The 114785-nt window shown below is 38.7% G+C and overlaps 2 protein-coding genes across 4 annotated transcripts; both read right to left on the bottom strand.

Annotated features, from left to right (window-relative positions):
* Positions 1-760: 760 nt before the first annotated feature.
* ckmt1 (creatine kinase, mitochondrial 1) lies at positions 761-51920 on the bottom strand. Of its 3 annotated transcripts, none has more exons than XM_039773051.1 (10): positions 51899-51920; positions 30057-30262; positions 18594-18792; positions 18079-18174; positions 11143-11364; positions 10853-10938; positions 6381-6504; positions 5524-5658; positions 5164-5289; positions 761-986 (listed from the first exon to the last, which is right to left on the bottom strand). In XM_039773051.1, exons 2-10 carry the CDS (start codon positions 30206-30208, stop codon positions 873-875), a joined length of 1254 nt encoding a protein of 417 aa, XP_039628985.1. In that variant the 5' UTR covers positions 30209-30262; positions 51899-51920; the 3' UTR covers positions 761-872. The 3 variants fall into 3 exon arrangements, with proteins under 3 accessions (XP_039628985.1, XP_039628986.1, XP_039628984.1); XM_039773052.1 differs by lacking the exon at positions 51899-51920 and adding an exon at positions 31512-31535; XM_039773050.1 differs by lacking the exon at positions 51899-51920 and adding an exon at positions 31448-31477.
* A 3446-nt stretch (positions 51921-55366) lies between these two features.
* ticrr (TopBP1-interacting, checkpoint, and replication regulator) lies at positions 55367-113597 on the bottom strand. Its single transcript, XM_039773049.1, has 22 exons — positions 112214-113597; positions 111624-111912; positions 111205-111422; positions 110781-111018; positions 109392-109536; positions 109099-109223; positions 105557-105757; positions 105320-105471; positions 105103-105203; positions 94473-94566; positions 91848-91930; positions 91411-91638; positions 89539-89623; positions 88094-88166; positions 83764-83901; positions 80980-81070; positions 80635-80696; positions 76102-76251; positions 65862-65998; positions 63000-65334; positions 60014-60130; positions 55367-55840 (listed from the first exon to the last, which is right to left on the bottom strand). The coding sequence occupies exons 1-22, from the start codon at positions 112841-112843 to the stop codon at positions 55704-55706; spliced, it is 5829 nt and encodes a 1942-aa protein (XP_039628983.1). The 5' UTR covers positions 112844-113597; the 3' UTR covers positions 55367-55703.
* Positions 113598-114785: the final 1188 nt, after the last annotated feature.

Below are 114785 nucleotides of genomic sequence, written 5' to 3'. Positions count from 1 at the left end.
AAACTGCCCCGAATGGTGCATTGATTTCAGCAGCTTCAAGGCCATCTTTTTTAATGCAGCAGTCAAGTTGCTCCTTTTTTCAACGTCATAGGTGGGACAATTAGAGCCCAGGCTCAGGGGCAGGAGGGCCAAGTCCAAACAGGACCTGCCAATGGGACATCACCTGAGTTAGGGGCCGCTGTAACCTCCAGGAGTGATCCCTGAGCCCAGCAGACTGCATTGCTCAGCCCCTTATTTTGCATTTACAAAGAAGAATATGGCAGAAGGGTAAAATCATGTCTCGAATGTTTACAGAGCCCTGTTTAGGATGACGTGTAACAGCCTCCACAACTGAAACTGAAACGGGCTCTGGGAGAGCCTTTAGATTTTCATCCATCCATCCATCCATTATCCAACCCGCAATACCCTAATTACAGGGTCACGAGGGTCTGCTGGAGCCAATCCCAGCCAACACAGGGCGCAAGGCAGGAAACTAACCCTGGGCAGGGCGCCAGCCCACCGCATGATTTTGATACAAAATACACAAAACTCCTTGCATGTCCAGTGGTCCGTCCGGTCATGTGTTTTGAGATATCGCTCCTAAATTCTTTCCTTCACTGCAAACTAAGGGGGCACTATATAATACTAAAGCTTACCACTTGAAAGGCACACTAATATTAGTAAAACGTAAAAATGACAAGTACAATCACATTGGGGGGCTTCTCCTCTTGCTTCTTGTGTCCTCCGGGCTTTACCATACAAACAAGCAGAGTCGATTGGGTTACAGCAGATCGTACGTTTATTAAGCAGCTTGTCACTTCGCTTTGGGCGCACACACACTGCGTCTCATGTAAGCATGCCACCTAGCGTCACATGTTGTCATCTTTTACTTTTTATTTGAACTGGCTGATGGGCGAGGGGATTTTGATGTCCTGGCGACGTTCAAGTCTTTTTTCACAGTCAATCAAGTAGTTTACTCCATCGATCACGGTCTGCACAAGCTCCACCTGCAAACAGAAACCAAGAGAGGCTTAACAAAGGGAGCTGCACATTTAACTTCATCCAGCATGAAGTTACAGCTCAGTTCTCACAGTGACAACCCGACAGGTTCAGACCTTTAAGAAGCACACAATTGGCCTTTGTGTGCTCCCTAGTTTTAATTCAGCATATGGAATGGATACCATAGCTGACTTCGCTGACTGTGTTTGAACAAACCACATTATTCAGTGCAAATGTTCACCAGGCCGATTTCCACACACACTCCCCTCCATAGACTTTTTTTTTTTTGAGCACTTGGCAGGAAACAACCACAAATGGAATGCTAACCGTTCATTCAAAAAACACCAATTTTCCCAGATTTGAATGGTTTTCGAACATGGGAGCAGGTAGAAGTCCTCACTGGCTGGATGTCTAGCCCAGGTCGGTCCTTGGAGTTGGCCAGGCAGCACACTGCACACTGTGCCATCATGGGGCTGCTTTTCCTTATATCTATCTTTTTACCAATTGAATCCAGAAAGCAGGAACAAACTGACCTGAATTGCTAAATAAAAAAATGTGTTTAACTTTTTAAAACCCTCAATAAATCAACAGTATATTGACAATGGAGTAGAGGCGTGTTTAATAAGAGTTGAGGCATCGTATCTATGGAGGAAGGTCTCCATGGAGCACAACCAGATTTCTTTGATCTTACTGCGTCCTCTCTTCCTCTCAGAAAATACATAAACCCTCAGGTTCTGCATAAAAAACGTTGGGTCTTAGTACAGTAGATGGGCATGGAGTCTCGACAAAGTCTAAGTATTGCATTGTTGGAGTTTACACTATCTCACACTACTTCTACAATGTCTCTGGAGATAATCTCTGTGACTTCATGAACAAAGTGTATGTGACATTAGAATTGCTCACTGAGGTGGGCTTACATTGCCCCAATGCATGTCTGTTAAGCATCAATGCCACAGTGCCATTTTATTACTGTCTTTTGTTTAAGCCACTAACTATAGTGTGAACTAAAATATCAAGAATGCATATTCAAGATTGTGGTACACCTTTTACATGCATATGTTATACAGTATATATATACTGCTCAAAAGAATTAAAGGAACACTTTTTAATCAGAGTATAGCATAAAGTCAATGAAACTTATGGGATATTAATCTGGTCAGTTAAGTAGCAGAGGGGGTTGTTAATCAGTTTCAGCTGCTGTGGTGTTAATGAAATTAACAACAGATGCACTAGAGGGGCAACAATGAGATGACCCCCAAAACAGGAATGGTTTAACAGGTGGAGGCCACTGACATTTTTCCCTCCTCATCTTTTCTGACTGTTTCTTCACTAGTTTTGCATTTGGCTACAGTCAGTGTCACTACTGGTAGCATGAGGCGATACCTGGACCCTACAGAGGTTGCACAGGTAGTCCAACTTCTCCAGGATGGCACATCAATACGAGTCATTGCCAGAAGGTTTGCTGTGTCTCCCTGCACAGTCTCAAGGGCATGGAGGAGATTCTAGGAGACAAGCAGTTACTCTAGGAGAGCTAGACAGGACCATAGAAGGTCCTTAACCCATCAGCAGGACCAGTATCTGCTCCTTTGGGCAAGGAGGAACAGGATGAGCACTGCCAGAGCCCTACAAAATGACCTCCAGCAGGCCACTGGTGTGAATGTCTCTGACCGGTAAAAGCTGAAATGGTGTTTCAAAGCAACGGCAAGCGCGGGCGTTGTTTAGAACAAGTGTATCAGTATCTGATCAGGTAGATTGCGTTACATTCAAAAAATTTTTTTTTAAATGTTAGTCTATCATATATCCTCCATATGGCATTTGCCACTTGATTGACTTACAGAGCGGCCAGTCTGAGATCTCTTTTCTTCTAACACACTGGTCATCCCACATGCATCCATACAATCAGATTGTGATTCAGACTATGAATGCCATGAATGTAATTACCCCGATCTACATGCTGTCAAATAAACGAACCACACGCCGTGGCTTTGCCTCTGACGCCGAGAGAGGGTGCAGTGAGTGTGTACGCCTGATGAGCCCAGAATTAGGGCGAAATATGTGTTGCGTACTCTTTGAATTATTTGAAAGTAAAACTTTGCAACATTCTATGATCTGCTTCTTGCAACTGAAGAGGGCACCGTGGCGGATGTTTGTCGACTTGAGACCAACCACAAGCGTTACCTGGTAGGTAACCACCCATACAATCAGATTGTGATTCAGACTACGAATGCCATGAATGTAATTACCCTGATCTACATGCTGTCAAATAAACTAACCACATGCCGTGGCGCAACGTAAAGGGCGAAACACGTACTCTTTGCATTATTTGACAGTAAAACTATGCTATATATATATATATATATATATATATATATATATATATATATATATATATATATATATATATATCATTTTTAATGTAGGTAGATCATTTCAACCTGGTCATTTTAAAAGTAACTCGCAAGCCAAAAAAGTGTGGGCACCCCTGAACTAGATACATGTACTTATATGACAGCATAAACTGCTTGTAGATAAGGTTAGTATTTTATTGGTGTCAACATATTGCAGTAGCTTTATTAAAAATAAGTGTCGGTCGTTCTAAAACCGTTCACATATGAGATGCCCGTACACTGTGTCATCCCCAGGAGCCCGGGATTCCCGGGAATGGATAAACCCATCCGGGAATGGATTCTCTGAACGTGAGTGATGAGGGCCCTGACCCCCTCCCCATAGCCCTATGTGTCTCTTGGATTCACGCTAATAAATCGGTACCGCAAGCAAACTATGACACTTATTGTGATGAGAAGGAGGCAAAATCAACGGAATGTTCAAGCAAATTATAGAAAAAAAACCCAATCTAAATCCGTTAAGTAGTTCTCTCATGAAAAGCGGAGAGACATACAAACGGGTCTAAAAAACTATAAGAAATTTTGCGCTTGGACCATGAAATTTTTAAAACCGTTTCTTAGCGAGCACCTGTGGGTGCTAGATTCCAAATTTCAAGTCTCAAGTCCTCTTGGTTCGGGAGATTTCGTGATGAGTGAGTCAGTGGTATTTGGCTTTTATATATATAGATATATATATATATACTAGGGGGCTTTGCCCCGTGCTGGCTTTGCTTGCCAACCTCAGTGTGCGTTACACACCATTGTGAAGAGGGGGGCTGAACGCACCCCAAGGAGATGCAGTAGCTTCTCCGAAACCCCTCTTAAATGGTGCTACAATGGGAAACAAATACAGTTTTTTATTTTTTTACCTCCTCTTTGCTCGATCAGTTGCTTGCTGGCTTGCTGCTTCTGCCGTGTCGCGTGATCTGCATCTCATTCTCTATCAGTCTTAATTGTTCAAGTTGAGGAATAAAGTAATTTTGCAGCATTTCTAAATAGCTATCACCATTAGCAACACACCCTTCAAAAAAGAATGGCTCTATGACTCGATTTTTTCCCAAAGCACACCACACATTAACTTTGGGAGAATCTCTTTCATGTTCAACAGACTCATGTGGATTTTCAGTTCCCCAAATACGGCAAAAATAAAACTTTTAAAGACAAACAAAAGCTTAGCTACATCAAGCTTTCTGATCCTTTTTACAGATTCATGCTATCACCTATACTTACAAAGTTAGAACTATTTTAAATTGCACATGGACTTTAGGGACACCCTGTATAACGACAGAGAAGGCAACAGGCCAATAGTACCCAAGGCCCTGGCCTAGGTGGTCCTCTGTTTCTGGGCTCCAGGGCCAGTAATAAGATGGAGTTTATGTGAAAAAAAGACTTCAAGTGCTTGGCTACTTTGCTTTTATTTAGGAAAATGGGAATGTTAGCAAAGCAGGCCAAGTGCCAAGATTTGGGGTAAATGGCTGTCTGTCCAGACTGCTCCTTGATTTCACAGATGCCTGTGATGGAGACAATTTTGTTCATTTCACGTACAGTCATCTAAAGCAAGGCTTATATTAAAGTAAAGGTGTCCTGCACATTCAGCGGAGTGGGATCATGGCAGTGAGACTGGCTGAGCTGGGAAGAAACATCAGCCAAAGAAAGTAAACGTCATTGAGAGGCGTCTGAAATGAAAGCACAGGCCAGGCACACTTTGTCAAGACTGATAAACTTGTGTCGCTCACCCGCAGGATCCTCCTGACAGCTTCTTTCCTGTGTATAAATAAACTTGTATGACCCAGCATCTCACCTCAGACTTGCCAAGACGGTCCAAGTTTGAAATGTCAAAAGTACTTCCAACCGCAGCCGTGTCCACTCCGCCGGTTCCACGTTTCTGAAGGCGCAAGTTTTCCAGGATTTTTGAGAAACGTGGATCCTGTAGAACATGCAAAAGGCCTGTTAAGCACACGAATGCAAATGGCACCCTGCTCTTCAAATATATGTTAAATTCTACTTCAGATTTTCACATTATTGCTGAAAAAACCCATAAAAGAAAAAAAAAAAAAGATCAAAACTAACAGGCAAAATGTAATCTCTATTGACCAGCCCCAGCCCTGCCCCAGAGTCCAGAATCCTCTGCACCACAAGAAAACTGCGGCGAGTTGAATACCTTGCTCAGCAGAGGTAGATTAATGTGCACGCCTGCCCTCAGTCCTGTCCCCAGGTTGGATGGGCAGGTCAGGATGTAGCCAAGTCTCTCGTTCCACATGAACTCCCAGCCTTTCTCCTGGATTAGCCTCTCAACCTGCAGCAGAAGCAGCACATGAGCGTTAGCATAAAGGGCCCTGCCGCCAAACATGGACATCAACACTTGTCTTCTAAGGAAACAGCACAGAATGAAACCAAAAACAGGACAGCCAAGTCTGGACCATGTGAGTATAAGACAAACTCCAGGCAGGACGTGGCCTACAGCTAAGTCTGGAATTATTTAACACATCTGTGGTCAAGAATAACATCATGTGTCAAAGTATGTCTGCTGGAAAAAAAACTTCTCTCTAGGGACAGCAAAGTCCATCCTAAATTCTAATGGCGCTATGGCCCTTAGATAAAGAGGCAGCTGAAACCTTCATTCTGACTTTGTATGCATACATCAGAGCACTGTGAAGACATCAGCAGGAGCCTTTTCAATGGACTAGGCTTCCCATCCTTCTCTTGATAACAGAAGTGTGAATACAGTGACAACTAGCAATGGTGAATGGCCTCAAACTCCTGTGGCATCGCTGCATTAATGTTTAAAGAAAGTGATATTGTTTCTCTCTAGTCTACCTGTAATCCATGCCAACTCTTGGCCACACATGGGAGGGAATCACATTAAAACACTTCAAAGAATTTGACATAATAAATACACCAGTGGAGAAATGGATATAATAAATACACAATCGGCCAAGTAAGACTAGGACTACTGACAGTGATGACTGTCCTTCTTGCTCTCAGTATAACGGTGTCACCACAATGCCAGGGACTCACCTCTTTGAGTCCTCTGCAGAACCTTTCAAAGACCCTCTTCATGTTTCCTCCTTTCTCCATAGATATGACACGAGTGTGGTCTTCTTCATTTATCCAGATAAGAAAGGTCTTCTCATTGTTGTGCCTGTTTCATGTGTTACATATTTCGCAGTTACCATCAGGTTTTTTGAGACTTGGCGAGTCCTATAAATGGCATTCTGAACATGCAGTTAATTCATCATTTTAGCTATCAACATTCTGAATCTATCCTGCTCAAAAAAAATTAAAGGAACACTTTCTAATTTGAGTATAGCATCAAGTCAATGAAACTTATGGGATATTAATCTGGTCAGTTCAGTACCAGAGGGGGTTGTTAATCAGTTTCAGCTGCACTAGAGGGGCAACAATGAGATGACCCCCAAAACAGGAATGAATGGTTTAACAGGTGGAGGCCACTGACATTTTTCCCTCCTCATATGTTTTTTCACTAGTTTTACATTTGGCTCAATCACTTTGGTCAGTGTCACTACTGGTAGCATGGGGCGGTACCTGGACCCTGCAGAGGTTGCACAGGTAGTCCAACTTCTCCAGGATGGCACATCAATACATGTCATTGCCAGAACATTTTCTGCGTCTCCCAGCGCAGTCGCAAGGGCATGGAGGAGATTCCAGGAGACAGGCAGTTACCCTAGGAGAGCTGGACAGGGCCATAGAAGGTCCTTAACCCATCAGCAGGATCGGTGTCTGCTCCTTTGGGCAACGAGGAACAGGATGAGCACTGCCAGAGCCTACAAAATGACCTCCAGCAGGCCACTGGTGTGAATGTCTCTGAGCAAACAATCAGAAACAGACTTCATGAGGGCCCTGTGCTCACTGCCCAGCACCATGGTGCTCGATTGGCATTCGCCATAGAATACCAGAATTGGCAGGTCCACCACTGGCACTCTGTGCTTTTTCCAGATGAGAGCAGGTTCACCCTGAGCACGTGACAGAAGTGAAAGGGTCTGGAGAAGCCATGGAGAACATTATGCTGCCTGTAACATCATTCAGCATGACAAGTTTGGTGGTGGGTTAATGATTGTCTGGGGAGGCATATCCATGGAGGGTCACACAGACCGCTACAGGCTTGACAAAGGCACCTTAAGCTTAAAACTCATTTGTTTAAGACTGCTTTTTCTCTTTGCCTACAATTGCTCTGTCTGATTTTAAACTTTATACTTTAGTTTTGTTTATAATGTGTGTCTTATCTATTGTTCGGTGTCCTTGAGTGTTCAGAAAGGCGCCTACGAATAAATAAAATGTATTATTATTATTATTATTATTACCTTGACTGCCATTGGGTATCGGGATGAAATCCTTGGACCCATTGTCAGACCCTTTGCTGGTGCAGTGGGTCCTGGGTTCCTCCTGGTACATGACAATGACCGGCCTCATGTGGCGAGAGTATTCAGGCAGTTTGTGGAGGATGAAGGAATTGATACCATCGACTGGTCCCCACGCTCACTCGCCTGACTTAAATCCAACAGAACACCTCTGGGTGTGACATTATGTTTCAGTCCATCTGACGCCGCCAAGTTGCACCTCAGACTGTCCAGGAGCTTAATGATGCCCTGGTCCAGATCTGGGAGGAAAGCCTCCAGGACACCATCCGTTGTCTCATTAGGAGCGTGACCCGATGTAGTCAGGCATGCATACAAGCACGTGGGGGCCATGCAAACTACTGAGTACGATTTGGAGTTGCTGCAATAACATATTGGCTAAAATGGACTAGCCTGCCACATCATTTTTTCACTCTGATTTTCGGGGCGTCTTTGAATTCAGGGCTCTGTAGGTTGATCATTTTCATTTCCATCAAACGATGTGGCTTCCTTTCGTTCCCAACACATTACCCAGTCCATATCAGTAGAGATATCCAGCAGGATTTTTTTTTCCCTTTGATATTTGATGTTTTTTCAAAGTGTTCCTTTAATTTTTTTGAGTAGTTTGCTTTATTTCATACAGGGTGACAGGTACAGTACCGCCGCTCCCTATACGCAGAGTACGCAGTCTGCGTAGGGCACCAGCTCCCAGGGGGGCACCATCCCAGCTGCTCAAAAAAATCATTTTTATATATTATAATAATAAATTAATATTAATAATATACATATACAAATAAACAAAAATATAAACGTATATATTGCATTTTACGGTGAACGCAGAGTAGGCTAAGCACACGTGATGACGTGCGCGCCCTCATGTGTTTACGTTTATTTGAATAAAGTTCTATTTTGGCCCCTATAGTAGGAGTTTTTTTTATTATTTTATTTTTACTTCCGTAATATTTGGGGAGGGGGCACAAAAGTAAATTTCTGCTTAGGGCACCCATTTGGCCAGCAGCGGCCCTGGACAGAATATAATTATGGAAAAGTGAGAGCCAGTGCCATAACAGTGCATCATTTGATCTCAGAGCACACTCAGAGACGTTAAGTGAATACGTGCCAGCAGACACAGAAAGAACAAGCAGAATTCACAGAGACAGATCCTGGGCTTAGATTTAACACTAACCGCTGTGCCTCCATGCCTCCCCCCAGATGTAACATACTTTGTCTAACTTTTAAATTCAACAAATGAAAATTCTTAAAAGCCGCTTATCACAATTAGAAAGCAGCTTCATGTTGATGTATGTGCCAGGCCATATGCCGCATGGATGAAGACCACCCCAACTGAATTTTCAATGGTGCACACTGGTGGTCACTACATCATCATACAGATTTGGTTTTTAGATCTTTAAGTGGACAAACCAAAACATAATGCCTAAGAGACTGGCTTTGACGTAATTTGGAAGAAAGGTGGACATGAGGTTTGCAGGATAAGACAGAGTGTCTTTTTCTTGTCTCCATTTCTCTGTACTTGTGCACATAAATGACATAAGGAAACCCCTCTGGGTGCCACTCTAACCTGGCACAAAACAGTTAACAAAGGACTCATCTAGAAAAGCTTCCCCAAGAGGACTTCTATGCATGGTTGTATGGATCCTCTTCATCTTTGCTTTTGGGTGTTAAGATAAGCAACCACCATGTATCTCTTTCCATCGAAATATATCACAACAAGCCTTGCCACAGAACAGCCCTGGCATGGCCGCGGGGTCACTGTTGGGCACTTGGCCCTTCATTTTTATGACCTGATCTTTGTACATTTGATTAATAAAAATGTGTTCATTATGAGATCAGTTTTGTTGTCCATAGGAATGTCTGACCAAGGGTGACACATCAATGGCCTCCACATCTACAGCCCAGGGAGGCCCTACTGTGGTGTGTCTGCTTGAAGCTGATTATGGCAAATGGCCTGAGGTGGTGGGCTAGGGAGACACCCGTTTCAGATCAGCAGAGGTGGGAAAGAACAAATTACAAATACTTTGTTACTGTACTTAAGTAGAATTTTGAGGTATCTGTACTTTACTTGAGTATTTCGTTTTCAGATGACTTTGTACTTTTACGCCTTACATTTTAACACAGATATTTGTACTTTTTAACTCCTTACATTTTAAAAACAAGCCTGTTACTTTAGTTTTAATGCATTTGTGAGGAACTAAGTATTTTTCTATTTTTCATCCTTTCACGTTCTCAGCATAAAGACCGATTTGAACCTAAATGAATGGGCCAGTGGTGTATAGGAAAAGACAATCCCGATAGAGTATCAATCAGCACGAATCGCGCAAGATGGAAACGACGTAACAAGAAAGAAGAACGGACCGGGGACTCGACTGTGAAAACAAGGCGGTCATGTGTGTCTATCGAAAGTGATTCCCAGCAATATGCAAGTTGTCTCTGAAGCTCAACACTCCGTTACCTGCCTCGGCTTCCCGTGAGAGGCTTTTTAGCACTGCAGGACTGATTTTTACACCCAAAAGAGCTCGCCTTGGTTCAGAGAACTTTGAGAAGCAGCTTCTGCTGAAGTTGAATAAAAGATTCTGGTAGTTTTGTAAAAATAAAGGAATGGTGATGTTGAAAAGTGAGCACTGGAGCAACGCGAATGTTCATTATCAGTATACTGTTTTTGTTTTTTTGGTAATTTGAAGTTACTGTAAAGTGATTTGATATTTTTCAAGTTGCATTAGTCAACATTGAACAGAAACTGCTTGTACAATCGTTATTGAAGAAGCTACTTTTTACTTTATATATTTCAGAGCCTGTGCTTTTTTACTTTTACTTGAGTAACAAAGTTGAATGAGTACTTGTACTTTTACCACAGTCTTTTTCTACACAAGTATCTGTACTTTTACTTGAGTAAAGAACTTGTGTACTTTTGCCACCTCTGCAGATCAGACTGTCACCGGCTTAACAGAGAGGGCACAAAAACCTCAGAATCTTACCTTAGCCTCTCAAGGTAAAGTCACTCAGATTTGCTGTTTCTTTTCTTTCGCCAGTCTCTGTCTCGCTCTGTCACTCCATTTCAACCAATCTGCTTTTCACTTTCAACTTTTCGAATCCCTTGAACTTCCCTAAATTACTTACCAAATTCCACGGGCATCTGGCCAATCTCGCGCCATGCCTGCACAGGTCAGCAGAGGAGAGACAGGCTTGTCGAACAGGAAATGGTCCTGTGGGAAGGGATCAAGCAGTTACAATGCAGTCTCATCCTGGTACATGGTGAGAATCAGAGAGAACCCTATTGTACATCCAGCATGGTGTTAAGTTAGCTGTTAGGGAGGGCCTTAGAAAAAAAAAATTCAGAAACCAATTTCAAACCCACTGCCCCTCAGGCCCACAAATTAAAGACACACATACAATGCAGGTTTACTTACATCGATAAGTTGCTGCTGCTCACCATCCGTCATCTCACTCAAGCGATAATAGCGGCCCGTCAAGTCTCCTCTGAGTCCACCCAGTGCATCTGAGACCACTCGCTCTACCTCACGCCTCTCTGCTCGGGTGCAAGCAGGAGGAAGGCTCAGTCCCCGAATGCTGCGGCCTGTCCGTACTCGTGAAGACAGGACATAGCGTTCATCAAAAAATCCTGAGCGGATCTGAAAGAAATGAGATTGTTGGCACCCGGTCAGTCTGAGCTTTGGAGACCAGATCTATGGAAGACATTTTTTTCTTTCAGTGAGGTGCTTTATCCTGTCCACTCATTTTCACTCTCCCACAGCTGTCGATATAAAATGCTTCCTCACGCCAGCAGCAGACATGTTCTCAAACCCTGCTTCACTAACCCAGCACCAGAAATGTCATTCCCTTCTGTACGGTGCACTATGGTATCTGTGCAAATTGCCTGTGCACATTTATATCATGTGCCACAAAGAGACGTCGTCATCGTCTCTCCCTGGCACCCCCTCGCTAATCTGACTGACATGTAGAAGCTGGCAGTCTCACTCCTCTGTTGTTCAGAAAGTGTGAAAGAGAGCTGGAAAGTGTTAACTGTTACGTCATCAGGTCCATGTACTTTTTTGGTATTTGAAATTTCATTTTAGAAAATATCTTTAAAAAAAAAAAAAGAGACACTTATTTGATTTTCAATTTAAAAAGGAAAAATGGAAAACACAAAACAATTACTTTTTTCCTTTTGTTCTTTCACACATCAGAAAAGACAAATGCAAGAATCGAGAATGAGAAAATGCCCTTTATTTATTTTGTCTGAACCGGACATTTTTGTAGGTCAACAACGTTTTCCGCGAGAAATGCTAGAAAGTTTTGTGCTGAGCAAATCTCGGGCTGTCGACTCTCTGACACACATTTGGAGACAGAGGTGACAAAAGCTACAAATGGGTCTGTTTGGTTGTTTTTGGTCCGTGTACTTTTTGGTAATTGAAATTTCATTTTAGAAGCAAAAACGAAAAAATAAAAATGAAAGGAATTTTCAGATTTAGATTTTTGATTAAAGAATAAAATGAGGGAAAATAAGGTATTTTTTAATTCTTTGGTAACAAATAGCAGTCATAAATTTAAAATTACACATACTTTTCTGGATTTATTTGTGATTCAAATAATGAAAGTGTAATAGGTCAAAAACAACAAAACAGACGCATTTTCGTTGTCTGAAACCGGAGGCATTTCGTCTTCTGCGCGATTTTTGACGACACGTGCGAACAGTCCTCCTCACAACACATCGACCGACGGCCTTGAAGTTACACTGCATGGCATCAGCAGAGGATGGACCATTATGGCGTTATTTCAGTGCCACTATTCTGAGCACACGTAAAAAAATATTGAGCGCACGTAAAAAAAGATTGCAAGTGCAAGTGTTGCATTTTGAAGAAATTTATTTTGGCGTACAAAAGCTGAATTTGAGTGAACAAAATTCATTGCTGCGTGCAAAAAATGTATTTCAGTGTTTGCGCTTATCCATATACACACACACAATAGCACCCCCTCTCGCTCAGTTTTTTCATTTGCGCTTGCTCGCAATGTGTTGCTTGCGCTCACAACATTCTCTGCTGCAAGCGCTCAACTCTCTGTACACCGTTATAAGTGTGCCACAAAACCAACCAATCACAGACTTGGTTTCAAAAATTCTGATTGGCTCTTACGGTCTCCAATCAGCTCGCTAGCTGCTGCATTCCGGAAACAGTCCGAAATGTAGCTAAATCAACTAAACTCAATTAAACCCCAATTTGCGGATAATATCTTTAATTATTTTATTTTAAAATATATTATTTGTTAAGACTATCGTTGGTGTAGTATAATGTAGTTGCATTACAACATACATTCATACACACATACTGCATTCAGTATTCGACGACATAAAAGAGAGCTACTCAAATATAATTTGGAGAGTCAGTTGGCATGGTTGTATAATGCAACTACATTATACTACACCAACGATAGTCTTAACAAATAATATATTTTAAAATAAAATAATTAAAGATATTATCCGCAAATTGGGGTTTAATTGAGTTTAGTTGATTTAGCTACATTTCGACTGTTTCCGGAATGCAGCAGCTAGCGAGCTGATTGGAGACCGTAAGAGCCAATCAGAATTTTTGAAACCAAGTCTGTGATTGGTTGGTTTTGTGGCACACTTATAACGGTGTACAGAGAGTTGAGCGCTTGCAGCAGAGAATGTTGTGAGCGTTAGCAACACATTGCAGCAAGCGCAAATGAAAAACTGAGCGAGAGGGGTGCTATTGTGTGTGTATATGGATAAGCGCAAACACTGAAATACATTTTTTGCACGCAGCAATGAATTTTGTTCACTCAAATTCAGCTTTTGTACGCTCAAAATAAATTTCTCTTCAAAATGCAACACTTGCACTTGCAATCTTTTTTTACGTGCGCTCAGAATAGTGGCACTGAAATAACGCCATAGACCATCACGTTGTTTTTCGGAACAGTAAAAGAGTGACACTCCGGGACGAGGACATGACTGCAGAAAAACTGTCGTACTACAAGCTTTGCAGACTTTGCTTCATTGATGTAGCAGTTCTTTCATGAACGTTACTGTTGTTTTTTTATTGTGAACCAGCTAAAATTTGGTGATTTCATTAACGAACATTAAGTCTGGCCATTTTTGTAGTGCTATCGCTAGTAAATGTTTCGATAACAATGCGCACAAGTGTAACACGTTAGGAAAGCAACGTGATTTACAGAAAGTTTTCCTAACATGTGTTACATTTGTCAATGAGCATGCAATTCAAAATGTTAGCACTATAAAAATGGCCAGACCTAGTTTTAGTAAATGAAATCACGAAATGTTAGCTGTTTAACAGTAAGTAACAACAATAACGTTCATAAAACAACTGCAACATCAATGAAGCAAAGTTTGTAAAGCTTGTATTTCTTTACCGGAAAGATGCGACTCAGTTTTTCTGCAGTCATGTCCTCGTCCCGGAGTGTCACTCTTTTACTGTTCCGAAAAACAACGCGATGGTCCATCCTCTGCTGATGCCATGCAGTGTAACTTCAAGGCCGTCGGTCGATGTGTTGTGAGGAGGACTGTTCGCACGTGTCGTCAAAAATCGCGCAGAAGACGAAATGCCTCCGGTTTCAGACAACGAAAATGCGTCTGTTTTGTTGTTTTTGACCTATTACACTTTCATTATTTGAATCACAAATAAATCCAGAAAAGTATGTGTAATTTTAAATTTATGACTGCTATTTGTTACCATAGAAATTAAAAAATACCTTATTTTCCCTCATTTTATTCTCTAATCAAAAATCAAAATCTGAAAATTCCTTTCATTTTCATTTTTTCGTTTTTGCTTCTAAAATGAAATTTCAAATACCAAAAAGTACACGGACCGTTTTTGAGCTATTACACTTTCATTATTTGAATCACAAATAAATCCAGAAAAGTATGTGTAATGTTAAGTTTATGACTGCTATTTGTTACCATAGAATTAAAAAATATCTTATTTTCCCTCATTTTATTCTTTAATCAAAAATCAAAATCTGAAAATTCCTTTCATTTTTGTTTCTTCATTTTTGCTTCTAAAATGAAATTTCAAATACCAAAAAGTACACGGACCGACCCTGCGTCATATGTCTCTTTCGTTTCATGTTACATTTTGCATTTCTTTTTCATTTTTTTAAATGTTGAAAGATTCAGAATTCATTTCTATTCGTATTTAAAATTCTTATTTTGATTTCATTTTTAGTGTAGCTTATATTTTTCACAATTCTTTTTTATTTACAAAACGCCTTGCGATTTCCATTTAAGACAGCAGCACCTTGCATTGAGCATCCAGGGTTTGAATTAAAACAAACTTTGCAACGCTATTTAGAGAATTGACAGTAAGGCAGAAAGGATTCTTGACTGTGTGTTGACAATCGTCCTTTTTGACCCTCTGGCCCCACTTGTCCCGATTAAAGGTTTTGTTTTTAGTGCTTTCATTGTCCAATTCATCTTGCTTATTTGAAACCTCCTGGAGATTCTTTTCCATTAAATCACAAAACTAAGGCTATTCCCACAAATGATAATGTTATTAAAATCCTTAGAAGAGTCTCGTCATGTTAACTCCCGGTAAGCAAATTTGTAAAAACAGGATGGCTGGTATTGATGATGTCGCACATCACAAAGTGTATAATGCATCTGGCAGCATCACCTGTGTCCCCAACAATGACCGAGATTATCAAAGAAATTATACCCATCATCAATATATCTCTCTATTATATAAAAAAATCTTGGGTCGACCTTCTCGGAAAGACACTTTGATGTCCCGTGAGAATAACCAATTTAAAATAAGATCACAGACATCTAACCTCTCAGTTGTTGGAATGCTTTTGGCAGACACACTTCCTGTGCTCTCAGCTCTTAAAAATGCTATACCTTCCAGATGGCACGTCAACGACTAAGCGAAGAAGAAAGCGCAGCACGTCGAAAAGGGACCCAAAAGCGGTGGAGAGAAAAGAAGGCAAACAAAAATGCAAATAAGAACAATAATACTCTATGTGTAAATTCTGAAAAAAGGAATAATCAGCCCGGACCAAGTGGAATGGAAAACCTCGTTGGTCCAATCGGGGTCAGAAATAAAAGACTTCATAAAGATGTTCAAAAACGTTGGCACAATACACATGCAGAGCAAGTTAAAGAATATAATAAGTAGTAAAATTCAAAAGTATCAACAAAAAAAAAAAAGAAAGTAAAAATTGCATTAGCACAAACAAGCGGAAATTAGTACTCGATGAAATAACTGAACAGCAAAAAGAGATTGAATATATGGACATAGGTGATATGTCAGAAGTATGTAGATAGTGTAAGTTGGAGACTTGTAGATCGTCTAATTCTTGTTGCCATCAGGGAAAAGTAGTGTTGCCTCCCAATGCAGAGGCGTATCCGCAACAATTAAAAGATTCGTTGTTTGGTGAAAGTGAAATCCACAAACACTACAGGCAAAATATCAGAGTCTACAATCTTTTCACATTTGCATCATTCAGTGCTCAAGACGTAGATTTACACAATAATTCACCATACGCTATGAGAATCTGTGGTCACGCAACAATTGAAGCTACGACAAGTTTAATTTTGAAGAAATCACAATTCGGTCAGGTTTATATTTATGATCACGGAAAAGTGATGCAACATAGAATCGAAAGGTTATGTAACAACTCCCATGAAAATAACAATCTCTTTAATTTGTATATCCGGCTAACTAAACCCGGGGGTGGGCGAGCAAAGCGAGCAGGGGGCAGAGCTCCCTAGTGACTCATGAAAATTAAAACTTTAACAAGAGAAATATTGTAAACAAAAAGCAAGAAATGTAATAACAACCAAAAGAATTCATACTATGCCAGTTTCTGATAAGTTTTTACTTTAAAAATCCATTTTGATTCTCTTTTCTTTTCTTTTCTCTCTGCATTCCCCCTGGTAATAGTAACACAATGCCCCTGTGCCCTGCATTTTCTATAACTTTGGTCTGAGACTTAATGGCAGGCTACTCTGGGTCATCATGACAAGTTTATAGAGCAGCTATGGGAGCAACGGATTTTTCCGGTTTCTTTGTGGTGGCGGCCTGCGCCACCACCACCTACTCAAAGCATCATGATGCTCCAACATTGATGGACTGAAAGCCAGAAGTCTACATGACCATCATCATCAGGTCCTTCCATGAAAACCCTAAATACAAAGAGGACTGTTTGACTTATGTTAGGTAGATTGCCCAGAGGGGACTGGGCGGTCTCGTGGTCTGGAACCCATACATATATTTTATTTTTTTTCTCCAGCTCTTGGAGTTTTTTTTTTTTTTCTGTCCACCCTGGCCATCGGACCTTACTCTTATTCTATGTTAATTAATGTTGACTTATGTTTATCTTTTATTGTGTCTTCTATTTCTCTATTCATTTTGTAAAGCACTTTGAGCTACATTTTTTGTATGAATATGTGCTATAGAAATAAATGTTGATTGATTGATTAGCCCAAATGCACGAGCTGAAAGCAGTAATGCCCCACTCCTCTGGATTTATTTATTTATTTTTGATTTTATTAATTTTAAATAACATTCCATACAAATAAATCAAGTTTTACAAAAATAGGTTCGAAACAAATCACCCCTGAGAAAGAGAGCTAGGCCAACAGAGTAAAACTTTAAGCTAGTAAAAATAAGATAAATTAATAAATGAAATGGAGTAAAAGAGGGGAGAGAACCTGCCTCCTCAATTTAAATGCTTATTCTAAAATGTTATTTATTAGATCCTGCCAGGTTTTGAAAATGTTTTGTACAGATCCTGCAAATTAGATTTTTTTTCCAATTTCAAATAGTATATAACATCAGTTACCCACTGACTTAGAAGAGGAGAGTTAGGATTCTTCCAGTTGAGCAAGATAAGTCTACATGCCAATAGTGTAGTAAAGGCCATTACAGTCGGTTTGTCCTTTACCACTTGAAGCCCCTCTGTGAGCCCACCAAACACAACTGTTAGTGGGTTAGGAGGGATTGTGACACCAAGGCTGTCTAAAGATGTTTATCCAGAATGTTGTTAATTTGGTGCAGGCCCAAAACATGTGGCCCAGTGATTATAACATTAGCAGGCTGGATCTTGCCCTGAAAACATCCTCCCCAGTTCTGTTACTTTGTGTCTATCTGGGCCGTGGATCCCCCCCAGGAGTTTTTGATCTCCCCTTTTCTTTTTACACTATATAACTGGGACATTGGATGTGATCTCTGTGCTTCTTACTGGCCAATTTGCTATTTGGGTAATTCCCTAATTGACAGAAGTCTCATTACTAAGCCCATTTTGAAGATGGGATGATATTCTTAATTAATCGTGGGAAAAAAAAAAAATCTTAATTGTCTTTCTAAACTTACCTTACTGGAATCCAGGTCAGTGGGATGTTTCATGGTCCTTGGGTCATATCCATTGTGCCTTTCTTTAATGACGGGATCAAAGAGGTCAGCAAATATCTAAATTGGACAAAAACAAATGGTCAGTCAAAGCACCTGCTTATTGTGGCTTTCTTATCTTCTGCCAGCTTAAGCACCTCATGTACTGTTTATATGTACTAATCCAGCATTTATTAATTAGTATAATCTATGCTTGTATTTTACAGGAGAATTTGTTCACAGCACTCTAAAAAGTTGTATTATTGTATTGAACAGACTCAAAAAGTGAACAACGAAGGCGAGTGAGAACTTTGGAAGAATCCATACTTACTAGAATCTTCAGGATAATAAGACAGATGTTTCCATTTTTTCATAGCCTTAAAGCCACATGCAATGCTGCTTAATGAAAACTAATCGATAGAGCACATGGGTAATACTCTTTGTTTTTGCACGGTACACTCAGGTAAATTTACACAGTCTGTCACTCAATTCCAACTCACCTCATATGATTCTTCATCTCCTGCCACCATGCCCACCGTCTTGATGAAAGGGTGTCCTGGATTGTCCACCCCAGTCTGGATGCAATGATCTAAAGTGAAGCCATTGGGAGTGGCTTTATCAGAGAGTTTAGCGTAGATGGCAGGAGTCAGCTGACTGGCCATGCAGTTGTTATGCTTCCTCAGATCAGGATACTCCGCACTGTCACAGGAAAAACACAAACACAGCAAATTAGAAAGTCTGCATTAGCCGTAACACAGTACCGTATATACACGCGTTTAAGTTCTCCCGCAGATAAGTCAGGGCTTGATTTTACTGTATAATTTCCGGTATTTTATAATGGCGGTCGTATAAGTGGAATGCGGAAAACTCACGCTATTGGTCCAAGAGATTATGATATGCTAAGGTCCACCTGAGAGAGTAACCGCAGAGCACACGGCCTTTTTGTTCTGTGTATTGTGCCTACGTGACCACACGGTAATACCCAAACTATTCCAAAGCAACGTTTGCACTGATTTGCGTTTTTTGTATCTCACACTCTCATTCACCTTTATCGTAAGAGCATCCCTTATCAATAATGGAGTGTTCAATCAGAAGAAATATGAAAGTGGTTTTACATTAAAAGTTGTTGAAGTGGCAAAAGAAATTGGTAACTGCTCTGCTGCAACAAAATTCAATGTGTCTGAGAAACTGATGCAAGAATGGAGGAAGCAAGAAGATGTAAAAAATAAAAAACAATTTAGGTGGATTGGGTCTGATTTTATGATCGATTTTTTGACCCAACTTATATGTGAGTATATAATGTATGTGGAGACGTATTCTGATTGGGCTTTAATGCTGTAAGCAGCAATTGTTGAAACACTGTGAAAAAAATCACCATATTATCACTTTTACAAAAGCCATATTCTGCAGCCACACTTTGGTCACTTTAAAGGGCACATTGTAATTCACATTCCATCCGCAGAGTCTGGGAGAGCAGACATCAGGATGGAGATGTGCAAAGCCCTTGCGCATTACTGGTGAACTGTGTTCATTACAGCTCTGTTGATTATGTAATGTAAAGGCCCTGGCCTGTGTCACTGACCACAGAAACATAAAAACAAAAAATCAAAAACCCAACAGAGCAGATTTTAATGTTTGGAGCTCTTGTAGAATATGAAATTATCTTCATGCCAGGTGTTGCCAGCCTGGTTCCAGTGCATAGGAATCACGTTATTGCTCCTGCAGTGTTCTCAGTTTTATCCTTGAGTGTGTGTGCATGGGCAACCCAAACTCGTTAGCTTGTCAATGGGACTTGAAGACAAGAGCCCCTTATTCCTGAGATTAAAATGAGGACTGCCTTTTTTTGTCAAACATTTGCACTTTTCACCAGAGTTTTGCCCGGTCAAGTCTCTAATAGTGCAAACCAGAAAACTGGTACAAAACGTTCAGTACCTTGAACCCCCTTAAGGTAATAACAGCAATTTGAAAATAAAAGAAAGGAGGTCAATATCAGGACTGTATCCAGCATAAGACATTACACTGAACAGAAGGGGAGATGTGGAATTTTGATCTTCTCCTTCTGAAAAGGAGGACCTTGTATTGGAGTTAAATATGGAAAAACGTCCAAGGAAACCTTACATGTGCTCTTTCCTCTTCAGCAGTATGATACCCCTTTTTCAAAGAAGCACGGAGTCCTGGTGTGGAAAGAACAGCTACTGTATTTAGAAAAACATTTTTTATGGGCCTAACACTGAGCTGCAAACACCGAACACGTTGGCAAGAGTGGCTACCAGACAGCCCCAGTCCTGTGTTCGAGTCGTGCAGTGACAGTACTCTGTATTGTCTTTCCATGTCGTTGTGGTTTGTCATTTTGCATTCCATTTTAAACTAAAGTAGTTTTTGTTTCAATATAGGTAGCCCATAGTCAATTGATTGTCGTGAGTCACGTCAATGAGGTCACTGAATGCTCCAGTATAACTATATTCTTCAGTTGGATAAAGCTTATGTTTAGTGGAAGTTAGTTTTCCTTTTCAAGTATGCCTAATGCTAAGTACGTAATCTATTTTTGTTTTTCCCCAGTGCCTTGACTGTGCAATATATTTTTGATCTCCCTGTTTTAATCTTTTGTCTGCACTTACTCTGCTCCTGGGTCATGTTATAATCTCCTGGGGCCTCATGCATAGCCCTATGCATAAAATTTGCACTATAAAATGACGTAAGCACAAAAGTAGAAATGTTCGTACGCACAAAAAAATCCAGATGCATAAATCTATGCAAATGCCAACTTCCACGTCCGCTACATAAATCCTGGTCAGTGTGAAAAGTAACACACATGCACGCGCCTGCTGTCCCATCCCAACTCCTCCCAGAATTACGCCTCTTTGAATATGCAAATCAATATAAATAGCCCTTAAGCTCAGCCTTCTGTGAAAAGGCAATGGCAAAAGCAAGAGGAAAAAAAGAAGAATTTCAGCAAATACCAGGTAGAGGCAAAGAAAAACGTACTATTTGTTGGTTTAAACAGTGGTATAAACAACAAAAGGAAGTTGATTGAGTGACAGAGTGTCGGAGAAACTCGAAAGCTCAAGTTCACAAAGTTCACAAAGTTGCACAGTGCCCGAAATAAAAAAGAAGTTGTCAGATATCAAAGTCGCCGTGAAAAGGCGAGTCGTAGCCCACCGTCTGAGTGTCATAGGAAAGCTTATTAGAGTACAGAGAAAAAAAATAGGCACACAGTGGGAAAAAAGCATGAAATGTCAACTTTAACCTCGAAATTTTCACTTTAATCACATAGTGTATTTTGTCATTAAAGTAGAACATCATAAACTTCATCTTAAAATCGTTTCATTTACTAGTTTCTCAAATCCCATCGTAACTAAAGTAGCACATTAAATGCTTTGTTTTGTATTTGGTCTTCTATGTGCTCTATGTGTGTGAATCACTACATGCTTCTGGGCTTTCTCTTCCTCCAACAGGACCCAGAATCCATTACATTCGTAATATTACAGCTCCCTGATTAATTAAAATACTGAGATGTACACTTGATATCATTTTCATGATGATAGGAGTTAAAGCATGTTATTAATCATGGGAACACGGTGGCGCAGTGATTGTTCATGTCTCACACAAGATGCTTGCTGCGCCGTGTGCGACCTTCAATGAAATAATTTATTGCAGCAGTCCTGTCTCTTTCAAACGTACTAACACCCAATTCCTGTCCTTACTTTTCTTTCTCCAAATACCCAATCGCCACACAATCAGCTCTGTAATAGACGTTAAGCCATCTGTAAGCTTATAATGCAGATTCTTCAGAACTTTTAAGGAACATTGAAATATCTTTGTAGTATGTGTTTAATTATTCTATCCATCTATCCTTCCAGTGTCGCTCCAGCACTAGCAAGAATACAGACGAGGCAGGAACAATCCGTGAACGGGTGCCAGCTCCTTGCTAGTGCTGCGGCACCGTGTCCTTGCATGCTTAATTATTAACAATATAGATTATTTAAATGAAGTTAAAGTTTTATATGTATAATATAATAAACATATTTTGCTGCATTTCATCTTAAAAATGATATCTTCATCATATGTAAATACGTACAAAGAGGCTCAGGTTGTGTGATATTATAACTGTATCGCAAGTTTACAGTGAGGTGATTGTACTAATAAGTACAAACAGTTCTACAAGGAGCACTTCATGGACTGATAGAGTGCGTTTATAGTTCTTGGGATGAAACTGTTTCTGAACCACGAGGTCCGTACAGGAAAGGCAGTTCAATAGACAGTGCGCATGGCTGAGGCAGCGTGTGCTTGATGCTGTATACCGATAATTCTCTTTCCTATCAGCTGCTGAGCTGCGATTCCCCACTCAGATACAGGGATATAAATACTCTGAGTGGTGCAGTGAGAGTAATATGGAAAAAAATAATCTGCTGTGGCAACTCCTAAAGGGAGCAGCCAGAAGAAGAAGGTTAATTTTAATGTCAGAATAGTCTGCACACGTAACAGAAAATTCTGGTATGGATCCACCAGAATCCCCTGCAACTAAGAAGAAATCCAAGCAAAAACAATCCCGCTAAATCCTGTGCAATATTACATGACTCCAATCTCAACAGCCTTCACTTTTCTGACTGCTACAGTTGGGAAGATGACAGTGCAGCATCACAATTAGGACCAGCAGTTCAGAATGAGTTGTTTTTCCAAAGCATACATTTCATGATTTCTGACAATTGGACTGCTATCATTTATGGTGCAGACTGTTGAATGTCACTTTCCACACACTCTTTTGTGACATATTTATTTTGATGAAGGTTTCCAGTAGTGTGGTAGGGCAGTGCTTAAATGATTCTGAACGCTTAATGAACTTCAGAAGGACCATGAAGCATCTGTGCTGACCATGGAGCAGTGCACAACCCTGTATTTACCTGTGAACGTGTTACAGCACTCTACGTCTGCACTCAGTGAAGAGCGCTATACAGAAATAACTTGAACTGAATTTGTTCTGAATCTGACTGGCCGTGGTGGTTTGGCAGTCCTCTCCGCATGTGCTTTGCTCTTGTATTCCTCGGTATCTTTTGGAATGCAATATGGGCTGCTGCATGCCATTTGGTTCTTGTATTTGCAGAGGAGCTGCGTTTTGTTACAATTGCTGTTAGCACTGTCAGCGTGCAGTTTCTTCCCACATCACAGTGTCCTGTATGCATGATTCAGGATATTTACAAGTTTTCTGCCACAACTTTGAACTGAACAGCCTTGTTTTCTTGATGAACACACACATCACAATCGGAAATGGAATGTGAAGCCTCCATTCCGTTATTGGGACTGTGTACTGCACAACATGAGTTTATACGTGGCTGTAGCATAACCACTATGAGTTATTTTCATATGTAATCCTTACTTTCATTTTGTTATGCATGATTGTGCCTTTTGAAGTCATTTGTCTGCTTGCAGTGATACACGACTTCAATACCAGTTCTCACTCGGTACTACCAATATATTACCCACACTCCGCTAGATTGGTTCAGATCCTACCTCTCAGGCCGCACTCGGTTCATTCAGCTTAAAACTTTCACATCCCAACCCACCGCTGTTATTTCAGGTGTGCCCCAGGGCTCTGTCCTGGGACGTCTCCTTTTCATTATTTACCTCCTTCTCCTCGGTAATATCTTTCGTAAATATAACATTAATTTTCACTGGTACGCTGATGACACCCAGTTCTACCTCACTAGCAAACCTACTTTTTCCTTTCCACCCTCCTCAGTTATTGATTACATAGCAGAAATCAAATCCTGGTTTTCTTCAAACTTTCTTAAGTTAAACAGTGACAAAACTGAGGTTCTCCTCATTGGCACAAAATCAACATTATCCAAAACTGATCGTTTTTCATTTTTTATTGATAATTCCTCTGTCTCCCCTTCCCCACAGGTTAAGAGTCTGGGTGACATCCTTGACAGTACTTTATCCTTTCAGTCCCACATCAATAACATCTCCCGGTCTGCATATTTCCACATTAATCATATTCGCCCCTCCCTCACTCCCCACACCACTGCTATCCTTGTTCATAGCCTTGTCACTTCTCGTCTGGATTATTGCAATTCCCTTTTCTTTGGTCTTTCTCGCAAATCTCTTTATAAGTTTCAATTGGTCCAGAATTCAGCTGCCCGCATCATTACTAGAACCCCCTCTATTCACCATATCACTCCTGTTTTGCAGCAGCTTCATTGGCTTCCAGTTCAGTTCCTAATTCAATTCACTACTAACTTTTAAGGCTATCCACAGCCTTGCCCCTCCATATCTGTCTGACCTCCTCCATGTTGCCATTCCCTCCCGCACCCTCAGATCCTCTTCCTCCATCCACTTGACTTACCACCATGGGGAGCAGAGCATTCAGTTGCTCTGAACTCACTACCATCTGAGCTTAGAGCCATTGATTCATTCTCACTTTCCAAAGCCAAACTTAAAACTCATTTGTTTAGGACTGCTTTTTCTCTTTGACTTCAATTGCTCTGTCTGATTTTAAATTTTTTATTTTTAATTTTGTTAATAATGTGTGTTTCATCTATTGTTTGGTGTCCTTGAGTGTTTAGAAAGGCGCCTACGAATAAATAAAATGTATTATCATTAATATCCATCCATCCATTTTCTAACCCGCTGAATCCGAATACAGGGTCACGGGGGTCTGCTAGAGCCAATCCCAGCCAACACAGGGCACAAGGCAGGAAACAAACCTGAGGCAGGGCACCAGCCCACCGAAGGACACACACACACACACACACACACCAAGCACACACTAGGGCCAATTTAGAGTCGCCAATCCACCTAACCTGCATGTCTTTGGACTGTGGGAGGAAACCGGAGCGCCCAGAGGAAACCCACGCAGACACGGGGAGAACATGCAAACTCCACGCAGGTAGGACCCAGGAAGTGAACCCGGGTCTCCTAACTGCGAGGCAGCAGCGCTACCACTGCGCCACCGTGCCGCCCATCGCCACCGTGCCGCCCATATCATTATTATTAATACTGTAAATAAAGCTACTAGCATTACATTTTCAGATCTATGGTGTCGACTTCACTTCATTTGACATCCATATTTGCATACATTTTGTAATTTTCTTTACATTGTGAAGTTTTGATTATTGTTTTTACTCTCATTCTCATTAGTATTTCAGGAGCACCGCTCACCTACATTTACTTTATGGCTGCTGCAATATCTTCACAGCTGCTTGGGCCATTGGTACCCTGTAACCAGAAGTTGTCATGTCATGTTGTGGCTCAGGACTCGGCCCTAAGAACCTTCTGACATGACTTGCACTTCAGCTTCATTCACACACATCTCAGTGCTGGAAGAAACAGGACGATCTCGGACTGCCCTGTTTTGTTTGTTGTCACCTTTAACCTCACCAGGATACATGAAAATGAAGTTTGGTCAGTCGAGGTTAGCTGTGTTTGGACTTAACTGGATTTAGATGTTTAACTCACTACTTGAAATGTTTTACTTTTGTCCACAAGTTGGTTTGCTCTCTTAAAACTCCTGACTTGTTACTTTGACAAATCTGCTCCTCCAGAAAGCATCAAACTGTGGAGTTTATACGGGCAGCACAGTAAACACTATCACAGAATTTTAAAATGAAATTGAATTGAAATCCCACGAAGACCACTGAGTTAAATGTTACTCTAACAGACATTAGCGGCTGTTTCTGATTTTATTATTGTATGTTTCTGACCCAGTAATGCTCATTTAATGTTCTCAACCTCCCTTTTTAATGCTTTAGTATATTTTCACCTTAGTTTATGTGTGTTATCGTTGTACTTCGAACAGATGCCTATTGAGGACACTTGGCTCTCTTTCAGCCTTTCACGTTAAAGTGTAAAAGTATTCCTATGCTTCAAGCTTTGTTAGCTCTAATCTCTTCATTAATCCTATGCAAGCTTTCACAATCTCTGATATAAAATTGTTTTTATGGACAACCAAAAGAAAGCAGCTAAGATATTATAGACTAAATTCAAAATGACTACAAGGTGCATTTCTAACAAAAAGAAGATTGTGAAAAAAAATACGGGCCTAGAAATCTCAAGTGGGGGGCCATCTGATCCCTTGACCCTTCAGAACTGACGCACCGACCCATACCATCTGACAAAAGAAATAGCAGCTGCTATGGCAACTGCTGAATGCCAAAGTAGGGGACAATAAGAAACAAAAACTTTGAAAGGAAGCATGTGCCAAGAAAATATCCAGGATCGATACTGAATGAAACAAACAGAGAAAGAAAACCACCTTAATGAACTGAGTACAGGCAACCCTGGGTCACTGAACTTCAAACAAGAATAGATAGATAGATAGATAGATAGATAGATAGATAGATAGATAGATAGATTATACTATATGATAGATAGATAGATAGATAGATAGATAGATAGATAGATAGATAGATAGATAGATAGATAGATAGATAGATAGATAGATAGATAGAATTCTAAACGTATTCTGACTTTCTGTACACTTTTCTGTAGATTCAATTTTAAGTTGATAAATCTGAAATTTTTATCCCACATTATTTTTTATACTCAATAAGCCATAATGATAAAGTAAAAAAGTTTTGTTTCAGTTGCGTTTTCGTGGTCTCCCGTTTAAAGACTTATTTCTATTAGATCGGAACTGAAGTTTTAAATTCTTCATGGTGAGGTGTTTATGCTGCACTCTAGCATTCATTGTAAAAAATCATTTTAACCCGATCAGGGATGTAGGAGATGTAAATTTATTTCAAAAACTGGTGTGCACGTTTTAAATCTTTCCTACGTGAATTATTCATAAAAATCAAAATGTCGAAAACGTTCCCCACAGTATCTCCTATTTATTTGTATTTGGTTATGCTGTTGAACGCTCATGGTGAATCGTTGTGGGATCTCTATATAGGAAACCTTACAATTTAAATTCAGAGTTTCCCGCAGTCAGCGAGGAGCGCGCGAGGCCGAAGAGGAATGTCCGGTGACGTAATTGTGAGCAGGCGCCCCCTAGCGTCAATTTAAGGGAGCGTCCTACCAAGCCTGTGCGCAGTGCCGAAATGTATTTATTTATCATTTACTAACCGGCTTAGTCCTGAACAGGGTTGCGGGGGTTTGCTGTCTCAGCTAGCATTGGGCGAAACGCAAGGAACAAACCCCTTGATAGGGCGCCAGTCCATCGCAGAGTAAATATACACAAACACACACCAAGCACAAAGAAGAGCCAATTTAGAATCGCCAGTTCACCTAACCTGCATGTCATTGGACTGTGGGTGAAAAACTGAGCTCCTGGAGGAAATCCTCGTAGAGACGTGGAGAACATGCAAACTCTACGCGGGGAGGACATGGGACACAAATCCTGGTTGCCTTTCTTTCTTTCTATATAATCTGTGTCTTGGCTGTTTATATAGAGACTTGTATATTTATGATGTTAGTTGTATTTTAATTCTTTACATAAGTACTAAATATGTGGCTATTACAGATTTTGTGGCAGTATTCCTTGATTTATTAGGCCATGACAAGCCCCTCAAAATGAAGTCAAGCTTCCCAGCTGTCTCAACTCCCAAATTTATCTGCATGAATTTAATCCAAATCTGGGAACGGATTTTCTGTTTTACGCTAGATCAAGTCAAATGTAGGGCAAAACAGACCGAGCGAAACAAACGGCAAGCTATAAATCCTCTCTAAAGCACACCGAAGGTCTTCAAAATACAGTAAGTGCTATTTATTTTGCGGGGCCTGCGGGCAGTGTCCTTACTCCTGATCCTTTTTGATCATAGTGAGTGCTGCTTTCCTTAATTAAATGTCGTAGTTCTTATTTGACTGCCCTTCTGTGTAATTAGACACTTTATTTGCTCTATCAGGTAGCCCTGTAACAAAAAAACGACAACGTGTTTCGGTTTTTTTTTTAATTCAACCAGACACTGTTAGGATTAAGATGGTTCCAGTATGCTGCTTAGTAAGAAAACATGAACAATTCAAAGACATATGCTGAAATCTGCTCTTACAGCAGTACTGGGCACTGGAAAGAAACAAACCCGGACGGGAAGCCTGTCGACTTACTCGGTCGCCCGTTATGAGGTGACCGAGTCGACGCAGCACCGTACCTTTGATGAAACCCACTCGCGGCGGGTAGAGGACGCAAACTCCGGGAACCGAACATTAGGCAGCCGCACTGCTCACCGCGGTCCCACTGACAAAATGTCTACGGATGTTCGTCGGTGTTTCCCACAACGTACTCATCTTTTGATCCACTTTCAGGACTCATCTTTTGGGTATTTTGGCCTGTTGCTTTTATTTGTATTGCCTGGCACAAGACAGGAGGCAACTGGGCGACCGGCCGATCTAATAGAAACTAAACTCCGAGCAAGAGGTAACAAATAAACAAGCACACCTCCTCGTTTGGTGATTCAGATTTACCGTTATAAAGGATTCGCATAGCTGTGCCTTCGTAAAAAGAATGGACCGTCTCTGTTTAACCGCAAATGTAATCCTGGTTAAAATCACTGTATGGACATTTATTCTTACCTTCGTGTGCGCAGACGTTAACAATTTTGTTTATTTTACAGGATTTTGCATACAGGCAAAATATAAAATACAGATCGATACACAGACATGTGAAGAGAGAATAAGAAGAGGAGGCAGAGACCCGCTTGATGAAGTCCTTCAAAGATGTTTGCCACTCTGTTTTTAATGCAGTGGTATTGTGATTAAACGTGTGGAGAGCGCTCGGTGGAAGTGCGCTATATTAGAATTCCTTAAGTAGTGCTCGCCGGACTTGTGTCATACAATTGGAATTATTGTGTTCTTGTTACCGTCCAGTTTTTAAGAGTTGTTGGTTAACTGCTCCTTTTATTCTGGGATGAGTGACATTTGAGAAACATCTCAACAGGGTCATTATAATTTCCTAAAGAGATAATCTGGAAGACTTTCAAAACTGGGTTCTTTTTCGGCGGTATTTACATATTGGAAGCCCCCTTTCAGCCCTCTTGATTGTATTCCGCCCACTTTAAAACTATGCAAACTATCAGGATGGCGCACAGGTTAGTGTTTCCGCCTCACGACTGCAGGAGGCTGGGTTCGGTTACCGACAGGACGTGTCTTCCCTGTCCGGGTGGAGTCTGCATGTTCCCCTTGTGTATACAGACGGGGGTTCTAGTGGTGCCCTGGTTTTCCCCCAGCATACTAGCGGCTCGTGGGTGGGTGTGTGTGGCCTTCGATGGTCAGTTCTAAGTTGCGCCTAAAGATGCGGAGACTGGCATTGGCTCCCGTGACCCCGAAATTATATCATGAGAATCGATTAACAGCAACGGGAGCAATGAAACGGGTGTCTGTCAGGCTTAGAACTGCGCACCATTTGCTCCATATGGAATGATTCAGCCACCCCGAATTAAATGAAAAGAAGCAAATAACGGAAACGAATTAATTTCCCCCCATTTCAGCCTAGTGTTGGTATGTCGTGAACACGGTCGTGCTGGCCCTTACGATTTGTAACGCACGAGGACGGGGCAGATTTGAATTTATTTTAATTCGAATTATTTGCTACAACAATGATGCAATGTGTAAAACATTTAATTTGTTTAACAAAATAAATACGATTTCATGATAACACATATACCTACTTCTCGTTTCTCTTGCCTGAAACCAAGCAGGTGATCAGTGTTAAACATGAAAACAGTTTCATTTATAATTTGCAATCTTTTTTTACGGAGATGTTTATATAAATGCATGAAGGCCACTTTCTTCTGCCGATGTTTTGAAATCACAGACTGCGTGGACAGATCTAATAACGCAGCTCTAGAAATCAAGACAAACTGCACGATTCATTATTTAATCAATGTAATAGAGATGTCTAAAAAATCAAAGAAGCCCATTTAAAATTGGGGTCAAATCTCGGCATCGACGTGACATCGCCCGCTGCGCTGCGCTCCAATTCGGCGAGCTGATGAACTTGCAGTCAAGGAGAGGGGGAGATGGCGGATTACCTTGGCGGGTACTGTCTTCTTTTTAATTCCGTTCCTGCGTTGACATGGTCCCGGTTGATCAAATAGCTTGCTGTTAAAGATCCCACACCAACAAGAGACAGGAGTCCCACCGTCTTTTTGCTTGACAGAACCCGGGTGAAGGTGCTCGCCATTGTGTCCCACACTCCGACGCAGAGAGAAAGGCTGCTGGATAAACCCTGCACAATCTGAAAGAGAGGAAGAGTCGGGAGGGAGAGAGAGAGAGAGGGAGAGAGGGAGGATGGGGGGAGTCAACGGTTACTTTCGGAGACACTACGTGTGGTGAATTCTAAATAAAGCACACATTAGAATGCACTGAAACCCCCCAAATCCCAACCCCCCCGCAAGAGCATCATCATCATCATCCCCACAGCAGTCCTGCACAAACGTGCAGTTCAACATGGTCAAGCACATGTCCTGGCTCGGTTACTTTTACGGCATGATGCACTGATCATGTACTGAGCTCTTTGGTGTAGCTTCATGTTAAAACAGCCAAGTGCTATTTCTATGTTCTTTTTAATTAAAATAACTTTATATGTCCTGTTTCAGTCATACAAAATAAACAAAATAAATTATTGATCTATCAATATTTTTACTATAATTCCTCTTGAGAGTTGGAACCTCAGTAAGCAAGATCCTAAAAAATGTCTCACCGTATTTTATCAGGGAACATTTCTACTGTCGAAACTCCAGATTGTTTTTCTCGTTTTTATTATGTAAGGCATATTCAAACTGTAGTTAAAAATATAATCAACGTATATATAATTGTATGGAACGGAGAATATGACAAAAAACCTGAGAAACAACGTTGTGCCCTTTGCGCAGCACGCGGCGTGAACGCGTATAGACTTCAGCACCAAACGACGGACAGAGGCCGGGAGCGCGCGCACTGCCGACATGAGGTGCGCTGCCAGCTGCCGTGTCACTGCGGCGGGCGAAGAAAGAAACGACGAACGAAATCCATGATGTCATACGTAGTCCTCACCGCTACAGATATTTTTTCATTAATTGTAGTTTTCTGACAGGATCCAATCCTATACAAGTTGCTATTTCACGTCACATTCAGGGATACACACATACCGAATCAATTTAGTTTGATCTATTCAGATTAACCCCGCATGTCTGCCGGTACTCTACTACTTTGATTTAATTAAGACTATATCTTATATTTATGCATTTTCGCCATCAAGTGATACGCGCTAATTGCAGCGCTCTGTGCCCAAAACCCCAGCAAATTACTTTACATTCCACTTGTGTGTAATGGGGCGCCTGTGCTGGAAACACTCATTGCGCCTTTTAGCGACATTAGAAAGTGTGTAACAATAAATTATTCGTGTCATAAATCAGAAACCTATACATATGCGCTTGCTTGCCTGAGAAGTATCCATGAAAAGAAACCTCCCAATTAGACCCACAATAGCCCACAAGCTCCATCACCGTTTCCTGAAATATGCTGCGTCTTCAAGCGATCCTCTGCAACAGGCGCCTCTGCGACAACGAGGTGAGGAGGAGTTGGTGGGGGCTTTGGTTATTTCAAGAGAAAACACGCAAGCCAATTGATCAAGACGATCGATAAATGTTATTTTCTCAAGCACTGAAACCGTAAGGCATGGGCCTCAACATTCTAAAATGTTGGAATGCTTCCCTCTAACCTTCAATAAAAGCTGCCTGTCTGAAATTGAAAAACAAGATGCATGTTATCTATCTATCCTTATTTTATATAGTGCTTTTACATATCTATATTTTATTTAGTGCCTTTACATATCTATCTATATTTTATTTAGTGCCTTTACATATCTATCTATCTATATTTTATATAGTGCATTTACATATCTATCTATCGTCTAGTGTCTTTACATATCTACCTATCCTGCCTACTATACTAAAATTAACATCTATGTATCTGTCTATCCTATAGTGCCTTTACACATCTATCTATCTTCATATAGTTCCTTTACACATCTATCTATCTTTATATAGTGCCTTTACACATCTATCTCCCTATCTATCCTTGTATAGTGTCTTTACATATCTATCTCTCTATCAATTTATATTTTATATAGTGTCTTTACATATCTATCTATCCTGCCTACTATACTAAAATTAACATCTATGTATCTGTCTATCTTATAGTGCCTTTACACATCTATCTTCATATAGTTCCTTTACACATCTATCTCCCTATCTATCCTTGTATAGTGTCTTTACATATCTATCTCTCTATCAATTTATATTTTATATAGTGTCTTTACATATCTATCTATCTATCCTTATATAATGCCTCTATCTATCTATCTTTCTTGCCTACCATACTAAGTTAGACATAAGGGTGTTCATTTTAAACAGCCTGGATCAACTAAACCTGAAGAAGATGGACATTCTTGTGTGTGAAAGGAGTAATGGGGCTCCTCTGGTGCAATACCAATCACGAGGTGGGTATGACCAGACAGGCCTGAGTGGAGCAGAACTTAGCAATGGGACGCGGCTCTTGCGATGTGGAACACCACTTTACTGACAAGAAAGGAACCAGAGGTTGTCTGAGGAGCAAACAAAATACTAAGTGTTATTTGGCACATTTCAGCTTTTCATTTCTTTCTGTTTCATTCATTTGATAATGTGTGCCTATCGTGTGTGGTTATTTTATAATGAACCTTCATTTTTGTATACTTTGGCTACTTTAGTTTTCTTCCGGCTGTTACGAGGGCACTCCCTTTCATTGCGTAATGTAGACTTACAGTACTAGCAGTGGAGCTGCCTGTGGTACATGCAGGGTGGTCTTAACAGCATTAAAGCCCCCCCTGGGAAAGCAGTGCACTAGAGCCCCTACCTACACAACCACTCAGCTAGTCTCAACATACAGATATTAGCATGGGGTCCTTATGCTCATGGGGCCCCCCTGCAACTGCCCAGTGTGCCCAAGCATTAAGACGGCCCTGGGTACATGCCAAGGCAGTTTAGAAGACAAGGCCCAAGTGAGGTGCTTTACAGCTAAGGTTTGTGGAATTACACAGCAGGCTCACAAAACAGCTTTGAGCAGCAGAAACTGTTGATCATGTGAATGACTAGAAGAGCTACTTTAGCAATGTTTAGAGTTGTTGGGTGCCACTCTCAGCGGGTTATCATCTACAGAATCAATGCTTAAACACTGGGAGGCATCATCTCAACATGTGTTGTGTGTTCAGTTTCTGTTGGACGTCTATGCTGATTATGTGTCATACATGACAACACCATGGTTCCAAATGGTTGCAAATTTTGGTCATAAAAGTGTCTGATATTAGAACACCCAGGGCTAGGAGAACAGGTAACATTTTAAGTCATATTTTCAGTCAAAGGCTACAATTCTGGACCTTTGGTTGAAAAAGTTGGCTGATCAAAACTTCTTCAACAAGACAGATCTTAGAAACCCAGACATGCAAAAATGTGTAGTGGAAATGACGACGATAAGCCAACATTCTTGACCAGTTCAATTGTACCCTCTGTGAGAAGCGGGCAAGAGGTCTGAATGGACCCATTTCAGGATCTCCAAGGTAAAGGCGTTGATCAAAAAGGTGGTTTGTGTCTGTTATGTTGGGATTCTCATAACTTTCTTGTAGGTATGAACGAAAACTAAAGCTGTCAAAACGTCTCCAGTTTTAATTGAGTTCAAATGGAACAAGAAGGCAGCAGTGAACAAAGAAAAGGCCTGAATATTGCAGATTGGCAAACCAATGGAAATTCACTTTTGTGGCACCTCAAAGGTGTGGACAACCACCGATCAAATCAGGAACATGGAAGCTGTGGTCCCTGCAGCAGAGAAGCCATTTTGGACAGTTTTGTCGACTAATGAGAATAAGCGTAACAGGCAGTGAGTGTCAGGGCACACTGGAGACATACACCTCACATGCGGCTGGCACTTCTAGACAAGAAAATGTGAAGACTACTGCTCTGTCTGTTTCCACTGCAGGCCCTTCCAGAGAAGCAGATAAGGTGAGATTATTGAAAGTGCATTGACTGTCTTCTCAAAATTAATTTTGCATGGCACACTAAACTGAGCCAATATACATAATGGCACAAGTCGAAAAACAGTTGCAAACAGTTGGCCAGAAATGGAGCCCAGCACTTTCTGTCCACTGAATAACAGATGAGCTCCGGCCAGTGGAAAACAAAACTGCAGTCAGCCACATCCCTGAAGAAAATGAACTTTGGAGAGTCCATGGTCACTTATACCACAATATGAGACACAAGCAGAGAGTGTGGAGACCTCGGTCAGACCCCTGAGCGCCCAACAGTAAAGCCTGGGCTGGGCTGTCAAGCCACACTTAACACACACAGTATGAGGTAATGGTGCTGCAGTTTACTCACGTGTCGCTTCATACCAATGCAGTCTTCTAGTCATCCAGCCAAGTCATACTTAAAGAAGGTATTCGTTTTTCTGAACACATTTTCTCTTGTGTGCTTTCAAAAGGTATAATAGTAGTGACACAGTACAGGATTACAAGTAAGCAAACACTTGTGAGATGTAGGAGCTTCAGAAGTATGTTGCATTCTAGGCACATATTACAGACATTACAATGGCTATTCGTTTTTCTTCATGTTAGGTGGGTTACAGAAATGTATTTGGATAAAACGCAGTCCACTTGCTGCTGCCAGAGGAGTACTCCTAACTCCCACAATCCTTTGGCTGTTACTCATGTGCATTTATTTAAATCTCTTCCTGGTGAATTCTAGAAGCTTCTGCCATAGTAATGGTTATGATGAATGCATGACAGTCAGAGGCTTCAAACATCATGCTCATGTACGTGTATAATGAACACATACATTTTAATAAAAAAAATTGGGAGCAATTATTTTAAATAAACCACTTATATGCAAGCGTTCTACATGTTTAGTTTTTATTTTAAATGGTATGTTAGGATGCCACTCAAAGAATGGCCTGCTGTATCACTAGCTGTGGAGAATCTTTAAAGTGTATTAATTTGAAGGAGTGCTGATAATGTCAAGTAGGAGAGCATGTGCACTGTTATAAAGGAAACAGGAAACCTAAAGCCTCATGGGCCTTTGGCAGATCTATCATCTCCCCTAACTCAATGAAATGATCAAGTGTCCAAAAGCAAGACTGCGCACAAGCACGTTATATGAAACGACCGGCTGTCCGTATGCTGCAATGATTTGTGAAATGTGAGCTCAAGTCTCTGTCGTGGGTTCACATCTGGGGCCTCCCTGGGTGGAGAGCACTTTGAGTAGTGAGAAAAGCTCTATAAAAATGTAAGGAATCGTTGTTAGGGAACCCTACTCATTGAATCACACAGAGGACTGACTGTGGGGGTCTTAATTCAGCCTAGCTGAAGAAAATGACTTTTTGAATTGAAGACAGGACTGCTGACCAACAAATGATGTGGATAAGCGGGTCTTCAATTCAACACATCATTCCCATCAGGCTTTAGGTTTCCTATTTATGATGCACACTGTAAGTATATATTTAGCAAAAAAATCATGTGTTTTGAACATTTTCAGCATATGACTGGAAAACTGGATTATGGGATTATACTGTAAATATATATATATATATATATATATATATATATATATATATGTGTTCATGGCATTCATAGTTTGAATCACAATCTGATTGTATGGGTGGTTACCTACCAGGCAACGCTTCCCTCCATCCATCCATTATCCAACCCGTTATATCCTAACTACAGGGTCACGGGGGTCAACTGGAGCCAGTCCCAGGCAACACAGGGCACAAGGCAGGAAACAAATCTCAGGCAGGGTGCAAGCCCACCACAGGGTGCACACACACATACCCACACACCAAACACACACACGGGACAATTTAGGATCACCAATGCACCTCATCTGCTTGCCTTTGGACTGTGGGAGGAAACCCACACAGACACGGGGAGGACATGCAAACTCCACGCAGGGAGGACCCAGGAAGTGAAGCCAGGTCTCCTAACTGTGAGGTAGCAGTGCTACCCACTGCGCCACCATGCTGCCCATATATATATATATATATATATATATATATATATATATATATATATATATATATATATATATATATATATATATATATATATATCCATCCATCCATTTTCTAACCCGCTGAATCCGAATACAGGGTCACGGGGGTCTGCTGGAGCCAATCCCAGCCAACACAGGGCACAAGGCAGGAACCAATCCTGGGCAGGGTGCCAACCCACCGCAGGACACACACACAAACACACCCACACACCAAGTACACACTAGGGCCAATTTAGAATCGCCAATCCACCTAACCTGCATATCTTTGGATTGTGGGAGGAAACCGAGTGCCCGGAGGAAACCCACGCAGACACGGGAGAACATGCAAACTCCACGCAGGGAGGACCCGGGAAGCGAACCCTGGTCTCCTAACTGCAAGGCTATATATATATATATATATATATATATATATATATATATATATATATATATATATATATATATATATATATATATGTATATGTATATACAGTATATGTATATACAGTATATGTATATACAGTATATGTGTATATATATATTACACTAGGGGGCTTTGCCCCCTGCTTGCTTCGCTCACCAACCCCCTGCCTGCGCTATGTGCCAGCCACTTTGCATCTCTGCCACTCATGTATGTGGATTTCACTTTCACCAAACAACAAATCTTTTCATTCTTGCAGATACGCCTCTTCATTGGGAAGAAACACTACATTTCCCAGATGGCAACACGAATTAGATGATCTACAAGTCTCCGACTTAAAGTTTAAATCCAAACAATATATTCGATCTCTTTTTGCTGTTCCGTTATTTCACAGAGTAATAATTTCCATTTGTTTGCGCTAATAAGATCTTTACTATCATTGCTTGGAGATTTCCAAATTTTAGTACTTTCATTATCTCTAACCTGCTCTGCATGTGTATCGCACCAACGTTTTTGAATTCTATACGACATTCTACGTTATCTACTCTTTGTTTTTTATTTCCGGCCCCAAGCGTGGTTAAATCTCTTGGCACAAAGTCTCGCCTTGCAGGACATGAAAGTACAGTATCTCTCTGAAAAAGTCTCATTTTATCCCAGGATTTTTTTTTATAAATATATATATATATATATATATATATATATATATATATATATATATATATATATATATATATATATATATATATATATATATATACACAGAGTTAGTCAAAATGATATTAACACTAAAGGTACAGCTATATATATACTTATATACAATTTTTGTGGACAATTTATGCGTCACATATGATACATGAGTTGAATATGATGGCGAGCAGGTTGAGACATTCCTGTACGTCATCCTGCACATATGAAGTATGTTTAGTGAATAAATTGTTTCCACCATTCAAATGTTAAAATAATTTTGACACACCCTGTATATATATTAGCAATGGATATATATAGTTTTTTTCCCATGGACATTTTCACATTGTTTGCTGTTGTATTGGGGATTAAAAATGGTCAGAAATTAGAATATACAAAGGGGAAAAAAAGGATTTCACAACTGTACACAGTGCACTTGTTTAGTGTTCTTCTACTTTTTTTTGTATTTGTGATATCTAGCATTGTTATAATTGTATTATGTCTTTTAAGAACAAGTTTAAGTTTGTATTAGATAGTTAAAAGAACCCGCTTTGTAAAAAGTAAGTATATATTCAGGAGGCATGTTTGACTTTACTGATAAGAACAACGTGGCGTGATGTTTACCCAACCTCACCCCAGTATCTTTCAGAGATTCTGTGAAGTAGTGACTTAGGAGGTGACATTTGTGGTGAGAGTGAGGAGGTGCAGAGCTGCCACTTTCTACATGGCCTGAAAGCAGGCCAGGATGATTTTGAAGGAATGAGTATACATAGCTTCTCTGTTCAGAAATGAAAGGTTTAGGGAGTGTAGCTTATGGCAGGGTGACTGGGAGTATGCATTGGACAGGCTTGGCAAAGGTGATTTGTATGAACATTAAATGAGCCTGTAAGTCCATTCCCCACAGGGAGAAAACCTAGACAAGAGGGCAGATGTGAAGAGGAAGTTTGTGCACTCATTTGTCTGAAGTGTGGCTCTTTTTGATCAGTCTTACATCACTCTGCACCACGATACCTCATTGGTTTTTGAATTGTAATGGGAATGCTATAAGGTTGTCACTCTACTTTTCCTTTCCCTCTTGCTATCTTGCCATAAAGAGAAGATCAACTCTCTCTTTCTCTCTCATGTCATTTCTGCATGATGAAGACAATTCTGTCTCGCCAGCCATACTGAGACAGGCATACAGTCTGTTTCAATACACCACTCAAAGGCCATGTGGTAGCAAAGACCAAGCTGGACGGAGAACAAGCCGAGAGTTGACTATGGACGCAAGATGTACTGCTACTGAGGCTGTAATGATATTTTTGACACACTAATTTTATTTTGATTAAAATTTGGGTATATCATCTAGAACACATAATTAAATTTGTAGCCCCTTCTCCTGCCTGTTCTTTCACTCTCTCTAATTTCCTGAGATTATAGATAAAGAAGGGAAGGACATGAGGAAGTTGTAACATACAGTACCTGACTACAGAGTGGTACGTGTATGGGACTTGAGGCATCTGGGTAAAGTCAACATCATAAAGAGTATAAAAGGGGAAAACAGGGTCACCTAGGACTCTGTATGACAAGAAAGCTGTTGTACAGCATCAGCCACTGCTGACCGCTAATCTTATATATAAACGTCTACGTGCGTGTGTGTGTGTGTGTGTATGTGTCTGTCTGTCCCTCCCAGAAGTGTAAGGGTACACCATGAAGCTTAAAGAAATCGACTCTGTCACCAAAGTGAAACCGCCTATAAAAGAGAAACTCGCTTAGCTGCTAATAAACAAGCGAGGCGAGCACATCGGCAAAACAAAACCTCCGAGAAGAGAGAAACTCGCTTAGCTGCTGATAGACAATGGAGGCGAGCAAATCGGCAAAACAAAACTGCCAAAGAAAGAGAAACTCGCTTAGCTGCTAATGCACAGCCGATGAGATAGATGATTCAAGTAGATAGATAGATAGATATATAGATAGATACTTTATTAATCCCAAGGGGAAATTCACATAATCCAGCAGCAGTATACTGATACAAAGAAACAATATTAAATTAAATAGTAAAAGAAATTAAAAGAATTAAAATAAAATTAATGTTAGCATTTACTCCCCCGGGTGGAATTGAAGAGTCGCATAGTGTGAGGGAGGAGCGATCTCCTCAGTCTGTCAGTGGAGCAGGACAGTGACAAAAGTCTGTCACTGAAGCTACTCCTCTGCCTGGAGATGACACTGTTCAGTGGATGCAGTGGATTCTTCATGATTGACTGGAGTTTGCTTAATGCCCATCGCTCTGCCACAGATGTTAAACTGTCCAACTTTACTCCTACAATAGAGCAATATAAGTTTGTCCAGGTGTGAGGCGTCTTTCATCTTTATGCTGCCTCCCCAGCACACCACCGCGTAGAAGAGGGCACTCGCTACAACCGTCTGGTAGAACATCTGCAGCATCTTACTGCAGATGTTGAAGGATGCCAACCTTCTCAGAAAGTATATTCTGCTCTGAGCTTTCTTACATAGAGCATCAGTATTGGCAGTCCTGTCCAATTTGTCATCCAAAGTGCCAGAATCCACGGTTTCTAGGAGCCCGGGCTCTTTACAGCACAGGCTTACACAGCTAGTATGTCATACACGTCTCTCTCCATTCTACATGAAAACATTTGGTTAAAAGTGTTTCTCGGCCATCTCTACAAACTACACGGGGTAAGTACATATAAAGTGAACCTCATTTTCAGGTGGAGTATTCCTTTAAGCTGTAATTGTTTCTGACCTCTTTGTACTCACACACCTTTGACTTCATGTACCGTATACTTGATTTCCATGCCACGCGCCATCACGGCCACTGCTAATGTTGCTCTGCATTTTGCTCCCGCTCAGTGCCGTTAAGATTGCACCCTACAGATACCCGTGAACTGCATGTCATTTTCATTTTAGTGATGTGTGGTGTCTTTGATTATTAATGGGTTGGCGAAAATGACATTTTTTAGAAAGCGTTACATTTTGTAATAAACTGTATTGTGAATAGTCTGCTATATTAGCAATAAACTGAAATCTTCAACAACATCTCATCAACACATAAACATTTCAAATACAATAGAGGCATAGAAAATAAAACTACTACTAATAATAATAAAGATGATAATTAGATTCTTGACACTCTTGAACTCTGTACAAAGACAGAGTACTCTACATGGGGTCCTGTGTCTTTTAAAATTTACTCAGGTAGTTTCCCTTATTTACTGTAAAGCTTAAATTACTGCTTTTTATTTAGTGTTACATATATTTGTTGTTTGCTTAGAGCCATTTATATTTTTTAATTGCAGAAAAAAACAAAACAAACAAGTTGTTGTAGAACTTAGTTTCCCACATTTTCAAAACGAGCGATTAAAAAGTGTAAAACTATTGCACTCCTTGGTCCAGACCTGTAAGGTTCATGTTCCTCAGATACCCAGGACTAACCGGAGAAGCGGGCCATAAAAGCGGCTCCTTAAAGTGTGGAGGGGGTGAAGATGGAGAACTTTCAGACGCATCTCCCTACTTCTAAAATCCATCAGCTTTGGACCCTGACCTTGCGTGAGCTCTTGGGGTCCAGAGAAAGTGTAGCAGATGGGCGACCTCTGAGCCCAGGGGAGTGGCATGAGGTGGGCTTGGCAGCGTGGTATAGTGGTTAAGGCTTTGGACTTCAAACCCTGAGGTGGTGGGTGTGACTAATAACAAGGTACCTGACCTGCTGGTGTCCCAATTGGATAAACACAAGAAATGTAATCCAATTGTATCATCAATGTCGTAAGTTGCTTTGGTTAAATTGTCAGCCAAATAAGTAAATGTAAATATGTACATGTTGATACAAGGATAGATAGATAGATAGATAGATAGATAGATAGATAGATAGATAGATAGATAGATAGATAGATAGATAGATAGATAGATAGATAGATAGATAAATAAATAACGGGTGGTCCTCCTATTGGATGTTGGATCCTCCGTCTGGCAGGCATTGCCTAAAAAAGTGAAAATGTCCGGCTTTCATCAATCACTGACTTGACCATGTTATTGGCTAAAATCGCATGCTATCAACTCTATATTTTACATAAATCATCTATAGGGTGAGGGCGCAGTGGTAGCGCTGCTGCCTCGCAGTTAGGAGACCCGGGTTCGCTTCACGGGTCCTCCCTGCGTGGAGTTTGCATGTTCTCCCCGTGTCTGCGTGGGTTTCCTCCGGGCGCTCCGGTTTCCTCCCACAATCCAAAGACATGCAGGTTAGGTGGATTGGTGGTTCTAAATTGGCCCTAGTGTGTGCTTGGTGTGTGGGTGTGTTTGTGTGTGTCCTGCGGTGGGTTGGCACCCTGCCCAGGATTGGTTCCTGCCTTGTGCCCTGTGTTGGCTGGGATTGGCTCCAGCAGACCCCCGTGACCCTGTGTTCGGATTCAGCAGGTTAGAAAATGGATGGATCTATAGGGTGGTCCAGATCTAATTATGCAATTTTCATTACACTCTAACTTAAGTTTATTACATAGAGAATTTACAAAAAATTATTTTTGTTGCCGATAGATGGCAGTACCTGCCCTACATTCCAAAATGGTGGGGAGACGGTTGTCAGTCGAACAGCGGGTGTGATGTGTTCGCCTTTTCATAATTGCATAATTAGATTTGGACCATCCTGTATGCTTTATCGATCATAAAACACGACTACGCGCTACTCAGCCTATTTCCAGCAGTTGCAGTTATTCCCCACGTTGAAAGCATGAGCATAAATCATAAATAATGATCAATCATTTTTTTCGAGACAGTTTTTCTGGAGTGTATTTGTGGTTTTTGCATTCGCTAATGTCAGTATGTCAGGCGAAAATTACAGTTATTGAAAGGGAACAAAACGTCGGCGTTGGAGGTTTGTAGCATCTTACAGTCGACAAAGCAAACTCTGCTTAGCAGACAGAGTGGAAATTTGATTTCCCTGGAAGTGAGAGAATGTCTGAAAAAACTGCGTGAAGACGGCCAAGATGAAGAATGCAAGACCAAGGGTTCGTTGATTTTTTGGAAAACTGGATGACACCCTTCGAGGCACTTCAGTGCTTTCGTTGGATGTTTTTAAACAAAGTGGAAGACAGTACAGTACGTTTGATGATCTGTTGCCATGCGTACAGTACATGAGCGAAAAAGGTATTGTAGATGATGTTCAGTTGTTTGACCAGTGCTGCAACCTGAAATCATTCACAAGACAGAAAGACGACAAGTTTTCTAACAGTCTCCTTCATGAACAGTGATGTCCATACTTTCAAAGTTGTGCAAATGAGGCCAGTTACGCAGTGCTGCTTAAAATCTGCGAATTTTTCTTTTGTATTCCTGGGCACAATACCAGCGTTGAAGGAGCATTTTCCTTGATCAACGCACAGTGGACAAAAGTAAGAAATAGACTGTTGACTCTAAAAGAGGAATTCTTCTTATAAAGCACAATTTTAAGAACGTATTTTGTCTGGAGTTCCACGCCTGTGTTGCCAGAGTGATGAACTGCTGCGAAAAGTCGCCTAGTCTGAAAAATATGAAACTGCATAGTTATACTATAACTTTTAAATTTGCTGACTCGTTTGGGACCTGTCGAATTACCTTTTTTTAAAATTTTCATTAAACCACAGAGTTCACATTGTGTTTCGTGAATATAACGGGACGCATTCTCCTTTGTCCTCCTTTGGGTTCGCAGGTATCTGAGAACTCAGGACGCAGTCTTAACGGAGAATCAGTGCACGAGCCCATGACGAGCGGGCAAGCACAGAGCATGCGTGAAATCAAAAGCCGAAACGGTGCGCACAGGTGGGCAAGCGCAAAGCTTTGTGTACATGGGCTAAAATTCCACTGGACGGCGATAGCTTCAATTACAATTTTAGGTCAAGTTCAGAAGTCCTCCAGATTTGCTTGAGTCCGCAAAGGTGTAATTGAGTATGTCTGCCTCCGATCGGCTACTACTACGTGAGTCATTACGTGCAAGAGGCTTCTTGACCTGTTAACACGTGAAAATCGCATTGTTCGGTCATACACATCAATCAAATGGGAGCCGCCATTCAACAGCCCTTCCTTTATGGCAGGAGTGCTCAATGCGTCGATCGCGATCGACGGGTAGAAGGGAGTGCAGGTAGATGGCTTTGCATTCAAAAATTTTTTTTTAATGTTAGTCTATCATATATCCTTCCTATGGCATTTGCCACTTGATTGACATACAGGTCGGCCATTCTGAGATCTCTTTTCTTCTAACACACTGGTCATCCCGCGTGCACGATCAAACGCGCGAGCTACTGCAAAACTCCGGCTATCTAACTGATCTAGTAGTTAGCCTTCCAATAAATATCATTCAGCATAAGAAGTCCTTCCAAGATGGAGAGATGATAAACGACGCCTTCGTTGAGGCAGATGGCTAGGGAGAATTTCTTGCTGAGATTTCAAGACCCCTGGCCGGAGAATAAGGAGCAACTTAATAACGATGAATGGCCGCTAGACTTGGCTTTTTTTTACGATCTGACAAACATGTTGAATGAGCTTAATTTACAGCTGCAAGGAAAAGAGAAAACCATGGTCAATATGATTAGCTCAGTTAATGCTTTCAAACGAAAAATACAACATCTGTCCTCAAAGCTGCAGCGACTTGACTTGGGGAACATCCAAAACCTCGCGTCAGAGCTGGAGACGCAATGGAAGGCGTGTGTGCAACTTGACAGCATCCGCTACACAGAGCAGATTGAAAATTGTCTGTCAGACTTTATTTAATGAAAAAAAAAAGTAACGAGTCGAGTGTTGTGCAATGTAGCGGAGTAAGAGTTGCGTTTCTTCTTCACAAATGTACTCAAGTAAAAGTAAAAAGTATGGTGCAGTAAAACTACTCTTAGATGGGTGGTGGCCGAAGGCTGGGACCTTGGCGGTCTGATCCTCGGCTACAGAAACTGGCTCTTGGGACTCTTAGAAGTACATTAAAAAAAAAAAAAAGTTAAATGTAACGGAGTAAATGTAACTCGGTATTACCCACCTCTGATACGCAGTGTGTATATATATATACCTCTCAGATGAGTTGTCTCTGCGCTCTTGGGGTAATTTTGGTCGGCCGGCCACTCCTGGGAAGGTTCACCACTGTTCCATGTTTTTGCCATTTGTGGATAATGGCTCTCACTGTGGTTCGCTGGAGTCCCAAAGCTTTAGAAATGGCTTTATAACCTTTACCAGACTGATAGATCTCAATTACTTCTGTTCTCATTTGTTCCTGAATTTCTTTGGATCTTGGCATGATGTCTAGCTTTTGAGGTGCTTTTGGTCTACTTCTCTGTGTCAGGCAGCTCCTATTTAAGTGATTTCTTGACTGAAACAGGTGTGGCAGTAATCAGGCCTGGGGTGGCTACGGAAATTGAACTCAGGTGTGATACACCACAGTTAGGTTATTTTTTAACAAGGGGGCAATTACTTTTTCACACAGGGCCATGTAGGTTTGGATTTTCTTTCTCCTAAATAATAAAAACCATCATTAAAAACTGCATTTTGTGTTTACTTGTGTTATATTTGACTAATGGTTAAATGTGTTTAATGATCAGAAACATTTTGTGTGACAAACATGCAAAAGAATAAGAAATCAGGAAGGGGGCAAATAGTTTTTCACACCACTGTATATGTATATATATATGTATGTATGTATGTATATATATATATATATATATATATATATGTATACTGGCAAAAAAGAAACGTCCTCTGACTTTCAACTGTTTTACTTTCAATAAACTTAATGTGTAAATATTTGTATGAACACTAAAAGAGTCAACACCATAAGACATAAACTAAAAATGTTTCACAATGTGTCCCTGAATGAAGGGAGGCTCAAAATCAAAAGTACCAGTCAGTATCTGGTGTGGCCACCAGCTGCTTGAAGTACTGCAGTGCATCTCCTCCTCATGGACTGGACCAGATTTGTCAGTTCTTGCTGTGAGATGTTACCCCACTCTTCCACCAAGGCACCTGCAAGTTCCTGGACATTTCTGGGGAATGGCCTAGCCCTCACCCTGCGATCCAACAGGTCCCAGACGTGCTCAATGGGATTGAGATCCGGGCTCTTCCACTGCGAGGATGATCAGCTGTCCTTCCTGTCTCCCTGTAGTGCTGTCTTAGGCGTCTCACAGTGCGGACATGGCAATTTATTGCCCTAGCTAGCCACATCAGCAGTCCTCATGCCTCCCTGCAGCATGCCTAATGCACGTTCACGCAGATGAGCAGGGACCCTGGGCATCTTTCTTTGGGTGTTTTTCACAGTCGGTAGACAAGTCTCTTTAGTGTCCTGCGTTTTTACAACTGTGACCTTAAATGCCTACTTTCTGTAAGCTGTTAAGGTCTTAACGACCATTTCACAGGTGCATGTTAATTAATTGATTATGGTTAATTGAACATGCATGGAAAACATTGTTTAAACCCTTTACAATGAAGATCTGTAAAGTTATTTGGATTTTAAAACATTATTGTTGAAATACACAGTCCTGAAAAGGGACGTTTCTTTTTGCTGTGTATATATATATATATATATATATATATATATATATATATATATATATAAATAAATGTAGGTAAATCATTTTGACCTGGCCATTTTAAAAGTAGCTCCCAAGCTGAAAAAGTGTGGGCACCCCTGCTTTATGGCCTCAGCTCACCTGGACGTGGTTTTTTGGGCGTTGGGGTTTTTGGTTCATTCAGCCTATACTTACATAAAATTGGATGTCTGTAAATTAGTCGGAATAGTGTAATTCGTTACCGTAAAGTTGTTTTATAAACAGACGTGTGCGTTAGTTCACATCATGCAGATATATTACTTACAGACAGTTGGGTTTTCCCAGGGCAAAGTCCACTGGTGTGTTTGGTCAGTTTCTCCACACCCTTTAGCAAAGCTGTTTCTCGGTTACCACTGGCGAACACATCAGGCTAAGTTGAGTTTTAATATTATTAGAGAAAAAGTCTGCGTGATGTCTGTTAGGACAGCGTTTCTCAACCTTTACGTATTTGCGACCCGAGTTTTCATAACAGTTTTAATTGCGCCCCCCTAACATTTTTTTGAAAGGAGCCCACTAATACCAATTTGTTCTTTTTAAATTAATGATATATCATAGATGCATATTTTATTATACCTACTTAACTTTTATCGACATTTATCTGACTCTAGATTTATTTTTCTAGTTTCAGAATGTAGTTTAAGTTCATTTGTTTTGGTTTCAATAGATGTATTTTTCATATTTTTGATTCCTGTTTTCTTTTTTTCACATCTTCGCACCCCCTTTTTGTTACTTCGCGCCCCCACTGGTTGAGAACCACTGTGTTAATAAATTAATACGCCAGAATTGAGAAAAACATTTCTTTATACAGCTGTGCTATCCATGTTGCCATTATTTTAAAAACAACACGAGCATGGGAAAGGTGCTATTATAATTATTTAAATGCAAACAAAATGAAGATAATAAGACCAGCTTAAAGCTAAATGCACTGCTTTACTAACCCTACACTACGATGGTACTTTGTGCACCCAAAGGTTTTGCCTGCCGCCCTCGCTTCTTACCCCTCACATTCCATTAGTTCTGCTCTTCTGTTCTTCTTCTCACATTCTAAGGACAAGCCAGGTGACCGGTGACTCTAACGGTTGTGTGTGTAAGTGTGTGCAGTGATGGATGTCCCAGATGGGGTTTGACTCCGTCCTTGTGCCAAATTCAAGTGGGATGCACTGTGGTCTCCACAACTCTAAATCTGAAACAAAATGGACGGATAAACTGTATCTAGAGTACTTTACTGAATGTCTGTTTGCATTAACAACCACGGGGAAACATAAATGAATCTGAATTGCACCTATGGGGTGCCATAGTGGGTAGCAGTCGTGCCCTACAGATCCAGACATCGGGTTCAAACTACAAACCCAAGTGTGTGTGTGTGTGTGTGTGTGGAGTTTAAAGGTTCTTCCCATGTCCGTGTGGGTTGGTTCCAACATCCCAAGGTTTCTCATTTGGTTTTGTGAGCGATTGTGCTATAGGATCGACTGGCATCCACCTCTGAGTTGGCTGCTGTCTCGCCCGATGCTTCTGCCAGCTGTGACCCTGTATTGGAACAATCACATTGACTAAATGAAAGAAGGCCAGGGATGTGAAATTGGTGGAAAAGCAGCTGACATGGGAATATCCAGTTGATAGCAGCCCCTTTCCATGAAGGTGTCATTTATACTTGTGTTTTTTTTTTTTGTAACTTTTTAAACATTTCAGACTTCGACAATTCAAGGACATTCCTAAGGCCACCTGCACAGTTTTTTTAACACTCTACAGAAGTGAAGCCTGTGAGCACATCCACCTGCAAAACTCAGCAAAATGTGAACCTTCACCATTACTTCTTGTTCTCATTCTTAACCTTGTGCTGGTGTCTCTTTAGATTGTCTTCATGCTTGTACTTTCATGACCAGTTTAATTTGATCATGCTGTTGTGTTTTAGTGTAATAGCTGATTATAAAATGATCATGCGTGTTCTGATGACGCTATCTTATAAATAAACGCCTGTGTCTGTCTGTCTGTCTGTCTGGCCCTGAAGTGCGAGGCTACAACATGAAGCTGAAAGAAAGTGACTCTATTGCCAAAGTGAGACCACCGAGGAAAGACAAACCCGTTTAGCCACTGATAGATGAGAAGGGCGAGCACGTTGGCAAAACGAAACCACAGACTTTGCATTTCAATTTTTTTTCTGACAATTTCGATAGTTTTTAGGAGCCCAGGCTTCTTACAGCATGGGCTTACACAGCAAGTCTTATTATAAACGTCTACATGTAGAAGTCTGTGTGTCTGTCTGTCTGTCTGGCCTAGAAGTGCGAGGCTACACCATGAAGCTCAAAGAAAGCCAAGAAAAGAGAAACTCACTTAGCCGCTGATAGAGAATGGAGGTGAGCACGTCAGCAAAACGAGACCACTGATGAAGGAGAACCTCACTTAGCCATTAATGCACAACCGATGCGATTGACTGATTGAAGTGCCAGAATCCATGGTCTGTAGGAGCCTGGGCTTACACAGCTACTCTTATATATAAACGTCGACACATGGAAGTGTATGTGTATGTTCGTCTATCTGGCCCGGAAGTGCGAGGCTGCAGCATGAAGCTGAAAGAAAGCGACTCATTCGCCAAAGTGAGACTACCAAGGAAAGACAAAGTTGCTTAGACGCTGATAGATAATGGAGGCGAGCACGTCGGCAAAACGAGACCACCGATGAAGGAGAGCCTCACTTAGCCATTAATGCACAACCGATGCGATTGACTGATTGAAGTGCCAGAATCCATGGTTTGTAGGAGCCCGGGCTTACACAGCTAGTCTTATATATAAACGTCGACACATGGAAGTGTATGTGTATGTTCGTCTATCTGGCCCGGAAGTGCGAGGCTGCGGCATGAAGCTGAAAGAAAGCGACTCATTCGCCAAAGTGAGACTGCCAAGGAAAGACAAAGTTGCTTAGATGCTGATAGATAATGGAGGCGAGCACGTCGGCAAAACGAGACCACTGATGAAAGAGAACCTCACTATTGCACAACCTATGCGATCGACTGATTGAAGTGCCAGAATCCATGGTTTGGAGGAGCCCGGGCTTACACAGCTAGTCTTATATATAAACGTCGACACGTGGAAGTGTATGTGTATGTTCGTCTATCTGGCCCGGAAGTGCGAGGCTGCGGCATGAAGCTGAAAGAAAGCGACTCATTCGCCAAAGTGAGACTACCAAGGAAAGACAAAGTTGCTTAGATGCTGATAGATAATGGAGGTGAGCACATCGGCAAAACGAGACCACCGATGAAGGAGAACCTCACTTAGCCATTAATGCACAACCGATGCGATTGACTGATTGAAGTGCCAGAATCCATGGTTTGTAGGAGCCCGGGCTTACACAGCTAGTCTTATATATAAACGTCGTGGAAGTGTATGTGTATGTTCGTCTATCTGGCCCGGAAGTGCGAGGCTGCAGCATGAAGCTGAAAGAAAGCGACTCATTCGCCAAAGTGAGACTGCCGAGGAAAGACAAAGTTGCTTAGACGCTGATAGATAATGGAGGAGAGCACGTCGGCAAAACGAGACCACCGATGAAAGAGAACCTCACTATTGCACAACCTATGCGATCGACTGATCCAAGTGCCAGAATCCATGGTTTGTACGAGTCCGGGCTTTTTACAGCTCGGGCTTACACAGCTAGTACATAATAAAGACTGAAACACCAAATACTTCTGATAAACTGGTCCTGCTCTAGGCGGGATTCAATAAATCCATAGCATTATACATTTTGAATATTGTTCCTTGGAATTCTTAGCAATCCTCACTACAGCTAGATAGATAGATACAAAATTTTATTAATACACAATTAACTATTACTAACTAATAAACCTAATGGTTCGTAACTATGTTCATTTTAGCTGATTGGGAAAAATAAGGCTTGTTTCAAAATTTAGCCAACAAGATGGCAGCAATCCATTTCATATCAACTTTAGCTGGCATTTTGCTACTCAAAGTTACATTTTGCAGTTTTTGACCTTCTGTGGTGAGAAAAATGAACTACCAAGTAAATTTATATTCCAGGCACACACATCTATACTACAAAAAAAAAAAAAAAAGACAACCTCTGCCCCAAAATATGAAAGATCCTTTCAAACATTGCATTTTCACAGATTGCAAACCAATAGTTCACTGGTTTGATCCGGAGTTTGTAAATGTTATTCAAAATACAGAAGACAGAGTTTTCTGCAGTAGTTCCAGATCGGTCTCAGGAACTCCCATCCATCCATTTCTAAAGCCAAACCAGAAAACAGCACTCAAGAAAGCACATCTGAACCAAATCGGTTCATTTAAATCGATGTTTAGCTTCACCTTCACACCAAACGTTAAGGCAGGGATGATCAAAGGGAGTCAACTTGAATTGGCTAAAAAGCCAAGCGCTTGTTCTCTTTTGTTTTCAGTTTTTGTCATTTTTCCAGCCCTTCTGTTGGCCCATCTTGTTTTCCAGGACTAGGCTCATTGAGGTTATAGTCTTCAAGCCCCATTCTGAAATAACACTGGGCTCCCTTACAAAATCACTTCCAGAGCCAGGGATTTCATTCGGGTGTTTTCCTCCCAGGTTGGAATAAGTTCTTTTTAATTGTGGTGTTTTAAGTAACCTGAACCTAAATGGATACATTATAACGAGGAGATATCCTTCCTATAGTGATACGGTGGTAAGAAATCACATAAGAGAATATAAATTAGCTTTCTTTAATGATGATTTACGAGGCATAACAGACGGAGGGAAGCCAATGGCAAGACAACTACCGAAGTGGGAGTTCGATGTATACAGTCTGCCATTTTCGTCGCTGCGCTGGAAGGGTTTTCACGATCGGATGACGTTATCTCCCAGGTGTGCCGGGCAATGTTCCAAGGCTTTATACTCTTTCTCCATGTGCAGGCCCTTACTTAGGTAAATCATGCCGTTCCAAACAAGGCAAAGAGAGGATTCAATTTCATGCACACAGAAATAGTATAATGTCCATTTTCATAGTTGTCCCTTTCTCTCTTCAAATGCTTGCCTAGCAGTTCTAAATGCTGAGCCCCTCCGTCCTAAATTTGGCCTGTGCATGTGAATGGATTGATAAAATATTTTTTGTACAGAGCACAGTGACATTAAACTTATATTCTTATCAGATCACAGTGTCCTCTGCTGAGCCTGGACCCATAGAGCTCCTAAACTCACTCACTCAGTCGAAGGAACAGAAGTCCTTACAAATCTCAAAGCCGCTTGGCATTTTTCCTCTAGGCAGCAGGCCCTGTACTGTTCCATGTGGCATAACTCTGATGCCACTTGCTGCTTTGTGAGAGCGGTGTCAGTCACCTTCTGTTGGCCCTGACCTATCGATCTCTTTCTCTCGCTCTGTCGACCCGTCTCCAAGACATTGTGTCTACTTCAGCTTTATATTGCCAGAGAAGGCCCTTGTGTCCTTACCAACCACTACCAGTGTGACATCTTGTCTCTCTCTGTGTGTATACTAGAATTCCTAAAACCAGCAGACGACGAAAGAGAGGAAACAAAACTGCAGAGGTTACAAATCCTGGAGAAATTAAACATCTGAGGTCCCACACCCCTGACAAAAAGTGGAGGCCAAGGCCAATTGGCAAGCACGGCCCAGGGCATTAATGAGGCCATGACACTGTCGCTCCTAATCTGTTTCCTTTTATTTGTAAAACAAAACAAATAAAAAATGACACATAGTGTGCATGTCCCCTGTCTCACTGAATGGATCAAAATGACAGAAGAAAGCAGCAACAATGTGACAACTTGGCAACCTTCCTTTGGCTGCAAAATGCAAAGGTCACTTTGACACACCCAAATTGCAGATACAGATGTAAGGCAGCTTCAACAACGTTTGCTTTCTTTCCCACCAGTTTCTTGAACCTACTTTTCTAATATCAGGAGCAGCCAAACCCAGTCCACCACAGGATACACATATCGAAACAGTTTTGAGCCCCCTACCATGACATGTAGACCACAGAGGCCAAGGCTGCACCGGAGACTCAGTCACGGCTCCTAGAGCTCTAAGGTAGCAGAACTAGTCTTTAAATTCCATTAATTACTTAATCAAGTATAAGCTTCTTCCCTTTTTGTCATGGCACTACAATATAATAACAGAAAACATTTGAGCATATTCATACAACACTGAAATGACTAAATTAAGACAAGAGAGAGGAAGATCAATTCAGAGCGACGTGTACCTGGTACCTGGACGCTGACGCCTCGATCAGTCCAGCCTGATGTGCTGCTTTATGAAGTTTTCTTCTTTATGATTGGTGGAGCCCAATGCAATAGCAGCTGGCTCTGAAGTACCTGCTCCGCCCCCAACACCTCCTGACCAACCGACCGCTTAAGAAAGCCACACCCACCTTGGCCTGTGGACATGGAGTGCTCCCTTAGGCGATGCCACACACTACAAACGTGGACTCAAGAATTCAAGATTCCAGGGTGGACTGACGCAACCTGCTGTGTATTGAGAGGAGCTCCATGCTGTATGCCGGACATCTTAATGCTGGTGGGCTACAATGACAAGCCTCTGGCTGTGATAAAAGATATGCCTTAAGTGGAACAATGCCATATTTAATGACTCCTGTCTTTAAGGAATAACTGTAATGTGATTTAGAATCAATTATTACATACTGTATTAATATACTGTGGCTTCCTCTGGCTTCATTTGCTAATGAAGTGCTCCGATAAAGCAGCCTGACTGCTTGTATTTTAGATACCAATCATCATTCACATCAGAACCATGGAAGTGTCCGATCTCCAAAGCAAGGCATATCTGCAGCAAATATTCTTTTTAAAGTAAATGCCACACCGCCAAGTAATTATGTGTCAGAATAAAGAGGCAACACAACAAAAACAGATGTAATGTTGCCTCTCAAGTATACACACGGGCTGCCAGGAAGCCCCCAAAACAAATGACGAGATAAGTGAACGCCTGTTACCCAAATCATGAAAATTCCTTGTACTTATCCTCCTTTGTGCAGTTTAACCCCCCCAACCCACCCAAGTTTTCAGAAAAGCAGTCCAGCTCCAATAACTTAATATTTTACATAAGTCAACAAAGGGATCAGAGATAAGAAAACAGTCTGCCTTCAGAAGAACTCTGTGACGCCAATCACGTAGCCAGCTAACCTTTGTCACCTGGCAAGGAAGGGTAAAAAAAAACGGTAAGGCGAGGAGATAAGAAGAGATGAGGCAACATGGCAAAGGTTCCAAAAGTGCTTCAGATACCTACTTCTGTTGTTGAGCTTTGGTCATGATGGCACACAGACCTGCAATTAGAACAACGGGATAACCCAAGCAGCCTCACAGCCTTTAAGCTGCTAAACTCTGACAAAAGAGCAACACTCAGGGCAACAGAAGAGTTGGCTTGCGGCGTCAGCAGACTGCACATGGAAGGTCTCTTAACTGGAACCAACCCACGGTGTCGATGATCTAGGAAAGCAAGTATTTGTTAAGGTGACACAAATATTGGAGTCCACATAAGTGCTGTGAAAAACTATTTGCCCCCTTCCTGATTTCTTATTCTTTTGCATGTTTGTCACACAAAATGTTTCTGATCATCAAACACATTTAACCATTAGCCAAATATAACACAAGTAAACACAAAATGCAGTTTTTAAATGATGGTTTTTATTATTTAGGGAGAAAAACAAAATGAAGACTTTGGAGTGGCCTAGTCAAAGTCCTGACCTGACCTGACCTGACCTGTGTGTCTCCTATATAATATATTTAACTGACATTTTTTATCGTAACAACCAACGATTTATACAGGAAAATAATGACCATTAACAAGGTTGCCCAAACTTTTGCATCCCACTGTGTGTGTGTGTATGTATATGTATATATATATATAAAATAAATAAATAAAATAAAATGTATACATTTTTTAAATATATTTTTATGACATGAAATTTTCACCAGATGTCGGTAACAACCCTAGTAATCCACATATACAAAGAAATCAAAACAAATAAGTCCATCAATTAAGTTATATGTAATAAATACTTATTCCCTGTGTCATTCCACTTTAACACATGAAGACAAGGAGGTGCAAAAAGGCATGGAAAGCCAAGAAACCAGCTGAAAACTGTCAGTATTTAGAAAGCCATCCTGATAGCCCCTATCAGTGCAGTTGGTTTGGTCCTAATTGATGGCCTATAAAAAGGTTTCTCATTACCAAGGTGTCACACAAGAAAAAAATCTGAATCGGCCAAAACAAGTAACAGGATCTATTACTGGCCTTAAAAAACCTGATCAGCTCATCCTTAGTATTTGTTAGACTTCTTACAACTTTACAGACCACTGAAACATTAGTGCATACTTTTCTTTTTATTCATCTAGATTACTGTAATGCACTCCTAACAGGACTAAGACAGACATCAATCGGTTACAATTAGGGCAGAATTCAGCACCCAGAATCTTAACTTGGAAAAGGAAATGAGCACATATCACCAGACTTAGCGTTATTACATTGGATACCCATGTCATTCTGAATTGACTTTAAAATACTACCATTGGTGCAGAAAATCTTTAATAATCTTAACCCCTCCTATATTTTGGAACACCTGTATCTCCTACATTCCAAGTCATAACCATAGATCTTCAAATGGAGGCCTGCTTATAATTCAAAGAGCTAAGCTTAAAAGAAGTGGTGAGGCAGCTCTTTACTGTTACGCACCTGAAATCTGGAATACTTTAACAACAGAAATTAGCCAGGCTAATGGTGTGGTACATTTTAAAAACCCATTTTTTAATTTGGCTTTTTGTAGCTACATTTTAGTTGCATTCTTAATAGACTATACAGGCACAGAATTATATTTTTCAGGGATCTTTAATAATCTTTACTTTTCTCTGCTGTCTTTTTCTGGTTCTTCACTGGTGGTGATCTGAACCACCACCACCACCTGTGATGATGGAATGAAGGCAGATGCCACAGCTGTCCACAAAACCGACTTCATCAAATGCTCTCATATGAATCCTGGAAAAAAGTCAGAATATTTATATTAGGTAGAATGCCCAATGGGAGCTGGATGGTCTTTTGGCCTTGGAACTCCTGCACATTTTTTTTTTCCCCACAAGCCTAACTGGAATATTTTTTTCTGTCCTCCCAGACATAACCTTACCTTGTTTTGTTATTGCTTAATTCTTTATTATTATTGCCAAATCTTAGTTTTTCTTTTCTTGTAACTTTCTTTTTGCCATCTTGTAAAGCACTTTGAGCTACATTGTTTATGAAAATGTGCTATATAAATAAATGTTGTTGTTGCTAACTAACTACTCAAGGATAAATATTATCTGGCCCTGGCGATTTGTTCAATTTCAGCCTATTTAATCTAAGCAGCACTTCTTCTCCTCTAGTAGTCTCATTCACCGCTAGGAGGTTATCCACTTCATCACATGTGAAGAAAACAAAAAATCAATCATACTTGTACAGCATCTTCAATTTGCTCAAAGTACTTAGAATTTCCACCAGTTTATGACATAGACTTCGCACATACACAAAACCTCATTTCTTTATTTTTTCTTCAAGGTATTTAATACAATTTCAGTAAAAAATAAAATCAGTATATACATAAAAGTACAAGACACAAAAATACACACACATATATATATATATATATATATATATATACATACACACACACATACATATGCACACATATTAACAATTTAAATTGTAGAAATGTATTTGCTAATGAAAGATTACTTTTAAGTTACTACTTTAACTGTATCACAATTACATTTTATTTAAAATAAGGTCACAATTTGTTTTTCACAATGTCCATAACCTAAATAAATAAAAGAAAGTGTGATACTCAATTTACAATGAAATACTTTTCCTTGTTGGTTTGGACACAAGCTGATCATCAACTATGCCCTCTTTTAACATATAAATATTATATGAAGAGCAGCTTCTAAAAACTGAAGCATTTAGAATATCTATTTAGAAAATTCTTTACAGGTCTCTTAGATGTCTAGTTTCTATCCTAAGAATCATCAAGACAATAGTTTTCTTCTGCTGTATGTCTTCTTTGCCATTAGTTGTTTGGAATTCGTCTTTGATGAGATCATTTCACCCACTTGTAATGGAGATGTTGCCTCTCTCTTCCAGGGCGATAACTCAAAGTCTTTATCTGTGAAAAGGACAGCAATCTAAATTAGAACAAATAATCAGAATGGTTTATATATATATATATATATATATATATAAAAAAATATTCCGAGTACAATCTTGATAAATTAGTAGTATTGTAGTTCCATTGACGCTTATTTCCTTAAAAATACCAAAGAGATCTTACTTCACATCACGGGCCAATAATACTTTGCATGGTGTTTATTCATTATTTTGGGAGGTAAACTCTGGTGTTTGGGTCTATGAGACCCATTTTGAATGCTTACATAAAAAACAACAAAATCTTTTTTTTACCCAGAGATTCGATGACCTTGGCTCATTTTCATTAAAGGTCCTATTTCTGCAACAGAACTCTTAGAGTCATGCTAGACGATTTTTCATCTGAATCAGTCCCACTCCCATGTGGGGTCCCTCAGGGTTCCATTTTAGGGCCACTACTTTTTTCAATTTATATCCTACCTTTAGGTGCAATTTTTAGAAAACATGCAATTTCATATCACCTATATGCTGACGACTGCCAAATGTATTTCTCCCTCAAACCAACTGACTCCACCAAACCTCTCCTCGACTGTCTATCTGACATTAAGGACTGGTTGGCTGTAAACTTTCTTCACCTGAACGATTCAAAAACCGAGGTCATTGTTTTTAGCCCCGACTGCAAATGGACCCCACCCCTTGGCCTTGACTCTTTTCCCATTCCAGTAACTTTGTCTGTCTCCAATCTTGGAATCAAAATGGATACGGCCCTGAAAATGGATGCTCAAGTCAACAGCACAGTAAAATCCTGCTTTTTCCATCTCAGGCGAATCGCCAAACTCAAGCCTCTTCTGTCTAACCACCTCCTGGAATCAGTAATCCATGCATTCATTACGTCCCGGCTCGACTACTCAAATTCCTGCCTATATGGTATCAGTAAGGCCACTCTTTCTAGACTCCAACTGGCTCAAAATGCGGCTGCAAGGCTTCTAACTGGAAGTAGCAGAATCCAACACATTTCACTGATTTTAAAAACCCAACACTGGCTGCCGATTAGATTCAGAATTGATTTTAAGATACTCCTCTTAACCTATAAGGCACTAAACGGTCTAGCCCCTGCCTATTTGAGTGTCTTGCTCCATCCTCACAATCCTCTTCGTGTTCTTAGATCCGCAGATCAGTTGCTCCTAACCGTTCCCAAGGCACGTTTTAAAGCTCGTGGTGAAAGGGCTTTTTCCGTCTGTGCACTCAGGCTCTGGAACTACCTACCCTTAGTGGTTAGAAAAGCCACCTCAGTCGCCTCATTTAAATCTCACCTAAAAACACACTTCTTCACATTGGTTTTTACTTCTTAACCTGTCTCATTTCCACTTGTTTCTTCCTATTTCCCTATTTTATTGGGTCCTCTGGCCTGTTTTTAGTATCTCTGTTTTAATTTCTCTCTTAATTTTTGTGTTTAATATTTTGTTTTTAGTCTTGCTTCTTTTTAACTGTACAGCGCTTTGGTCAGTTGTAATGCTGTGTTTTTAAGCGCTCAACAAATAAAAATGGTATGGTATGGTAACATGTTAAGGTAAAGGTTTGTATTGAGAACATACTGTGAAGCTCTCTGCCTACACACAATGGTGGTGTTTGGATCTACTAGACCCTGGAGCAATGCAGGTAAGGAAACGGTCTACAGAACAACAATTACAACACTTTAGAGACACTGTTTACAAATACCCAAGACCTAATCCAATCAGACTAATCATTTACATCATTATCAACCATGAACATCTCCATCAACTCCTCCATAACCCTCCAACCTCCAGTAATACCATTTCCCTTCACACACAATACCAAATCCCATCAGACCAGTCATTCTAATTTCTTTTTTAAATGGAATTGGGAAAGGACATGACATATAAACAGCTCTGCATATGTGGCTCCTTCCCAAAACTCAATCATAGCAACGAAAAATCAAGGAAGGAGCACCCACTTTGGAAAATGAAGAATTTTCTGAAAACGAGGATCATGTTTCTGTCATTTCGGAATCTAAAAGTGAGTCTGGGGAAGAGGATAGAATTGAAAAAAATGCAAAAACCAAAAGGTATTCTTGCCCAAGCTAGGAGCCACCCTGCCTTGCTGCCAATGTAATAAATCTAGGTCCAACACAGGTGGCAGTTATTCAGGCACAAGACATCAGGGCCCATATTTATCAAGCATCTCAAAGTAGGAAGAGAGTCCTAAAATGGCTCAAAATTCTGAGAGTGATGCAATTTTGCCTCTACTCATGGAGTAGTAATAAAAACATTTTCTCAAGTTCCCCAAGTTAGAAAATTACTCCTCACTTCATCAGAATTTAAGAGACCCTCTGAGCTGTCCTAACTCTCTAGGAGCTGCCAGAAACACTAGAAAGTAATGAACTTGGTAAAAATTGATAGAATAATATTCATAATAAATGTTGTACATTACGTGATCGCTACATCTACACAGAGAATCCAAGCACTGTAAGCTGAAATAAAAGTGTAATGTTATGTGTAAAATGCATTACACGTCACAATAGTATGGTTTATGTTTTTTGCAACCAAGAATTTCTCGAATTTTGCACTTTACAACGCATTTATACATTTACTCATCACTCCACACGAGGTAATATTAAAGCAAACAGCACTCATGAAGACTGACACAAAGATCATTGCCCCAAATGTGGATCAGCATGCATATGTGTATCACAAGTGATACCAGACTATCAAACACAGGTGGGCCAAGGAAGTAAACTGAACTGTAGTAGGCAACATATTACCCTGAAAATAAGCAGAGCTGAAATAAAATAGGCAGATGGACACTCTCAGGACACTGGACAAATTGAGCCTCACAGAAAATTTCGGATCACGGAGGGAAGCACGGCACAGTGGAAGAAAATCAGGATACTGAAGAATGAACATGACTGCATAAGTAGTGAAAGAATACCTTGGCTATTTTTAGTAAAACTGCTACTTTATGAGGCATTTTCAGTTGGCATAACAGCGGGAAGAGGATTCAACTGAAAGTAAGATTGAGGATCACAAATCAGTTTTCGAAACCCACTCCAGCTGCAGTCCACTCTTTGTGAATCTCCCCCACAGTTTTGAATGGGTTTTGTTTCACAATCCTCTCCAGGGTGCGGATATCCCTATTGCTTGTACACATTTTTCTACCACATCTTGTCCTTCCCTTCGCCTCTCTATTAATGTGCTTGGACACAGAGCTCTGTAAACAGCCAGTCTCTTTAGCAATGACCTTTTGTGTCTTGCCCTCCTTGTGCAAGGTGTCAATGGTCGTCTTTTGGACAACTGTCAAGTCAGCAGTCTTCCCCATGATTGTGTAGCCTACAGAACTCGACTGAGAGACCATTTAAAGGCTTTTGCAGGTGTTTTGAGTTAATTAGCTGATTAGAGTGTGGCACCAGGTGTCTTCAATATTGAACCTTTTCACAATATTCTAATTTTCTGAGATACTGAATTTGGGACTTTCATTAGTTGTCAGTTATAATCATCAAAATTAACAGAAATAAACATTTGAAACTCATCAGTCTGTGTGTAATGAATGAATCTAACATACAAGTTTCAATTTTTGAATGGAATTACTGAAATAAATTTTATGACGTGTGTGTGTGTATATATATATATATATATATATATATATATATATATATATATATATATATATATATATACATATATACAGTACACACACACACACACACACACACACGTGTGTGATGCCTTGAGCTTGCCTCTGAGAAGTGACCAATGTAAAAATCTGAAATCAAAATATCGCAAATGCTAAGTAAGCAACAATAAAACTTTTTTCCCCAAACCACTTAGTTAAATACAGACTCAATAGAGCTGGATAATCAACATAAGGTTTATTGATTTGCGCTGGAAGAAATATGAAATGTATACATTACACACACTTAAAAAATCATTTCTTAAAAATTACAAAAAAAACCTCCAATGTTTAAATTACAATAAGTTAACTGAACTTTTAAAATCACAGGCATATAGCAGAAACTGACCACTCACTATTTCAGTACTAGTTTGAGGTTAGTGAGCCAATGTCCTAATAAGAATAATGTTATGTTTATATACTGTATTTCCAAAAATATACATTTTTAAAAGCACAGGCCTCTTTTCTGTATTTGATCTTAAAACAGCATTGTAAAGAAATTACTTACTTTCCCCAAGGCGTGTTTTATTAGATGATGGTGTCTTATATAATAATGGAGATTGAGTCAAAGCAAGGAGGCCACTTGCTGAAACCGGTCTTACTTTACAGCTCTTTGGTGTTGCAGCTAAAATGGGACAAAACAAAATTGTAAATTTATTTATAAGTGTGCATTTCCTACAGATATTACCAAATTACGCAGAGGCTACAATACATTTATAAAAACTAATCACGTATTACACACTAATATATTATACCACAATCTAACAGCAAACCTGCAGTGTTTAACTTTAGGAAACAATCCATACCCATGTCAGGTGCCCACAAATCCACCAAAAACTGAAACAGATTTACAAGATATAAATTGTGATGGTATACCTACTTCAACACTATGGTGTCAATGCTGAGATTTGGCTACAGCAGGTTTGCTTCTTTTTGGCAAGACTAACTTTTTTTATTCATTCAACATAAAAGCAATAACAGACTCCTTAACACAGAAAAGTACAGAATGAAATATTGGAACAACTTAGCTATTATGTAACCAAACAAACTTGATGAACTAACATGTCTATTTTATACTTATTTACAAATGATTTCCCATTCATATCACACTAGAAAGAACAATAAACTCTGTAATGCAAAACTGGCCAGTCTGACCATTTTTCTAAATCATTGCCTTTGTCTGATGCCTTTAAAACCACTGTTCTGAGGAAAAAATGTAAAGTACGTAGAATTGCAAGCATCTGATTTTCAATAGAAATTCCTCATTGAAATTCCACAGTAAACTGTTTACACTCATGCACGCTTCCACAGTTCTATTTAACTCCAAGTTAGATGTGTTGCATAAATCAATACTTGTTTCAGATCCATTTCAATTAGGAATAAAATAAAGGCAATGGATCTTCCGTAAAAAAAAGATCTCGGGAAGGGATGACGTTTCTGTTACCTGTTGTGTTGATAATTTTGCAAACCTTTGGAGCTCAAAGTTTTAGTCTCGGCTTTGTGTTATAAAAATGAAATGTGATGGGTTCCTCAGTCTGAATTTACTTTTGACAGCTTGCTGGATACAGACCCGTACTATGGTGTGAACAGGTAATATATTTTATCTCTGTCCCTGAACTAACGTTACTACAAGTTGGTGCTGCCAGCTTGCCTTTCACAACCTCCATAATGAACTATTTCAATTTAAAGTTTAGGTACATAAAAGGCTGTGTGAAGTACTAAAACATTTTACACAGTATGCTTTTTGATCAATATTGCTGCTATCAAAAAATGAATTCTAAATTAGGGCCAATTTTCTTTATTTTGGCATGAAAACTTGTAAAAAGTGTCAGGTCAGCATTACTAAGTGTTTTTGAGGCTGCTGAAAACACGAAGAAAAACGTTGTATAAGACATTTTTAAGGATCAGACTCTTAAAATGTGCTCAGCATCATCTCTTGTATTTATTCATATTATGACAGTGAGATCTGCTTTATGAATCGTCACTTCTAAGAAAGAAAGAAAGAAAAAAAAAAAAACAATTTGGCAAATGTACAATATTGGATTTTTACTCTCTAACCTAATTAAGGCAAATACACTATACAGTAGAACAAGACCACCACAATGAGCCAGCTTTAGTAAAACTGTAATGGCCAATATCGTCTAGCTAAGAACACTTACTTACCGACTTATGGACAGGACACCATCATATTTCAAAGTTGCTTGTGTACACTGAAAACCCCACAAGTCAACCAAAAGCAATAACTGCATTTTTACATATCCAAGGGCATATTATACCATGAACAACTCGTGTGTGCTTGCGGCCAAGCGACGGCAACCTGCAACAGTCTAAAGTAGTCCACGGCCTCCATTTCAAGGGCCTATTTTGTCTTTTAAGGAATGGCTTTCTTACTGCCACGCATCCTGTCAAACCTGCAGCATAAGGTTTCCTCTTCACGGTAGAAACCGAGACTTGCTTTTATCGACGACTGTTAAGCTGTGCTTGAAGATGTGGTGCTATGAGGTGCCTATCATGCAAGCTTGTGACACTCCGAAACGTCTTCTGAGTGGATTGTGACTTTGAATCAGCCAGATGTCTTCCTATCAGAGTTTCTCAGTGTCCAAATGCTTTTGTAATTTCTCTAAATGAAAGGCCTACAGGTAATAATACTCGGTCTCATTTTATTTGTTAATTGCCAATTTTCATGCCATTATCGTTGGCATTTACAACTTTCTACAGTGTGATACTGTTCAAACAGTAATTCAGAGGGTGTAGCAACACACTCTGTTCCAACTCTTAAGACAGAGAGACGGTTTTTAAGTAATAAACAGAAGCTGGGACACCTGTACAAATTGTTTGCTTCACCTTTCAGTGCTTAATTTTCTTTAATTGCTGCATAATATCAGTAGGTTGCAACCTATTAATTGTTCCCTGAAGAATGCCCATTGTTAATATTCTGAAATTAAAATTTTTCCGTTTTTGCCAACCTAAACTTGAAATTGAAACCTCTGGCAGTTTATTGCTTACCCTTTCACCACATTAGGTCAATCATTGCATTCCAGTGGATTACATTTGAAGACAAACTGAGGTATTCTAAAACTTTTGAATGGTAGTGTGTAAATATATATATGGTTTGCAATATTTTAAACTTTGCCTATTTAAGTCACAATTACAATAAGGAAACTTACTGAAAAATATTATTTAGACTGCTGATCACAGAACTTGAAAGTAAACTAAATAATGAAACAATATATGATCTAGCAAGCTCTGCTAAGTGACTAGCTGTGACTAAAGGAAATAATACAGAAGGTCATCAATCTCCAATACATTATTTTCAAAATGTTTTCACAATGGCTTTCCCTTATCTATTTCATACATATGCAATTACCATGTGAATCTAGAATATGACAATAAAAGGAATGCATTTAACAAAATTTTTAAAACTGAGGAAAAACACAAGATATTTAGCAAACACAGAAACAATTTTGAATTAATGAATTGTTTAGAAAGCTTACATGATATGATGAAATCTTCACATTTAGCCATTAGGCTGCAGCTTTCTGTTTCTGTGCTACTGTACACCTCAGAAGTACGTACGCTGGCCTTCTTGCACCCTCTCTGCTCTTCCTCTTTATCAGGAGTAAACGCCTCTGCACTAGTTCTCTTTTTAGACTTTGTACCAAAGGATGTTTTCTTGGAACAATTTAACACAACACTTTGGTTAACAGCATGGACATCTTGAAGCCAAACGATTCCATCCAGGCCAGAATCCTCCAGCAGCTTTAGGTTCTGACTGTCCTCATTGGGAAGGCCTTGAAATATCCATCTTTCTTTACTTCTGCCACTCATAGCCTTTTTCCGACGAGGCCAATTGCGGAGATTCTCCGGAGTAGATTTGCCTGTACTTTGAGGGGAAGGGGTCCAGGGAGCACAGTCGGTTACTGCTGAAGGAGAATTAGTGGTAGATGAATGTCTACTTGGAGTATATGACTGACAAATATATGTCTGCATTCCAGCCTTTCCAGGTGTAGTTTTAGCTGGTGTACCATGAGCACAAAGAGAGGATGGTGAGGAATGGCCAGTATCTCGATGCTTAATACAGTGGGACACTGGACTTTCTAAAACAGATTTTCTTTTACTTGTGCTTCCTGATGTCATCCATTTCAAACCACCATCTAGAGCAATGTCCTCTGCATTAAGTGAGTCAGTGCGTTTAAACTTCAACTTCGGAAGTCCTGAAGCTTGCATTTCCAGCTCTACCTGGTAAGAAGGAGTATTAGGAGTTGGTTGGCACCCTGCCCTATTAGATGAGCGAGAACCTCTGGAAGTGGTGAATTTATTTGGGCATTCAGGTGTCCTAAGGCGAGCAGCTGCCTCTCTTTGGAGACGATCTGGAGTCAGTCGAAAGCCATAAGTTACACCAGAATTACTTAAAGAGCTTTTACAGACATCATCAATTGTTTCATTTGATTTTGAGGGCTTTCTGGTGAAAGAAATATTCATTTTAAGACCTCCTGAAGTCTGTGTTTTTAAAATTGTTGCATCTGAGATTTCAATGCTTTCATCATCTTCTGTTGTGGTAAAAGAGTTAGATCCACCAGCACTAGCTTGAGAAGAATCTATGTAGCTACAGAAAACATCTTCAGATTCATTCTGAGAACACTGAGAGAAACTTGAGTCTTGGCTAGGTAGGTTACTGTCGTTTGCTGCCTTTAGGTTCACAAGATTCTTGCCTATTAATTTCTTGTCAGAATCAGCCGGCAGTTGGTTTTCACAGGCATTTGACTTTGACAGATGCTTCCTTTTAAACCTAGAAATATTTTGATTACTGTTTGTAGACTTTATCGGAGTAGTTTCTAAAGCAGAATGTAAATTGTTTTTCCCAAAAAACTTAGTTTCTTCTAGATTATCATCTGTGAAAACGTTATCACACTTTTTCCGCATCTTTCCTGGGGTAATACAATTATGTAAAACTTTTTCAGATGAACCACTTTGACAAATACTGATTTCTGGATATGTACCAGAACATTTTAGGGTGGATATTGTCTCATGGTTTGACAAGGTATTTTCAAAACTAATGTTTGTTCTATCTGACCTTCTGAGTGAAGTGGAAGGTTTTGTAAAGTCAGTTTTTTTAGGTGAAATCAAACATGCCTTTTGTGGTGTAGAATTTAGTGTTGAATTTATTGAATCCACACAGTCTTTACTTGGAGAAAATGACTGATAAGTACACATGTTTGTTTTAGAAAACACAGCATCCTGTCTGTTTTTACAGTTTGTCTGTAGTGTTTCGATGGGCTTTTTTGGAGTACTAGGTCCTTTTATACTCCTTGATAATGTTGTGGAATCTTCATTCCTATGTAATTTCCTGGGAGGGGTGCAGTTTTCAAATGACTGTGTTAAAGACTTGGCAATAAAAGACTTATGAGGGCTTTTTCTTGGGGTGCATACCTTTTCAGGGGTCTGTTCTATACATATTTCATTCATTGAAAAACATGAGGATTCTGCCACATGAAGAGATGGTGACCATCTAACAGACAAATGTTTTGGTGATCTCAATGGACTTTGTAAAATACCCAACTTCGGAGAAGAGAAAGATTTTTCAATCCTTTTCACTGGTGTCCTCAGCTTATTTACAGGCGATTCCTCTTTAACAGATGTAACTTGTAATAAACGTGGACTTCTTCTACATGGTGATTTAAAAATACTGTCCTTACACTTCTCTTTGGATTTAAGAGGTGTTTTAGTTGGTGTATTTGGAGAGGTCTGTAAACACCTTGAAGATGGCCTGTAGTTTGAAGATAAGCTCAACTCTTTTGTTGAAGTGGACCGCAAAACCTTGTTGGGAGACTGCAGAATTAAAATAATAATAAATAAAAAGTTTATAAGAAATAATACATGGTTTTATGAACAAGGAAAGCTGACACACTGATGGAAATTTATGACATCTTTAGAGTGAAAACTAGGGCACAGATTATTCTTTAGATAAACTGTGTCTGCTATTTTGCTTCTCATAATAATTAGTTCTCCTATCTTAATTCTTTCGATACCAATTAAAAAATAATGGTATTTGATAATTACAAGATATAGTCATATATAAAGTGAGCTTAATTAAGCTTTAGGGTAAATAAAAATATTCAGCAATTTAATTCACTTGAAATATACATTACACTGATCTCTCTCTTTTTTTTTTAACTTTATGTTTAAAAAAATAGTTTAGGTTACAAAGAGAGCCACAAATCTCCTTAGCATGCACAGTTACCACTTGGATCATTAAGGAACAACACGTAATACCCAGATTGCATTGTTCCATTTATTTGTTCTGCTCTATAACTTAAAAAAACACAGATTTTTCTACAACACTTTATCAGTTTTACCTTATATGCAGAATGATCTTCTGAGCTTCGACTGTGCCTTCTGTTAGTTTCCTGTTTGGAATGCTTAGACTTTGGTGACAGTACCTCACCAAAAAGAAGTCGAACTGGAGACTTAATTGTTTGCACATCAAAAGGTCCTAAAAATGCAAAATATAAAGACACTGATTAATTTTAAGAAAAAGTATTGTGTTGTTCATTAAAAACAAAATGTTTGTTTAGTACTGTACATTGGGTATCCATGTTTTTAAAAATTAGAGATCTCCACTTTTTTCAGCATAAAGGACTAGCTAAAACAACAAATTTAATCAAAGCGAGGGCCTGACTGGCATATGGAGGGACAGTTTATGGAAGTTATTTTCAGATATGTCTTGTGTATTTAAGTAAAAACACTGCAGCAGCTTCTATCACTTGCAGCACACACTCTGCTAAGACTGCAAAATATTGTCAGTGTAAGGTGGGCAACAACTTTTATTGTAAAGCGAAGCTCTGAACGTGGTAATTTTACATCTAACACCTTAAAAATGTAATGGATTTGACCTGGAAACTCCCATATCTACAGTTCACTACTCTTGACACGTTAGAGGTTACTGAGAAATTACTGCGCTTGTGTTCGAAAGAAAATGTTTTATTGGAAGCATTTATGGCATAGCCTTAACTAGACAATATTATAAACTGCTCAAAAAAATTAAAGGAAAACTTTGAAAACACGTCAGATCTCAATGGGTAAAACAATCCTGCTGGATATTTATACAGAAATGGACTGGGTAATGTGTTAGGAACGAAAGGATGCCACATCATTTGATGGAAATGAAAATTATCAACCTACAGAGGGCTGAATTCAAAGACACACTGAAAATCAAAGTGGAAAAATGATGCAGCGGCAGGCTAGCCCATTTTGCTGAAATTTAATTACAGCAACTCCAAATCGTACTCAGTAGTTTGAATGGTCCCCACGTGCTTGTTTTTAGGCCTGACAATGTCAGGGTTGGATAGGGGTTGGGGACATGCTCCTAATGAGTTGACGGATGGTGTCCTGGAGGATCTCCTCCCAGATCTGGACCAGGGCGTCACTGAGCTCCTGGGCAGTCTGAAGGGGCAACCTGGTGGCGTTGGAACGACTGAAACAATGTCCCAGAGGTGTTCCATTGGATTAGGTCAGGCGAACATGGGGGCCAGTCAATGGTATCAATTCTTTTATACTCCATGAACTGCCTGCATACCCTCGCCACATGAGGCTGGGCATTGTCGTGCACCAGGAGGAACCCAGGACCCACTGCACCAGCAAAGGATCTGACAATGGGTCCAAGGATTTCATCCCAATAGCTAATGGCACTCAAGGAGCCGTTGTCTAGCCTAGAGAGGTCTGTGCTAGTGCTGGGTGGTATGACCAAAATTTTAAATGATGGTATTTTTCAAAATTATACTGGTTTCACGGTATTCAACGGTATTTTTTTCCCCATGCATGAGTGGATGTTAACCACATTTTCCATTGCAATTACTAAAGAAGAATGGCTAAGAATAACCTATTCCAGTGTCATGAGCATTGCACATAAAAACATTTTAATGTGCACATAAGTATTAATACAGTACGGAAGCGTATTAGGGCCATGGTGGAAAAAAAAAAAAAAAACGGACACTGAAGAAAAAAACAAAAACTAAATGTCGAGATTAAAGTTGACATGTTGATGAATTGGTCTCGTCCGATGCGAGAGATGGACGTCTGAAGTGGAGCTCCGCTAGCAGTGGTGCTATTTTTCATATTATTTGCTTATTATTCTGAGATATCCTGTATTTATTCAACCCGAGAGGGACCGCTACAGTATATGTAAACACATATAAACATGGCCAACAAGAAGGGGTCGAAAGAATCGAAGACTAAAGCTACATCCAAGCTGCGATCAGCAAGCCCTAGTTCGAGATACGGCCTCTCAGAGACAGACCTGGATCAGATGGGCGAAAGTACAGACTCCTTGGGACCACGGTCCGCTACATCGTCGCCGGCTGAGAGCGACAAGGGGAGCGAAGGCGCGATCGTGAGTGCAGATGTGGATAGCTCGCCGATTGGAGAGGATTACCTGAAACTGGAAAAGGCCGGGAGGTCCGCGGCTTCAGTTACGCAATTACGCGGGACTGGAGCAGCGGGGACACCGCTTCAGCAGAGTCTGCTGCTTCATCTACGGTACAAGAAGGCACATTTGAGCTATCTGAACTGAAAGTGTTGCTCGCTGAGCTCACGCAAGATATAAAGAAAAGCGAGAAGGCTAATGAGAAAGCAACGGCAAAGGCACTTGAGAGACTGAAACAGGAATTAAAACAGGAGATGAAACAGGCCAATGAATGTCTGCGACAGGAAATCCAACAGGCAAATGAAAGGCTGCGACAGGAATTCCAACAGGCAAATGAAAGGCTGCGTCAAGAGGTACAACTTGAACTTCGACAGGTGCTGGGTAAAATTGAAGAGCGCATTGAGAAAAACTCGGCTAAACTGAGCACGCTTGCTGATCGATTGGAGCATCTTAGTGAGACATTCACGAATCGGATCGAAATAGCCGAACATCTAGCTGCCAGTGCCGAGGAAAGAGCAGTAAATGTCAGTTGGAATGTAAAAAACTCGGAGAAAAACTTGGAGACAGACTGGCTGCTTTAGAAGATGGGAATAGAAGGTATAATGTCAGAATTGAAGGCTTGCCGGAGAATCGAGAAAGTTTAAACCTGGTGAAATTCGCAACTGAACTTTTTTCTAAAATAATCGGGGGCGACTTTAAAGCAGAATCTGAGATAGCAGCGGCTTACCGCGTACGCGGATCAAACACCGTCAGACCCGACCAAGATCTTTTATAGTTCGTTTTGAACGATTATCATTTAAGTTAGAGGTGATGGAACTCCTCAGGAAAAAAGGAAGATATTATATATGAAGATTGCCACATTCGCGTCTTCCCTGACTTCTCTCCAGCAACAGCTATCAAGCGCCGCCTTCTATAATATTAAACAGCGCTACGGCAAAGCCAATGTCAAATACGGCCTCCTGTATCCGGCAAAACTGAAAGTGGAATGGCAGGGTCATTTCTATGTTTTCGCTAGCAAGGAGGAGGCAGAAAATGAGTTAAGAAAGCTGATCCCGGGACTATTCTGATACATAATTGTGAGTCATGGCGGTAAATGATAAAGCTAGGATTAATAATCTACTGTCTGATCTATTTGTTTTAAAATACGGGTTTTTATCAGCATATATTCTCATATTCTTATATTATTATTACTTACTTATTACTTATCATTACTTAGTATTACTAGGGCTAAATGTTTATGTTTTATTGTGCTTAATTACGTTTTCCTCCTCTTTTTTCTTTTCTAATTATTTCATGTGTACCCTAAATGAGACTGTTCAATATCATACCCTTGGTTTGCTGTTATTGCTATTACTGCATTAAGACTTGTTATGCTTGTTTTGGACACATCTTTAACACCATCACCTGGGTTTATTATCTGGGGATATCATCTTAATGCACTAAAATTGATGAAGATTATATGTATGTATATATGTATATATATATATATATATGTATGTATATGTGTATATATATATATATATATATATATATATAAGTGCAAAATTCTTTTCTTTTTTTTTCTTTTTCCTCTTTTAAAGACTATATTGGTAACAGATATCTCTATCTTTTAACCTTAAAGCGCCACTGCATGGGGGCTTGATGTGCTTTGGGCGTGCTCTGTCTCTGGGTATGTCAGAGGACTGGGACTGCATGAAGTGGGTTTTAGCCTCACCTGGGGAGGCAAAAAGGGAGGGTGGGGGTTAAGGGGAAGAGAAAGAGAGCAGGCTTGATCTATATCTAATCTATCATCTCAATCTTTATAATTATAACTATCAACGTAATAATAAGCTGCATGGCAACAACTCTTGGGGGAATAGGAAATTAAGACCTAAACTATTTCACTTCCAGTTAAGACTATAATATGACACCAAAAACTCAGAATCAGTGTCTCCATGATGGGACAGTTAACTTCGTAAGCTGGAATGTTAAAGGCCTGAATCACGAATTAAAGAGAAAGAAAGTACTTTCTCACCTAACAGGTCTAAATGCTAAAATAGTATTTTTACAGGAAACCCACTTACTAAGTAAGGATCAGTTCCGGCTGCAAAAGACTGGTCTGGCCAAATGTTCCATTCTAGTTTTACAAAGAAAACTAGAGGGGTGGGAATTCTCATACATAGAACAGTACCATTTGTAGCATCAGATGTAGTATTGGATCCTGAAGGGAGATATGTGATGGTCATGGGAGACTTATCTAACTGTAAAATGATTTTGATAAATGTTTATGCACCTAATGTTGATGATAAGGAATTTATACAAAATTTATTTGCATCCATTCCCAATCTGAACACTCATAAACTTATAATGGCTGGGGACTTTAATTGTGTTCTAAATCCACTTTTAGATAAGACTTCCTCCACAGGGGAACGCAACTAACACCGCAAAGATAATTACAAAGTTTATAACTGATCACAACTTATCAGATCCCTGGAGGTTTTAAACCCAAATTCAAGAACATATTCTTTCTACTCACCAGTACATCATTGCTACTCAAGGATTGATTACTTCTTTATAGATAATAACTTCTTGCCTAAGATTAAATCTTGTAAATACGATGCTATTGTTATTTCAGACCATGCTCCGATGATCTTGGAGCTGAAATTACTAAGCCCCATACACTCACCCCGCAGATGGCGTCTCAATCCGCTTCTATTAGCTGACGAGAATTGTACTGAATTTATATCCAAACAAATTGAATTCTTTCTAGAGACAAATACATCCCCTGAGATCTCTGCAGGAATACTCTGGGAAACTCTTAAGGCCTTCTTAAGAGGACAGATTATCTCATATCTTTCCCACAGAAATAAATCCGCGAAGAAAGTAGCAGAGATAAAAAGCGAAATTACTAAAATAGATGAAGAACATGCCAGACTACCAAGCGAGACTCTACATAAGAGGAGGCAGGCTCTACATTCAGAATTAAACCTCTTGACAACTAAAGAAACCGAACAACTAATTTACAAATCCAGACATCATTATTATGAACATGGAGAGAAAGCTAATAAGCTTTTAGCGCAACAAATTCACAAGCAAGATGATGCATAGCGCAATCTCGTAATTACTAACACGAATGGAGATAAAATCATCGAACACAAAAATATAATGTACACTTTTAGAGACTACTATAAATCCCTATATACTACTGAGTTTAAAGAAGACAATATACAATCTAATGCATTTCTGGATAAATTACAGATACCACAAATTGACGCTATTAGTGTGGAGGAGCTCGATAAACCTCTGTCATTATCAGAATTACTGGATGCTATAAAGTCACTCCAAGGTGGAAAAGCAGCAGGCCCTGATGGCTACCCTGCAGAGTTTTACAAGAAATTCTCCGCTCAGCTAGCTCCCTCCTATTAGCAACATTTACAGAAGCCAGAGATAACCAATCTCTTCCACAAACCTTTCGCCAAGCACTAATCACTGTCTTTCCAAAACAAAATAAGGACTTATTACAATGTGCATCATACAGACCAATTTCACTTCTGAATAACGACGTTAAAATACTCTCTAAAATCATAGCTAGAAGGATGGAGAAAGTGCTCCCCTCAGTAATATCACAAGACCAAACTGGATTTATTAGGGGCCGACACTTATCTTCAAATCTTCGACGCCTGTTTAATGTAATATACTCACCAACTAAATCAAACACCCCAGAAATATTATTATCATTGGATGCAGAAAAAGCATTCGACATGATTGAATGGAAATACCTTTTACTATTTTGGAGAAGTTTGGGTTTGGCCCGAACATTTGTGCATGGATTAAATTACTGTATACTAACCCAGAAGCTTCAGTTTGCATCAATAACATTTGCTCAGACTACTTTAAACTAGACCGTGGCACAAGACAAGGATGCCCTTTGTCACCACTGCTGTTTGCAATTGCCATTGAACCACTGGCAATACATTGTCGAAATACTGATCAGATAAAGGGGATTAGCAGAGAAGGACTGGAACAGAAAATCTCATTATATGCAGATGACATGGTACTGTATATATCGGACCCAGAAAATTCTGTGCCTGCAGTCTTAGCAGCACTCACAGAATTTCAAAAGCTCTCTGGTCTCAGAATTAATCTGAATAAAAGTGTACTCTTTCCGTGAATTCGCAAGCATATAATATTAGATTAGACACCCTTCCTTTTATCATTGCAGAACAGTTTAAATACCTCGGGGTAAACATCACAAGTAAACATAAAGCTCTTTATCAACAAAATTTCGTGTCTGTATGGAAAAAATTAAACAAGACTTGCATAGATGGTCAACCCTTCATCTCACACTAGCTGGAAGAATTAACACTGTTAAGATGAATATTCTTCCTAAGCTCCTTTTTTTATTTCAAAACATACCAATATACATTAATAAATCGTTCTTTAAGCAATTAGATTCAACAATAACCTCATTTATTTGGAATTCTAAACATCCACGCATCAAAAGAGCGACCCTACAAAGACAAAAGGCAGAAGGTGGCATGGCTCTACCTAACTTCCAGTTTTATTACTGGGCGGCAAATATACAGTCGATAAGAACCTGGACACAAATAGAAGAACATACACAGGCATGGACCGCAATAGAAGTAAAATCCTGCAGTACTTCTTTGTATTCCTTGCTTTGTGCTCCAATAAACACACGTTATCGGCAATACACTAATAACCCAATTGTGCTCCACTCACTTAGAATCTGGAACCAATGTAGAAAGCATTTTAAGACGGAGAAGCTTCTTTCTGTGGCACCCCTGCAAAAGAACCACCTCTTTCAACCCTCACAAACATATGCAGTTTTAATATCTGGAAAAATTTGGAATTAACTTGCTTAGAGATCTTTATATAGACAACGTCTTTGCATCCTATGAACAATTACATTCCAAATTTAACATTCCAGCTACAAATTTCTTTCACTATCTTCAAATCAGGAACTTTGTTAAACAGAACCTTCCAGATTTTCCTCATCTTGCACCCTCATCCACGCTGGAAAAATTATTGCTCAATTTCAAGGAGTTAGACTCCATCTCTACAATATATAAAATCCTTTTACAATCCCTTCCTTTCAAAGATCCAAGAGGACACTGGGAAAATGACCTCTCAATTAATATATCAGAAAAGGAGTGGAAAGTAGCAATGCAGAGAATTCACTCAAGCTCCATATGCAAAGCATACAATTATACAACTCAAAATTATATATCGAGCACATCTGTCTCGACTAAAACTCTCAAAATGTTTCCAGGGCATGATCCAACCTGCGAACGTTGCAACCAAGCCCCAGCCTCACTAGGTCACATGTTCTGGGCCTGCTCCAAATTAACATTATTCTGGACAAAAATTTTTAATTACCTCTCAGACAGTCTTGGACTCACAATCCCTCCTAACCCATTAACAGCTGTGTTTGGGGTTCTTCCAGAGGGTCTTAAAGTGGAGAAAGACAAACAAATTGTGATTGCATTCACTACACTGTTGGCACGCAGACTTATTCTGATAAACTGGAAGAACCCAAACTCTCCTCTTTTAAGTCAGTGGGAAACTGATGTGTTATATTATTTAAAATTGGAAAAATCAAATACTCAGTTAGAGGATCTGTGCAGACTTTTTTCAAAACATGGCAGGATCTAATCAGTAATATTTTGAAATGATTTTATAAAGCACAGAGAATTTGTTGATTTAGGTATTTTTAAAAGCCTTAAATTTTACACCGTTTGGCTTGCTCTCTCTCTCAAGGGTGGGGATCGATCTGTTCTTAGCATAATTCTTTTTTTTTGTAAAAACTTGATTGCTATGTATTGATTGTAATAAAATTAATAAATAAATTAAAAAAAAATAAAAAAAAGTTGACATGTTGCTTTATTCTTGACATTTCCACTTTAATCTTGACGCTTATGATGAGAATAAAGTCAACATGTTGACTTTATTCTCGTAGTTTGTCATTAAAGTAGAACATTGTACACTAAACTTTAAATGAATATGTCATTTAGTAGATCTTCCCAAACCCCGTCATAAATTATGTAGCACATGAAATGCTTTCTGTTAAGCATTCCCCGTGCCATATTAATCACTACGTGCTTCTTAAACTGATTTCCTCTGCACTAAGAGGAGGCGCAAACTGCGATCACCATACAGAATACATTAATTTCATGATATTCCTGCGCCCCAAACATTTACAATGCTAAGATAAATACTTGATATCATTTTCATGATGAAATGCATTAAAGCATGTACTAATCATGTGGGGGCATGGCGGCGTAGAGTTTAAATTTCCACTTTATTCTCGTAGTTTATTTTGTCATTAAAGTAGAATGTCGTAAACTAAACTTCATCCTAAAACCAATGTTTAATTTACTAGATTTTCTCAAACCCTGTCACAAGTTAATGTAGCACATTAAATGCTTTGTAGTAAGTTCTCTGACCCAGTTGTTAATCGTTACGCACTTGCACTAAGAGGCGCAGGCAGGGATCGCCGCACAGAATACATTCACTTCATGATATTCCTGTTCTCTGAAAATTTAGAATGCAAAGATAAATACTTTTTCATGATGAAATGCATTAACGCAGATATTAAACACGCATGGTGGTGTGGCGGTAGTGCTGCTCCCTTATGGTAAGGGGTCTCCAGGTGTACGTTCAGTGTAGAGAACTTTATGGCAGGTGTGACGAGGCTCCAAAAAACTGGATGTATGAATGGGTATAGCACAGGTTTAACTAAAATATTGTGTAAATGTTGGGTTCCTGATCTGGTGGTCGGAGACACAAACACGGAATTCAATGGATGTTCTTCTGAGCGGGCTTTCTTAATTGCATGCATGCTGTCTCTATCTGATGTACCAAACCCCCAGTTCCTACCCTTCCTTTTTCTTTCTCCACATAACCAATCACCACACGATAAACGTCTTTGTGAAATTAAAACTAGTTATAAACTTAGACCACAGAGTGTTCAGAGCTTTAAAAAAAATCTTTGTTATATATGTGTAATTATGCCATCCATTCAGGATTGCGCCTATCCCAGCAAGCATTGTGTGCAAGGCAGGAGCAAATCCTGAACGAGGCACCAGCACGTTGCAGGGCGAAAACGAGTAACACATACACTAGCAGGGTCAATATAGCATAACAAAACCCCACATCCTACATGACTTTGAAAGGAAACTGAAGCACGCTGAGTAAATCCACCAGAAAAACATGCAAATTCAAGACAGGGAACACCAGGACCCCCTTGCAGTGAGGCAGCAGTGCAACCTCTGCACCACCATGCCCCCACATGATTAATATATGTTTTAATGCATTTCATCATGAAAATTATATCAAGTATTTACCTTAGCATTCTAAATGTTCAGGGAGCAGGAATATCATGAAATGAATGTAATGTGTGTAGCAAGCGCTGCCTGCGCCTCCTCTTAGTGCAAGAGGAAGTCAGTTCAAGAAGCACGTATCGATTAACATGGCTCAGAGAACACTTAAAGCATTTAATGTGCTACATAACTTATGATGGGGTTTGAGAAAATCTAGTAAATTAAATATTCATTTTAAGATGAAGTTTAGTTTACGATGTTCTACTTTCCCGCTGTACCACATTCCGAACGCTGTTTAGGCTATTTAAACTGGTATTGCGGTATAAGAAAAACCCATAACAAAAATAAAAAATGGTTTTTGGTATGAACCGGTATACTGCCCAGTACTAGTCTTGTGTCCCTCCATTGATATGCCTCCCCAGACCATCACTGACCCACCACCAAACCGGTCATGCTAAACGATGTTACAGGCAGCCTAACATAGCCAAGTTCAAAACTAGTGAAAAAATAGTCATAAAAGATGAGGAGGGGAAAAATGTCAGTGGCCTCCCCGTTAAACCATTCCTGTCTTGGGGGTTGTCTCATTGCTGCCCCTATAATGCACCTATTGTTAATTTAATTAACACCAAAGCAGCTGAAATTGATTAACAACCCCCTCTGCTACTTAACTGACCAGATCAATATCCCAGAAGTTTCAATGACTTGATGCTATACTCAGATTAGAAAGTGTTCCTTTAATGAAAATAAATGAATGAATGCAAATAAATGAATAAAAAAATAAATAACATGTACTATATAACAAAGTTTCTTAAAAAACTGTGTACAGCCCACTAATAAATAAATAACACTTCTCACCTTTTTTGTTATCAGTGAATGCTAATTGTGAAGAGGAGTGAACCCGCTCTAAATTGCGTGACACAGGCTGGGAGCTAGAATAAAAAGAGCTGGAGTGCCTTCTGCTCAAAGCAAGCTTCTTGATTCGAGGACTTCTCCTTAGATCAGTCTCTACATATAGAAAAAATAAAAAAAAAGTATTATTCAAAAAACTAAACAATTTTAAATTAGTTTTTACACTGTGCTTACAGGATATAAATGTTTGATAATTAAATCATTGATGAGTTATTAAACAGTGAACTATCTCCAATTCTTTCAATTTGAAAAATACATTACTAATGTATATATTCTATAGTAGTACCTAAAAATTCACAAATGTAAAAAATGAGTTAAATATCTTAAGTTTTTTTGATTTCAAAGCTTTCGACAACCTACCAGGTGTCATCATCAGAGGAAAATGATTAGACAAACAGGGATCAAAGGCAATATACAGCAAATGGGAATGGGAGTTGTAAGGGGTGGGGGGTTAATAAGATGGAGTTCAGAGGGTGTTGGTTATAAAGTCTTTTTTAATTTTTGAATGATGTTCTTTTTAAGCATGCATATGCTGGGTTCAAGCACAAATGTCTGTTTTCATTTGATAGCCACGACTCGGCAAGCTTTCTGCCACACTTAGTATTAGCTCTGAATTTTACTTCCCTTAAACTCAGCCTTCTGTGAAAAGGCAATGGCAAAAGCACGGGGTAAAATAGAAGAATTTCAGCAAATACCAAGTTGGGTTGGGAAAAATGTATTATCTGTTGGTTTAAAGTGGTATAAACAACAAAAGGAAGTTGATCGAGTGACAGAGTGTTGGAGAAACTTGAAAGCTCAAGTTCATAAAGTCGCACAGTGCCTGAAACAAAAAAGAAGAGGTCAGATATCAAAGTCGCCATGAAAAGGCTAGTCACAGCCCACCGTCTGAGTGTTATATGAAAGCTTATTAGGGTACAGAGAAAAGAAAAAAAAATTGGGACATGGTGGGGAAAAAAGCTTGAAATGTCAACTTTAATCTTGAAATGTCCACTTTAATCATATAGTTTATTTTGTCATTAAAGTAGATCATAAACTTCATCTTAAAATCATTTAACTTACTTGTTTCTCAAATACCATCGTAATTGAAGTAACACGTTAAATGCTTTGTTTTGTATGTGCTCTTCTATGTGTTCTGTGTGTGAATCATTACATGCTTCTTAAACGTGCTTTCTCTTCCTCCAACAGGACACAGAATCCATTACATTTGTGATATTACAGCTCTTTGAATAATTTAAACACTGAAATGTATACTTGATATCATTTCAGAATTCATATCAATTAAAGCATGTATTAAACATGGGAGCACAGTGGTGCAGTGATAGTGATGAACTGGAGCCCCCATCCAGAGATTGTTCCTGCCTCACGCAAGATGCTTGCTGTGCGCGACCTTCAAAGAAATAATTTATTGCAGCAGTACTATCTCTTTCAAAACGTATTAACCCGCAATTCCTGTCCTTCATTTTCTTTCTGCAAGTAATCAATCACTACACAATTGGCTCAGTAATAGATGTTAAGCCATCTGTAAGCTTAGAACTCCGATTCTTCAAAAGTTTTAAGGAACACTGAAATATCTTCGTAGTACATGTTTAATTATTCTATCCATCTATCCTACCAGTGTCATGCCAGCCCCAGCAAGAATAAAGTGTAAGGCAGGAACAATCTGTGAACGGGCAGCCAGCTCCTTGCTAGCACTGCAACACCATGTCCTCACAAGTTTAATTATTAACAATATAGATTATTTAAATGATGTTAACATTTTATCTATATAATGTAATAAACATATCTTGCCGCATTTAATCATAAAAATTTGATATCGTCATCATATGTAAATACGCGCTTTATAAAGTGGCGCAGGTTGTGCAATATAACTGTATCGCAAGTTTACAGTGAGGAATTGTATTTATAAGTACAAACAGTTCTACAAGGAGCACTTGATGGACTGATTGATTGCATTTATAGTTCTTGGGATGAAAACTGCTTCTGAACCATGAGGTCAGTACAGGAAAGACTCTGAAGTGTTTGCTGTATGGGAGCAGTTCGATAGACAACATGGCTGAGGCAGCATGTGCTTGATGCTGTATACCAATAATTCTCTTTCCAATCAGCTGCTGTACAGCTGTGATTCCACACTCAGATACAGGGATAGAAATACTCAGAGTGGTGCAATGAGAGTGATATGGAAAAAGGTGATCCGCTGTGGCAACCACTAATAGGAGAAGCCGAAAGAAGAAAAAGGTGCAGTGAGAGTAACAACGTTAAAGCAGAAATGGTATTTGGAATACTTTGGCCATTCCATGGACCATTATGTTGTTACAGGTTAATTACAATCAGATGCCTTAAACTAATAAACAATATGCAGTTAACTTCAGTGTATATGATAAAGATGTGTCCGGGATGTGGATCTAAAAAAGAAAGGGAAACCACACTGAAACAAAAGCACTGCTTTGATGCTGGGTGCCACCAGTTTGCAAAACCGAGTAGAGAACTTGCGTATACCAGGGTTTGAGCTACTGTGAAAATGTGCGTTTAGTTTTTATACATTTCGATTTGAGTGTGGAAGCGGGAGTACTAAACATTTGTGTGCGTACGCACCGTTTATACACGAGGCCCCAGGACAGTATGCATGCTGTAGTTTCTGATATGCCAAAATGATAAGAGAAGGTGTGATAAGTGGAGTGTGAGGCCATATTTTGCTGATTAAAATGAAGTTACTGTAATATAAACAGTATTTATTAGTGTAATAATTCACTGAAAGTACTGTTGCACTATTTTAAAAACTCATAATACAACATATACTTGATTATCATATGTTCTGTTAAAGAGAGATCAATTTCTTCCTCCTAGACTTCTTTACTCATCACCTATCCATCAACTACTGAAACTAAAAAATTCCCAGAAAATTGGAGAATGTCCACCTTCACAATATGTGTATGGTTCACTCCTATACCTTGAGCCATTAACAAACTTTCAAATTTAGTGATGTATAATGTAATTTGAGCCTAGATGGAGGAGCTTTTACAGAAACGGCTGCAGTAATCATTAGCTGTAACAAATACATATTGTCAGAGGTTTTTAAAAAAACATTCATAAATACAGACACATTTCAGATTTAATGGTAAGGCTGTGCGATAAATTTATTTTGCAATACTAGATATATGTAAATATGTTGTCAAAACACCTTGACAATTGAATACCACCATCATATAGGCATGTGCATACACACATTTTCTATACAGAGTCCAAATCTAGTATACTTTCATAATAATGCAAAGGAAAGTAGGTTTTTTTGGCCAAATTAAAAAAATTCATCATTAGTGATTAGAAACAGCTCAAATGACATTTTTTCCAACCATTTGCGTTTTATGTTTTCTACCTATACTAGAATTTCCTTTGAATGTATTGTATTAAACACTTCACCTGCATTGCTGGCATCTGTGTCTGCCAGTCACTAACATCAAAGTAAGCACTGCTCGCTCACACTCTCTGTTTAACATAAGAGAACATTTTTGATTCATTCCCACAGTAATCACAGATAATTATACACATAGATATTCGTAATGGTTATAAATTATATATTTTGCAAATCTCTACAGTCCATGATGTGTGTGGTTACTTATTTTATAACATGCACTAATAGAGAAAAGTATACAATATTTAAAGAAAGCACTTTAGCCTTGTGTCTCCACTGCAAAAGTCATATTGCCTGGGATTGTGGCTGTTTGTGAGCGTCGTATGTGGACCCTGGCTTTGGTTTGAGGGATAGTGTCGTACATGGAATGTTTCTGACACTGGGTGAGCATGTGGCCGGCAGAATGTATGTGGAGGGAAGGGGAAGCAGCTGGGAGTGCATGGAGACACACAAGAACTGAGAACGTAGAAGAAAAGCCAAGAATGGCAGTCTGACTGCTGAAGAAACCAAATTTGCTTAAAGAGTTACATTTATTCTTCCAATTTTCACACCCTCTGATCTTTACAATATTTTATTTCATGTTCGAAACCCTACTTGTCAAAGATAAATAATCTTCTTATATAATAGCTTTATATTAAAAGCAAAGAGTGGAATTATTACTCTTTTTATTTTATTGTTGAATCAACCTTCAGCAGTGGGCAGCAGGGCGGCCATGTGACGCATGCGTACGGTCGCCTTTCTCATCCCTACCAGCTTCGCCGTCACTTCCTCTAGCTCTTCATATCTTAAGTCTTCAATCTCCCTCAAGAATGATTTAAGTGCCATCTTACGTGAAAAATTAAAGAAAACGTACTAAGTAATTTCAACGCAAAAACTGATTTAATCAGTTTGCAAGTGTTGAATGGAAGGCCACAGCAATAGAACAATTCTAATAGTTGCAGTGTAAATGCGGTAAAATGTTCTACATGTGTAAGAGATTAAGCCAGAACATCATTTAAAGTAATGACGAGAATAAGCAATGCTGAGAATAAAACTCGGCATAACATTTTAAGAACTGTTAAAACACTTACCAGGTGGTGGTTTCAGAGGGGATTCCTCTACAATGGAGATATCAGATACTGAGTCTGACCTTCTGAAAAACCATTAAAAACCTTGTTAATACTAATGTCAGAAGGACTTTCAAACTAAAACCTAAAAGTAGCTTAAAAAGTTATCTGCCTTTTCTTTCACAGGAATTAAAAGATATACAAAAATAGAATATTCTCTCTATATATACATTAAAAAAATTTAAAAAAAAGGACAGATAAAGTGTTCAAATATAATTAGATCAGGTCAGTTAAAATGAAATTACTCAAAACCATCTTATCATACAGACACATAAAACCATTATTTTGAAAAATGTAGTTGAGACTAACCTCCTTTTTATCTGATTGTATAAGAGTCGATTAGAAACCTGCTTATGAAGGGGTGTTTCAGTCACTTTTCTTGACCGCAACTTCAGACAGTCTAATTACAGAAAAATTGAGACACATGAAAAACAATGAACAAAGAATAAATGATAAATATATTTACATAGTAGACCAAACTTAATCTACCCTATGAACTTTAAAATCACAGTATAAGGGAAAAATAATTCAGTAAATTAAAATGTGGGCATTTTAAAACACTGCAGTAACAAGATCTTCAATGTTAATAGGATGTATTTGTCTTAGTAACTTTGGTTTGATTAACAAACGGTTTTACTATTTAGCTATGGTACAGCTGTGAATAAAAAAGGCTAATCTAAACAAATTAAATTTTACTCCAGTCTAGCCCTAAGAATATTGGCATATAAGCTACTTTAATTAATTTCACAAGTTTGTACATTTCTTCATTTTTTCATATAGCTGTAAGTTAAGGTTTAACAAAAAAAAAAAAACAAAATCAAAGAAAAAAAGGCAAAGATAAAAAGAAAATATTCTTTGCAGCACTCTGAAATACTGTAGATCCCGTTATATAAGCATTTCGTCCTAGATTTTTGGTTTGGAGTTTGGGGGTCGGTTTATACAACGAGTATCGTTTCAGATTCAAGATTTCCAGCGCAATGCCGGTTTTGCCGATGAATACGGAAGTAAATAATGACGAAACCACAGAGCCATCTTTCAGATGAAGAAGTAACTTTGCATGCCAGTACTTTAAATTTTTGTTTTGATTTACGACCAACATCTTATGTTACAACCCGGATGCGGTCACGTGTATCCGCTTGCGCGATTGTAAACAAACAACCGAGAGCGTTAGTAGGGTCAGTCGGAGCCCAGATACATGTGTTTGTGGATGTAATTTCGGTCATTGCAGCGATTTACCTATATAATTCATTAAGACTATGCAAGCAAGATATATAATTACTAAGGAAGAAAGACAAAGTAAAGAAAGCGATCACAATCGAAACAAAGATGGAAATTGTGTGGAAATATGAGAGTGCTGTTCGTGTGACCGATCTCGCTAATATGTACAGCATGTCGGAATCCACCATCTCGACAATTTTACAAAGAAAAGATTTGCATAAGGAGGCTCCTTCTAAACAATAACCACCTTCTGTTTCATTCTCCTCCTCCTCCCTTCCTGCAGCCCAAAGATGTCAAATTAAATGGCGAGTACAGTATGAAAATGTTGTTTCTAGAATAGAATGCCTTTTATTGTCACTATACACATCTACAATGAGATTAAAAGCAGCTCCTTCAGTGCAGGGCTGTATAGGGCTTGTATGGTTGTTTTTTTAGCCTTAGCATAATGCTGGATCTGCAGCGCCGCTTCTGCTTTCTTTCCTTCCTCCGTCTGTGTCGTCTCCTAGACCTGACAACAATCCACGGAGAGGCCACTGGTCTCGCTATGTTGTCTGGGATGTTGTGCATGTGATGAAAAACACTCGAAACAGATGTCTGGCTCTGGACACCGATGTCTATAAGGTTCTGACGGGTGTAGCGGATGTTTGCCGAACCGATCGTGCACAAACAAAGAAAAAAAAAAGTACAAAAACAACAAAAAAAAATGTGCACTGAAAAGGAGAGCCCTGAGCCGCTGTGACCATGTGTGCCACCAGGCACCTAGATTAATCTAGCCTACTTCTGGTAGGCTAGGCACTTTTTATAACTTTTTAGTTAGCACATTAGAAAAATTATTGGTATTTTGGTAAATTATGCACATTATACAACCCTTTTTTATTATGAAAAGGTTAAGTAAGTGTTGCAGTGGGAGGTTCGGAACGCATTATGGGTTAGCCTTCGTGAACAAATTAAGTTCATAAGTCAAGGGTCCACTGTATTGCGTATTTAAGTTAATCAAATTTATAACGAGTCTCCGGAAATCCACTCGCCGATGTACCGTATTTGCGTATATAGTTTCAACACAAAGGTTTCATTTTACCAAACTTCTCTGCAATCACTGCCTGGTTTCCATCAAAAATGCCAGCAGTCTCAAATTCTCGCCGATAAACATGATAAATATACCTGAAGAGACACTTTTAAGGAAATTTAGAAAATTTTGCTTGGAGAAGGGGGTCGGCTTAAATACCGGTCATCGGCAAATACATATAATTTTGTAGGTAGAGAAGGGGGTCGGCTAATATACAGAGTCAGCTTATATTCCGGGACCTACGGTACTCTATCTTGTCTAAGAAAAACTTATGTTTGCTGGTGGGTATTATACAGTATATAACTATTATTTCTACTTGAAAGACTGTGCATAAAATGTCAACCATAATGCCAAACATTTAAGTATGGTTAAACTTCACATTACAGTAAATTGAAGTGTAATAATAGGTTTTTCAGCTTGTAGAAGAATCATTTCATGCAAGAAACAAGTAACCTTTAACTGAAATGGATATATAAAAACATTACTATTGCTAATAGCCTATATTTAAATGATTAAAAAAAAAATTTTAACTGGCTCTTAAGATATGAAAACATTTGATAATTCCTTGACTTTTTATTATTATTTTATTTTGTGATAATTGCAGCATAAATATAACATAGAAAAATAAGTTTATATATGAGCTTGCACAGAGACACTGGTGTAAGATATACAACACATTTCAGGCCTGAAAGTAAGCCTTACTCTAAACTAACCATAGTAATAAGTTGCACTTTATTCACTTACAGTATGATCATTACTATAGCACTCAAACCAACACACAAGAAAGGTAAAAAGTAAGCCATGATTACCCATCTCATTTTTCTTTGATTGTGTGCCATTCTGCTTTAGTTTATCCACTGCAGACACAGACTGACTTCTCGGCAGCTTGACTTTGGCAGAGGGATTTGAGCTTTGATTAAACAGATTTCTGCGAACTTTAGTAACCTCTGAAAGAGACACTCAAAAATTAGTTTACACTCAAAACTAGTTTATTATGTAGACAAAAAATCTACTTGCCCACAACTAAGTAAATACCGTATATCTTCTAGTAGTGGCCGGCTTCTTATTGACGCCCGTTTCCAATAAACGCCGGGTTTGAAGAGATGTCGCGACAAATAGACGCCGGTCTCTAATAGTAGCCGGTCTCCTTTAAGCGGCGGTCTGTAGTAAACGCCGATCTCCAATGACCCACCGCATTTTTCGTACGCTAATCCTCTTTTCGTACCACCTGGGCTACCTCCCTCCTGCAGTGAATCATACGGCAAGTACCTTTTCGTGTCAAAAATGTTTTGTCGTCAGATGCTATCGAGGAAGCGAGAAAGTCAAAAAGAAATTTCTTTGTGTACACTTTGCCCTTTCGTCTCCACGTCAATCATAACCCCACAGGGAGGGCAGAGGTGGCGGGAAGAACATGAAAATGCCATCTTTGAGACGTTAATCCTGATAAAACTGACTACTGCGTGACAACAAGCAATGGGAGTACCTGTATTGCCATCACAAGAAGAGGAAGATGAAGAACTCGCAAATAACGGAGCAATCATTACCTATTCAGACGACGAGTAGATGGTAAGTAATGTACTTTATTGTATCTTATCCAGTCTCATGTCGTAATGTATACATATATGCGTGAGTTTGGAGCTTATTGCATTTCCTTATGTTCCACAGGGACTTGTCGGGCTGATGAGCGCTTCGTAAATTGACTGGTGCAGGCCAGTGCTGGTGGCATCATTGGCAAGAAAGTTGACGTCTACCGTACCTGTTTTTTATGCTTACGGTAGTACCGTACTGTATACTGCTTTAATAAGACCGTACTGCTGTACTGATAATTTCATTAAATCCTGAAATGTTCATTCGGTGTTGTTGCCTACACTTTGTGACCGTAAATACGGTACCATACCATATTTTACAGCCAAATGAACCCCGTTTACCCATCACCATTCCGTCTGCAAGGTGAATAATAGCCGGTCTCCAACAACCGCCGGTCTCTTTTAAACGCCGGGCTGTCCGAATAATTTTTTGAATAAAGGCCGGGGCTATTGGAAGATATACGGTAAGTGCATATGAAATGCTAGAGTGGAGAATTAGGAAGAGAAATACTATGATTTGTTTTTTTAATAAGAAAGAAAAAAATTAGAATTGTTTCATAAAACTTTGCTATAATAAACACATAACCGTATATCCCACATTTATTGCAGATATTATTTGAATCCAGTATTGTGTATGCCCTTTTTATTTATGTCTGTTAAGCACTTTGAATATGGGACAAGTGCTATATAAATAAAATGTATTACTGAGTATTGACTCCCTCCACCTCCACTGTGGGAATGTGCACATATTGTATAACAGTGTATCCATGGCACTCTGTTTTGTTTTAATTCTCTTTTTCGCTATGACCAGGGGGTCCAAGAGTGTATCCTATAACTGAGTCTGCCCTTTTAAATAGGTTGTTGATTTCGGTGGGCCACCCTTGAAGTGATTTTACCAGCCCAGCACACCCCACAGAGTTATAGATGATGTGAAGGATGTCACTTCCCACATTAAAGAAACATAGCCTGCTCTGCTCTTTCTTCAATAGTTATAACACCAGTCCCACCTGTCATTAATGTGGACTCCCAAATACTTATAGGAGTCTCTCTGACACACTAACACTGAGCACTTTCTGTGAACAAATTATTCAGCAGAAGTGTGTCAGGACATTCCTACATATCAATGATGATATTCCAATATAATGCCTTTATTCATTTTCTTTCACTTTAGTCTTTCTGGTGTGCATTCAGATGACAGTGAATGAGTGAGTGTATATATTAGTCTATGTATTTATTTAATGAGCTTCTGTAAAACAATAAAATTTCCCCACAGGACAATAAAGTTAAATCAACTATGGGTAGCCATGCACTTTGAAAGCACATGGATGATCTTCTAATCTTAAAAACAAATCTCTAGATATGTTGGTTATTTCATTTATTAACACCAATACAAACAACAAGAAATATACCATACTTTGATACCTTTGGGTCCTCACTAATTTTAGGTCTTATATAAAACTGGATTTACACTTCCTTGAAAATACAATCTCTAAATGTATTTTCCTATTTAACATAACAGTCTCAAGACCATTTAATTGTTTCCAGCATTTCGTGGGACCAAGAGGTTATCGACTTGATGTATCGTCAATCAGCAGGAGGGCTCATTCATGCACACATAAATACAAAGACAAATTAGATTAACCAATGTATCCACCATATTTGGAATGCTGAAGAAAAACCCAGCAACAACAGTTAGAATGCACAAATGTCACAAAGAAAATGACAAGGATTTGGCCTTTGATAACTTTTTTGAAAATACTATGGTAGGAGTCTCAAACCAGTGTCACAACAGACAATCTGAGAATCTACAATCAAGCACATTACTTCTGAAAAGCCTTTTTTGAAAATATAAACCACTAAATAAATGTAGGGGTGGATATTTAACTAGACTAAGTTTTAGAGCTTAGAAGTTAGTATCATTTAAAAGGAAAACCTTATAATGTTGTACACCAAATAAAGACTACTTTTCTTTTAAATTAAGTGTGCTACAAATGTCAGACAATGATTTGCAATGGACCTAGAAATGAATGGTGAAATAATGCTACATTATTAAAAAGACAGAAAGAAAACCAAAAGATCACTAAAACTGATATGACAAAGTCCAATAAGTAAACCCAAAAAAGTCAGAACAGCAAAATATTCCGACTACCAAATGCTCTTCCAGCTACAGCAAAAGATACAATATACATTGGCTTGCAAAAGTATTCGGCCCCCTTGAACTTTTCCACATTTTGTCACATTACAGCCACAAACATGAATCAATTTTATTGGAATTCCACGTGAAAGACCAATACAAAGTGGTGTACACGTGAGAAGTGGAACGAAAATCATACATGATTCCAAACAATTTTAACAAATAAATAACTGAATGTTATTTATGTACCATTTTAGAAATTTGTTTAGAACTTCCAAAACTTTTCAGTACAGCATTTTGGCAATTTTATTTTTCATGGCTTTGCAGGTTTTTCCAGGACACCCAAGAACCCTAACATAAACATAAATATAAGTTTCATATGTAGAAAAAGTAAGCACTCCCCTATACTTATCACCACCTCAAAAACCTAAAGTTAGAACATTAACACACAGGATCTTGGAGGACTCCATCTTATTTAAACATCAGACATTTCGTTTGGTTTGCCCTTTGTTTTAAAGTGCGTTTTATCACCATGCCTAGATTGAAAGAGCTTTCTGAAGGCTTCAGAAAGAAGGTTACAGATGACCATGAGTCTGGAAAGGGATTTTAAATGATCTCGAAATAACTGAAACCAACCATCCCACTGTCTGAAAGATCATTTAAAACTGGAGAAGATTTCAAACAATTGTCAACTTGTGCAGGCCAGGCCACCTCAGCAAGTTCAGCTTGAGAGAAAAATGTTAATTTTGAAAGATGTAACTAAAAGTCAGAATTTCATCATGGGTGACGGGATCTACAAGTAGCTGTTGCAGCTGTTAGTGTCAGACTTCATGAGTCTACCATTAGAAAAAGACTGCACCAATTAGATCTAGAAGTGCCAGGAGAGCCCGGGCTATGCAGAAAGGACATCAAGGGAAAAAAAAAAAAAAAAAAAGAGAGAGACAAATTTATGGTTACATATATCTATCCCTAGTTCTAACAGAGTGAATAAATCTTTTTGCTAGTTTTGCAGTGGTTACTTGCAGTGTTTTTGTAATATGTTGATTAAGGTCATCTGTGAAGTTTGTGTGAATCTGAAAGCCCTTGACCTGGATGTTCTGAAATGCAATACAGATGATGTAGCCAACACTTACTGTTTCACCACATTTTTAGTGGTCTGTCTGCCTGCTCTCTTTACATCATCCTCCAGGAAAATAGCCAGACTTTTGAGCATGTAATTTTAATTTAGTGTATAAACTACTTAAGCTTTTCATTCTTACTGTTTCTTCCTTCATAATGTTAAATATAAGGACATATCTTTTAATTCTAGCCACAGACAGTTCATATTTACATGAGCTCCAAAACATTATTAATAAAGGGAAATTACCAAAACAAAAAGAGACAAATGGCTTGGTTGCTTAATAAAATATGAAATCTTACCCTGCACTGCATTTTTGGGGTCTTCTAAGACAGGTGGCTTGATAACTGAAGACTTACGAGACTTTGAAGAATCCTACAAAATTACAAAAGGTTTAAATGTATACATTATTCTATGCTAACAACAGATTTATGTCCAATATAGTAAAATAGTTTTATATAAATAGAGAATTCAATGAACTGAGACTCCTTATTCAGAATAAAAAGTGCATTAAACACCTTACATAACCAACAACTGATATAGAACATGTAGGAAACAGAAAATAAATAATTAGTTAACTAAATGTGCTTAAACATAATTAACCGATTTTCAATAAACAGGAGTTTAAATTTGGTAAATGCATAAAACAGCTTCACTGAACTAATCAACAAAATAACTAGATTCCACTAAAACTACACCAATGACAGATATGTCTATAATATACAGATTATGCTTCAACCATTGCATTTTTATTCAAATAAAAACATGATTTAAAAAAGTATATAAAATTGTTCCACAGTATTCTTTATCCTCTTTGAACAGTGCTGCAACAGTTTTAACTTGCTAAGAACCTGACATTATCTAGGGCACCTCTTGAAAGAAGTCTTCAAATTAAACAAATCTTTAAAATATAAATCAAATGCTAAATCAGACAGCATCGCAGTGGAAACGTATATTTTGCTGTACACCAAAAAAAATGACAAATACATATGTACTGTACCTAAAACGAAACCTAAGGTTTTCAAAGAAAAAAAACAATGCTTACATTTGGAATACTAAAATAAACAAATAATTGCCATAACATTGTGAAGCCTACTTAATCTAATTTTGGGTGCCTGGCAGCAACCAGTCCTGGAAAGGATGACAGTTCATTGCAAGGGATAGTTAAACATCCATACCTACACTGGGCCATGTTTGGTGGTGTTGTCAATCACCCTAAAACAGCTTTGCAATACAGGGAAAAAAAACATCACCACCCAAAAGAAAATCCATATAGTCATGCAGAAAATGTGAAAACTTCACACAGATTGCAACTGCATGGTGGATTGGAACTAGAATCCTGTATCCCTGAAAAAGCAGGGATAACTACTAGGTCCTTAAATGTACAAAGAAATGGTTTAATTACTGAAAGGCTAAACTTTGAAAGGCTAATCTCCCAACTTGAGATGTTTACATCAAAAAGCAATACAGATATAGCACTTTTAATGACTCAAATTATAAATTGTATTTTATTTGTGTCAGAACTCACCCATGCAATATTCTTTGAGGAATGCTGGGAAAAAATAGTTATAAGCAGATAACAGAAGCATTTCATGAGACTGAATTTCTTATACCAAGCACAGTTATAAGACAACACTTTCCAAAATAGAGTTTGCATCTCTTTCTTTATATCTTGTAGGCAATTAATCTACTGGGAGGTTAAACGTTCTATACATTGGATCAACTTCTAAACATATTGTTTACTTACCCTTCTTGTACACTTCTGAGGAATTTCAATCTGTAGACTCTGCGACACATCACTGATACTACGATGATGACTCAGTATACCACCCCTTAAGTGAAAGTTAATACTTTGGATTATTACAAAGCACTGCTTTAGTTTTAGATTTTAAACATCTATATCTATCCATCCATCCATTATCCAACCTGCTATATCCAACCTGCTATATCCAAACTACAGGGCCATGGGAGTCTGCTGAAGCCAATCCCAGCCAACACAGGGTGCAAGGCAGGAAACAAACACTTTGCAGGGCACCAGCCCACTGATTTTGCAACTTCTCTCATCCCACTAAGTTCACTTGTGGCACCGATTTACTTGCGCGAAACCCGAGTGAGCAGCTGCAGGCCAATCACGTGCCGGCCTTCAATTGAGTCGGTCAACCTCTGGCCACGTGTTGGAGTGTACCTTGTCTCCACTTAGCTAGCAATACCTGTATGTTCAACAGACATTACCATCTACATATTGTTGAGGAGTAACGTTTGATGTTTTAGAGAGAGAGAGAGAGACACAGAGAGAAAGCGAACACAAGAGAGATCAGAGTTACGTGTGTTTTAGAGGGTAGCTGCTGAATGCCAGAGATATCACGGCCACGTGCTTTTCTCCTTACGCAGGGGATGCTCTCCCATCAGAACTGAACACAATCAGAAACAGTGCCAACATTTGACTTTCGAGTGTATCTACCTTCCGTTTGGGCAGAATTACATTTTTTTTTATTTGATGTTTAAAGTTTGTTCTATTTCACTATTAAGTGGGGGCAGCCATTACAGCTAGTCATTTAATATAATTAATACATCTTAGAATACTCACATTAGGATTGCTTAACACAGTACATGACATTCTATAAAATGATTGCGTCAAATACTGCTATAATGTTGCACAGTCCGGCTATTAACTTAAAGCAAAACTTTCAGATACCTTATCCATAAAAAGTCATAATGACTGTGGCACTCGTATAATTTTTTCAACAGTTGCCAATTCAAACTGGCAACAATTTGCAATTTAAAATAGGAAGCTAGTTTGCTTTAAGGTGTATGGTTCACGCTTTCTTCTGATCTACTATTCTGCTGATTTGACTATCATACATTTACCGTATAAGCAAACAATACTATTTTAGACAAACTATAAAAATCAACTGCCTTAAGTGTTGTCTATGCTAGAATAATGATCTATTAATGAGGCTGGATATTTTAAGATTGTGTAGTGTACTGTTCAATATGTGTTTACACAGTTGTAAAGTTATTGACTGCGTTACATGACATAATCCTTTTATTACACTTGAAGATATGGGTTTGTGAGTCCGTCCAGTTGCTATGTCTGTCATTCCAAAAGATGGAGCACCAAAAACATTTTTAGCAGCAAAACGCATTGCATTTGTCATTCCAATAGATGGTAAATCACAAATATTAACACTGTTTTTATGAATCCTATACCAGACGGCATATAATGGAAATATATGTGTAACATTTGTCTTTCCGACAAATGGCACAAGCATTTGAAGTAACGAACTCTATTGAGACAAATGTTTGTGATGTGTCATCTGTGGGAACTACAAAATACATTCCAATATTTGGTGCACTGCAAACATTAATACGGAGGTCTACATTGATTACTTAGATTTCAACCCATATTAGATGGGTTGCACAGCTAGTATTTAACTAATCCTGTAATGACACTTGATTTTTCTTTAAAAATAAACCAATTAAGAAAACAAGCAGAGCAGAAGTTCAGGACTTAAACATTAAAAAGATAGGACACATGTTTAGGTACGTATTGGAGCTATTGTACCTTTACAAAACTTGAACACCACATTTTGTGTACAACTGGTAATTGTATAATTACCTCTTTTTCCTAGAAGATCTGCAGCGTAGGTCTTCTAAGCCCTCCCCTGCAACTGAAGCAGTGCTTGGGGCTAGAGATGGCAGAGAAGCAGCAGGAGAACTGCTTTCATGCACCATAGAATCATCACTGAAAAAGTCTGGAGGAAGTACAGAGGCCAGCTTTTTAGGTATTTGGGTGCCAAGGCTGTAGTACATATTACCCAAGACTTTTGGGAGAAGGGAGACATATCTGAAGAAAGATAAGATACATTTTTCCCTAAGTAGCAAATTTCACATTTGAAGGAAAAAAAGAATATATACCTCAAACTCTATGCAATACAATGACAAATCGAGAAAGTTTGTCTGTGTAATACTTAAAACTTTTCAATGATCTTGAAAATGTTAGACTATACTGTGTAAACAAGGAACAAATGAAGATTTAAGCACAGAATCACTTACACTGTTAAGATGTCTTCTTCAAGGAACTGTGTGAGATAAGCTGGATTCTTGGTTAAAGATAACATACGTAACATATCTGTCATCTATAGAGAGAAACAGGAGATATTACGGATTTTCTTCATTTGGACAAGTGTACAGAAGTTTAGTTGTGAATATAATATACATTTTATGCCTTTTCTATTTAAAAAATATTGTCAGAACATAAGAAGTAAACTGACTCAATCAAAAAAAAAACAGTTTCATAAAACTGTGTTGTGTTTCAGAATAAGGACCAATTAGAGTCAAACATACAGTAGATCATCTACGGCCTACAGTCACTTATAAGTGCAATTCCACATTACAATGAACACATTAAATAACAAACAGTAGTTGTTAGAAAGGAAAAATACAATGCATTGTAACTGGATTATTGTTTCAAAGCCCCAGAGTTCAGCAATGATACAGGATAATCATTTCTGTCATTAAGACAGATGAAATAGCAGGCAGACTAACAGAGTGGAACCATTTCTGGTATTTATGGGATTTGAACTGGCAAACTAAGGAGGATGACAAGGAATTAAAGACAGCCTCGGGCAGTGAACGATTATCAGTTGGACTGGAGAGAAACCAAGTTTGAAGAAGCACTGAGTGGAAGAAAGAAAGAAAGAAGGCCATCTTAACAAGTGAACTGGAAAGCAGCAGAAAGGAACAGTATTAAAAATGTAAGTTGTTTTCTTTTCAATTTCTTTCCAAATATCTTATTAAACCAGATCTTCACAGTGACCACAAGCAATTGTGAATGCGAAAAAGTTTTACCAGTCTCTACTGTTTAGTCCTGGGGACCAGCTTTAGCTGCAGGTTTTTGTTCCAACCAGTTTGACTCATTTTCCTTCTGCTAATTTTACTGTTAAATTAGTCCTTGTTTTTATTTTTTTCTTATTTTGTTCTGCATTTAGAAAACAGCAGTACTGTGAGATTTGTAAGAAATGTATGAATCTTTTTATTTTTGCCATTAGTTTTACATGCTTAAAACTTCTTGTCATTTTCCTATTAATTTACCTATTTTCTAAAGAGTTTACTCTCTTAATTGTCATTCAACCATGCTGCTTGACATCAAGCAAAGGAGACAACAGGGCATACAATACTAAAAGGCTAAACTTTTTCTTTTTTTTCTACAATGGCCTAAACGACCAGAAAACCAGGAACAGCAGAAAGAAAATTGCAATGAAGATGTCTAAAAATACAAAAAAAAAATCCACCTTTATAATGAATGAAGTGACACCAATACATACAAATTGGAAAATTAACAGCTTGCTTAATTAAGGATGGAATCCAATTAAAAGCACACTTTGGTTGCAAAGAAAACCTGCAGCCAGAGTAAGCTCCCAGGATTGAACTTACTGAGTTAGATGGTGAACTGAGGTTTCCGTTGTCAATTGCATTTCACAGTTAATAGTTGGTCGGTTATGAAAACCAGATGCAATTAAAGCAATTAATGTTATCCGTTTAAGACTTAAAGAAGCATTTAGAAGTGAATCTCAACAAGCGAGTTAACTAAAAAGAGAATACAAATGTTGCTTGAGCAATAATTGCCTTCACAGCAATAACGGTCTTCAAATTAAGAAATTTAGTTAGACAAAAAATAACGCAGAGTCACTGTGGTCCACTAGAACTTGAGAACCCATTATACTGTATATTATATGGCATGGGACACACATTTATAGCCAGAAACATAGCAGTCTAGAGCTTACTAAAACAAATAGGGCAATGCAGAATAGTTCATTATTAAACAAGAACAAGTGAAAACTGTATTAATCCTTTGCCTCAATGAGAGTCTTCTCCATATACAGACATGGAGCAAGAAATTCAGATGTGCTAGTGGTAGTTTTAGATCAACTCCCAAAGGAACTATTAAAGTTTATTTCATAGGACAGTTCTGATACAATAACTGTCACATTGTGAACCACAAGTTGAGAACCACTGAAATACACGTTCTTTCTGGTTTCCCAGCCTATTATTGTGAGAAAAATTAGCCAGTCTTTTAGATACCAAAATCACTACAGTCATAAATGGACAAGAGAGAGATCAACCATTACACACATTATGCAGAAATGTGATGGTTGGTTGATCAGCACCAGAAAGTCACATATGCTTTATCAGCAATCTATGCAACTACCCACAGCCATAGTGCTACTGTGAGGCAAACGCTCAAAAAACACTGCAATACATTTGAGGAATGTAATTTGAATGCATTTCTGTTTTGTGTCACTGTAACTACAATGGTTCAACAGTTAGTATATAGACTGATTAGATGAAATTGGAGAGTCAAAGCTGAAATTTAGTGTAATAATAACAGTAACACTGTACAATTTAAATAATCACAAATATTGCACATAACTTGGAGATATGTTTTGTTAACACCCTTGTGTTTTATAGGCTAAACAATTTAATTTGGAAGCATGTTCTGCCTCTGCCCCGACCCAGGTATTTCTAATACTGATTACATATTATGAGATGCCTGTAAAGAGAAACCTTACAAAGTGAAAATAAGCTTTAAAATATAAGGACACCAAATACTATATCAATTTAAACGTTGATTCTAAAAATGTGCACAATACAATATTACTGAAAAAGAACACCACTTTCCTCCTCTATAATCTGTTCTAAGTCTTCTGCATTTGACTGAATGGATGGACACTGAAGACACATCTCCAGACGGAAGACAAATTGTATCTGGCACCTGTAAATTGAGGAAAATAATATATCTTATTAAAGAACTAACAAATACATCAGTCAAAGAAATAGACATGAATATACAAAATAATTCAATAAAAGCTGTAATACAGCAACTTAATGAATAAAAACAAAAATCAAGGACATTTTTTCCTCAAATATTTTAGTACATGCACCATGGATCTTTTTACAACCTAAAAGTCAGTACATTAGAAATTTAACATACACTCCCTCCAAAGAAAAGATTTCAGAGCACATTGCATTTACATCAATTGTACAGTATTTATTTCAAACAAGAAAATGTTAAAACCTTACTATTTCTCTGAGATTTTACAAACAGATAAGATCCATTACCTTAGCTTATAAATGATGTACTATGAGAATATGCCTAAATTGTATGAACTTAAAAATTTCTTAAAATGACCAAACGTCTGAGCATAATAATACACTAAAGTTTTATCAGATATCTGAATTATCCATTTCAAATTTTTACATGTTCAACACAATTTGACCTAAGAACTCTCTATTTTAGTATGCAATAAGAATCATATATCCTAGGAAGCTTAGCACTAATGTTAATAATATGAGCAGCGATTCTGTCATTACACACAAATAGCAAAACAGTATATCCACATGGTGTTTTAAGGAGGAAAAAAATGCAAAAAGGGAACTACTGTTGCAAGATTCACCCATTTTAAAAGGAGACTGGTTGACTCTTTACTTTGTCAACAGTCCTCCTTTGCAGCACCCTTTCAGTCCCTGGGCAAGGATTCACCTTGAAATGTTATCCCCAATTACCATTATTGACAATGAATACTGAAACCCAGATGGGAAATGCTGTCTCTGTTCTTCAGAAAAACCAGGCAATAACTGTAAAACGTTATACGCTTGCTTACATTCGATCACTATACTAAAGCATCTCTTATATATATTTCTCTTCTGGTTCGTCCTGCTTCCACTTCAAAATCGGTCACGCCCACACTCAGCCGACACAGCATTTCTCGATTCCTATTTGTCCTCTTCCACAGATAACAACCTCCTGGTCACGGACTATACCGTTTTAAACTACACTGGCAAATTTATCACCAAATCTCTCCTCTATACGCCAACACTTCTACCTCTCCAGGATATAGACAGTTGTATGTTTTTGACACAGCGCAAGCTACTGAAGTACGCTTACATAATAAAGCAAACTCTGCATGCAGCGAAAACGTACTTCTCCAGCTAGATTCTATGCTCAGAACCATCAACCCCTTCGCTGAATCATACAAACACATGCATGAAATCGCTCACTCCAACTCAACAGAATCTGTAGGAATGTTTAAGGAAAACCCTGGGAAGGATTTACGACAATACAATGCCCCGACATGTCACACCGATGTTGGGATTTTCGTTGGAGAAGGTTGCGAACCCCCTGCTGAAAGAGACTTTTGCATCTACCCCAGAGGTAACAACTGTAAACAGATTTCCACGCTCAATATGAATTGCGATCCTATGGTTTACCCACTTTTATTCCCTTACGGAGACATTGGCTGGCACAAAGATTTACAACATGTTCCCGATAAAAGAACCACCAACCGAATCAGGCTTACTCAATGCCAATTTTAGATGTACAGATTATCAATGAGGAATACATTTAGTATTTTGCACTCCAGCGGCAAACTATTCCAACAGTACGTCATAGATGTGTATGTTAAAACAGAGGGCGCGCGTCTCAACTATCTCAGATTACATCAACAAGATGTGCACGTGGAACAATACAAAGGACTTCCAGATGCACCGCAAGCAAAGGCTGAAAATAACATACGTATAGGCAAAATGATCATATTACCGTCCACATTTCCAGGAAGTACATGATACTATTGTTGTACGTGGCTTTTTCTACAGTTAGATCTTTTGACTCATTATCTGTCGTCTCCAGCAAAACACCTATTCACAACTGCGTCTTTCAAGAAGTATTTCTTTCTACTTGATTTTTGAATTCCTTTCTCACCGTTTTCCGCTCCTATTCTTACACTGCCGTATGCTACGGCAGGTGTCGGCTAGTATTTCTTTATTTTGCAATGATACTGCCTGCTGCCACCATGTTGATACTGAACCTGTATACTTCAGCAAGAGTGAATATTGAGTTTCCATGTAGAATACTACTAAGTGATGGGAACTCAACAGATGTTGTAGGCATACATTACTCCATCTTCCTAACCATTTATCCAGGGAAGGATTGCAGTACAGGTGCAGCCTATCCCAACAAGCATCTGACATAAGACAGGAACAAACCATGGACAGGGAGCCAATCCACTTCAGGGCATACATATACAGTACACGTGCCACTTTGACAATGAAAATCCATCAAACCTGCACACATTTGGACTGTGGAGGGAAACAAGAGCACTCAAACAGAACATGCAAACAGGAGTGGATGGATAAGAACTACTTGTCTTTGAATACAGAAATGTTAATTATTGGAGGGAATGATACAGACTGCAACAATATTTTTTCATTATTTAACTCAGTTGAAATCAACATTACTTTTACTGAATCAGCCTGCAGTCTAGGTGTTATCTTTAACACGAACAAGTCATTTAAAGTGCACATTACAAAACTATCCAAAACATGTTCTTTCCATCTTAAGAATGTTAGGTTTTTTTAAACATTCAGGATACTAAGAAATTCACACATTTATATCTAATAGGACAGATTGCTGCAATGCGGGGTTAACTGGATGTTCTTTATACAGCTTTCAGTTAATTCAAAATGTTGCTGCAAGAATTATTACAAGAACAAGAAAATACGAATACATAACTGCAGTTCTTAAGCCCTTACACTGGCTCCCGGTTATGTTTAAGGCAGATTTCAAAATCCTCCTTTAAACATCTAAAGCATTAAATAACCAGGGTCTGGCTTGCTTATCTGAACTTATCATTACTCACAACCCAGAGAACAAATTAAGATCTTAAGATGATGGTCTGCTTACGATTCCAAGAATTACTAAAATAACAGTGGGAGGTCAAGATTTTAGTCATAGGGGCCCCAAAGTTGTGGAATGGTCTGCCTGCTATTATAAGATGTGCCCTTCAGTCTCAGCTTTTACTTCTCAACTGAAGACTCACTACTTCAGTTTAGCATACCCCAAGTTGTCCTGCTGATTAGCTGTGCATACTGCATCTCTGTTGTTGGTCATTATAAATATATTACTTTAAGTTATAGTGCTAATCTGTTACTAACACTCACATCATCAGCAGCAACCTATCACATTTATCTTGTCAGTACTCACATGTCGCACTTGATGCCACTGCTCTACTGCCAAGTTGCTTGTCTGCCTACAGAAATGTCATCTCTGATAAAGGAGCACTGAAATCATCAGGTAGAAAGGTCATTTCATCAGATTGGCTGGCCCAGCACTGACTCAGCTACAGAATGGCCAGTGGAGGGTAAGTAATTTGCTGGTTGAGGTCTCCAGGACTCTGAACAAATTTGTATCCTCATTTGTGACAGTTCTGCATTTAGTAAGTGATATAATCTATTCTTGCATTTTGTTTTGTAGTTTGTACTATTACTACGGCAATGTGTTCCTGAGATGGCAATAATAGATTGACCATCTAGCTCTGTCAATAGGATCACTTGTGTTCTGTTTTGTGTATTGCATTTTTTTGACACCCAATGTACTGTATGCCCAACCTACCTGGAAAGGTGCTTCTCTCTGAATTACCTTTCCTAAGATTTATTCCATTTTGTTTCCCCACTACAAAGATATTTTTGAAAATTTTCTTAATTAGCTTCTTAGGCAGTAAAAGCTGGGGGGCTATCAAAAAACAGGGTCTGTTAAACTCCACTCTGTACTCCTTGTGTGACTTTGGGCTATACAAGAAATAAACTATCGTTGTCGTTGACTATAATGTCTAATAAAAACACAAGAAAAACATGCAGAAATATTTGAAATGCATCTCTTCGTCAAGAAGGTCACCCACACACAAGATTATTATATTCACCCTGCAGTCGCCACTTTTAAAGAATGTGACGCTACACCTTTTCTTTAGTTTTCCTCCTAAAGTCAGCAATAACAGATACAACTCTTCTTTGATCAACAGTCTCACACTTCTGCTTTGAAATTGTAAAGATATGTGATAATGACCAAATACAGTCAACTGCTCACTAGGAGAATATAAACATGACAATTAAACTTGCTACCAGAAGTAGAAATGTGTTTTGATCATTAACAGCGGTCTATATAAAAAAAAAGCTTTAGGGTCACATGTAGCCAGTGATCATCCTAGCTGCTCTTGGTATAAGGTAAGAAGCCGATGGGCTTTAGCACTGTGTCTGTATCAACCTGTACCAACAGCCCCCAGCTGCTTAGGGGACTACAGATTAAAGCCAAGTTTACCAGGCATTCCTGTCCCATTAAACAGGTCTTGGTTTTGGTTTGTTCAAGAAGGCATCAAGAGAGATGAAGAAAGACACAATCAGAACCTGGAGGATAGAAACCAACATAGGCTCTGGCAATCCACTTGATGATTTCACTATCGAGTGATAGGTTGCTGCTGCTGATGGAACTCAAGTACGTACAGTGGTCAAGGACTTCGAGTACAGTGCCGTCAATGCAAATTGAGGGTGGATCAGGGAAGTCCTGGCCCATGACACTGGTCTTCTTAATGCTAATAGCCAGCCCAAACACCTTGCAGGCATATACAAAATGGTTGATTAGCTGCTGGAGCGTCACTTGAGTATGTGAAGTGAGGGCCACATCATTAGCGAACAGCAATTCTCTAATGATGATTGGGTAAATCTTGCCCTTAAGCGAGCCAAGTTGAACAGCTTCCCGCTGCTCCTGGTTATGTAGGTTGAAGCCTTTGACAGAGCCCTATAATGTGAAGTTCAGTAGTATGTAGAAGAAAACACCAAAAAGAGTCGGTGCAAAGACACATCCTTGTTTTACACTGCTCCTGATCACTTGTGCATGACAAGGACAAATATTAGTGCCTGCCTCACATGATGAACACCCCACACTTAGTTACTGTAGGCTACCATGGCACAAGGCTTACAGACTTCTGCATTTCGACTGACACAAACATTGCATTGTGAATAGTGTTTAGAAGGCAGTCTTTTTTTTTTTTACTTGATCTCAATCATTTTCCCATTTTGGCACACAGTGAATGCATTATACTCCTTGATGTAGTCATGTGATCAAACTCAGAATGCATATCAAAATGGTTTAGTAATACAAAGCCATATGTATCAGTTTTCTTTTGAAATACAATCTCAAGCAATTCAAGGGAGGTACAGAAACTTCCCATCAATATACAATGACCTTGGTCAAACAAAGTGTGTGCCCATGACAACACAGATAAGGTAGCAATGCCATGTTGACAGTATTTTTCTGTCCCACTCGGTCTCTATCCTAGTGTAAAGTACTGAGTTCATACAGTATGTAGAACTTGATAACCGAATAAAGCTCATTTGGGTGCAATGTATTTAAGGTGTTTACTGCAAAAACATAAATGAAAATTAAAATTATAAAATGAAAATGCGGTCTCTCTTTAGCAATTTCATTTTGAAAGTCTACGTACAAGAATGCCGCAAAAATGAAAAATAAAATGAAATAACACCATTTGTATAGGACAGAGGAGGAGGAGTTGAAAATTGTAGAGGGGTAAATGTATTATATAATACTACTACTGAGCAACAAAAATACAAAGTGTCCCATTTCTACTTCAGTGTAAATAAATATAAACTATGAAGTAATAAAGGCTAATTTTTGTCATGTTAAATATTGCTTTTAAATAGCACATTACCTTAGAACTACAATTATGTGTGGTCTTCAGATTCTCTGAGACAATTTCACTGTGAAGCTCGCAGTACAGAGGTGAAAAGATGAAAATCACGTGACTTAAACAGTCGAAACGAGAAGTGCCTACAGCTGAAGGACAAAGATTTGTAGGAAAGTCGAGGTGCAAAGCCCCGCCCACTGACCCATGCTATTTGCATGTTGAGAACTTAAATTAATATGCAAAGTAGCAATGAAAATGCAAAAAGGAAAATTTAATGAGCAGCAAATGGTGCTAGTACTTTTTTACGTTTTTCTTTTAATTTGAGTGGCTTCATTGCTGTTCAGGCTGAAAATGAAATTGCAAATGCTGCTCTTTCATTTTACTTGCAGTTTTTGCAGCATTCTTACCTGTAGAATTTGAAAATGAAATTGCAAAGTTATTTCATTTTATTTTTTAGTTTTTGCAGCATTCTTATGCATAGACTTTTAAAATTAAAATGCAAAAGACAAATACATTCACCTAAAGGATTATTAGGAACACCTGTTCAATTTCTCATTAATGCAATTATCTAATCAACCAATCACATGGCAGTTGCTTCAATGCATTTAGGGGTGTGGTCCTGGTCAAGACAATCTCCTGAACTCCAAACTGAATGTCAGAATGGGAAAGAAAGGTGATTTAAGCAATTTTGAGCGTGGCATGGTTGTTGGTGCCAGACGGGCCGGTCTGAGTATTTCACAATCTGCTCAGTTACTGGGATTTTCACGCACAACCATTTCTAGGGTTTACAAAGAATGGTGTGAAAAGGGAAAAACATCCAGTATGCGGCAGTCCTGTGGGCGAAAATGCCTTGTTGATGCTAGAGGTCAGAGGAAAATGGGCTGACTGATTCAAGCTGATAGAAGAGCAACTTTGACTGAAATAACCACTCGTTACAACCGAGGTATGCAGCAAAGCATTTGTGAAGCCACAACACGCACAACCTTGAGGCGGATGGGCTACAACAGCAGAAGACCCCACCGGGTACCACTCATCTCCACTACAAATAGGAAAAAGAGGCTACAATTTGCACGAGCTCACCAAAATTGGACAGTTGAAGACTGGAAAAATGTTGCCTGGTCTGATGAGTCTCAATTTCTGTTGAGACATTCAAATGGTAGAGTCAGAATTTGGCGTAAACAGAATGAGAACATGGATCCATCATGCCTTGTTACCACTGTGCAGGCTGGTGGTGGTGGTGTAATGGTGTGGGGATGTTTTCTTGGCACACTTTAGGCCCCTTAGTGCCAATTGGGCATTGTTTAAATGCCACGGGCTACCTGAGCATTGTTTCTGACCATGTCCATCCCTTCATGACCACCATGTACCCATCCTCTGATGGCTACTTCCAGCAGGATAATGCACCATGTCACAAAGCTCGAATCATTTCAAATTGGTTTCTTGAACATGACAATGAGTTCACTGTACTAAAATGGCCCCCACAGTCACCAGATCTTAACCCAATAGAGCATCTTTGGGATGTGGTGGAACAGGAGCTTCGTGCCCTGGATGTGCATCCCACAAATCTCCATCAACTGCAAGATGCTATCCTATCAATATGGGCCAACATTTCTAAAGAATGCTTTCAGCACCTTGTTGAATCAATGCCACGTAGAATTAAGGCAGTTCTAAAGGCGAAAGGGGGTCAAACACCGTATTAGTATGGTGTTTCTAATAATCCTTTAGGTGAGTGTATATTTTCATTTTATGATTTTATTTTTAATTCCTTTTTTGCAGAAAACAATTCCCACAGCAATGTATTATATCCACGACAGCCTTTCCTTGTAACTTGTGAAAGTTTTGTCAATGCTTAAGTCATGATTGGCAACATAGTCTATCTGCATGTTTGATGACTGTCTGATACATACCTCATGGTTTGTACAGTTTCAGTGATGAGATGGGGGGAATAAAAAAAAAGACACTCGCTCATAACTTAGTTGAAAATGATTATCTACAACAACGGCTTGTGGACCAATACCTCTTCTAGATGGGTTTACCCACTGTATGCCCTACAGTATCAGAAGGCTGAAAATCACTTGAGTGTCTTCTGCAGCAACTATGACAAGCAAATGGTTTAATGTGACTTCTCTGCCATTGTCAGCACAGCAATTTGTTACAACAACTCATTTCTACATCATACCATCATCAAATTATACATAGTCCAGATAATCATGATCAACAGTCATTTTTAGACCAGGATTACCTGTAAATGGGTAATGAGTAATTGCAAGATTGTCAATAGCTGTATGAAGCGGACACCAAACATGGACTTCACTGAAACTTGGCAGGTTGGAATCTACTGAACACGTGTCAGCTTTGCGGTCTGTGTCATTCAGGTAACCAGCTTCGGCAATGATTCAATTTAGTTTGTTCTAAAATACGATTTACAGCTTTACATTTCCCATTGTGTTTTTTATTGAAGGATCTGCCCCACTCATTAATATTGAGAAGTTACCATAAAGTGGCAGAAAGCATATGTTATTTCAACCACTAGATAGTAACAGAATACTATTCTGAGAGTTACTCAGGCTTAACACTGTAAAACGGATCATTACACATCACTGTGAGTCTAACTTGGGCTTAACTATGCTAACACAGAATTCAGAGTGCAATCACTCTTAGGGACAATGCCAAGAGGTTAGAAACAATTTAAGAGGAAAAACTATAAAATCTCTCATAATGAAAGAGAAGAAACAAACAAACATTCACATTGCTATTCATCTTGTTTTACCTCTCATGTACACGGGTGAAGCAAAGAATCTTTATATTAAAGAAAAGCTTGGAGGAATCTCTACAGATTTTTCTGGTCTGTCAGAACCTAAAATGCATTATGTCAGTGTCAACGCACAGTGTTATGTCAGTGTCTACATTTTTTGTTAAAACCTGGATATTCCAAGTCTTCATAAGTTTCAAAAATATATCAAATAATTGTACTAAATGTTATATTAGGATTATTAGATTCTAGCTCAAGTCAGGAAAAAATTACATCCATTGTTGTTCTATTGTTAGTTGTTTAATTATGGAGAGTCTATGACTATGACATATTTAACATTTTTGAAAGAAGTGCCCAAGATTTAAAATCTCTGTTAAAGCTAAAATTGTTGGCTGCATCGGACTACTACAGAAAGCAGGTCATTGTGGTGCTTTGAATGATTAAGGTTGTTTTTAGTGTAAAAGAAATCCTGAGTACATGTTTATTCACTTTATGCATGAAGTGTCACTGGTCCACAGTAAGGAAGCTTGTTTCCCCTTTAATTTATGCCAAGTTAAGATACTTGCATTATTTACTTTAACTCTCAATTTCAAGACGCAGGATAAGTGAGCTGCTGTCACAAATGTTTGCGCATGCTGCCACACAGCTGCAGTAGCTGCTTCTACAGAAAGAGCATCAACAAGGTGTTTGGTTTTATTGGCAGTGCTGGATGTCACATGAGTAAAATAAAAAAAATCTACAAAATACACAAGTTGAAGTTCCGTCTCTCAAGGTAAATCTGAAACCATAATAAACACGTCCATAATTGAAGTCACATGTCAATGTTTCTTCTATGTTTAAAGATAGACAAGTACAAAAGCTGAGATATATTAAATACAGTATACTACACTGCAATATTAAGTATGCCAAATTTCAACAAATTTGGTTCTCTAGGAGTTGTTTCATGTGGACAAACAAATGGACAGGAATTAGTGGTTTAAACATTACATGCAAACTCATTTTTAAAATATTCTACTACACTTGGCCCCAGCCTAGTTTAAAAATCAGTGGTACAAATACGTACAGAGCTGATTTGGTTGACAAATGAGTGTGATGAATAAATACTTAATTTTTTTTCGTCATTTTTTTAAACCATCATTTCAAAATCTATACATGGATATGTATGCTTTTGGGGTGCATAGAATACATTTCTGGTACTTATCAGTGCCATTTTGTTTTTTACATGCCTGATGCCCTTTGGTGGAATGGTTGATATGTTGTAGCCAGAAGTGTAAGGCATGCAATGTTACGTTCACAACAGGATAAAAAGTTAGAGCCAAGCACTCCCAGTTTGCAGATAAAAACAAAACCTCTGAGTGAGCACATACTTAACTCTTCAATTTCAGTTCATAGTTAAGTTTCAAGCCTTAAATTCTTTAACTTCAATTTAAGTCTTAGGTTTCTGGCTTTGGCGATGGACAGGATGGATCTTTGTTAATGAACTGAAGCAAACTTAACACTTTTCCTGGTCACCTTTATAAAACCATTCATGCATTCCTCTGTGCTACATACCGCACTGTTGTAAAATAATGGTACAGTTTACATTTGAAATTTATGTGGCGACAACAGATTTTAAAAATGCTTTCTGACATATACAAATTATATTAAACCTTCTAAAGATTTTCGGAGAAACGCGCTGCAGTATAAATTATAATTCTCTCTCTTATTTGGTGTGCTAATGAAGACCAAGAAAATATTAATGTATTTTCAAAAAAATATCAAAGACTCCAGACAGAAATTAGTTCTTATTTAAATAATTCCCACCATTAGCCACAACAGAACTGGATGTCTTGCAGTTGGTGGAAATTCTGAATGCATAGATATGACCAAAAATGTACAACACTAAAACTGACTGTCGCTTGCACCAGAAAAACGTTTATTCAACACTACTCAATCATAATATAGTGTAAGCTATCCTGCTGTTCCTTTATACTCAAAATTACTTATACAAATGCAAAACATATTTATGAGTCAAAACACTTACTCTTTCACTTTAATTTCACTGTCTTCCACAGCTCCATACTGCTGACGTACTGCCTGACTTGTCTTAAGTAGATTCCTTTTTATAAACTCTATGCTCTTCATCTACAAAGACAAACAAATTAGGATTCTTCTCAAATCATATTACAACAGGGTGTAGTTTACAGGATTACAAAATATTAAATAAATAAGCAACTTCTCTGTAGCCAATAGGTACTAACCTCTAGATCTTGAGGATTTGCGGATTTGAAAAAAGCCTTAATAAACTTAACACAGTTCTGGACTTGTGTAATGATATCACACTGTTGTTCGGTTGCCGTCTTTTCATAAATCTCCTTAACATAATTGGAAAGGTCTTCTTCATTTCTGAAATCTTAACAGATCAAAAAACAATTAGAACCAAAAACAGTAATAAAAAGTAACTTCAGCCATTTAAGATTTAAAAAACAATCACATACCAACAGTAGGGCAAGTTGTCTGCTCTTTGTCTCCCAGTTTGTTTGCTGAGCGTCGTTTACCATGTTTATATATGTCACTTATGATGTGTTCATCTGCTTGACTCTTTTGAACTTTGACATTAAGTCGAGCTGCATTCAGCATTTGGAGGGAACGGTTCATGGTCTTCATTTTCTGCCTCACAGGTGTACAGTTCACACCACCTGTCAATATTAAAGAATGATAATCACAAAATGTTACAACTTCCATTTTGAAAAACTGTCCAAAAAAAAAAAATATTTAGCCACATTATGCAAAAAATGAAATAAGCAACAGGTTAAAAAGTTAATTCTCAAAATAAATCATTATCACAATAATAATTATATAAAGATAATGTCCACAATATTTTTAAAAATCCAGCTTGTATTACTGCACAGTTTAAAAGGCTGAGACATGCGACAAAAAAGGTGGTGTTGAGATTTTTTTATTTATTTATATATATATATATATATCTCCATTATATTAAAAAAAAAATCATGCGACGAGACAAGCCTTTTTTTGAAGAGATTTTTTTCAATTCTTGCGAGATGAGACTTTCGCCATTAGCTTTTTTTCAAGTCATGCACTCCTCTCAACCATATTCAACCACGCACAAGTTCGTAAGGAATTATATAGGTAATGAAATACTGTGATTTGAAATACATACATTTCATGTGTGCTCAGTGTCTACAATGATCTGTGTAAATGTAGGATGACAGGAAATGCGAGGCAAAAAATGCTGAACACAGGGCTAAAACAGAAAATGTTTTCATATGTTATAATAATGGCATAATTTTGACGTGAAGCCCAAATATTCAAGAAACACTTCCACAAAAGGTGTAACAACTATTCTTTTATTCAAGAATAAAACAGATGAAAAATAAATTGCTTAATTGGCATGTTGCGGAAGCACAACTATCGGTACAAAATAAAAGACGTTCACATATGTGTGTTAGCACGTTTCATTTTCAAGCAGTTGTCACACTCGTAATGCTGCTCTGCCACGGATCTCCGCAGATGGCGCCCTGGTTAAGCAATCGTTTAGCAATGGTGAGATAATAGGCTCAAATCCCACGTCTTCTCTGTATTTACTGCTTTGACTAGTGAGCTATTATTATCTCCCTATTATAAGAAGAAATCCTGGAATGCAAAAGCTAGGTGACGATAGTGATTTTCTCGAAAGACATTTAAAAGACATGCGAGACAAAAGAGACTTGCCATGGAGCGTCTTGTGGGACTGTAAACATGAGACTTGGTGCCAAGAGACTGTCTCAGGACCATCTCGCATGGACGTGGAACATGAGATTTTTGCAAGACACGCCCTACTTACAACAGATATCATATAAGAGCACATCCATCAAAAAACAGTCAGTCGTGTAAAAGCACGTAGTGCACACACATCCTGTGCTCTCAACACATATAAAGCGTATAAGGACAATACGGAGAATAGACACCCAAAGGTGTTGGAGAGAAAAAAAGGCAGATAAGAGATTATGAAACCAGTAAAATTCGAAAGTATTGCAGCGTCCCAGCCAGGTTGCGGCCTTTTCGGTTTTAAGTGAGTGTTCGGTCCGATTTATGGAGGGTGGAGTACAGCACGGAAGAGTGATAGCGGGGTATTGATTGATGCGGTTTTATATATATATATATATATATATATATATATAGATATAGATATAGATATATATAGATAGAAAGAGAGAAAGAGAGAGAGAGTCAAGTTCACTGTTACTGGGTTAGTTGTATAGCATCATGTATAACTGTTTAAGCTCATTGTCTTTTTTTCTAGACAAGTAAAACTGTAGCAATGCAAGGCCTCAAGTTGCTTTTTACTTACAGCAATAATAATTTAATCTTTAATTATTTGTGTGCAAATCAACAACCACCACCATACTATTCTGCAAAAGCACCAACAGGCCATTCAGAACTATAACACGATGCAGGATCATTCGTGAAAACATTTTAAGTTTGCTACAGCACTTCAGTTGCCAGGCTAGCTGCATAGTTCTATTATTCAGAAAATGCATTTAACACTGTCCTACTCTGCCATGATCACCTCATAATTTTGGTGAAACATAACCAACTATAAACACAACAAAGCACTTTGCTCGAGTCTTACTCTGACTTTTACACAGTACATGTGCATTAAAAATAGGCAAAGTTAGTTGTGCATGTGCTTTATCCATCTACGCTTTCAAAGCACTGCTGTGAAAAAACTCTAAAGTAGAATCCTGCCTCTCATTTACAATTAGTTTACAGTAAACCCTTGTTTATCGCGAGTAATCCGTTCCAGACTGTACCGCGATAAATGAATTTCCGCAAAGTAGGATTCTTTATTTATAAATCAAATATTTTCGCAGTTAGAGCATAGAAAACCTGTTTACGACCTTCTAAATATGTTTTTTAACATTAGAGCCCTCTAGACATGAAATAACACTCTTTACTCAAAAGTTTAAACTGTGCTCCATGACAAGACAGAGATGACAGTTCCGTCCCACAATTAAAAGAATGAAAACATATCTTCCACTTCAAAGGAGTGTGTGTCAGGAGCAGAGAATGTCAGAGAGAGAGAGACAGACACAGAGGGCGAAAAGCAAACAATCAAAAATCAATAGGGCTGTTCGGGCTTTTAAGTATGGAAAGCACCGCCGGAGAAAGCAGCTGAAAGGAAGGGAGCAATGCGATAGTAGTCTTTCAGAATTTTTTAGTGGAGCGTCCGTATCCACTAGACCAGTGTCCGAACAGCCCCTCTGCTCACACCCCCTCCACCAGGAGCAGAGAATGTCAGAGAGAGTAATAGAGAGAAAGAGAAAAAGCAAACAATCAAAAATCAATATGTGCTGTTTGGGCTTTCAAGTATGCAAAGCACATCGTAGATCATTGAGGAGTTTTATTTAATATGTAATACATGCTATGACTGGGTAGCTTCTCAGCCATCCGCCAATAGCGTCCCTTGTATGAAATCAACTGGGAAAACCAACTGATGAAGCATGTACCATAAATTAGAAGACCCATTGTCAGCAGAAATCCGCGAAAAATCCGCGATATATATTCAGATATGCTTACATTTAAAATCGGCGATGGAGTGAAGCCGCAAAAGTCGAAGCACGATATAGTGAGGGATGACTGTAAATGATTTCTCTCAATGAAGTGTATGTATGTGTCCCTTGCTGGACTATAAATCATACTCTTGTTTAAAAACTAAATTTTGCTAAAGGCTTCTCACGATGTATAAAACTGAAAGCTTGTTCAATGATTGAATACATTGAATTTATTACATATGAGACAGCAGGCATTTTTGGGTTACTTGCTTCAAATGATATTGCAAGTTTAAGCTCATGGTCTTTTTTCTGGTCACATTAAATTTGGACCAATGGATTACACTTTCTGTAGAGCTGCCAACCAACACTACACAAGTATAAGATGATGCAGGAACATCTATGAAGACAGACCACACCACAATACTGCACCGATAACATGGGCTTTTTTTTTTTTTAAGAAAAACAGTAGTGCACAAAATACTTACGTTTTTTCTTGTTCTGTCGTCCTGAAGATTTATTAATCGAATGTTGGTACATCTCAGACAAACAGTCTGTCATATCAAACTCTGACACCTCTCCTCCTTCATCCTCAGGAACAGCAGATAATAATCTATAAAAAGGGAAAGAGAGCAAAATAACTAAAGACTATCAAAATTACTCCATAATTCAAAAACGATTTAGAGCATAATCCATCTTTCACAAACAAGTCTCTCTTTTTCTCCAATAATAAGGCAACTAACACAATTACAAGGAAACAGTAATTTTCTTTCTTGAATACCTGATTAACTCCATTAAATTAGAACTGATTCCAGCCAGATCCGACATAAGAAACCAATCTTCAACAGTAGTCGAAGTCACAGAATCGCTCATCTTCAGCTCTTGTTGCACCCACTCAGGAGCAATATAATCTATTTCAGGAATATCTGAAATGAAAATACATTTTTAAAATATTAAAGCAGTGGTAAAAACAGGTCATCCATATTTAAAAATTTTATTCATAGATGCAGATCAATTTACACAAGACGTTAATTCTGCAATTGCTGATTACAAGCAAGGTATAAAAACTATACAGTTTCCCAGTGGATATCGTATTTTGAGGTTTTCTGTTAAACCCGTAATAACATCAAAATTGTTATTACAGAACAGGAAGTCCTCTTCAACAACTAGTTTTAAAAACATCCTCTAACATCATAAACTAGGAACTGAAAGATATCCGATTGACTACAGTTTTAATCACTACACCTTTGCATTAAGTAAGCATGATCATAGAAAGGACAGCATTTATTCACTAGCATTAAGTATGCAGTTGAACATATTACATTTGCTGCTTTTGGCATAGTTAATGATAATTCACAGTAGTACTTGGCACTCACAATGTATATGCAGACAAGAGAACCAACTTAGATTGGCAAGACATTTAACTTATAGCCCCAAATGGCTTTGAACTTCCCAGTAATCCAAACTACATCTAAAAGATCACTACAAATCACAAAATTGAATTAAGAGTGAAAACGTACAAGCCACTTTTACGCAATATTTATGTAATTTATGTAAAGTCCTCATCAAGAAAATCCACTAACATCATAGACCATAGAGGTGAAGTTACAGTAAATTATGAACTACAGTATCCATAAATTAATAAATGGATATATGGATGGATGGGTCAAAACAGTAAAACATCTAAACACACTATGATGTTTAAAATTTTTACAAACCCACTTAATTATATAATTTATTAAACATAAATGAGCATTTTAATTTGACAAAAAAAGTAAACCATTTTTTAATACTGCAGATTTCTTCTGTATTTATGAAACCACTTCCATACACAAAACAGTTACAGTATATTGTTTATAAAAGCATATTATTTTGTTAACACACTGTATATCTGTAACATTACTTATGTACAGATACAGTAAATTCTGGTGATTCCAATTTAATAAAACAAGTCCATTTTTTATGATAAGTAATTGTGTGTATAAATGTATATTGAAAAGCCTTTTTCTTCAAACAAACTCTGCTGAATTACATCCATACAAGAAAAAGGAAAAATGAAGGGGAAATTAAATAGAAACACTACTTGAAGTAAGACATTTTAAAAAAATAATAAAAATCAGACAAGGAAATAGTTTCATTTAGGAAAAAAACCATGTACGAAAACCTGCACCTGAGCTGTTGTTCTGGTGTTCCTCCATCTGCTGGTTGTGTTTCAACACATGTGAGAAAATATCAGAAAGATCACTTGATGTATCATCTGTACTCTGTATGATAACCTTATTCATTAATTCATCTGCTTCATGAAGAGGTCTTGGAAGGAGTACAGTAAGAAGTGCGGTTGTAGGCGACAGTGGAGACAAAACTCCAGTGTAGGGTGGAAAAGCACTACTCAAATCAACACTAACCACCTAGAAAATACAGTACAAAGTCACAAAATGGAAATAAGTTAAACATATAAAAATTATTTGACAATTAAGAAAAATCTAAATCAATTACATATCTTCAACTATATCGCTTCACTTTAAAAACGCGATGTAAACACATGTTTATATGTAAGAAAATAAAGTTTAAATGATACTTTATTGTATCATTACCATGTGAAGATTCCTTAAGGCAAGGTCAACTAAAAAACACTGGAGCAGGTGATCTTCTGTATGGTGTAAAATCCAGCTCTCTGTATTAAGTATTTTTGATTTGGAGCAGTTCCAATCAGTCACCGTGGATTTCAAGATTATTTTCACACAATTGGTTAATGGCCGCTGAAAGGACGAGACTGCCTCTAAAGAAACATCAATCACCTTTACGTCTTCAGCTAAATAGTTAAAAAAAAAAAATCTAAATCATTAGGATGTCCATTTTCTTATTTAAACCAAAATTACTGATATATTCATAACCAAACTAAGATAATTTTAAATAAACTAAATAAGGGGAGAATAGATTTTATTATTCATTTACAAACTGAAGGGTATTTTTTTTTTTTGACCAAGAAATATGATTGTAAAAATTACTGTACCTCTGTCCCAGTGAAGTTTTCCTTGGTACATTGGAAAGGCAGCTCTATAGACCTGCTCTGAGTGCATAAGGCAGTTAAGGCTGGAATCAACAGGGATAACGGCTTCTTTCTTCTGAAGGAGGAAACTGATGGGGTTGTCACTGTGTTCTCTGCTTAATAGCTCTGTATCAGCACCCACATTCTTGACTGAGAGCTGAAGCAGCGCTTCAAAAGGCACTAAGCTCCCACTAATTTGACTCATCACTTCTGATATTGCTTCATATCCAGAATAGTCTTCACATTTCAGAAGCTGTAAATTGGAACAAGGAAAAAACTATTTATCGTCCTGTTTACAGAAAATAAAAAAAGTAAATACTCATTATATATATATATATATATATATATATATATATATATATATATATATATATATATATATATACACACACACACGATATATCATTATCAAGTAACCCCTGATGAAGGCTTTATAGCTGAAACCTTGTCCCAGCCTGGAAATAACCGTTATTTTCATTTACATACATACATAATTTATATAAGAATCACATTAACGTAGTTTACAAAAACCTAAAGATCGGATAGGAATTTACCTTGGAGTATTCTGTTGTATCCATCCAATGAAGAAAGACTTTGTTCTGAAAAATGATTTCCTTAATTCTTTTGGGTAAAAGACAGTCTGCCAAACCTTCAACGGATCCGCTTCGTCTCAGCTTTACAGGTGACAAGAACTCCTCCAACTCGGTTATAGACTGGGGGCAGGCACACAGGATAAAAAGCAGATTCTGTTTCCTTACTGCGGGGTCATCGTCCACAGAGCTATTAACGGTTCCTCGTCTACGTCCTCGTGGTACTGGTTTTGTTGGAGATGTAATATCAGGCCGATCCCATTGAAAATCAAGGAGTGCCTCTTTCAGAGCAGTTTGCAGAAGTATGGCTTTGCCGGCAAGAGAAGATGACTTTTCACAGTGATTCGACCCAGATATCTCATCCAGTTTTATGCGAAACTCTCCCTCCAATTCTTCCAAGTTTTTAACTTTCAGTTCCTTGAAATCGGAACCTCGGCTGATTTTACCTCTTGGCTCACACCACTTGTACCCCCAACGTATATTCTCCAAACCATGCTTGCAAGCAAAACAGTTAAGAATTCTCCATACAATAAGCTGGCCCAGTTTAGTTGGAGAGGAGGCATCCAGGAGGAAGACCAGGTTGTAAAAGGCCATCTATCAGATGCGAGAACTTCAGTATTCATAAATAACTTTGGCTCCTATCAACAAATAGGCTCGAGGTTCCTACGATCGAAAGCGTGACACTTTACATAACTCTGGTCCTCACGGTCTACTCGTACTTGCACTTTTAGAATTGCGAGTTTAAATACATTACAGTACTGGCTAAAATGCACCCTAGTGAGACGTGGAATGACCACCCTTTGATATACAACTATTGATCGAGTGCCAAGTGTAAACTCTCACGTTTTATCTTGCAATCTCCCTTAAGTTCTTTATATTTGTAACTTTATCCGTACTAAGCTGTGGCCTATTTTCCGTTCTTATAATTTCCTCGGAGTTAAAAGTATGACGGGCAGACCATATGATTTATATACACGTTAGTTTTCGCTTAAAAAGCACGAATATACTTCAAAATAACACCACAATCCTTGCACAATGACAAGACTCACACCTACATACATTACAGTAAACAATTCCTAAGCAGTTGACCATTTGAAGCTACGTACTATATTTTCTGGTTTTGACTCAACAGCACGGCCCACAAATACATTTGAGTTAACTATGTTGAACTAGTCTACGCAAATTATCACAATATAATCGATCAGGCCTCATTTAATTGCTACGAATAATGGCGAACACAAACAAAATAGCCCTATTTTCCTAAATTTCAAAATGTACTTGTTGTCACCAGTTTATCATACTTCCCTTACAAGTAACCGATTCACCACCATCTTCACTTTTCTTTTGTAAAAACCCCTTCGCGCTCACACGTATTCCCCCGCCTCCTACACTTCTATTGGCTCGTGCAAATAGAATGCCATTCGTATTGGTTGACTGTCATATAATGAATACGGCAAATAATCAATCAAGCCACTGTCGGAAGAGGAGGGCAAACGATTCTCGATCTATGATTGGTTTTGATTGTTGTAAATACATCAGTGATTGGCTTGTCGTCAGTTGTTTCGAATGTCACATATCACAGCCCCTTTTTAAAATTTAAAGAGAGTAAAGAGGAGGTGAATCGTGATGAGTCACAGGGTTGGAGTCCCCTAGAACAGTTTCTTGAACGTTTCGCGACGAAGGAGTAATATACACAAATATGATCCGCGAAGCTAATAATATGGACATAGAAAAAGGAAATTAAAAATAATCCGTTACGTGAAAAGATGTATTAATCAAGAAAATATCTATAAATAAAATATTTGCATGCACATTATCTGGCTGTAAAAAAGAAGAAATAATAAAAACGTTCATGCTGGAAATGCAAATGAAAAGGTTGTGCACGTATTGCGTGACATAAATCAATGTATGGTGTCTGTGCAAGACAAAATGGAGGTGTCATACAGTATGTACTTTAGCCTATTTTATTCATTTGTTTTCGTTGAAGTAACAGTCAAAAAATATAGTCTTACGCAAGTATGTAAAGTGCATTGGCTCTTAAATGCTTATTGACTTAAAAGTCACCATTCGCTGTTTTTTTTACGTATCTCGAAGTAAACTGGCATTCATTTTTTAAAAATAACGCCCGAGGAAAAATCATTCAACATATCTTCTTACTTCGTTGATTTATCATTCTTTACTTACTCAATGCAATTAAATTAATCCAGAATAAAAAAAAAAAGCCTTCTCCTAAATCCTGACTTTCAGGATAATAGTCTTCAAATTTAATTAATGGCATTTTGTAAGTGATCAGTCACAACAAGTTTTCATTTCTCATTTCGGCCTCATTCATTTGCTTAGTTAAGTTTTGAAGTTTCAATTCATTGCATCTAAAGTTTATTTCTCATCTTTGGGCCTCCTATTTTATTAAAAATTTTGAATATTGTTCTATGTGTTTTCAGAAGTGATAAGATACATTTTTTTCAAAAGCTGACGTATTCCTGCAGGGTAACATAACTTCATGTTCCAATGTTTGAAGAACTGCACAGGTCACAGT

The sequence above is a fragment of the Polypterus senegalus genome, chromosome 12 (genome assembly GCF_016835505.1).
Source record: "Polypterus senegalus isolate Bchr_013 chromosome 12, ASM1683550v1, whole genome shotgun sequence".
Classification (NCBI taxonomy): Eukaryota; Metazoa; Chordata; class Cladistia; order Polypteriformes; family Polypteridae; genus Polypterus; species Polypterus senegalus.
The sequence above is the reverse complement of the archived record's forward strand: the minus strand, read 5'-3'. Positions and strand labels throughout refer to the sequence as shown.

Coding starts and splice junctions, on each gene's coding strand:
- ticrr (XM_039773049.1), bottom strand. CDS start 112,843: ATGGCCTTTTACAACCTGGTCTTCCTCCTGGATGCCTCCTCTCCAACT. Junction 91,931..94,472: donor TAGAACAGATTATAGAGGAG/GAAAGTGGTGTT, acceptor TTCTCTCTATAG/ATGACAGATATGTTACGTAT. Junction 91,639..91,847: donor GAAGAAGACATCTTAACAGT/GTAAGTGATTCT, acceptor ATCTTTCTTCAG/ATATGTCTCCCTTCTCCCAA.
- ckmt1 (XM_039773050.1), bottom strand. Junction 11,365..18,078: donor CTGACCTGGATTCCAGTAAG/GTAAGTTTAGAA, acceptor CATTTCTTTCAG/ATCCGCTCAGGATTTTTTGA. Junction 10,939..11,142: donor AGCAGCAGCAACTTATCGAT/GTAAGTAAACCT, acceptor CCCTTCCCACAG/GACCATTTCCTGTTCGACAA.